The sequence below is a fragment of the Passer montanus genome, unplaced genomic scaffold (assembly GCF_014805655.1).
Source record: "Passer montanus isolate IOZ18808 unplaced genomic scaffold, ASM1480565v1 scaffold45, whole genome shotgun sequence".
Lineage (NCBI taxonomy): Eukaryota > Metazoa > Chordata > Aves > Passeriformes > Passeridae > Passer > Passer montanus.
Window position 1 is genome coordinate 2,374,881 of NW_024369373.1, and position 127,868 is coordinate 2,502,748.

At 41.1% G+C, this 127,868-nt stretch overlaps 5 protein-coding genes across 6 annotated transcripts; 2 read left to right on the top strand and 3 right to left on the bottom strand.

The window, feature by feature from the left end:
- Window positions 1–936: 936 nt before the first annotated feature.
- GAN (gigaxonin) lies at window positions 937–40,930 on the bottom strand. 2 transcript variants are annotated; one of them, XR_005628885.1, is made up of 12 exons: window positions 40,692–40,930; window positions 27,189–27,303; window positions 25,914–26,264; window positions 25,244–25,461; window positions 24,244–24,365; window positions 23,629–23,741; window positions 22,413–22,562; window positions 21,934–22,070; window positions 21,319–21,447; window positions 15,326–15,435; window positions 13,642–14,582; window positions 937–12,383 (listed from the first exon to the last, which is right to left on the bottom strand). XR_005628885.1 is itself a non-coding variant. In XM_039721185.1 (11 exons), exons 1-11 carry the CDS (start codon window positions 40,856–40,858, stop codon window positions 14,401–14,403), a joined length of 1,794 nt encoding a protein of 597 aa, XP_039577119.1. In that variant the 5' UTR covers window positions 40,859–40,930; the 3' UTR covers window positions 937–14,400. The 2 variants fall into 2 exon arrangements, 1 of the variants encoding a protein (XP_039577119.1); XM_039721185.1 differs by having other exon boundaries at window positions 937–14,582.
- Window positions 40,931–44,210: 3,280 nt separating this feature from the next.
- Window positions 44,211–58,901, bottom strand: BCO1 (beta-carotene oxygenase 1). Its single transcript, XM_039721466.1, has 11 exons — window positions 58,780–58,901; window positions 55,943–56,071; window positions 54,499–54,628; window positions 53,135–53,282; window positions 52,119–52,266; window positions 50,965–51,185; window positions 49,841–50,098; window positions 48,664–48,766; window positions 47,981–48,075; window positions 46,222–46,333; window positions 44,211–46,048 (listed from the first exon to the last, which is right to left on the bottom strand). The coding sequence occupies exons 1-11, from the start codon at window positions 58,841–58,843 to the stop codon at window positions 45,876–45,878; spliced, it is 1,581 nt and encodes a 526-aa protein (XP_039577400.1). The 5' UTR covers window positions 58,844–58,901; the 3' UTR covers window positions 44,211–45,875.
- An 8,037-nt stretch (window positions 58,902–66,938) lies between these two features.
- Window positions 66,939–103,234, top strand: PKD1L2 (polycystin 1 like 2). The gene is made up of 43 exons (XM_039721537.1): window positions 66,939–67,323; window positions 67,860–68,024; window positions 70,534–70,716; window positions 71,633–71,743; window positions 72,166–72,313; window positions 72,850–73,079; window positions 73,688–74,092; window positions 75,173–75,271; window positions 75,992–76,041; window positions 77,238–77,340; window positions 77,925–78,135; window positions 78,744–78,864; window positions 79,111–79,252; window positions 80,085–80,285; window positions 80,425–80,570; window positions 81,019–81,213; window positions 82,050–82,175; window positions 83,515–83,664; window positions 84,584–84,732; window positions 85,540–85,666; window positions 86,563–86,697; window positions 87,389–87,614; window positions 87,873–88,066; window positions 88,468–88,698; window positions 88,920–89,021; window positions 89,213–89,391; window positions 89,737–89,883; window positions 90,388–90,587; window positions 90,743–90,969; window positions 91,480–91,693; window positions 92,602–92,830; window positions 93,576–93,804; window positions 94,242–94,338; window positions 95,029–95,169; window positions 95,883–96,068; window positions 96,908–97,235; window positions 97,334–97,467; window positions 98,360–98,487; window positions 98,869–99,029; window positions 99,705–99,915; window positions 100,432–100,533; window positions 101,685–101,816; window positions 102,609–103,234. Exons 1-43 carry the CDS (start codon window positions 66,939–66,941, stop codon window positions 102,732–102,734), a joined length of 7,506 nt encoding a protein of 2,501 aa, XP_039577471.1. The 3' UTR covers window positions 102,735–103,234.
- Window positions 103,235–104,679: 1,445 nt separating this feature from the next.
- Window positions 104,680–109,325, top strand: GCSH (glycine cleavage system protein H). The gene is made up of 5 exons (XM_039721538.1): window positions 104,680–104,694; window positions 106,644–106,739; window positions 107,336–107,399; window positions 108,949–109,080; window positions 109,195–109,325. Exons 1-5 carry the CDS (start codon window positions 104,680–104,682, stop codon window positions 109,290–109,292), a joined length of 405 nt encoding a protein of 134 aa, XP_039577472.1. The 3' UTR covers window positions 109,293–109,325.
- A 5,883-nt stretch (window positions 109,326–115,208) lies between these two features.
- On the bottom strand, window positions 115,209–122,720 carry PPP1R3E (protein phosphatase 1 regulatory subunit 3E). The gene has a single exon (XM_039721518.1). It carries the CDS (start codon window positions 122,679–122,681, stop codon window positions 121,722–121,724), a length of 960 nt encoding a protein of 319 aa, XP_039577452.1. The 5' UTR covers window positions 122,682–122,720; the 3' UTR covers window positions 115,209–121,721.
- Between the last annotated feature and the right edge of the window lie 5,148 nt (window positions 122,721–127,868).

A 127,868-nucleotide genomic window follows, 5' to 3' on the forward strand; every position in this document is an offset into this window, starting at 1 on the left:
AACAAATATTAATTTTTCTGTCCTAGTTCCCACCATCTCTTTTAGAACATGTATTTACAGCACCTGGTTTCTGCATTCTGCTTTGAAGCCGTGCTACTGCCTTTCCCCTTCACTCCCCTTGCCCCAGCTGCCCCAAACCTCAGCTTTTCCTTGACTCCTACCTCACATTTGGCCTTGCCTCAGTCCTTTTGTTTAGGAAAAGGTAGAAAGAGCTCTGGGTATTTTCCTGAAGATGAAGCCCAGGGGAGGCAGCCCCAGCAGAGGCAAGGGCCAGTGCCCCAGTGCAGGCAGCAGCACAGCACAGAGGTGGAATATTGCTCAACTGGAGCTGCAGCTGCTTGGCATCTTAAAAATGTGCAGGTCTCTGAACTTGCAGGGGTTGCGTCTGCACGCTGTGACACAGCCAAGGGTCGGAATATCAGCAGCCCTGGAAGGAGCTGTTTGTACCTGCCCTTGGGAGCAGTTATGCTTCACATATTTTTCTCCTCCTCTTTGAAAGGTCACATGGAAGAGCAGTATTTGTGAAGGGGACGAGTGAAGGTGACTGCTGGGGAGAAAGGCCACCTTGAAACAACCATGAGAGCTTTTCCAGGTGAGCAGAAGCTCCTTCCCACTCCCATTTTCCTGGGGTGGCCATTGACAACATCCACGGCCCAGCAACAAGAAGCATTTACTGCCTGGGCAGAGCCAGGGAGGGGCTGATCCCGCCTCCCCTCATTTCCTCATTGCCTTTCCTCCTCCATTTATTTCCTTTGGGTTTTCCCCTTTGATTAAACTTCTGGCATGTTGGAATGTTTAATAATAAAACAGATAACTCATGGGAGATGATATTTATAAAATCTACTTCTTTTTTTTTTTTCACATTTTGTAAGACCTTGAGAGAAAACTACGTTCTTCCTTTTAAAATTAACAAAAAAAAGCAGAAGGTGCAGTTAACAAGTTTTCAAACAATCAATGTTTTATTTGGTTAATTTATTAAACACCTTTAAGACAATTAATTTTGGTCTGTACCCTTCTATAAAATGATTCAAGTTCTGAACAAACCTCCAATACATAAAGCAAAGTTACTTTTACCATACGCAAATTTCAGATCAAAATACAACACTCTGTTTTCTTACATTTATAAAACCCGGTCAAATACAAACGACATTAAAAAAGATAAAACACTTTCACTGATCCTTGGTACAATATTACAGCACAATTTGCACAGTGGCAACTAAGTCCTCAAAGCACAAGTCAAATACTTTAAAAAGGGAGCCTCCCTTTAGTCACCCAATGTTCTACTGAACACGTAAACAAAGCGAGTGCTACTGAATCCAGGAAAATTCCCGTGTCCCTTTCCATACCATGTGTGAGCCACAAAGTAATTCTGCAAGGGAAGCTACTGGTGAGTAACCAAAGAGCTTTCCTACTTTGCTGTTACCAGTTTTTGTGCAACTACTCCATGAAAATAAACGAATGGAGGTGGACCAGACTCTGCACTGGGCAATTTATGGCAACTAAAGTGAACCAAGAAATGAGTGTTTTTGTAAAAACAGACCATACAACTATTAAAAAAAATCAAATCAAATTATCATGGGTACAACTGGAGTAACTGCCTTTTGCTTCACCTTCAAGACATCTAATGAAGACACAGAGTGTTTTCAATTTTTGAGTTTGTTCAATTGCAAAACCCAGTGTTTCAGCAATGGGTCAAAGTGCCATTAGAATTGCACATTTTAATTACAGAATGCATGGTTGCATCAAACGCTCACTTGGTGCTACACCTGAAAGCCTGCACTTACACTAACCTGTGAACATGTGGGATCTCCTACGAAACAGAAACAAGAACAAAAATTAAAACTACAAACATAAAATGAAAATACTCAAGTCTCAGTTGATAGACATTCCTGGGAAGGTCCTACTTAGCAAACCTTGCAGCAACACATCAAGAAGAGAAAGTAAAACCAGAAAAATTGATGGGTCTGATGTGTCCCCTCGGGCTATGCTTTGCACAGGCAGTCAGGGCAGTTGTACCACAGTGCAACTAAAGGGTTTTTGCCTGAAGTTCTGCAAGCCCTTCATTTCCCCCACCCCCAAACCACTGATTTTACTCACAGTTCAATTGTAACTTCAGTTATTCAGTCTCATCTAATGTGAAAATGTGTACATAATTAAATGGAAAAATACACGAATGGATCTAACTTTCCTCTCTCCTCCCTCCCCAAACTCACCTCAAACCCATGAGGACACCACACACTCCAAAACTTTTCCTACCTGTTAAAGTTCACATAATCCTGACAGAACAGAGAACTGCAAACTGCACAAATAATACATAGTTAAATAATGCTCAAGTGTAAACAATACAGGATGGACATGGTTTAATAAAACCCTACAGAGGTACAGCAAAAACTTAATTTTCTAATTTAGTGTTTTAAGTGCAAGTGAAATGCTGCTGTACCGCCCTTCTGCAAACACATCTCTCCAGAATTAAGCTGCACTACTAGGCACATTCCCTTAAAGCTACATACCCATGCTATAACTCATTATACTGACTTAATGCAAATATTTGTGGGGAAAAATAATTTACAGGGTTAATTAAAATCTTTTTAGTATTCAAAAGGAATGATAGTAAAGGGATCAACCATGGAAAATGTAGTAATACATGTTTTTTAAAAGATTTCCAATAATTCTAACACAAAACAGCAAGTATATTTTGAAAAATGCATAGAAACCCTGTCAATACAAAAATCCCCACTGAAATTACACAACTAAGCAATTTTAATCTAAATATTTTATGTGCTTTTCCTATAAAGGCCACTTTGACGTACAAATACAAAAAAATTTACATTTTCCCCCAAAATAAATTATTTGCTCCTCAATTAAAAATACTGAATATGGAAGCATAACAACCCTCTCTCATGCCAGCTGCTTACCTGCAGTGGCTATTTCTGAAGAAGAAAATCTCCTAATATTTTCAGTTACCAAAAGAAATAAGAAATGGCTTCAGCCTGTGGTCTGCTTAGCACTAGGAAAACCTGGGGGAAGGAATGGAACAGGCTGAGCCCCTTACACTGCGTGTGCTGGGGAGGGAATGGATGCACACAGAAAGAGCTTTCCTGCTTGTCTCCCAGGCTATGCACCAAAATCCCTGTCTGGAATCAGAGAAAGGAATCGAGGTCAATCTGAATTAAAGAGAGACAAAATAGTAAAGGGAGTTAGGAGGCAGAAACTGTACGAGGTCCAGGGTGGGTTCAGTGAATGAAGAATTCAGGATCACGTGGGAGAGGAGAGCTCCTCACAGGAGGCAGAACCAGGAAAAACTGTACCCGTTTTTAATGGGGGGAAGAAGAGGAACTCAAGGAACAAATTTCATTTGAAAAATGAAGCAGTGGGAGAACAGAGAACCTTTACCAGCAGTCCTGACCACAAGGGCATTTATCACTGAATTGCCACAGAAGCAAAAAAATCCAACTCACACAGAAGCAGCAGAAATGAAAACATACTTGGACTGATTGGAGACATCACAGGGATTCTTTACTGTAAGCACCAGATCCACAACTGACTGACACAGGGAAAGCAAGACAACAACCCAGGGGGCACAGCAAGCCCCAAACACCTGACATGCTCGAGGGCAGGGAGGTGCAAACTGGTGAAGTGGCCGGTGGGGTTACAGGACAAGCTCCAGCTGACAACACCATGGGACAACAGGAGGGACACACATGGAGATCACATCATTCCAAGCCAAAACACCCAATAACCTGACTCAGCTAAACTGCTGGGCCAGGCAAGGGGGCAGGAGCAAAAGCAGTGAACTGGAGTTGATCTGGCTACGAGATTCTTGGGCAGCCATTGAGTACAAGCTCTCCTAACCTTGGACCAAGGACTGGGTTTGGAAGGACACAGGAGCTGCACTTCTGTATCACAAGGAATTCAGCTCTCTGGTGTGCTGTATTGCATAGTTTGATTGAGGTTAAAGAGCATTTATGTCTTATTTTTCCCTGTTTTAAACAGAACATACTCCAATCAGAGCATTCCAAACCCTGCCCCCAAGTGATTAATCAATTCATTTCTAACGATTTTGGGGTGGACACATAAAAGCTAAAACTCCATTCCCACACAAAGCACAGAAGGACCCACAGAACATGTACATACATAAAAAGCCTGTAACAGTAACCACATCTGTTATACAGGAGTCAACATGACAGCTGGATGATGGGGATAACTCTTGCTGTCCAGCTGCATGCCACAGATGGTAAAGAACAGGTGAGTGTTTTTACCTCACCACACCAATGTGCCTTTTGTAGAAAAGGTAGCAATATATTCTGACAATATCCTGGTAATTATCAAGATCTTAGATTTGACAGAACATTGAACCTTTAGGAGAGGGGCAGGAATGTGACATCACATTCCAACACCCTCCTATTACTTGGTTCATGGAATACAGATATCACAATTGGATTATTCAATAGTTGTTTCATTCTCTTAAGATATAAGAGACTATTTGTACTGTACAAAGTCAGGCTAAGTACACTAGTTATCATTCTTATAATACAGTCATATTCTTTAACCCAATCCCATAAGATCCATGGGACTCAATAAATATGGTTTACTGAGGGAAAACTCTGAAGATACAGCATCTAATGTGATGAAATTTTAGTTTTTCCTTCTGAAGGTAAAATAAAACAATTCCAGCTTATCAGGGTCCCACTCTGGGTTACGAAGCAGTGGGCATACAAACTGGGATGCAGTTTCACATCTCTGATTTATCAAAAAAAGAAAAAAGTGCAGTAGAAAAACAGGTGGCCAGAACCTCCGCAGCTCTTTAGACAAGTAACTGTGGTTCCACACTGCAGACATAGTTCCAGAACCCACAGTTCCATAGCTCCAGAAGTTTCAGATTTAAATACAACAAATGCAAAATAGTGGATCTCCTTGAACAGCCCATAAATCTTTATACTGACCCTTATGTAAGGGACAGTGTGGAGTCATCCTTACCTGTGCAGCAGAGAGCAGCTGCAAGGCAAGGAATGATGCTGCTCCTCAGCCTTCCCTAGACTGAGGATCAGGAATTTGCTAGCCCAGTAGAGCTTCTCCACGGCCCCTCACTTATCAGCTGTTTTTCAGCTGTGCAGGTAACACAGATACTCCTGTGAGGCCACCAACCGGTGGCTCCTCTGCAGTGACAGCCTGGATGAGCTCGGATGGTCCAGAGGGCAGCACCCAATGTGTGAAGGAGAAGGACAAGGCAGTCTCTGGACTCTTTTCAAAAGCTAAAGGGCTCTTAGAGTAACACAGCTGAGAAATGCTACAGCACTGGGACTGCAGAGCCCACAAGAAGGCAATAAATAACCTGCTGTGTGGAGATGGGACAAATTCAAACATCAACCCTTGATCCTTCCTGCTGCTTCAGACAGGGCAGGAGTAGGACTTTATGTGCTTCAGAGAAAGAAAAACCTTCCTGTAACAGTTACCAAAGGCCTAAACCAACCTGATAATACGGATCAGACAAAAATAGACAGCATAAAAAGGACAACAAAGTTCCTATGCAGGACTAAAATTCAGCTCTCTCCTCCATGGCTTGTGTCTACAAGAGCCTGTCCCTGGAGTGCCAAAGCTAATGTCACTGCAACGGCAGCACTTGGAGCTCCCTCCTCCTTCCTCCTGAGCACCTGTGGCACCCAAACCCTGGAGGCTGAGCAGGAGGGGTCAGAGACAAACCCCACACTGGGCCATACATCCCAGTGATCTGCCAGCCACATGGGTCAGCGTGTCCCAGACACACAGCCACGTCCTGGGACCAAGCCTGGGAAGATGAATATTTATGGAATTGCCAGCATGATGTTGATGGAAGGCTCTGGAATTAGCAGCTAATTGGTACAGTCTGCAGAGTTATGAATAGCTCCTTGTTTCACCCCTACTATTTGTGCATGGCCACTAAAATGTTTGCTACATTGAATTCAAAGTTAGTATGAGCTGCTCCTCAAAATTTTAGAGGAAGATGTTTTCTATGAAGCATTTCTTGGTTTTGCCTTTACAAAGAAAGGAAGAAGGTAGCATTTTCCATTATCTTTTGTATTCTTAAGGCCTTTGACAGTTTGGAAGCCATCTTTATGAAAAGGGATGCTTTTCAAAATAGAGATTGAATACTCAAAGAAAAACTCCACAGAACAAACACAAGCTGATTACCAGCTTATATTGGTACTTTAGAAGTCAAGCACAGTGTAAGGAATTCAAAACTATGTCAAAATAGCACCTTTAGAAGCAGAAGAAAAGACACTTCTTAAAAAACTTTTTCAATCTAAGCAAAACCCCACATACCTGAAGATCACAAAGAAATGGTCAATGACATAAGTTCAGGTATGGAATGTAGGTATTGATTTGAACAGCTTTGCCTCTGCAGGTGATTAAATGGGGAACTCCACAGAAAAATATCTAATTAGACATTACAGAAAAATCAGTGATTCTCTCTATTGAGATAATGTATCAAGTTCACAGGCAAAACAGTGAGAGCAGAGTACAGGCAGAGAGAAAACTATCTGATCTGTCCTTAAAAGAGCAGAGACTTCTATTTTTTAAACAGATCTCTTCCTATTTAAATATCATCAAGACAGCCTTTCAATTGCTACTCTCATTTCCAAGTAAAATAGTTACTATCAAGTAATAGAGATTTTTATTTATTTTTTACAGCAGCTGCAGGTCAACCTTGGTCTTTTTGTACAGAAACATTAATTTAAAATGAAATTAAACTGTCCTTGGGCAATAGTACCATTCTGTCCTGCTTCTTGTCTGCTTTTAGATTTTTTTTAATTGAAGGACAAAATGTGATTTAAAACAAAACAAAATAAAAAATATTTAACAAAGTGCAAAGAAACTAAAAATGAGGTAGCTGGGAATAGGAGCTTTTCCCCCCAGGACAAGGCTTCCAGCCACAGTGACACACACGAGGGACTGGGCTACACCTGCTCTACCTGCAGCTTTGCTTACAGGTGTTCAGGTGATCTCTGACCTGCTGGCATCAGTTTTACCAGCTCCATGAAAAGTCATTTCATTGCGTACTAAGCACTGTCCCCACACACACTGATGTGCAGAGATGTGCAAAAGCCAGAGGGAGAAGTTGGTGTGGCCACCTTCTGACCCACAGGAGCTGTGCTCCCAGGCCCATGGGCACAGGCTCTGTGTTCAGAGGGAGAGTGAAAGCAAAATCCTGTAATAACAGCAAAAGAGAAAACGCCTGAGGCCAGAGGAAACATTGTGCATGGAACACCCAGGACCTGCCCCTGATGGGCTTTGGGGGTCCAAACAGTGAGGGCAGCCAGTGGTGGCAATTCCATGAGTTCTGTCCCAAACCCAGCCTCCTGCCCCATCTGACACTCACAGCAAGGCTTGTGCAGTGTAAGAGAATCTTGTACTGAACCTTCTCCCCTTCAGCCCTGTAAAGGAGCTTCCAGGAGCCCCCCAGAACACAGCTTGCTGTTTACATCATGTAACCAAGGCAGGACCATGCATTGCAAAACGCAGTACTCAGACCCTTAAATACAAACATGTTTCAATTGCAAGAGGCAAACCACTCAGGTTTTGGAAGTCAAGATTAAAAAAAAAAAAAAGGTTAAAATTGACTTAGCAGGTGTTTCCCCAAGCAAACAAAAGGTAGAACAGACTTCATGTTCTCTAAGCAACCCAAAGGAGTCAGGAGTCCTTTGGACTAGTTTAAGACCAGCTCTGAAAGGGTTTGAAAGTATTTCTTAAGAGGGCAATCCCTGGCTTCCCCTCAGAAAGAAACTATAGCAAGAGCTTTACAGAATGTCAGCTGTGTTTAACTTGATCACCTCAGCAGATACCCCTGTGCACTGCTTCATTCACTCTAATAAATAAGCAGGCTTTGCTTTTTAAGGCATAAAACCAGAAAAAGGAGTGACAGGGATGATAACGCTTTCCTGATATCATGTGTAAATTCATAAAGCAGATTAATTAAACCCAAAGCTTTTGCATGTGAGGTTGTTCAGAACAGATCCTCTAGCCCAGCCAAGGATCAGGTTTTTGTAGCACGCTACCTATTGCAGATGGAAATTTAAACTTTCCAAAATGGCTTTTGTTTTCATCAGGTACAAATTTGTTCCACAGGGGTTTTTGTTTTTTTTTCTGTTCTGAAATTGGCAGCCCAATAACAGAATGCACAGCAATGACACTTGTGAAACAAGTGCACAGCCGGTGGCAGGAGGTCGGTCAGGCTCTGACAGGTTTAGAACTACAGATGAAAGAAACTTGCCCTCGACAAAAACTGAGGTTGTCTCAGCATTAACTCAAAAGAAATGGAGGAAAGTCAAACTTTAAAGAAATTAAGTAAGTGCCTAAGGTGGTAATTAAAAAGATGCCAGTATTAAAAAAAAAAATAAATTCATGTTTTATCAATAAAATAACACTAATTACACACAGGGGATTCTTCTTTCTATTATTGTAATCAGACCTGTCAGCTTTTACCAGGGCTCAGAACAGCCTCATTTCATTATGCAAATTCAAGGGCACAGGTAGGCAGTGGCATTGAGCAGCTTCATGGACTGAAGTGCTCTGGCAGGTGTTCTCTGCAAAACTGCTGGCCATCAAGATTTAGCCTTTTTCCATTGAAAAGCTCCAATCTTCCAGCTCACTTTTCAAGACATTTCAATAGATTATTTCAAATCACCTCCAAATATTACTCTATACAAGTCCTTTATATATTGCAAATAGTTTTATAACTAAAAAGCAGCTGCCAAGAATAAGTAATTTTAAAAAATATTATTCATATTTTGTATCACTGATAATTTTTCAATATACTCGTCTATTGGTAGTGGCTCACAGTTTAGTTCTTTTGTTACCCTTGATCCTTTTGACCAGGTGTTAATCTAGCTGAATGGCTTTAGTCTATGTTTTTTAGGTAATTTATTCATCAAAATTTGGAGAGAATTGATTGCGGGAGCACAGCAGCAGTGTCACACTGGGCATGGCTGGTCAGAGGTGTCACCTTAAATCCTGGCTACAATCCTTCCTACAGCAAGGAATTTCCCAGGGGAAAAAGAAAAAAGAAAAAGAAAAAACCCACACCAAAACCCACAGGGATGAAGGAGAGTAGGTGCCAAACTTATTAATACACTTCAGAGCACACAGAGGTGACCCCCACAGAAAATGAGCAGTTTCCCCCAAACCCCACTGCCTTCAGCTTTTACTGGCTCACCTTCCCAAGCCCTGTGCTCTTCTCTCACAGACCATGTGCCCTGGAAACACAGCTCCAAGAAAAAACAAGGAAGAGCATCAGAAAATGGCAAATGTCAAAAGGCTGCAGCAGTGACGACTGAAACACAGGCCTGTACTCAGCCCTGAACGGGAAAAGGAAATACTCCTTTGGGAAGATGGAAATAGCAGCTTCTACAAACACGGATGCAATTAACACCCCTCCCACCCACCTGAAGTAGCCATTTAAGTGCTCCAAAGAGCTAAAGAGCACACAACCCCCAAATCCTCAGTGCTAAATTAGAGGCAGAAAGGATCCATTTAACACTAAATTAAATATAATTCCTTGGAAAGCATTGCTGTGAGTGGCACCAAACCACACCTTAGTTACAATGCTCAGTCTGCCTGCGTCCCTGGGCACAGCCACATTTCCCGAGGCACAGTTTCCTTCTGCAGGTCGATAAATGCAAACAAATTGCACTTAATCTAAACAGTTATAATTTTAAATACTAAAGCCTGTTGTCAGCTGCCTTTTATTATGTACTTGCATGGCACCAGTGCTCTAGTAAAGAGCAAAGTGTCCATATGCATCACATGGAGTGATACTCAAGGCAGCTGTGAAGAGTAACACAAACCTGCAGAACAGTATTAAAAAAAAAATCAGATTTACATTGCTTTCAATAGCATTCATTTGAAAAAAAGAACCACTGCTCTTTTTTGGAACACAGTGAATTTTAAGCACATCTGTATTTTAGTAGAACAGTTGAATTATTGTTATACACAGAAGAACCCAAAAGTTTGGCACTTGTAACGACTTGGATTTGTTATTGCATCCTCCACTCTGCATGGCACATGCATGGTAGCAGAGCCCCTGCACAGCATTTATGGAACAAACAGAGAAACTGCAGTTAAAACAGGGGAAAACCTCCCCAGACCCCTCAGTCCTGTACTTGTGCATTTACTGAGTCATGCAGGCACCAGAAATATTGCAAAGCAACCAAGCTGCCTGGTGTGCTCTGGAGGGGGAGTTCATAAGCCAGGCGGTTCAGTAGCTCTGATAAAAACCTTATTTTCATCAAGATCTCTGCTCCTGAAGGCAGGCTGTGTGCCAGGCACGTGCTGTGCAAACACCAGGGACACAGCCTGCCCACAGCTATCAGTTTGCTGATTTTCAGCTTCTGGTTTCAGATTCACCTCTGTCCTTTTGTGTAATTTTGTATTAATTTGCCTTCAATTTAAACCCTCAAAGCTACAGAAATTCACTAGATCAGAAGCAGCTGGGCTGACACAGCACTTTCACAATAACTAAAATGTAAGGATTAGCTGACAAAATATTTAAGGACAACTAGACCTTGCTATGGTACAACAAAACAGAAGACTCTTCAGGATGCCTCTTCTTCAAGTTATAAAACCAGCAAGGGAGAGGATCTGAAATCCAACCCTGACTCTTTAGGAATATGAGCATCTGTCAAGGCCAGGTAAGGAACAGAGCCAGGCCAGGCATGTGCCTCCCTCAGAAACTCAAGGGATTTATTTTATGAGAGCAACAGCACTTTACACCTCTGCTTCTGTAATCTCTCTCTGCTGTGCAGAGCAGCAACATGGCTACAAGGGTAAAACAAGCACAGAGGCCACTGCTGTGTGCTTACAGTAGCATATATTTTTTCCCCACTTTTCCCCTAAAATTGACAATTCCAAAGTTTTTCCAAAATTATCTGTGGCACATGAAAAAAAGGAAGAAACTTTTCTTGGGGGCATTGTGGGGAGAGATGGAGTGAGGGGAGAAAAAAACCACCACTCGTCCCATCTTCCACAATTCCTACCCTGTATTTGGTGATTTTCTGATTTCAGTAGCTGGGGTTGGTCCAATTCCTCACCAGGGAAAGGAAAACAGATGCAGAGGCCCAGCCCAAGTGCCTCAAGCTCAATTTGGCTCAGCCAGTCCTCATCCTGCATGGACAGCTGGCCAGGACACACATTCAAACAGTCACCTGTGGAGGACCTGGCTGAATGTCAGTGCCAACTCATGAGCTGGGAGGAATTAAGGCCACTGTGCTAAGCAAGGACAACTTAAACAAGTTCCTAAACTGCCAAACCACCTAAAACCCCCAGACTGCAACTCAGAAAAACTCCTGAGTTGTTTCCCATGGGGCTCAGCCATGATGTGCAGGGGTACACAGTGCCAGGAGAGCAGGGACAGCTGAGTGGTGGCATTTACCAGTGAAGCCAGTTCAATCTCCAGCTGTTTGCACATCCAACACTCAGCAAACTGGTGACCTCCCTGCTCTCAGCACCTCTGGTACCATCACAGCCTCCCTCCCTTTCTGAAGTCAACCACCCCTTGGAAAAGAGAAAGAGAAGTCAGAGGTGAGCTCTGCCTCTTCACTCCTACACCACCAGTGGTACAATCCCTGCAGAAAGGGGAGCCTCGGCTTCTGAGCCTCGCTCCAAATTCAGAGGGAAATGGAACCTGGTTATTGCACAATCCAAGGGATGCACTCACAGATCAGAGCTGGACAGACAGACAGACACACAGGAAGACACATCCCTTCCCTTCTGCACACAACAGAGGCTAGAACAGCTCCTGGATCAGTCCCACAGACAGTGCAGATGGGGAATGGTCCCATCCCTAGGCAAGGCCAAGGAAGCCAGTTTTGAGATCTCAGGAGTGCCTAAATCTTGAGCACGTGCCCAAAACCCCTGGAGAGCATCCCTGGACACTTGGTCTCCAGCCACATGGAAAATAACACAAATACAATGTGCTCAGAAATTCAGTTTGTGACTGGTTCAGGTACAGAGGCTTAAATTTCTTGGTCAAATCTCACTGAGTGCATTCGCAACACACTCCAATCACCAGCAGATTTGTTTTATTTATGTTTTCTTTTAAAAAAAAACACATTAAGAACACCTAGTGTTAATCCTACTCTAAGTGTAAACATTTGGTTCAGTAACTTGAACTGCAAAACACTGCTAGAGTATTTACTTGGATTTATCATGTGCATTTATCACTTACGTTTTCTGGATGCTGAATGCCCTCAAGTGTACTGGGAAGCTACAGGGACTCGGGAGATAGCAGCTGGCAATATTCTGAATAACATTTTCGGAAGTTTTCCAAGCCACTTAGAAAACTGAGCTCAAAGTGAAACAGATACTTAGGAACATTCATCACTTTTGAATATGGGATCTTGGCACTTTGTCTGAGGAAAAAAAAATTGATCCATGTAAGATTTTTCAAAAAAGGGAAGTTTAACAGATAAACTAACAGCACTTGATTTATTTCACAAGCCAGCCAAGGATGGAAATAGTGGTTCACATTTCTGTAGTAAAGCATTATATATAAATTTAAAATCTAAAGACATATATATACACACACCAAGTTTACTGCAATGCATAAATATATAAACTTTTTAATATGCCAACTAATATAGGTCAGAAAATCGATGTATATAGTTCAAGTTTTGCAGCACTTCAGCATTATAAAAATAAAAATAAAAAAAGGTCAGTGGATTGGCTGCTGCCCTTTTCCCCACCCTCCCACACTCCTCTGCTGAGGAACCAGTCATTCCAACCCCACATCAGTGCTACGGAAGGACTGAGCAGAATTAAGTTTCAGAATGGCTCTTCCAGGACTATTTAGTGAAATACCAATATTTTGAACTAGTTTGGGATCATATTTCAATGTATGTAAGACGAGTTCAATAAAGATGATGAAGGTTTACACTAACACAAGTGAGGGCAGAGTTTGGCTTGTCTGAGGTCCACAGAGTTGCAGAGTGGAAAGTCTTGTATGTAGTTATAATACTGGTTGTACAAAGTCTCTTTTTCTGAAGGGCAGGAGGTATTATTTCTATTTTCCGTCTCTCCCATTTTATTCCTTTTAAATAAATACAGGTTATGTCCCACCCATCACAACAACAAAGAAATCAAAAATTGAGGTAAAACTGTTCTACCAGCTGATCTTGACTACAAACAAAAGTCAATTAAATATCACTACTGATGTGAACAAGGCTTAGTAAGAAATAAAACGCAAGATACTAAGTTCTTCACTATAACCACACCATAAAACCCAGCTTTCAAAATCAGACAGCAGTAAACAAGACTGTACTGTAGCACAGAAATCATTAGTAAACCAACTTTTGATCCCAATTTAAAGTCACTGTACACATTTTCCTTAACTCTTAGTCCAAACCCCATGTTTTTTGCAAAATAAATATATCCTTGTCATATTTCACCTTTGTTCTAAGAGACATAAAATACACCTTTCTACAATCCTCATTCTTAAAAACCATTCTTAGCTTGCAAGCAATCTGAAGTAAAAAGGAACACAATCTACTTAGTTTGTCCTTTTGCTCTTACCAAAAGCAGCAATCATCACTAACTGTTCCAAACATGTCTTCCCTTTTCACTTCAAGGAAAACAGCCACCAAAGCCCACCCAGAAGCACACACCACCCACCTGCAGACCAGTTCATCAGGCTACTTGAATGACAGCATAGGAAAAAACTGTTTACTTCTTTGTGGTGTACTGTATCCATTTTCCGGGGTGTATCCATTTCAGATTAGTCCATTTTATATATATTAAAAATATTTGTCAGAATGAAACCATTGCAAATGAATGAAAAACCGTATGTACACACCTCCACCATTTTTTTAGGCACAGACCTTATCTTTTGAGAAAGGACTAGAAATAAAAGGTGCAATGACCAACGCCTCCTGTGGCCTCATGCTCCAACAGCAGCACACCAGGGAGGTTGGTTATCGTGTAGCTTCTGTGTATTACAGCTATCCAGTTCCAGATAGCACATGGATTCGTATCAGTTCCCCGCAGGGGAAACGCACCTGAAAGCTTTTTTTTTTTTTTTTGCTTTTCAATAAGCTTTGCCAAAGGAAACCGATTCCCACCAGTTTCACACACAAAATCCTCCTTCAGTAACAAAGTTTAAACCCCAAATGGTTATGACTGAAGGTGTTTCCTTGATCTCCCCTTTTATTTTCCCCCTTCTCTTCTCTTTAATGTGTACTTAAGTTATTTGTTCCCGAAACAAGTACTGAGACTCAAGCTTTGTAAGCATTTAAAACAAAAACAGTTACCATACCAAAGCACAGCATACAGTGTAATTTTCAGCTGTAATTTCTCAGCTTTTCCTTTAAATAGAGCTAGATTATGGTGGACTGCACAGAACTCTTCCAGTCTGGTCCCCTGGCAGCACACGGGTCACGGAGAAGGAACGCGGATGCGGAACAATCCCTGCTGCAGCTGCAGCCGGAAGAGTTTGCAGTTGGCGATCCGCAGCGCAGCGCAGCCCGTCCGGCGCAGGTCCGAGGGGAACAGCGGCTTGGTGCGCTGCCAGGTGCCCGTGCTCCTCTTAAATTCCCTAACATAGTCATAGTTTGTACCTGAATTAACGAAAAAAAGAGATGAAATGCTTAAAACTCACTGCAGCTTAACCACGTTTAACCTCTAGTATGGCAAATATGTGAACGACAGCAGGCACAGGAACACAAATCGGTGTCTGGATGGGTGGTTGAAACTGTTGTCAAAAAGGAACTACTGTGACATTTCTGATCTACTTAAACCCACCAAATTTGGAATTTTGTTTGCTTATGTTTTGGAGAAAGCCCTGCTACACACTCATATACGTACACATGGCCACAAAAGTCTTCCAAATCTCTTTTACAGAGCGTGGCCAGATGCTGGCAACTGCGAACTGAATATGTTTGATAGCACACATCTATTTGGTTGGGATTGAGAGCTAAGAGTCACTATCACATCCATATGAACCACTAGACAATGTCCCTAGAATGCAGAATTGCCTGATTCCCACTGCATTTCCCACTGCAAAGACAGGAGCTACTAAGAGGTCTTCTTACACTTAGATAAAAGCAGTAACACACTCTTAGTCTTGATCTCTTGTGGTCTTCAAACTAATCAACCAAATTAAGCCAATGCTCATGGCACTGAACTTGTTACTGAAGGTCCAAAACCAACCTGTGTGTTTCTGTATGTCCAGTATAATCCCCCTGATTCACAGTGACAGAACAGTGTCCCAGCCTCTTAAAATGTTCAGTCTAACCAGTACCAAGTATTCAAAATACTGGAAGGAAATGAGCATAACGAGGTTTTTAGTCCTGGCTCTGACCTGTATCGAGATCTCCAATCACGTATATGCTGGCTCCGATGGGCACAGCTCCATACACAAAAGAAGAGCTAGTTGGGATACATAGGTTCTGGTCATTTAGATAAATCCACCTGTAAAAATAACAAGTGAAAAACAGGATTTGATTTTTAGTGAGCACATTTTAAAAAAAAAAAAAATCCTGAGTCTTTTTGCAGCTGTAATCTTTGACTCAAAAGCAGAGTGTACATATTAATTTGTTATGTAAAGGCAACATTATAGTTTGGGATAGTCCTGATTTCTCCCAGCCAGAAAAAGCAGCTAGTACTGCTGTATCCTGCAGTTGCTCAATTTCAGAATTGCTCCACTCATCTGTGTAATCTACCTATAATAAATTCTTCTTGCAGCCACACAGTGTGACCTTTTGGGAGAGAACAGGCATGTTAGAGAGCCAACAACAGCTATGCCAGTCAATCTTCCCTACAGTGAAAATTTTAGGCAGCTTTGTCTTAAAAACAGTCTTTAAATTGTCTTTAAAATAAACACATATAAGTTTTAATGATCCACAGTAAGGGAAAAAACAAATTGCTATAGCAGAACCTTACTATTAATCAGTATCTCCCCCATATAATTCTTCAACTTCTTTAATAGTACTTTATCAGGGACAACAAATCCTTGCCTGCTATGAAGAATGCAGCACTTGGCAATGCTTAACTTCAAACAAGGGACAGAAGACTGGAAATCAAAGTGGTAATGGAATTTGGAAAAGAAATGTCCTTTATCTGGAATTGCCACAGACCTTTCCAATCTCATATCAGGCTCTTTTCAATCCCTTTCCAGCTCCTACAGTAATCTTACAATTCCCCTGTGTTCACTGTAAGCTCAGGCTCATTTCAACACTACATCCTGATCTCTCCACCAAGGGAAAAGCAGTTTTCCTTGTTGAAGCCTTTGGAAAACAGGGGGGGATGTACTCCTCATCCACATGGGATGCTGGTTTATAAAGAGGTCCCAAGAGTTATCAGCGTCCTCTCTGTGGTTCTGAAATAAATTCCTACAAAATGGTGCTGCACCTTTGCAGATGCTGTCACAGTTACCATATACAGACCCTGACATGTACAAATCAAGGCCATTTTAGGGGACTGCTCCTACACCTTTTATTAAATAATTTACAGAGAACATGAAGGTCTGAGAAACCTTTAAAAATCATCCCATATTTTTCATGGCCATACCAGTTCAATTCGAAGCAAAAAGTTAGAAAATGCCCTCCCAGATACTGCTGATCTTTGAAAATTCTGCATCATCTGAACTCCTGATTCAGAAGTAAACCACTCTTCTGGCACTGAAGGAGATGCTGCTCCATATCAATTATCTTGGAGACAGAAATCAATTTTTAAAGGGCAAATGAAAGGATTGGCTGTCCATTATTTTGTCTGTGCTGTACACTGAAGGATTAACATTCTGCACCAAGCAAGGAAATGGTTTGTAGCTGTCACAGAAGAGGACAGATGAACTAAGGAGAGAAAAGGAGAAGTTCTCTACACTGGTTCAGAAACTCTCACAGATCAAAACAACTTGCACCATATTTCATTAACTTCCTTCCCTTACTGTAGGAGGAGGGCACAGTATTTTCATTGCTTTTTAGCAGCAAGTGACCTATCCTGAAAACTGAGTAAGTAGCAGAAAAATGCAGAAAAATGCATTATTAATTTTTTTTTAAGTTCTAACTATAGGACCAGGTTAAGGAAGGGAAAAAACTCAAATCAGGAGTTTATTGCACTCGATACTCTGGGTTTTGGAGTTTAAATGAAAAAACCTAAACCCACAAGGTGAGACCCAATAATTTTCCTACTGTGCATCACCAAAGGACAGTATTAAAGTTTCTGTAGCTGCTTGTGAAAATTCATCCTCAGGCTTTCTCAACGTGTGTGCTTTAAAAAACAGGCAGCACTTTTCAGGAACACTCACAGCAGCTTTAGCAGTTAAAACTAGGAAGGAACAAAGACAGGAAGGGCAAGGGGTCACGTTTCATCAGAATTTGACTAAGCTCCAGCTTCATGTGGGTTGTGCCTGCTGTTTGAACAGTATGGAAAAAACACCATGACCAAAAATTCACAATCTTCAGGAATCTGAAAACAGTCCTTGGAACAGAACTCTTGCGTACTTCCCTGGGATGGCTCCACTCAAACTGAGTCCAAGAGGAGCAGGGGGAAGGCAAGTCCTGCTGCAACCAGGGGCAGAAGTGATGGCTCTGAAACTGGAACAGGCTTCCACCCAATTTAAAAATAGAAGGGAAGGAATCCTAATTTATTTCAGTCTTAAAGTGAGACAAACAAAATGATCCATCCACGCTGCTGTAGTTACTGAGTGGGATGGGGGTAACTGCTTTATTTCCAAGTGGGAAGTAAATAAAGATGTGATACAGAGCCAACATATTCCAGACACGTCACCTCAAGATCACCCTAGCTGAGAAAGGAAGCTAGGAATGAATGAAAATCCATGTTTCTCTCATCTGACAGTGCTATCAATCAATGTTCTCATTACATTTGCATAAGCACTTGCTTTTAATGAAATTCCTGCACTCTGGAAGAATGTTGCTAATTACATATACTATGTTACAAGTCTATTTAGTTCACTAGTTACATGCTGCTGAAAGCCCTTCCTTATTTCCATGATGTTCCAGTAGCAAAAAGAACATTGTAAAGGATATTTTACCAAAGTACTGCTTCTGAAAATTCTCTCTCACTTTTATCCCCCTTAGTACCTGCAAATTTTCATAATTCTTTCTTGAATCATGAGAAGGAAGAAATCCTACCCCACTTACAGACCACCAGGGAAAGTCAGCAGTGGCCATACAGCAGCAGATCTTGCAAAGAATCCTGAAGTCAGTTTGGGCTGTATTAAATATTTCCAGCCATCCACATAAAAAAGAAAAAACCTGACTGTGTACAGACATCATCCAATTCTCCACTCACCTACATGGTGCAAAAAGTGTATTATAAATTATGAACTCTGATAGAAAGTCTGACCCATCAAGGTCTTGAGGATGTATTTGAGACTTCCTGCTTTTTATGGAGTAGACCAACTGTGGATCACTGAGTGAAGGATACCTTCACATTTCCATCTTCCATTTTCACATGCATTAAATCTGTTTTTAGCTTGATCGATATTTAAAAAAACAGGATACAATGCACACAAAGTTCAATCTATAGCCTTTGAAAAAAATCTACATCCTGCAAAAACCCTGCAGTCTGACATACAGCTTTCTCTCTTTGGGTTCACTTAAATCCACTCATGCACATGACTCTAAAGACAGCCTGACAAAACATTTGTTAATTGAAAAATCTCAGTTACAGCAGCATTTTAAGTATGAGAATTATTTCCTACATTACCCTGTTCACATTTCATGTGGATGCTACTATTTTGTTTCACTTCATTTATTCTATTACTTGTTTATACAGCACAGCTTAACAGGAGTCTTAATGTTTATTTTTTTGCTAGTGTGAAGATCTCAGCATATCCCCAGTCTTTGAAAAGTCTGCGTCATGGTTAAGAATAACAATTTTTAAAGACTCTTCTCTGTGAGCTATTTTGGAGTAAGTTACTGTCAAAGTAAACAATATTAAACAAGCCCAGTCCTTTAATCCAACTCAAGCCAGAATTATGGCAGCTTACATGAATTAATATGTTTATATACCGATGTGAGTACATCCTTAGACATTCACTCTGGAGTAAAACCTGTAACTCAGGCACTCAGGCTCTGGGTGCCTGGCATGATGCTCGAGCCTGTGCTCTGGCAATGAGGCCTGAGGCACACATGGAAATTTGTGCAGATGACACAGGTGTGCACTGCTGCACGTACCCCAGGACCAGCACCATCCCACAGCTGAGCTCACAGTCCAGAGATTCTCTGCATCCACAGAGAAAGTGAACATAATGCAGTTCTCCACTTACATAAAAACAGCTGGAAAAGCCCACAGCTCTTTACAAAGTATGCAACATTGACAAGTAACTTTTTAAAAAGTCACTGTGCATTTTGGTTTGAGGCTCCTAGAATTGATCTTCTACACAGATCTCTGAGGGTAATGAAACCTGGGATAACTGACAGACCCTGGAGCTGAGTGCTGGAAGATAACACAGAGACACTGCACCCTCTTCTGGCTACAGCACCCCTGGGCTGAGCTGGGGCCTTCCAAATCCTGGGAGCACCATCCCTAGGCAGCAGCCTTCCCTGGTCCCCAATCTCCACAGAAACACCCCAAACCTGTGTCCTGCCTGGAGGTTCATGCTGAGTTACATTTCCAAGCTCAGACTGGGCAGTGGCAGAGCAGAAAGGCAAAGTTTGGTATCTCATGTGCCCTCCCCACCTGCCTCCTCCATCAGCTCCATCAGTCAGCTCTGCTGCCTCCCCTGCCCTCACACCACACAGCCAGCACTGGAGCAGCTGCAGTTTTATCTCTGCTCCACTGGGATCCTGCAAGGCCTGGGGGATGCCACCAAGCAAAGACACAAAGCCATGCCAGGTGTGGGTGCTGCAGTCAGCAGGTGGCACCACGGCCTCACCTGCAGCTCCCAGGCTGGGCCCTCCCAGCTCCCCAAACTGCACTTCATGGAAGCTCAACCTGCACCTACCAGTGAAACAGGTTTGCAGCCACTGCTGAGGAATCATGAGCTACAACCTTCTGAAGAACAGAATCAGGCTGGAAATATTTCAAGTAAATCAGATGAAAATAGCAAGTAGGAGAGAGGGGAGCACTTCTTTCCACAGTTCTTTCCCTTTCAAAGACCTCTTGCAAAACATTAATAAATTTCTATCATTTCCCCAGCCTCCAGAAGGCTAGCAAACACTAAGGGAGCATCAGCAGCAACAGCCCCTCTGATCTGTCTGCTTCTTTTAACCAATTTAAAGAATGTTTTTCTTCAGCTTTATTTGATTATAGCTAGCTTAGACATCACTTTGAACAACAGAGAAGACCTCTTCATACAGAAATTAAAGTCTCTTTACAACCATATCTTGCAAGAAAATTATATAATGAATTTACATCTACTGTTCTATTTTTGTGTCCTTTTATACAGGTCACTGTCATAAATCAGTCTTGATCTTCTAATAAAGACATGCTAATCTCCTTCACTTGTCAACAAGCCTTGAAACATCTGACCACAAAGTCTTTCTAAAATTTAATTTATGAAAGAAGAATAATTCAATTTACAGTTATATGCAAGAAAAAAGTCACTGGAGGAATCAAGCTTGTAAGTTATGACTGGAGAACAAGGTGACTAAACAAAAAATTCAATGTAAGGTAACATTTTAAATGGTTACCACATATAGTAAGTTGGATTCTACTATCAGAACCAAGAGATAAGAAATGAAGTAATTGGAAGCAAATTCAAAACAAACAGAAGGAGATGAGCCATGCAGCGTGCTGAGGTGCCTGTGGGATGTATAACATCCATAGTGTGTTTCCTATGGCAAAAGCCTATGTTGTTGCCATCAGCTATAAATGCTTGGAACAGAAATGCATCAAATTTCTTATCTCTAGTTTAGGAATTCCCTAAGCTGCAAATCTTTGAAGACAGGATTGGATCATGAATATCCCTGTACATACATACATTCCTCCATATAACCATGGCATAATTTAGGTTGGAAAAGACCTGTAATGAGCACTCAACAGGGAGCTGTGGGCACAAGTAGGGGTGGGGCAGCAGTGCCCTGCACTTGGGGAAATTGCAGAGTGCAGGGGAAGAGCCACAAACTCCCTGTGTGACCAAGGTGCTTCTCCTGTCCAGGGGCACCCAAGACCCACTTGGTGGCTCCAGGGATTTAGGCTTGGCATGTTAAAGGGAAAATTAGGGTGGATGGGCCTTCACTAACAGCCAGACTGGGTGACAAAAAGTGAAAAGAGCAACAGACACATGGCACAGACCTCCTGTAATTCAGTGCAGGAGCAAGGGGTGAGGGAGCAGGCAGATGACTGGATGGCAAGTTATTGTCTGTGTTTAGAGCTGCAGCCAGTTACCTTTTAAACTCATCATGATAAAATTCTGATTTGCATGTCACCATCTCACTGGCTTGGCTGTCATCACGACTCCTGACCCCACCAAATACATAAAGCTCAGAGGCAACTCCACAGGCCACTGCCCCAAATCTGAAAATCCAAACAAGGAAAAAACATTAATGCCATGTATCAAAACCCTTTTGCATACCCCTCTGAACTTTCTTCATCTTTTACTCTTTTATTTATTTATACACACAGATGCCTTAAATATCCAACAAGATGAGTCATGGATATGAATTGTAAGCACCTAATTCAGATCACAAAAAAAAAAACAACACAGTAAAAATATTTCTCTCTAAAAATATTCTGAAGTTACAATTGAACTATAATTTCTAGTTTTCATTTTGCATCAGAGAACTAGTGCTTGCAACATCAGGGCTATGTTTCTACAACATTTGTATTTATTGCTTGGATGCTTGTCTTTACTCAGACACATGTTAACTACAGGCCACCACGACTCAGAAAGACCTGGTGAGATTCATAGGCCATCTTCTCAGATTCATCACAAAAAGGACACTTTCCTCCCATCAGAGGGTTGGAAAAGCAATCTAGTCCCCCACTTCCATTTTCCCTCACCTCCTCTCTTTGAGAGGACAGATTGCTGTCCACTGCTGAGTCCTGGGGTCGTAACACTCCACAGATTCAAAGAGTTTTCCATAGGAGCCTCCACCCATTGCATAGATTTTCTTCTTCATAGCTGCATAGCAGCCAATCTTGGAGAAAAAAAAAAAAGAAAAATATATATGAAATGACACACAAATGCACAGTATTGAGAGCTCAAGGCTGTCTATACACACACAGAGGAATTTGGGTTGCCTATACCCCATGTCAAAAAATGCAAGGCATAAAAATGCTCAGCCACAGTTTTATTTGGTGTATAAAAAGAGAAGAAGCTGCTCACTCTCATTTCATTTTGAGACTATTTGCTACAGCTTCTACTTGAAGCAAAAGCTTAAAATACGTATTTTGATACATATAGATATATATACACACACATATATTGGCATTGACTATTTAACAAAAAGCAACACAATAATATAAGATGTAGTTTTTACCTTTCTAACCATGGTCAAGTCTGGCTGCTTGGTCCAGGTCCGGCTATAAATATCATAGCTCTCCATAGAGATCAGCTCCCTTTCACCATCCTCACCTCCCAGAATATACAGAATCCCATCAATCTCTACCACACCAAAATTATGTCGTGCCTAAGGAACATCAATAAAGTCAACATTGAAAAACATAACTGCCATTGTGAATAAATGAACACAATCTTATTTTTCAGAGTATCTGTCTGCAAAGAGCTATTGGTATTATGCCTGGCTTTTGTTTTGTCTTTTTTTTTTTTCTAATGGTGAAGTCCTAAACTCCATAAGCATAAGATTATTAATTTAATCAACTAAACAAAACAAAGGGTATCAAAAGGGGAAAAAAAAGCAGAATAGCAGAAGCCAAAGAGACCACAGAGAAATCTAAGAAGAGAGCTTGGCCATATTTCAGTTCCCATAGTGGTGGTCTCCACAATGAAGCTGTTGCTTTCAGGTCTCTCTAGCAGCAAAGCCTGGACCCATTCTCTGTGCAAAGGCAGCTCTTCTATTTTCTATGTATGAGCCCAGCTACCCCTCAGTCTCACAGCAAACATATCACAAGCATAGCATTTAATGCATCATAACTAAAATTGTAGTCAAATCTACATGCCTTTGTAGATTTTGCAAAGAGGAAAATCCTGTGGCAAACAAGTTCTTAATAAACACCCTGTGCTGATTTACAAAGATAAAAACACAGGTGTATTAAGGATGTATGTTTACAAATAACAAACTGTTACTTTTTGATGGAATGTAATTATGAAAAAGGAAGCATTAACTCAAACCAAACCTAAATATGTCTGTGCAAGCCAAGTTCTGTATGTTGGCCAGTCCTCTGTCCATCTTTTCTGCACAGTCCGATCCCTTTGTCCATCTGAGAGGTCTCTTGTTTTAGAAGGCCAGTATACGCAGAACATTAAGTATACTACAGGACTGATTCATTATGAAATTCCTGAAATTTTGTAGTTCATCTTACAGTTAGCTCTTCACCAATTGTTTAGTTTTTCCAGATCCAGCAGTCAGCATCAGACCACAAGAACAACAGGATATAAACAGAAGTCAGTCTGTAGCATGATTTTGAATGTGTAAGATGCAAGCGACTGGAGATTCAGAATAAAATTTTGCAGAAGAAAAGGAACATTTTGCCAAAGTAAAAACTTAAATCCCAACAGTTAGATAGAGATCTTGCCTCATGCATTGGTGGTAAGGAACTCCATGAATTGGTGTCTGGATCATATTTCTCTCCAGAGCTTAGCGTTCCCTTGTTTTCATCCTGACCACCAAGCACAAATAAAAATCCTTCTGTAAAACAAAATGTAATATGATCTTAAGAACAGGACTCTCAAGAAGAGGACTCACACCTGCACACTGAGCAAAACAACATGACTGGTGAGCTGTATTCTGGAATTCACCACAAGATCCAGACCAGTCACAGGTCAGACTCTGGACTGGAAAAGGTAAAGCACATACTTACATCTGACTCAAGTCTGCCCCTGCAGATACCCTTCAACATATTCAGTGATGCAGCAACTTAGAATTTACTTAGAACATTAAATACTCCTGGAGAGACAGATGTAGCAGATTCCCACAAAATGTTGCAGGAATAGTGATTTTAAGACACTCAGATGACAGGGATTTTCACAGAATCAAGTACAGTTTTGGGCAGACAAAGGGGAAGCATGAAATAGCCCCAGTGCAATCAGTCTTGAAGAAAATATATTATTATTATAAGCTGTATCTCAGATTTTGAGGCACTGGTAAGTTTTCATAACATTGACTTTACAAAGATGAAGTTCCCCTTTACCTGCTGACAATACTCCATGATTGATCCTTGGAATACTCATGGGAGCAAGTTCAATCCAGAGCTGTCTATTGGGATCGTAAAGAGGACACATACAGCGCATCACTGAGGTTGGTTTCCGTGATCTGAACACAGGGTGGGGAGGGAACAGACAGAAACAGAAAGACAAAGACAGAGTTTTACAAGTTCACTGTTAACACCTCGTGTCCCAAGCTGGCTTGCTCTTGTTTTCGTGTCTATTCATCAGGTGGCATTTCCCTGGTAAGGAGAAGACCCCCAAACCAAACATGTAAATTGAGTTTGTACAGACTTGGGGACACAAAAAGCTGATTCACTTCATTCCTACTGTATCTGCCTATAACCTTTTTCATGCACTTTGAACGAGCTAAGAAGAACTGATAGAGAATATTAGTAATGTCTGAGTAAAGTGAATCACAAACTGACAAGCAAAATGTTATCTGAGTGGTTTACTACGCTTCTATAAAAAGCTAACATCTAAATGCTTAATTTATTTAAATAGGACTGAACCCTCCCTTCTGCTGCAGGGGGTACTCAAAAAAAGAAAGAGATTATTGTGTGGAACAGGAATTTTCACCTTATCTCAGATGCACCAATAATGACCTTTTTTTTGGAACCACATCTGTTATAAACAAAACAGTTTAAATTAAGCACATGTTCATTACTCCTTAGTATGGTTAGAGATGCTTTTCAGATCTTCAGAAATTATTCTGTGTTTAAGTCTATTCAGTTTAAAAAAAATTGAGCCAACACTTACTGAACAAACAACCCTACTCAAAGTTTACTACATGTTGAATATCAGAAACAAAAGAACTATTTATTGCTGAATCACCCCCAAAGGTATTTTTGGTGTGTCTGATCAACCTAAAACAAACTCAAATGATGGAGTAACAAGCAGTAGGTGCGCACATTCTCTGCACTCCGTGTTTTCAGAGTGCCACGAGTGCTGGCACCGGGACCAGCTGTCATTCCACTGCACACTTACACTCTCTCTTCCCCCCCAACAGTGACGATGCACTCGGAGTAGCCGCGGGGCTTGAAGGAGGCCAGCATGGCCTCTCCCTGCTGCGGGGGTGTCAGGGGGATGTTGTTGCACTCCTTGACGATCTCGCGCACCAGCGGCTCGCTCATCATCTGCTCGCGCAGGTACGCCGCGTCCAGCCCCGACACCCACACTGCCGACATCACATCCTTCATGTGGACCTGGGGAGGCAGCGGGGACACAAAATCACCCCCAGCACGGAGCCACCCGGACATGCAATGCTTCTGTGCTGAGCAAATACTTGAGAGTTTTTGATACTGGCAAGGAATAAACTATACAAGAGAGTGTTAGTAAGAAAATGCATCAAGTTCTCAAAGTTTCTCTATAAACATGCTACTTGCTTTCCCATCATCTAAACAAGATTATATCATCAAATGTCAAAATGGTGCTTTTTTTTCTTAATGCCTATTAAATAATGAAGGCAGCAGATAATATACCATCCACACAGCTTTCACCCTTTTACTGCAATGCTGTGGTCTGCATTTCAGGCAAAATTCAATAAATTCTATAAGATTAGTCCTGAAAGAAACAGATCTATTTCAAGTTCCCACTGATTAGAATGAACACTCCAATTTGTGACATATTCAAAATACAAACATTTGGATGTCCTGACCTTTCTGGATTCTGAATCATGAGAAATCCACCTAATCACCGCTTCAAAGACGTATCTTTCATTTCCAACATTGAGCTTTTCCATGGACAGCACTTCTTTCAGTTTTTGAGGAGTCAGTTCCAAGAATTCCTCTGTGCTGCTGACATCTCGAAAGTGAGTTTCCAGATACTCTGAGGCAAGGTAGTGAACATGATGCAAACAATAGTGCAGTGCAAAGTCCCGAATACCAATACAGTTCTCAGCAGCTATGCAACCTTCTAAAAACTCACAGCAGAGAGTTTTTAAGTCTGTAAGCAGCAGGAGATCAGCTGCCTGTACCACATCTTGGATAGTTTCTTCATTTAGCCTGATCTGCAAGAATTAATTTAGAAGTTATAGCTACTATCACTCATTTGTTCCATGACATGCCCACATTCATTACACTCATTCTCAGTGGCTGAAAAATGGAATATTAATGCCAGTGTAAGAATCAGGAGAAACTGATATGACTGCTAACCATTAATTAATTAACGCAGGGTTGGAAAGGCATTTGCTTGACAGAAGGTGTGGAGCAGAAATTTTGATAAGTTCCTGAAGTAACCAACCATAAAATTGCTCATCTCATCTGGGAACCTAAAATGAGTTTTGCTGTAATAAATAATTTTTTTTTTTTAAAACACACATGCAGGAATGAATTTCAAGCCAAATCTTCCTTTTCTTTTTCTGCTGAAAGCTAAACTTGTTCACCAATCTTATTCTGGTTCCAAATAAACTGGACACACCAACTTTAATTCCTGCTAAGGCTCCTGGCAGGCAGATCTGACAAGAGGCCAGAGAGGTGGGCACAAGGGAGGGAAGGTGCCTGGTGTACTGTAATTCTCAGTCTCTGTGGCTACCAAAGCAGTCCTCTGTCACAGCTGACAAGAGGCCAGAGAGGTGGGCACAAGGGAGGGAAGGTGCCTGGTGTACTGTAATTCTCAGTCTCTGTGGCTACCAAAGCAGTCCTCTGTCACAGCTGACAAACACTGCCTGGTTTAAAGCAGGTTACTGAAGGTAGCCACCAATTATAATACAAGGATTTGACCTTGACTCTAAATTTCAAAGTCCTCTCCTACTACACAAGAAGAGGAGACAACTTCTGCAGAGCCTACTGCCTCTACTTCACATGCACAGTCCCACTCTGCAGAAGCTTTATCACAAAGTTTTAAACATCTTTCAGGATAGCAGTGTTAAAACTCAAGTTATTTTGCCAAATAGTCCAAGTGAGGTTTAGTGGGTTTTAATATCATACCATACCTGCCCACTGAAGATGTAGTCTAGTATCTCTTTCATGATATCAACAGATATCCCTTCGAGCTCAATCTTGTACGTTGAGCCATCATCCTTTGGAGGATTGTAATTCAATTTTGTTCTAAGAGAAGAGAAAAGGAAAAGAGCAAAGTTCAAAATCTGGGCATTGGTTGCTGTCAGTTTCTGAAGAATCTGAGATCTCAGAATATGGATCTCCTGAGCCGCAACAGAGATGCTAAAACCTTTCAATGTGATGGAAAAACTGTCCCTTGAATTAGCACGTAGGTATGGCCTCTGATACTGCTCATCACATTTCCACACTGAACAAATCTGTCAGCCTTGCAAACTACCCAGGCCATCAAAGAGCCCAAGTATGTTTTATCCCAGCTCATTCATCACAAGCATTCAAAAACTTCACTCAGACCTTCCAACAGAACAGCAGCTCTGCTGACAGATGAAACACAAGAATTTGCTTTGATAAAGCTGGAAAAAAATCCAAAGCAAAACAAAACCAAAACTTTTTTTTACCAAGGAAGAAATAATTAGAGTTAGCAGCTGTGATCAGAATATTTACTGGCAGCACAAACATTTGGATTGCATTTACCATTTTGTGTAGTTTATGATGTTATCAGCCTAATGCTGTGCCTGGCTGTAACCAAGCCATGCACTCACAGTTGCAGGGAACAGCCCATGTGCTGCTCAGCAGAGCTTTAAATATTCATCTACATCAGTGGACACTTCACGTACAAGCCAGTTCTTTAAACATACCAGGAGCTCTGTGATGTGCCTGTGAATAGCATGGTGGAGGCTAGGGGAAAAGGTGAGGAAGTAATAATAGCACAGCAGACACTTTGCTTTCCACCAGCTGTCAGTGCAAACACTTCTTCCAGCAGAGACAACTTTAAGTGCTCAAAAGGGAGCAGCATCCACCAATTTGGTGCAAACAGCCACAAGAGCTAATAAAAGATCCGTTTTTAACATATTTTTCCATATTTTGGTCAATGAAGAATACATTATATAAAGACAAGAAAGTTTGTTTCCCTACTTCTGTGTATATATAGTGACCTACATCTACCACAGCACACTAAAATAAAAGCTTTTCAAACTTTCTAACATTCATTTGAATATATCCTTAGATAGAATCCGTTGTTTAATGTGAAAAGCTGTGGCTTTGCTAAGCTGAAAGTGTCCAGCCTCCTGCTATCCACACTCATGCTCAGCAAATACATAAATAGGTCTTAGCTAAGGGCAGATTCTGCCTCACTTACTCATATCGGAATAAATTAAGTTTCTCACAAATTAAGCTGTAACTCACATCAAACAAAACCTTAGTCTGTAAGGAGCTATTTTTAAGTGTGAATAAGGGCAGTAATGTTAGCCCTCTAGTTCATCATACTCGGGTCCTGTCTTCACATTCCTTTTCTGCTCTGCAGAACACCCTGAGACAGCAGTGCCCATGCACCAGGGCTGGAGCTGCTTCACCCTGGCTGTACAGCACCTGGCACAAGTTACAATACAAATAACAACAACAACAACAACGTGGTGTGGGTTAGGAAATTGTTTATTTCCTAACACCTGGAAGGAGATTAGGAAAGTTATGTGACTCCAATTAAAGCACATGCTGCAAGAGCAGGCACTGATTTACAGCCTGTCAGCTGAAAACTCCTGCCCCAAATGCACATTTCCAGCAGAACATACAATGTGTACCTCAACCCGAGCCATCCCTGCCCATGTGCAGTGTGCATTTTCCATGTCTACAAGCTCCAAACGAGCTACAGAGCATATACACATAGGACAACCTGCCTTTGCACTTCTAACAGAGCAAAGGCTTCTTTACACTCATTTTCAAATCTATCCAAACTACCTCCACTTACACTTGAGTTCTGTGATTCTTGCTTTGCAACAAAAGGCACTTCTGCATTCCTAGGATGAAACTGTATTTTCTTTTAATTTAACATAAAATGTATCAAGGTTCACAGTGTCTGGCTTCCTTCAGCAGAAAAAAACGGCTGGGTGATCCCTGACCTCACATGGGTCAGGTACCTCTAAGTAGCTGTTATGACCAAACACACAGCAGTACCTACACAGAACCTGGGGTGTCCAACACATAGAGGGGCTTAAAACAGGTCCAAGGCATATAATAAGCATGTTGATGCCAGCACTAATGGGGAGATTAGGGAAAGGAGTCATGCTATTTATCACTAACTTTCATCTTAGCATCACCTGTACACACCCAAGCCAAATCACCTTATTGCATGGACTTTACACTGACGCCTCCTGGTAACAAGAAAGTGTTGTTCAGAGTTTTTGGGTCTTATCAGGGTAGATGCTCTAAATGCTGTGTACTTTCTCAGGCATCAACAGCTTGTGAGCTGAAAAGAAATGACCTAGGCCCTAATGCAAGGCAAAAACACAAAGCCAAAGCAGAGAAATAACCTTGAGAACAAATCAAATTACTTCAAAGTTACAGACACTTGTATCCAGGCAAACATTCACCTTATGCAAATGCTTCCTAGTTCAGATTAAGTTTTATTTGTATCATCTGTCATGGGAAGCTATAGTGATGCTCTGTCACATGATTTTAATTTGTTGGTTAATAAAATATAAGGTTATTTATTTCAGTGCAACTACTTCTGAACTATGCCAAGAGAGCAATTCCCAAAGGCAGCTGGAGGTATTCCTTGTCACTTACATTAAAACTGCAGGATAGCTACTGGCTGTTGGAAGAGGGAAGGAAAAATATGATGCAAGGACATATTATAATCAGGTTTGGGGCTGGAAAAGTTTAAGGAAAAAAAAAATCATGAGTCCAAATGGAAAGAAAGCTGAAGGAGGAGAGAAAAGTAGGAGGTGTGCAAGCAGAGGGCAAGGAGCCACATCTCCTCTTGCATCACCCAGCACCAGCTGTGACCTGCACCCACACCTCACCCGCAAACTGAGGCCTGGGCATCCCTGTCATAACACCAGAGACAGAACGAGAAATTTCCCAAACATATTTGTTCCCAGTTCAGAAAGACAATGGACAGCTCTCTCAAATTTCACTTTAGAAAGTAAGTTACCAGCTATGCTTAAGCAGAGGCTTTCATCTGTCAGCATCCCAGAAGGAGGATGCCTTCTCTCTGCCACGCTCCTCCTCAGGGTGATTTCTGCAGCCTGTGATTTGTGTGGCTGAGAGCTGGAAGTGGCAACCAGCAGCCCAAGGTGCAGAGAGGGGCCAGCTGCAGCACAGCTGCTTCTAACACAGGCATGTGACAGCTTCCTACTGCGGACAACATTTCTAATTACTTTAAAAGCACTCCAAGCTGCCAAACCACAGCTGAAAAGGCTGCTTCAGTCTTCCTTAATTCAGATGGAAGACCAGAACATCGAGATCTAGAAGGAAATAACCCTCCCAGCCAAGCAAAACCCCCATGAGTTGGGAGCAGAGCACAGGCAAGACAGAGCTGGAGGAAATGAAACAAGGCAACTTCTTCATCCTGTTTTCTCAAGTAATTTAATTTTGAGCAACTTGACTCCATACACATTTTAAAATAATAATTTCCATTTTTTAATTAGGATCATGATTGTAAGTTGCAATTGCTTCCAGTAATATTAAACTGCTCTCAACATCCATCCCAGCATCTTGTGCCTCATCAGGAAAACTGCTGGCACACACAACACCTTGAGCCAGTGGCATAAGAACAAATGGGTTGATGTTGTGTTTTGATGTTGTCTGTGTGACAAATTTAGAATCTGCTGTTCCACATCACTTAAGGAATACAATCCTAATGAGTCATCTGAAACGCTCTACATGAAGCAGAATGAGGATAAAAATTCCAGTACCTCTTCTGTATAGGGAAGCAGTACAAGCAAGGTGAATCCTTAAAATGAAAACACAAGCCCAAGAACTGATATTGATACTGCTAGGAACAACAATTTACCACTAATGACATAAAACAGATTCAAATAATGAAAGAAAACCAAAACCAACCACAAGCAAAAAGCAAAACAACAGGTAAATTAAGACTGTCCACATTTCTTGTTAAAATTAGGATGGAACTTCCAACTTACTGTTATTTTAAAAGAGCAAAACAAATCAAAGCACACCCAATACTTCTGACCTTACAGCCAATACCTGTGAAATCACTGTTGTGGGACAGTTAAGATTTATAAGAAGCAGATTGAAAAAAAAAAAATCCATGTGACTGAAAACTTGGTTTTCTTACATTTTACAGTTGAAACTTTATAGGAGGGGAATAATCTCTTTTAAATACTCAACTAGACAAAACAACAAACAAAATGAAAATTCAAATTAAGAACTTGGCCATTACCAACACCACTTGCTTTCCTGAGTCAGACATAATTTTGTGGGAATATTTTCATCTTTGAAATCTCTGCCTTATCTGTAAACTACTAAGAAAAGACAACTGATGTGTTTTTGCAATGGTCACATAAGTTATACAGAGAACAAGAGCACAACTCTTGGAAAGCTTTAATCCTTGGAGTGCTGGTATATTGCAACCTAAACAAATAAAGAAAACACCTGTCTGCAAAGACTGTGCCTACCAGATTGCTCCAGACCACATTCACCACAAGCAGCTTGTTGATATTTACAGTGAACAGCCATCAAAAAAATCTGGGAAACAAGAGACAGAGGCTTTGGGTTTGATTCTTTGCAACACAAAACTTTTACCTGCTCTCACATCATGACCTACTTACACTGCAGGGTGTCAGGAACCAGACAGGAGGGAGACACTTGTCTTTTGGAAAGGAGCTGTCTTCTCAAATTAATGATTTTGGTCCAGATTAGCCATTAAGGGCTGGTCTACACATGCTTTGCCAGTATTGCCACACTAGCAAAGTTTAATATTTGAGTAGCAAAGCTGTCCTTTGAAACCAAAGGACAATAAAATTGGGGTATGATGATTTATTCTTTACCTGCACCAGTGTTTTGGCCTTCTCCAGAGAGCATCAGCATTTTAAAATGAAGTTGGACCTCCAACAAATTGTTCTAGCAAAGACATGCACCAAACCTAAAACATGCTCACAAGGATGACTCAGTCCCAAAAATGACAAGTGAGTACTTGGAGATTTTGCATCATTAACGAGAAAACAAAAAATCTGCTTTTGATGCAACTATAAGGTCAATTTAGTCTCCTGGTCTGGGCTTCCTTAAGTAGGTTTTAGTCTTTCAAGTACAAGCTTTCCATGGTAAATCTAATTAAGTTCTAGTTAGGACTGACCATTTCAGTGGTGAAGTTTTTGTCTGCCTTTATCCCTGCAACGTTTTCTCCCATAAAGGCTGGTCTTTCTACGTGCACAAAAACTCCTTAATAATCACATTATTAAACAGGTCAGACATAAAAACATGATGCAGCAATTCACTCCACCCACTGCCACCCTCCAAAAAGACATTTTACAACCAAATCAGAAGGTTTCCTTTGAGGTCGCACCCTGGCCTTTAGCACCACACATAAAAGTCAGTCTTCACCACACCCTGCAAAGGGTGCCAGCTCTCAGAAGATTCTGGCTGTGCCTCTCCTATGTCTCTCTCCTTAAGATTATCTCTAACTACAACTTCAGATCTCAAGGCAAAGGAGTCCATTTAACAGCTCAGCACAAAAACTTGCAGAATTTGCTTTGTTTGCTTTAAGAGAAAAGAAAACTATGACATATAACTTAATTTTTTCAACTATTAAAAAGTTGAAGTCAGGCAAAAATTTGGCTTCATCCCTTCCATAAGAAAAGGAATGAGGCAATTCCTTCAACAGCGGCACAGGGGACAATGTAAAGGGCTCATGGGCTTTGCTCAATTAAGAGCTTGTTTACCATGAAAATCTGAAATTACCCTGATTACACTGAGCTCATCCAGAGCTAGATTGTAATCTAAATTGGAAATCTACCCTCAACCAGAGTGTCTTGCCTAAACATGTGAGTTAGCCCTAAGTAGACAGAACACACACTCAACAAACTGTGCCCAAGGACGGACCCTGGCAGCTCTCAGCAGCACCAAGGACCTGATGTTTCATCTCACTCTGGTTTTCTTCAGCCAGCACAGAAAACAACCAAGCAACTGCACCAGCTGAGCTTGCAAACAGTCAAACACAAGCAATGCAGATGAGCTGCTGTGGTTCTGCACCCTGTGCATGGCACAAAGCACAGCTCAGGCTCATCTGTGATGTGGTGGAGCACACCTGGTTCAGCAGCTGCTGTTCACCTGTGACAGAAACACCTGCTGGTTTCAGAAAGGTGGTTTGGGTTTGGTTTTCTTCTGCTCCACTTGACACTCAAGTCCATTCACTGAACTGATGATTCCCAGCAGTGTCACACTTTTTAGGTAGCAGTCTGGAATCAGGACTTCCTCAGAAAAAAAAGGGAAGACATTTTTGAAATAGAGTTTTAAGCCAAGAAATGAAGAGTGTCTTACTTGCAATATGTCTTCTTTCAGATGAACTCCACTTTTAAACTTGTTTAAAATGTTTTTTTAGAAGAAACATGTACCATGCTATACAGTACCCAGGCTGCTAATTTTGCTGTTATATATATTTAAGAAACGCAATGATGTGCAGCATGTGTCTAATAACCCAAATAGTCCTGTATTATTATTATTTAATTAATTTAACTTTATACCATTTTATTGCTGTAAATATTATTATTTAACAAACACCAACAGATCTGCTGGGAAAACTTGGATTAACCAGGTTTTTACACCTCACTTATCCTTACAGCACATGGGAGCAATAAGCAATAGAGTTGGAGAAAGATTTTTGTAATTGATGGCAAGTATGAAGTCAAATGGTCAAAATTATAAGTGCATGAGTAGTGTTGTGGAACAGCTGGAAGATGTTTGGAATCCAAGTGAGGGAAGCATCGGAATTCTGGATATGCCCAGAGCTGGAAAACACAGATCTGCAAGACTTTCACAGAAAGCAATGCCACAGCCAAGAGGAAAAAGGAAGCAGGAGCATGGATTTCATCAGCACAGGAGTCTCCAACACAGAGCACTCCTCATGTCCATAAACAAGAGCTGCACCAGGCAGCCCACACTGTCCAGGGGATGTAAACCAACATGCCTGAGGACATAAACCAGCCACCAACCACACTGTATTAAGGACATACTTCCTTGATAGGGACAAGGACTTTCAGGGTTGTGCATAAGCAGTGATTTTTTTGGGTTTTTTGGACATGTTAAACCATGTCAAACATAAAATGTGAGAGGCAAAGACAGGAGTGGAGACTCCCCTGTGCATGGGTAGCACTACATTGGTACTCAGTACCAGCACAGAGAGAAACTTCTGCACAATATTCAGAATAAGAGTCTGAACAGAGTGAGGAAACAATCCTTTCAAACCATTCATTACTGTTCATATTTGCCAGTCCACACCAGGAAAAAGATCCTTTAGTAACTGCAGACGAGACCAACACAAACAAAACAGGTTCAAAGAATTAAAAAAGAGCACCACCAAAAAAATCAAAACAGAAGTGAAGCATTTCTGACTCATCAGCTCCAGACACATCAGCTCTGTTCCAGCCACAAAATACATTGTAAATCAAGGAAAAAAACCAAGAATAAAAAAGGCTCTTTTAATAAGAAAAGTTTTGCTAAACAAGGCAATTAATACAAGTGTAAAGGCAAGCTACAGAGTATAAATTACCCAGACATCCCAAGCAGCCCCATCCTGCCACACCTTCCATCCCAGCTCGCCTCTTACGTCAGCTGCGCGTCTCCAGGTACAAAGAAAGGACAAGAAATTTCATCTCTGGTTCTCCTGGGTAAACAAGATGCTCCGATTCCCAGTTCTCCCTCTGCCTGACGTGTAGCAGCAGCCCAACTGTATTTTTTTTACTATTTTGGGCTGGGTAAGAGCCTTATGGCTTCTTCCCTTCAGGCGATCTCTAGGGGCTTGTTGGAGCAGGAATATAATTAACAACTCCCCATTCAAGCCTGGTATAGCGACTTCTAAATCCCTTTTTGAACCATAAACTTTTAAACATACCTTTATCACTGTTGCCCCTCAACTACTTATCCAAACATAACATGCATGTAGGCACTTCTGAGTTGTGCCAGGCACAGAGTTTCTGGCCAAGGCAACTATTTTGATTTATTGCCTCTTCAAGTCACAGACTTTACAACTCAGCTACCACTAAAACATAATAGGTAGCATTTCAGTTTAATTTTTTAAAGTGTAGTACATAATCAAAACCAAAACAAAACTATGTCAAATTAAAAAAAAAAAAAAAAAAAAGAGTCTGGAAGCAAATTCTGGCCTGATCTGTTCCTGACTTCCTACTGCCAGGGCAGCCTCCAAAACTCCCAGGAGACTGCCAGAAACAAACTTCTCAAAAGAAACCTGGAAGGCAACAATGGCTTTAGAGCCCTCCTTGACAGTGCAGTTACCACAACACCACCCTGCACACCCAGTGAAGAGGGAACAAGCCCTGGCACAACTACAGCATGATTTGGCTAAAGCAGAATTTGGGAGCACGGCGCTCTGACAACCAAACAGCTCCCAGCTCCAGCTGCCACTTGTGCTCCGGACTTCAACATTCATCCCAAATTAAAGTTTTAAAACACTATAAAAGATCTCTATAAAAGTAAAAAACAAACAGGTACCAGGAAATAAGCAGCAGAAGCTCCTGGCATGTGTTGGTTCCTACTTGACCTTGCTCTATATTCATTGTCCAACAGGTATAACAAGAAGTGCCCAGTGGCACCTCCAGGGTGCGGGAGGGACATCCTGGCCCACCTCCCACACCAGCACTCACAGATGCTCCCAGACACACTCACACAGGGATGGAGTCTCAGCAGGCTCCCCTCGTGACAACTGCAAATGCTCCAAGTGCCAGCACACAGAGGAAAGGGCAGGAGGTCAGTGATGGGGGGCACGTCCCCCCACATCTCCATGGAAATCTATTTCAGCATTGCCCACGGCTGTGCAGGGTCTTGCAAGGTCTGCAGTGTTTTAGGGATGTCAGAAGGTTGAGCAGGACAAGTGCAAGGATGCAAAGGCTGTCAGGTTATTTCTGACCAAAACCCATTTACAAGCTGAACAGCTATTTATAAGTACATAAAAATAATATGAACTTAACCTTACATTTACATTCTTGTTTAATTATATTATGCTCCTCTGAAAAAAGATTTAAATATGATTACTGGTCCATTACTGAGTTTGGAAAGCCTTGGGGAGCAGTATAGAACACATACAGCCATCTGTAATCTGCTCACGCAGATGTGTGAAAATCAAAGACAAAACTTGCTGAGGTAACAAAAATGTCTTAATTCAATTTGTAATGCAGCAGCACAATCCCTGCGTAACAACATTAAATTTGTCTAAGAATATGGGCTTAAATATCCTCTTTGTTGAGGCAGTTCCCACGTGCTCCCTGTGATCCAGGCAAGCAGACAGGAGGTGAGCAAAATATAAAGAGTTGCAAGTTTCAGCTGGCCAGGAAAGACTCATGCCAGACAGTGACAGATCTGCTCAGATGGGAACATCTGCTGCTACTGCTGAGGATACCAGGAATGCTTGGACCAAATCTATCCTATAAAAGGTTGGTGGATCTATGCCACAGCTCAGGACAAACTTACTAGTGCAAGCATGGTTTGCTCAGGGAAAAGCCCTCACATGCCACTGTAATTTACACTGAGCTCTCAAACGAAATAAATTAAACCAGGGCAATGGATCTACACTAAGGCAATCGCCAGGACAAAGACTGCTACCAAAAAAAGGGCAGGTTTCTGGCTGATTTGTTACAGAAGAGAAAACCAAGAGCTAACCTGGCTTGAATATAACTGCTCGGGGATGCACAGCAGCATCACCTTGAGCCAAACCACACTTTGTCCTGTGGCAGTTTCTTCCTGAGGAACCCTCCTTTTCTCAGGCTCGGGAACATACCACAAGATGTTAGAGATATGCAGGGAGACTTCTGTGCTTTGTAAATGGCAGGATTTGCTCCAGGGGCACACACAGGGATTAGATAAACCTGTACACATAAAGGAATTCTGTAGGAATTCACACAACCGCTCCAGACCTCATGGGCCTGAGAGAGCTACAAACCACTTGGCATTAAGCAGTTGAGGCAAAACCTCAAGAATGAAATTACCACAAAAATAAAAATTCTTACTGGTCCCAAGACTGAAAATTTGAAAATTAAACAAGCCTTTTTTATTTTTCTGTACTTGCAGAAGCCACTCTGTGAATCAGACAATCAGGTGGGACCATGACACCAATAACACTTCCAATGTGTTTCTGTGACCCTTCATGCCTTTTTTTTCTCTCCCCACTGAAGCTGCTATCTTTGAGATGCATGGATAATCCAGTTGCCAAATAACTAGTGGGAAAACACACCACTATAATTTACAAGTGTCCTACTCATAACCAGTCAGCCAAAGAGCTTCCATGCAAAACTAAAAAACAGGTAACGCTCCTCTCTCCGTGGCTGCACAAATCCTTCAGCACACACAGACTGCTCACACCCAACCACCCCCTCACAAAGTCCATGCCTACTTATTTTCCTACTCACACCCTAAACTAGGCATTCATGCAAACCCTACAGCTTCTGAACTCGCCCACCAACTTGCCCACAGCCACAGCACATAATGGGACAGGCAGACACTGCAAACAGCACAGCAACTCATACTTCCACTGCTTCACTTCAAGTTTCACGTAAATGATTGTTTTTATTCCAAGTTTTACTTCAGAAAGTACTTAATGGATTTTTCTGAGCTTTATATTGGAACTTTACAAATGAGAGCAATCTGAATCAATTGGCATTTGGAGAGTGAAACAGCTTGTGGTACCAGAGCTTTGGAATCAGCTACCCTTAAAATACAGGGGCAGGAAATGCTTGTGTCCCCTGCAATAACTGTTTATATAGAGGCCTAAACTGATTTTCTTTGAAAAACCAACACTCAAAATAAATGGGAGCTGCACAGACTAGGTACAAGGTGGAGATTGATTTCAACTCCAAAAAAAGCCACTGTGTTTCCTTGGCTGGGAACACAATGCTCCACCACTGGCAACCTACCTGACCAACCCTACCCAATGTGAAGAGCAGCTGGACTAAGAGAGAGATCCTGGAGTGATAAAAAGAAGAGAGACAGGCAGCAAGTAAAAATTAGGCTCTGCAAAGGTAGGTAATACAAATGTGTTTCCTAATGTGCCATGCAAGAACTAGGTACACGTATTTTTGGTTCTTTACATCTTGAAAGCCTGAGGAGAAGACATGAGTAAGCTTAAAAAAAAAAAAACCCTCACACTTAATCATATTTATATATTAATGCATGTAACCTACTTTCACACATAGTTAATGAGTTCCTTCTCATTAGTTCAAATCTCATGATTTGAACCTGAACAATTCTGAGTTTAAAAAAACCACAACTCTAATGACTACAAGTTTTGTTGCTAATGTAGTTGTGTCTGGAGCTCTTATTCCTCACACACAATTAACCCATGTTTCCCCAGTACATTTTTCAGAGATTAACAAAATGCAAAACTTAAAGATGAAATTCTGTGAAAAGGCTCTTCTCTATAGGATAACCTACAGTATCTTTTAGTTAAGCATTTTTTTCACTGTAAAAATTTTGACATTTTCTGTAAACTCATCCTGCTGTGGCAGTAGAACAGCAGTTTTTCCAAGGACATGACCTCTTCCCACCGACAGCAACTCTTCTGAAACCTAATGTCAGGCATATGGTCATCTAAAATGTGATGCCAAATGACCTAAAAAGCATTCAGGCATTTTAAAGAGTATGAATCAATGGCTCATTTCTATTTCACATCTTTGATTTCTTTCACCAGTCTTCCAAACATGCTTCTCAAGACAAGCAGTGACGAAAAATTATTAGTAATACACAGGCTCCACCACGTCCTTTTTGTAAATTCTTGATGATCTTCCTTCTGTGTGCATTTTATTTCATGCTATATCTCAGCTCTGCTAGCTCAGTCAGTGCAGAGAACTGTTTACTTAAGCCTGTGCATGATCACTGCTATTTAAAAGTTATTCACCAGCCTCATATTCTATTTATTTTTAGTTTATTTTTGTACTTGAGGATGTTGAAGTTGTACTACAATGGTCACCCAAAATAATGTATTGCCTAAAAGCAGATTATATGACACTGCAGAAGATTGCATGTTTTCAGACTGTAGCATAAAGAATTCCCATTCTCACCTAGCAAAAAAATGCAAATTTTATGACAACTTCACAGGAAGCAGCAGCTGGAAAAACTGTCCAAACAGTAGAAAAAGTCTGCTACAGATTTATGTTTATAATCCTGTGTTTAAATGATACTGAAGGTCTGCTCCTACTTTACACATGAAAACAAAACAAATGCCTTTATTACCTGCAAATGAGTGGACCTAAAAACCCTTTGAAATTAACCACTTATATGTTTTGTTTACCCACTCTGACATGCAGACATGTACCATAACACCTCTATATTCTTTTCACCTGCTGTCACTGGACTTGTCAGCACTGAGCATGATGGGGTTCAGACTGGTGTCAGCAGGACTTTGCACGACCTGGCTTTCCCTGCACACACAGCCCAGGAGCAGCGTTTGCCAGGCTGAAACCATGACTGTGCTAATGCAGCTCGTCCTCGCCGGCACTCGCTGTCAGTGGCACAGTTCTGACTGCACATGCTGGTGACAGCCCTGCCAAGAGCTGCCAGCGATCCTGGCACGGCCAGGCTCTGTCCCTCTGGCAATTTCCGAGTGATGTTCTTAGATGCTGTGGGGGCACAAGCGATGAGGTGACAAATCCGTATTTTTATTTTTTTAATTTAGAAGCCGGCATACTTCAGAACCCATGACCACCACCTGGAGCCCTGTCTAGCTAAAAGACATTAAGGAAGAAAAAAAAAATGATGCTGAAGTGCTGACTCGGTGCGGCCGAGGGACACACAGAGCCCAGCCCTCACAACGCCCTGGGATGCTGCCCCTGGGCCGGACCTCCCTCACCATCCTCACACTTCACTCTTTAGGGGTTACTTGTTCACACCAGGCGCCTGCAGCAATGAAGTTGTTGGGGTATTTTTTTTCCCTGGTGGGTGACACAGACTCTGAGAGCTGGAAAAGCAGCGGTGTGATGCCGAGAACACCACGGAGGGGCCCGCGGAACCGGCCGGAGGCAGGGAAGGAGGGAGGGAAGGAGGGAGGGAGGGAAGGAGGTGCCCCAGCAGCTGCTCCCACAGAACCACAGAATAGCTGTGTTGGAAGGGAGCTCTGGAGATCACCCAGTCCAGCTCCTCTGCCAGGGCACAGGACAGGAGCTCCTACCTGGAGCAGGTGACACAGGAACGCGGCCAGCGGGGCTTTGAATGTCTCCGGAGAGGGAGCCTCCACACCCTCCCTGAGCGCTCGGGCCAGCTCCGGGCCGAGGCGCAGCCGGGGTCCGCAGACCCCCCCGCCGGCCATCCCGACTCCTTGGCCCTCACAGGCGGCGGATCCCGCTCCTTACATAACCCCGGCCCCGCTCCCCGCAGCGCGGCCCCTCCGAGCGGCCGCCCGGGGGCTGCGGGCCCGGCCGTACCTGATGTAGGGGCTGGCGGCCGCCAGGATGTTCTTCTGCACCGGGATCTCCTCGCCCTCCAGCACCAGGTGCGCGTCGCAGAACCGCGTCTCCTCCCGGAACGAGCTGAGCGCCCGCAGCAGCCGCGCCGGGTGCTGCGGGTCCGACACGGCGCTCGGGCCCGACATGGTGCTGCTGCCGCCGCCGAGCCGGGCCGGGCCGGGCCGGCTCAGTCCCTGCCCTCACACCATGGCTGAGCGCCCGCCCGCCGCTGACATCATCTCCCGGCATCATCTCCCCGCGCCGCCCCGCGGGGGCGGCCCGGCCCGGCGGCCCTCGGGCACCGCGGGCCCGCCGAGATCTCGGCTTTGTCTCCTCACGGCTTTGGAATGTCGCTAAAGGGGGTCCAGAGAAGGGAACGGAGCTGGGGGGGCTCAGCCTGGAGAAAAGGAGGCTCAGGGGGGACCTTGTGGCTCTCCCTGGCAGGAGCAGGGAGCCGCGGCGGGATCAGACTCCTGTCCAGGCATCGAGCGACAGGACAGGAGGAAACAGCCCTAAGCTGCGGCAGGGGAGGTTTGGGTTGGACATTCGGAGAATTTTATTCCCAGAAAGAGTGGTCAGACATCGGAACGGGCTGCCCAGGGAGGTGGTGAAATCACCATCCGTGGAGATGTCTAAGGAAAAGACTGGAAGTGGCACTCCACGGTCTGGGTGACACGGTGGTGTTTGGTCATAGGTTGGACTCGATGATCCCAGAGGTCTTTTCCAATCTAATTGATTCTGTGATGCCGTAAAACTGGCCTTTTATTTATTTACTTGTTCCCTAATATGAGCTGGGGTGAACGTTACGGGTGTAGACACAAGGAAAAGTAAGAGAATGAGAATTAAATACAGCAAGACTCATTGTGGCAGTGTCCCTTTCCACGGCTGCCCACTGGAAATGTGGCCTTTTCCAGCAAAAAAGATCTTTAGGACAGTTCTCATGGCAAATTTTAGGCCGTTTATTATTGTGCTTAATGGCACATTAAGAGATTACTTGATTCCATCTGCTTTCTTAACAGCATCCAACATTAAAGTAGTGAAACTATTTGCACTGAGTGAAAGTGTTTCACAAACTGTGATCTGCTCTAAAACAGACACCCAGCTGGTGCTGCTGGGAGGGACCAGCACAGCAGCTCACTGTGCTCCCTGTGCTGACAGGCACTGGCATCTCCCAGCCCCTGGAACACCCAAATGGATGTCATGCTGCCCATACCTTCACTGGGAATATAACATTTTCAGAGGGTCTCATCTAGTAAAGCTGTGGTGGGTCACATGCTTTTATTACTTGCATTTCAGTGAAATGTGAAAAAATGCTATCATTTATTTGGTTTGATGGTGTCTCCAAATCATTTTACCTCTTGGAAAATGAAGCAGGTTATCTGGAAAAGATCCTGTAGGAAATGAATGCCTTGACAAGGCTGCCTTGTTCTTTCCAAGCTGGACACAGTGCTGGTTTGTTGTGCAGATGGAAACTGCAGCTGGGACATCCTCACACATCACCCAGCAGCCCAAACCCTGCACCTTCACCCAGGGTGAAGGGTGGGCTCAGCCCTGCTGGAGCCTTTGCAGCTGAGCCCTTGCTGAAGTTCCCTGCCTGGAGAAGAGTCACAGGCAGGAGCACACTGCTGCAGCTTTGTTGTGCAGCTCTGAGCAAGAGTTTTAGGAGCAGAGGATGTAGGACAGAAGGCCAAACCCACAGCAACATGCATGAAACACCAGTGGCTCTGCAACACTTGTTGTACATACCCATTTACAAATATTAGAAGGCCACTTTTTTCTTGCTTGGGTGTAATTATTCAGGATGTCAGGTGTAGGTTGAGGAACCAGAGGACACATTCTCAGCTCTCTTTGAGGGTAATGAAGGCAGCACACTGCTCCTTGGCTGCAGGGGAAAAGATGTATTTTGCTTGTCATTAAAACTCAGGTAATTGCAGACACAAGGGAGCAGTGGTTTAAATTATTGCGAAAGCTGTCATTGAGTGGCCTGGTTATTTGAAAAGAAAGACACTGGTGTGTTCCCCTGCCACCTGCACAGATTGGTACAGAGGAAAACATTGTTGCATTTCTGGTTTTTAAGGCGTCCTCGTAAACACTGTTTCTGCTTCCTCCTGTGCCTATGTGGGGCAATGGGAAAAGGTGTAAGAGATAATATCCAGTTCCAGAGAACAAATTCATTGCTATACCTTGTTATTTGTTCCATTTAATGAAAGTGTTTAAAAAAAAAACCCCACCAAACCAAAACAACAACAAACCAAACCACTCTATCAAGGTCCATTTGTAGCATCTCTGAGGTAATTAATTATATGTATGCATACCCGTGGCCTGATTTACTCAACTATGTATTTTTCTTTTAATGGAGATACTTATCTTTACTATTTTTTATTTGCTGTCACTCCATCTAGATTTGTGTTAAGCCGTTATTATAATAATTCCATTAATTTTGTTGGGCTAATTCATGACTTAAATTGGTGCAAAAGAAGAATCAAACCTTTCTGGCCCTTGAGATTTCATTCACAGCAAAGGGTGTCAGAAGCAAACCAAATGACACTCATTACCACGTGCCATGTTACCACATCAAAAAAACCCCACGAGCCTTGCAGCCACTTGGCAAAGCATATCTGCATTTCCCCTTGCTTCTGTCAGCCTGGAAATGATAGTGTGTTACCATATTCAGGGTAAATGTTTCATCAGATTGGTATTGCAACCACTAAAAACACCTTTGAACAAATTTGTGATTAGCTGTATGGTTTTATTCCTATCCTATTGTCTCTGCTGCAGGAGGATACTGGGATTAGCAAATGCAGATTTACTTCACTGTTTTTCTCCTCAGGTTAACTACAAACTTAATGCAAATCAAATCCTGTGTAGTACTGACCAAGGGAAGAGGGCACATCTCATTTAAAAAATCATACCCAAGACAAATTCTTATCATTTATTTATTTCTACATGAATGTAAATAACACATTTGCTTTCTTTGACTACAGGTTGTTTTTATGATGAGTGTATCCCCTATCCTGTCATTTCTACCAGTAAAAATTATCTCCTCAGAAGTCAAGCAACTCCTGTATCCAAACCCATGATTATCCAAAAACAACCCTGTGAGTACTACAGAAGAAATTCTAGAGACAAACTCTTAGAAGAAAATCTGTAATAATGGTTAGACTTTTGATTCACTGCCACCTTTTAATTCTAGAAATGTATTTGTGGACCTTTGCTAAATCCAAAATTATTCATATGAAAAGAAACAACCCCAGAGCTGAAGTTTTTGGACAATATTGCAAGTCAGTCTTCTCTTCCAGTACTGGGTCCATATTATTTACAAAAAGGGAATTAAATTTCTTCTTTAGAAGATAAAGTTCTATTAAATAATAATGGTAATATGACTTGAAAACACTAAAAGTGACTATTTCTGCACACACCTTACTGAAGTGTTTATTTCCATTTTATGGAACATGTAAACATTTGAATGCCCAAACCTGCATATTTTAACTAGATCTGACCACAGTGTTGGGTTTGGTTTTTTTTTTTTTTACATTAAAAATAGCCTGTATATCTGTATCCTAACAAAGTGCAAAGACCTGCAGAGGAACAGAGGTCTGGTTGTTACAGAGCAGACAGGAGCTGTGGATGATGTTGCTTCAGTTCCTGCTCTGCCACAAACACGTTAAGTAATCACAAACAGGCCACCAAGCACAGATTCTCCTGTGCTGGGGAGGTAATAAATGACAACAATTTCATTCTGTTTCCTTCCTATGAAACACTGTGAGCAGCACAGGCACCGAGGGGATGTGTGTGTCAAAGTGAGAGGTACCTGAGCTGTGTGGTGATACAGACAGACCAGATGAACACCTGAAATGGATGGATGTGCACCTGGTTTTCTTCATCAGTAAAGATGCCTCCAACAGCAAAGATATCTACAATGAGAAAATAAAATTCAAAGCAAAAATGCTCTCACTTAGAGAAAAGCCAATAACTCAAATTAGGAATACAGTGGTAGTGAAGGGGGGATGGTGAGAAATGCCATTTCTGTAACACAACCTGTGTCACACTGTGCTTGGCACTTGAACATAATGTTGAAATGTGCATTTTAAGTGACTGTGAGTCAGAGTTGTGCACCTTTATTAGGAAGCATCTGGTACAGGCAAGGATAAACACATGTGAGAACTTGGGTGCTCCTAAGCAGACATAAAGCAAATGCTTAGTTATGGCAATAACAGCTTCTAGTTTCAGCTACTGTGGGCTTCAGATGAGGCCTAAATTAGATCTTTCACTCTTTCCCTAAACTGTTTGTTGCGCATGTGTGTGAGTTCTGCTAGGCATTCACTGCCCTCATTCACATACACACTGCTATCAACAGAGAGTAGTGGCAATAGCAAATACTACAATTCTTATCTTTTACACAATGTAATCATCTAATTACACAAAATGCCATGGCAGATATTCTGCCCAAGGAAAACTGATTTAAATACAAACTGCTGAAGATTGAATGTCACTAAAGAATGCTACATATAACCATGTACTCTATTTCCATAAAGTTACTTGGTTTTGTCAACATAAAAGCTAAAAATACACCATGAAATTATTAGAAAAGCTGGGGGGAGGGGTTAGGTTCTAGGTAAGAAAAATGTAGCACCTCAGCATAATACTTTGGTTATGGTAGAGTTTAAGAAATCAAGCACCAAGAGAATACATTGCCATAAATTATTGGTATCATGGTAAATAGTTTAAGATGAGGTTTTCTGGCAGGAGACAACTTTCATTGTCAGCTGAGTCTTGCAACAGCCCATGGAAGTTACATGACCTGCAGACATGTGTGACTCATGCCATGTGTCACCCTATGAATACAGTCCTTCATTTGCTCAGAAAGCTTTGCTCTACTCAAATAAAACATTTCTTGTTATCTTTCTCTCCTATTCCTTGTCCCACAAGCTGTATTCAACATTAGCACTTCATACTGAAATTCTCCTTTTGGAATAGTGATGTACCATTTGTGCACACAATAATTTGTAATAAAGTAATTTCTGTCTCTTTTAAGAGATTATATGTAGATATTGAGGATGTTATAATTATCATTTCTTATCATAAGAGAAGGCTGTTCCTGAAGGATATTATCCCACATTCAGTAGAAGGTTATGTCAGTCTGTGCAATACAACAAATAGATTTTACTCAGTCTCAGTTTTCATGTCTTGCTGTGGTATAAATATTCCATGCAGGTCCATATGCATTTCCACATTTACTATGGCTCGACCCAGCTCTGTGAATGTTTTAGCATCCAAGACAAGTAGGAAGGGTGGATCCTTTGGATCAGTCTTCACAACACAAGTCAGAACAACACCTGTGACATATAAATGAAGAATCAGAAACATAGAAAAGTTTCACAAAGCAGAAAAGATGACCCCATCTCAAAGTGGAAGCATCAACCCAACTTTCTTGACTAAGAATATTGAATCTTGTAAGATTTAATACAAAACTCATGTAACCCCAGCTTTCAGAAGGTTGTCATTTTACCATCATCCTCTTCTTTTGCATCAGGGCTGGGAACAAAAACGGGCTCAGATGGCCAGCAGTCATCCTGTCCCCACTGGAGCATTTCCTTTGTCTGGGTATTAAATTTTGCAATCTACATAGTTGTGACAAGAAAAGAAAAATATCAGTGACCCTGACAGTGGCTTTTTCCAAAGGTACAACGTGAACAGACTGCTGGCAGGGGGGACCAATGTTAAGAGTTTAGGCAGGTATCATCACAAGGAAAAGCATCTGGAAAATGTTAAATTTTGGAGTCACATTTTATGGCTGCATAATCACACAATGTTCTTTTAACTTCATTTCACTAGATTACAATTGTACCTTTCATTTATGGGTGTTTAATAGTTCACAAATGCTAACAAGCCACAAGAGAGCCTTCACTATAAGTAATGCCCCTCACTTCAGAGAGTCCAAGACACAGAATATTTAAGTGACTTGTTCCAAATCACTGAGATTCTGTAGTAAAGCAGAAAACAGGATTTAAACTTGCCATTTTCTAATCCTGTGAGTTATTTTCCTTTTATTACTACTTCCATATTCCTCAAAGCCTTCTGTTGTGCAGTAGGGTAGATGGGCCAGAAGAAAGGCTGTTCCTAGTGAGGGGTAAAGATCAAACCAGTGAGGCAGACACTGGTGTTTACTGAAGGAACAGAATGTGGGTTTTCATCCCACTGAGTGGCCAAAGCAATGGCCAGAGCGGATGCCTGGCATTTTCAGTTCAATTCCATCAAGGCCTTTTCTCTGCCCATAGAGATGCAGTTCTATTCTTTTTCATTTTGATCTTTAGCCAAAAAATACGTTTACACAAAAGTGAAACTATTCAAATTACTGGAGGAAGAATTAGAAAGCATTCTCTCTTCTAGCTGACAGCACTTTCACTGACAGACTTTACCTAAGGATTAGGTTGTTGTGCTTGCATTCATTAAACTGCAACTGAGGTGAAAAAAGATCTTCCTACCAGCATCTTTTGTTATATTTGAGTCAAGCAGAGATTATCTACGCTGTAAATAATGAACTTGCAGATTTGTCTGAGTTATTGTCAGATGTGCTGCAATAAATTTTCTTGCGTCATGCAGAAATCCAGTTTTATTTTGTAATTAGTTGTGGTAATTATATGCAAGAACCAACAGTGACTTCAATTTGTGCTGCCTTGTACTCACAGAACAGGAATTGTAAAGAGTGAGTTTGTCCATATAATACTCATACATTTAAATCTTTAATTTATCCTCATTTTATTTAATCTTTAAATCTTAATTAAATACTTTCCCTGTTAATCTGTTTGTACTCCAGGCTCTCTCCTGGCATCATGCACACGTAAACAAAGCATTTGCTACCTCTAATAGAGAACTAGCCAGCAAAATATAAAAATTAAATATTGTTTTAATATTTAAATTTTATTAGGTAGTATTGCAATATCTTATTTTTCTGCTAGGCTTTCTAAAGGGAAAAATATTAAATATATACATGTAAATAATACTTCTTTTTCCTACTCTCTCCTTTGTAGCTCCTGGCACATCACAGAAGGTTCAGCCCAATTTAGCAGAAGAGTGAGGATCTCAGTAGCTGTTCAAGAGACTTTCATGGAACATAAAGCTGGAGTAAGAAGCCTGAGTTTATGAATACTTTATGAGGGAAATGGTACAACATGAACTTATTCTTGAGAATTTAGGCATTTCATGTTTCTTTGCATATGAATGGCCCACCAATGGGAAAACACTGACTTTATAAATGTTAATTATACCTTTGTAGGAACTGGACTCCACTGGACTTGTGTTGCAAAGACATACTTGTATTTTTTGCCATTGTAGTCATAGTTGATGCGAGGCAGTTCTATCCCTGCATAAAATAAAGTTTAATACTTAGGAACAAGACAAGAGAAAACCTCAAATGTACCTCTGTATAGACACACCAATCTTCACGAGGTTTTGCCCTGTAAAAAACCTTGGAACTACTTAATAGTGGTGTTGTATAGACTTTCAATATCTGAATTTCTAAGAATCTGAAGATGGATGCTAACATAAGTAAGCCAGGGCTGTTAGTTCAAAAGGCAACAATTTTTTATTCTTAGAGTCATTAGACTGGAATTTATGAGGGATTTTCTGGTTTGGGTTTTTTTTTTCTTTCTTTATAACTGGGATAGAATTGGAGGCTACCTTTCCAAGAAAAGACTTTCACATTAGGTAATTTTGTATTTACATATTCCTGTTATTATCCCCTGATAAAAGGTTAAAAATCCTCTTTCAAAGACAATCTTTATAAAATGCAGCTAAACTTGAAGTACTACTTATAACAGACTTATTTAACTAAAATTACTCTTTTAATAAGTAGATTTGCAAGGCATATTAATAGTTGCAAGATTAGACTTGGAATCCTGTATTAATACAAAACTGATGTAGTATCAGATATTTAAAGGATCTATCTCACCTTCACATAGTATTTCTGGTTGGCAATAGATGCTTCCATCTTTCTCCTTTACAGCAGTTGCAGTAGAGGGAAGTGTGACCAAATTAGAATCCACTACAGCATCCTGAAAGAGAAAAATGCTGGAAATGTCATGGATCTCTAAAAATATGCTTCTAAGTTAGATTTTTCATCAGGTTTGATATTAATATTAACAATTTATGGCATTTTAGGTTCTGAGGTTTTCATTAGAAATCTTGTTGCACTCAGAGTATTTTATTATATCATAGAATAATTATTTTGAATCACAAGTCCTTAGAAATGTTTAGATACACATGGCTATGGTCCAGAAGTACCATAAATTTGAGAATTTAATGAAGAAGATGGGTTTGAAGGAGCAAGGTGTCGAATTTTCACTAGAAGTCACCAAGGTTCAGTTTTTGCACCTGCTAAAAATCAAGTGCAAAATAGGTGTGATATACTCTATAATGTCCTACTGCTGAATTCTTAAGATTGCAGAACATCTGGTGTGATCCAATACATCCTTTGTCATTGCTGCAGAGCTGTTTCTGAGAAAAGAACAGAGCAGCAATGTTCCAGGATGCAGAAAGAAAAAGTAATATCCATTCCAAAGGTATCAGGCAGAAACTTGCCCAAGTTGCTGGGCAGTATAAAATCTTCCTGGCAAACAATGATGTAAAATGATGCTTTAAATTAAACTAAAAGATAAAATCTTTTCCTCTATATATCATACTTAAATGAAATCTTCTAGTTTTAATTGAACCACTGCAGCAGTTGGGAGCATGCATGTATTGTATGTGGGTTTCCAGTGAAGTGTAAGAAACAGATTGTGCAAAACCTCATGCATGCCCTTGCAGTTAACAGCCAAGTGGCTCTATCTGCTTCTGTTTGATGGCATTTAACAAATAATTTCATTGGGAAGAAAATGACATGTTCCTCATAGCCCTGTTCTCCAGAGAGGATGGTGTCAGCACCAGGATCCAATCCACAGAACCACATCCAGCTGTCCACTGCCATTTCCCACAGGACACACAAAAACCAAACCTCCTGCAAGCTTTGGGTATCATAGAATCAGAAATTTACACATAAGGGCTGGCAAATAATAATACATCCATTATTCACACTAATGTATTTTAAATTACCAAACAGAAAACAGGTTAAAAAGTGATTTTCTTTCTACCTTGTCATGCTGCAGAGGAACCACAAATCTTTTGCAGGTTGGTATGGAGGTAAGTTTGGCATTCTCTTCAAAGTCTTTACTCAGGTTTTTTAAATAAAACATGTCATACAAGCTATTGTCTGTATAGGCAATAATATCAAAAATAATGTGGCCATCCTCTTCATAAGCATTGATGTGGTGGAAAAACACCATAGCATCAGTGTAAAACTTGGTGGACACTTCTTTTTTAGTCCTCCTGTCTATAAAGTGAAACCAAGTCTGAAAGAGAGAAAACATTATTTAAAGCCATTTAGAATCAGCAAATAGTTATTTAGAAAACTGTTTTCTAATGGTAGCCATCAACATTCTAATCACTGTGAATTTGTACTGAAGGATATTAAGAACTCAGGGTTTGCTGCTAGCAGACAAGGGGTTCCAACCTGAAGAAAAAAAGCAGTATAATGAGTGTGGAATAGCTTTAAGCTCATTTTACTGTTGTAAATTACTATTTGGCTAGGCTGAGGATTGAAGTTTTCCAGAAAAACCTGGAAAATCCCCTGCTCTCTTTTTAAGTGAAGTAAATCTGCCTTGGTTGAGAGTTTCTGTGGTGCTGGTGCCCTGTACCTCAGTAAGTCCCATGTGTTGATGCCCAGAGCACATGGAAATAAGATCCTCAGAAAACAGTTTTCCCCTCAGTTTCCACAGGGAAAGACTCTTCTCTTGTTCAGTGCAGGCTTTTCCACCAGTGGGGCTCTCCAGCACATGCAATGCACACGAACCAGACCTCACCCACCACAGAATTTTGTTTGGACCAGGAGCAACTGGATCTGTCTCAGGTGCTAGTGTAGATTGGAATGTCTCTGCTAGCACAAAGTATTTCTAGCAATGCCAAACTATCCTCTCTCTCAAGAGCTTCAGCCTCAGATATTGTTTGAGAAACTTCTGGATATGGGAGACAGTATTCCAGAACATACAGCTTCTAAAAAACCTGTGCAACATGAAAGTCAATGTTTGAAAAAAAAAAAAAAAAAGAAAAAGAAAAAAAGAGAGTGACTACTGAAATGAATGAACCAGATGAAAAACAGAACAGTGTGGAAGAGGTCACTGGCCTGCCTGATTCCATTGCTCAGCAGTGAGAAAAGTACCTTATCATCCTTATTAAAGGCAAGGCAGGAAGCCCAGCTCACGCCTCGGATGTAAGCAGTTGCCATTTTGAGAATATCCAGTCTGAAGGGCTGCTCTATGAAGATAATGTAGTTCTCAGTGATTCCAAAGCTGTGGTAGTAGCTGGGGTGGAGCAGAGAGCGAGAAGGGACAGAGCAAACCACTTCCAGGTGCTTGAAACAAGATTTCTTCTTTTCTTGTTCTGAAGATGAATGAGAAAAATTAAAATTATATTCCTAATAAATTCCATGCCAAACTTGTGCTTGGATTTCTCCCAGGCAGGGAAGAACTGGCTCCTCTCAGTTTTATCTGCATTTTCCTGTTAAGAAAGTGTTTGTTTACTCCTGTATAATTAACACAGAACTTTGCATGCAGGAAGCAATGCAGTGAAGTCACTGCTGGATCCATTCAGGCACAGCCCCCTTGTCTTGGGATTTGATTCCTCTGATTACTGTCCTCAGAAAGTAAGGAGGAGAAATATGTTTAATTAAACCAGCAGCTTTAAGAAGGGGTTCAAATGCCTCTGTGTTTTTTAACTTCTAAGGAGATATTCCCAAAATTTGAGTCCCAGCTAGAAATTGCAAACCAGTCTTTTAGCTGTGGAAGGCCTCTCAATTGTTCAAGAAGGGACAGGCAACACAATAGCAGCTGATTTTCAATAACACACACCAAAAAAAGATCTTGAAGGAAAAAGGGCATGGGATTTGCTCTGTGAACAATGGAGAGCATTTCAGCAAGGGCCAGTATTGGCCAGGTTAGAGAGGAATTAACTCTCTGTGAGGTTTTATTTGGTATCATGCTTCCACTATAATCATAGTATCAGCATTTGAAGAGAATTTTCATTTACAAAGAAATTAAAATTTACAACTTCAAATTATATGTACTGCCCTAGAAAGAAAATTGTTTTAGAATCTTCATCTAAAAGTCAGGTTCTTCCTACTGAAACACCCTATTTACACAGTACTCAAGCACTTGCCCAGACAGGCTAAGCAGTTAATATGAAGTTCACAATAAATTGAAATTAAGAAAATGAACACCATTGGTTACTAGAACAGCTGTATCACCACCCTTGCCCTTTGAAGAAAAGAAATTGCTAACAAGCTTATAGAAAATACCAATAACACATATATTTTACCTGGTACAGAGGAAGGAATCTTAAATAGAAGGTATTTTGTCCTCCCTTTATCAACTATTGAAGTGCCCATGTTGAGAACATTTCCAGCACTGTCATAGTGTGGGTGAGAAGTTGCCAAATTTACAGCTACATATTTGTTGTAGTCAACCTGGAAAATGATACAATAAGAGATTTGAGAGATGTGGAAGAGAATGAAAATTGATCTCAGCTAACAGCACAAAACCACCAAATTTTTAGCCCTGGCAGCCTTATATTGGCACCTCATTTACAAATGCCTTTGAAATTTAAATAATTAAACAAAAACACTTGTGTAGGTATTCAAATGATCTCCTTATTCAAGGCTAAATCAAGTTACAGAATCTGAATTAGAGCCACTCTCTCTTGAAGCCACATAACATCAGGGAGGATTAGCTAAGCAAGTTATTCTACAAATGCCCATTTCACCCTGAAAGCACTTTATTTAACAGAGCTGTCTGGCAATCTGCTGGAGCTGAAAGATTTCTATTTTATCTCAAGTTTGGAAATTAGACTCAAACTGTAGTGTGAGCTAGAAAAAAAAATCATTGCATATATTTCAATATCTCAAGTTCTCATTTTAATAATTAGATAAAATCTTACATAAGGTCCTTGAAAAGTAGTCATATAACTGACCTACTGATTTTTTAATTGCGTAAATAATTTTATAACTACAGATACATAATAATGGCAATGACCCAAAGTAATCATGTAACTGTACTATTAATCCTGCAACCTTCCTAGATTATATACAAGTGAAATTGCTCAAAGCCCAGCTTTTCCCAAACTAAATGAGATTTAAATTTTAACTCAGGAGTTCTTAAAAGATATATTTTATCTTTTGCTATCTTCACTATTTCAGTTTACCACGATTTCAAAAGTAAGGCAATAGTAGAAGAAAAGTATTTTATGTCCTGAACTTGTTAAAGGATCCTTATGAGTCAGCTTGAAATTTATTAATCAGCAGACAATGAACCAGAATGACAGATGGTGGTTTGTACCTTCTCCAACGTCTCCAGAGTCTGTGGATTAATTTTCCTGATGAAGTTAGTCTCACCAGTAGCATAAAAATCATCCCCAGCTTTCATAATGTTGATGAGACAGTTGTCTGTGAACTCAGGAATGGTGTGAGACAAATAGGAGAATGCCCTGTCCAGAGGGAAATTTCATTAGAGCCGTGGAAGCCGGAGCTGCCTTTCCCCCCCATGGAGCACAAGTGACCCTGCAGTGCCACAGACCTGGGGCTGCCTCTCCCTGCTGTGCCCAGCTCCCTGCAAAGGGTGGGAAAGCAGAAGAGATGGACTTCTCCAATGCCCTTGGCCTGGGTGAGCATTAAGGACATGCAAGTAACTTTTTGACACACAGATGGGCATCCAGGCCCATTCCTGCTGTCAACTCTAGGACATGCACTGGTTTATCAGGATGGGCTAATTACACACTCTCCTGTTCTGTCTTGGGAAAATTTGGCCTACCAGTTCCTACCTAAAAGCTGGTAAGTTTTTCAGCTTCATTAAATAGATTCATATCTCCCAGTGGTGTATTTTTGTTACCAGTGTTATTCCATATCACAATTATGATTTCAAAGAAGATTGGACATCACATAGGCTTGACAGTTTCCTTTATCAGTGTATGATTTCATCACAGTCACTAGAAGCCAAGACAAAGTTGCTATAACCCTCTTGAACTTAAAATGCCAGAGTTACTCTATTGCTATTGGAAGAGGGAAGAAAATCTCATCTCAGGGGAGCAACTTACAACATATCAGCTCTTTTGCAATAACTGTCTGTGTATGTGTCCTTACCAACATCGGGTTCGAGGTCACCAGAGGAAGCTCAGTGGCAAGGAGAGAAGGGTGACATATTTGCACTTATTAGTGAATCCCTACAGCCAATTTTACAAGACTAAGGACAACATGATGGCCTACCCCTCACCTTTCTGTTAAACCATCTTTAATCAAAATGTTATTCTATTTTTTGTAGCTATTGATGCTCCTCTTTTTTTTTTTGTCGAATAGACTTTGTATTAATACCTTCCCCATCTCTAAATATTTTTCTTTCTTGTTGCTTCTCCCCTTACAGAGTATCAAAATGTTTCACTAACTGGAGAAAGAAAATGTTTGTTTTTTATATAATCTACTTGTGTTACTGAATGAAGCAGCAAATATTGGTGATAAAATACATTTAAGATATTTGCCTTAGACTAACTCATAGGCAGTTCATATCTCTTGGCCTTTTCAATATTTAGCAATTGTAAACTTACAAATCAACTGTTGTATTTGTACATATGTGTCAAAGGTAAACAGAAAGACATCTGTGCTGAAGAAAGAAGCAGATAGAAGAATCTTGTTGGGAAAAACATTGCTTACTTGGCAAATATGTTTTTGCATGGATCTGGATAAGCCATAGTCCCAAACTCAGACACCATGATTCTGTTTGCTTCTATGTTACAGTTGTACGTGTCACTTCGGAGATATTTACTTCTGTAGTAAACTTCACCTGAGGAGGAACAAACAGCTCTCAATCACATTTTATGCTTAGTCCTTCAAAAAATTAGCACAGGTAGGGCCAGATTTTTTCAAGCAGCTGTCCTTTAGCCAACAAGAGTTTGGAATGAAACCAACAACGTCCCCAGCTCTCTGTTTTAAAGGCTTTATGGCTGCTGAGATTGGTAACAATTTGTCAAGATTTCCTGACTCCCACTACTAATACTGGGGAACTTTTGAGGGGAAAGAAGGGATTTGGATAAACTGTTCCAGAAGATAAAGGAATGTGTGCAAAAATGATTAATTATACAACCAATTTACAGGTGGTGAAAAATCTCCTGTATTGGCAAAATTTAGTTAGGGGAGTAACAGATTGCTTGAAGGAATCAACAGTTTAATGAATCACCACTATACTTGAACTAACTGAGCTCTGTTTGCTTTAGGTAAGTAAGATATATTGGCAATTTAAAAAACACTGATTATTTCTTTATAGGTTATTTTGTTAAGGATGTAGAGTTGGACAGACTAGAGATCTTGCAATGGCATTAAATGCTTCCAATCACAGAAATGGAAACTAAAAAATAAACATTAGTATTAGAGAATAACAGGAATAAATCCCATTTTTAATAGATACATATTTTTTGCCACAAGAATCCAGGTGTAAACCATCCTGTCTCACACTGTGTTACAGCTGAATGGGTGAAAAATGTTGTAACTGAAAAAAAATTGTTTAGGGCCTGTCTTTCCTCTGTAAGGATGACAAGCAGGAGGAGGGACTGTAGGGTGTCAAATATACTAAGTGAGGTTTGACATGTGAAGTGACACAGTGGCCCAGTTTCTCTCTTGGCAGCTGTTATAGCTGCAACCAAATCCCAAAAGGGGAGTGCTGGTCCTCCCTGAAACTGGGCTGCTCATGCACAGCAGAACAGCCTCTGGGCACCACAGTCCTTGTGGCTGATCCCCTGGAAACCACAGAGGTTTTCTTGGCCTGGGTGGATGCAAAGGCTACCCTGCAGTGACCTGCCCAGAGCTGGGTGTGTGCTGTGCTGGGTGACAACAGCTCTGAACTTCAGCACTGCAGAAGGAAGGACAACTAACTTCTCCCTGCAAACAGCCCTGCAGAGACATTCCAGCTGCTGCTGTGAAGGGTGAGGTGTCCCCCTGTGAAGGGAGTGTGCAGAGAGACCTCCCCTGCAGCAGTTCCCCCTCTCACACCACTGCAGACAAAACCCACAACACCTCAACCCAACTCCGAACACAATTAGCAACGTGAGGCACCAAAATGTGGGTGATTGAGTGCCTTTCAATCCAGTGTGCAACAACTTACCATTTTTAAATGTAAAGCTGTGCAGCAGAGCCAGGCCATCAAACCAGTGGTTGTACTTGCTCTCCCCTATGGTGTGCATCCCTGGGCCATTGCGGAGCAGCATCCCTTGCAACCAAGTGGGCAGCTGCCCTATAAACAAAAAGGAGTTACCAGTGTCCATTCATTTAGGCAAGTAGAATGTTCCAGGATAGTTTTCCTAAAGGCAGAAGCTTCATTTAGTCAGACAGACTGTAGGTGTGTTGAGATTTGCAGTACCATATTTTATATTGGAGTTTGGGTTAACTAAAATTTCCTCTACTCAAAAATGTGGCACATTCTGCATGACTGTTGCTATCAGAGATTACTATAACAAAATGAGACTGCTGGAATGTAATTTGTTAATTAGCAGGAAGTAAATAAAATTGGACCTTTCCTTCCTGCATTCATATTTTACAGCGATACATTTAAACCCTTCTACTTGTGCCAGAAAAAGCTAGAGCTTATCAGAAATAAACATATTTTATAGGTTATATGATTTGCATTGGCTTTCAGCACATCAGCTTAGACTTCAGGCTAAATTAATTCCACTAAAATGTCATTAATTACAATTACAAATACAGCACAATATAGTGTCATTTGGGAAGTGCTTTTGTGACACTAGTCATGATGTAGTGTTTTGTACACAAATAAAGTATAGGAATATTGTACTGAAAGTGTATAAGTGCTGTTGAGACTTGAATCATAAATGTTCCTCATCAAATGCCTGCAAGAAATGCATCACCTACCACTTAACTCACAGAATAATAACAATTAAAGAACATCAATAGGTTTAAAGAGATGAACAAAGGCATATCAGATATTAAATAAAAAGCTTCACTTGCTTCTTTGTGCCTATGACTCCTGAGGGAACATTTAGGATCACATACTGCTTCTCCACACAATTTCTGCACTGGGTATTGCCTTTGCATAAAAAGCTCTTCAGAACTTATATTTCTCCTTATCATTTAGTTTGTGACCCCCTATTGATTATTTTGACAAACTTTCTTGCTAAAACCCCTTTACAACAGCTAGAAATGCCCTTCTACGGATCTTAAAAATTAACTCATTCCACCCCCTGCCATGGGCGGGTCCACTAGACCAGGTTGCTCAAAATCCCATCCAACCTGGCTCTGAGCAATTCCAGAGATGGGGCACCATCTTTAGGGCATAACTCCATGGGGTTGCACTTCTGGACTGCATGAGGTGCATAAAAAATTGACACAATGGAGGAACTTTCATCATCATCATTATTGTTGTTATTTTCTAAAAGAGCCTGGAAAACGAAACCTTACCTCCTTTTCTAACACAAGAAACTCCAAGGCAATAACTATAGCATATTTCTATATATGAAAATTTTGCTGGGAAAGGTAAGAAGGGGAAAAAGATATTTTTAAAGCACTGTGGACTTAATTCAGCTTCTGAAATTTCTGGTGCAATTCCACATAATTTCTGACATAATTTCAGTATGAAAAACAAGAAGCAAAGGGTCAGCTAGTGAGGTTTTCAGATAATTCATCTTAGTGGGAATTAAGAATTTCTGTAAATCACATGGGGTACCAAATCAACATCCAAAAGTGCTTATACAGCTTTAAAAATATGGACCTTATGGGTGAGGACACATCAGTGACACAGTGAAATCCCCAGATATTTGGACTTTTATTAACCATGGTAACAACAGAATCTCAGAAAATCACACAGCTGTAGGAGAGCATTGGTTAAATTGCAGCTGATGTTAGAAGTATGATAGGTATTTACAGTGTACATATTGAGAAGCAAGGAGCCAAAATACTGGCAGAATTCAGGACTAGCAAAATATTTGAAGGGGTCCTGGTTCTCTTTTATTTTCTTTATCAAAGAAGGAATGTCTTGTATGCATAAGGTTACCTTCTGAAATATGCAGTCTTTGTTCAAATAAACTATTGCATAATACAGATCAGGTCTGATAAGTTGTTTGCCTGCAAATTACTTCAAATGTTTTGATAATAAGTTGTTATCTTGAAAAAAAATAATTGAAAGGTATAAACCCATAAAAGCATAAAAGCGTGAAATAATTCAAAGGGATTAAAACCAAACACTTTGTCTGAGCTGACACAAAATCTTTTCCAGTTCAGCCATGAAACTGAACAGCAACAAAGCCCTGCAAGTTTTAAGTTTTGTACTTGGGAATGGCAGATTCCTACCATTTCTTGGACTACATATCACAAATAATACAGCCAAGATTTACTAAGTAGGGGTTCCCAGCAACAAACCTTTCCTGTAGCTGATAGGAAAAACGTCTTGTGTCAAGTAAAAGAAATCGGGAAAAATAACGGGTTGGTCGGGTGTCATCCCTAGCCTAGAGAGCCACTTTAAACTGTGTCGCCGAAGGATACTCCGCAGTTTTTCCCGGGTTATCTTCGAAACCCTCTTTTTTACGCTGTCCTGGTGCTTTGCTGCTTAGGAGTGGCGGTGGTGAAGATTTTCGAGCCCGTGCCCAGGAGCCCCGGGAGAGCGGAGGGCAGGGAAGGGTTACAGAGGAGAAACGAAAGTGGGAGCAGAGCCATGGGGGACGGGGAGGCCGAGATGCAATCCCCACCACCAACTTCAGTGAGCCCTGTTCAAACAGACTTTCGAAAGTACACAGAAATGCTCATGGAGTGAGAAAAGACCCCCAGCAGGGTCACAAATATTATCTGAGATCAGTCCTTTAAACAAAACTCCCTTTCGCCTCTCTCCCAGTTTCCCTTTCCAGCGCCGCCTCGGGCGAAGAAGAGTCGCAGTTTTTACGGATCGGAAACCACCAAAACAGCGGCTGGTTTTACAACAGATCTTTCACTTACCCTGCACCTCAGCTTTTATGGGCTCTGGGTGCTCTTCCTTATTCCTGCCATAGAGCGTGTCCATCTCCGCGGATCGCGCTCCGCCCGGCCGCTCCGCAGGCGCCCGTGTCCCCCCCAGTCTGGGCTCAGAGCGGCTCTTTCCTGTTACATATAAAGATAAGGTCAAAGTGCAGCTCGAGCTGCTGGCCCGTGGCTTATAGATTGACTATTTATAATAGCTGATCTTTAATCCTTAGAACATACACTCTAATTCTTGCACATTCGTATTAAAATTAACTCTTTCGCTGGCTCGAAGGGGAAGTAAGAAGGGTGTTGATTCTGCTGTTTGCTCCCTAGGAGGGTGGCAGAGGGAGGCAGGCATACCCAGGGGACAGATGGAGTGGCTGAAACATCACCCGCAGCTTTCCAGGTAAATGTCAGACCCTGCTAGGGATGCTTGTGCCACTGTCAGGCAGGGAGAGGAAGAGAAAAGAAATCTGTGTTCACTGTTCTGGATTTGCCACTTTGACAGTGACAAACTCTTCAGAGCACAGGATCATCCTTTTCTTTTCATTCTGTAATTTTAAACTGGGCTGTTCTGTAAATTAACAAATTATCACCACTGAAAATTCATGTGATGTATTTCTTTATGTACAAGCTGTTCCAGAGTCAACTGAGTAGCACATATTTGAACTAAATATCTTTGCACTCTACCATATTCTCCCATATGTGACCCAAATCCACCCATGAAAGTATGGCAGGATTCCATAAAACTAAGGCAGAGTTTTAACTTCATGCTTTTGTTTCTAGATAAGGTACTTAACTGAGTTCAATGTTGTTAATTTTGCAATCCTCTGGAAAGAGAATTATTTCAATATAAAGCATGTGATTGCAGAGTAAATCTTAGGCTCCACTGACCATGAAGGATAAAGAAAATCTTTGCACAATTATATATTATGCAATTTCATATGGGGTTACCCTAAAATCCGATTTTTTCAGCTGAATCACCATTGTTCCCAAAATGTTTAACATCACTTCTTAAGATTGACTGATCTCTTAGAACTATAACAGGTATTTTATTCAAAACACAATTTGTGCTACAGACTCATCTGACACATTTACTGTACATTGTTCCTCTTCTCTAAACCTCCTGTCTGTTTGATGGCTGATCTTCACTTGGGAGATCATCAGGACAGCGTGCCTCGGTCTCTTTTTGGAAAGCACTGACAGGAGCAGATGATAACAAAATAAAAAGCCATATTAGAAGAGAAAATATATGGTCTTTGTTTGAATTAGTAATACTAATAAACAGCAGGATTGAGCCAGAAGGCTGTAGGAGATGAAGGGATCAAAATCCACACATGTATGGAGATAGAAACACGTAGACATGCATATCCACTGTACATAAGCATGTGGGTACTTGTATACATGTGAGAGTGTGTGTGTGCATTCAGATGTTGATTCACTTTATACACAAAGCCAAGTAAGGGATTTTTCAGCAATGTTAGGGATGAAAAGGATCTGGCAAAAAAACAAAGCTGCCCAACTCTATTCTCACTAAGCCATGGGGACTTCTTATCTCTCCACAATATTCTGTTTTGCTTTAATATGTTTGTTTCAGTGTATCCTCATCCATTTATGTCTAAACTCTTAATGCTGCAGTTTTAATTATCTGACCTGTGAGATGTCTAATCTGTAGTGATATTAGGATTTCCATGGAGCAAGCAAGTAATAAAAAGATTAATTCAAACCTCTTTTGCCTCCTCACCTACACCACCAAGTGTTCATGTAGGTTAAGGTTCACCCATTATGAGATAATTAGAAATCTTCTTATAAGTTGTCTGAATGAAAGAACAAGGAGCTGCATATATCCAACAGCTTCTGAAATCAACCTAAATATGTTTGCTAGCTAATTTTAGGTGTCTGTGACTGAAAGTTTTGTCTCATATGTTGTATGACTTAAATAAAGAAGATTTATGAAGTTAGTTCTTCCTGCTTGTCAGTAAAAAATACTTCATTTACCAGCAAAATATTTTTTTTGTTGTTTTCATCACACTACTGACAAATAAGCAGTTTAATACATTATGTGGAGATTCATTTTCTTGCCAAGTGTGTGATTTCCTTCCCTTTTACATTGAAATGGCAAAATATCAAAGCATTGATTTACAATTATAATGTAATTATCAGCAGTAGAGAATATGGATTAGGTGACATTTCTAATTTTATTATTTCACAATGTTTCTTCTTGTTGCAAAACCCTTCAAATATAAATCTTCCCCCAACCAAATCTCACATTTCTTTCCAGTTTCCTCTCTCTATTCACCCTCCATGACAACATTTTTGAAGTCACCAGCTCCCCATCACGTGCAGATTTGCTTCACTGTATTTCTCTCTGCTCTAAACAGCTGTGGGGTGAAGGCCACAAGCTGTTTCCTCTTGGGCCCTCTCTCACTTTCACTTCCCTCCAGTCTCTGCATGTCCTGAGCTTCTTTCCCAGACTAAAAGGGCCATGAATACATTTTTGGAGGCTGGAGGTTGCATTTTGTGTGTGGATAATCTAAACAAAGCTTTCCAAGGCAGCAGAGCTTGTTAACTGCATTTCTAGTGCAACAGTAATGTCACTGACGTGTGCCTACCTTTGTACTTTTGGTACACTTAGCAAGAAGCAAGTTATTGCCTTAGACATCACAGAGAGACCAATAAAATTCCTTATCTCCATTGTACTTAATTTATTTTAATCTCAGTCTTTTGCTTATAGAAATTGAGTTCTAATTAAAGCCCATTAGCAAAGGTCAAATTGACTTGATATATATGACTTTAAGCTGTGCTAAGAACTTTCAGCTATCAGCAGTTATCTATTACTAACAAATAAAACTCCAACAGCAAAACTGATATGAACTTAGGAGTTGTTTTTGCTGAAATCACACTGATTGCTATCTCACTTTCTAGAAACACAAGTTCTTATCTTTGTTAAATACTCTTTTATTGGCATGATCTCATTTCACAAAACTGCTACCGGACTATTTAGAAACACATCCCTTGCACTGTCCAGATATAATTGCAAACACAACTTACTAATGTAGTTTGTTCAAATTTAAATAACAATAGTTTCCCTATATTGTTCTGACTAGGTATTATTGGGTGGAAACTGCTTTATCATATTGTTTTGTTCATTATTTGGACAAAAATAACTGGGTTTGTGAGATTTTAATTTCCTTTATAAGATTTTAATTTTGGGGAAGGGGAGCTTTTTGTGGGATTTCATAATTTCTTTGATAAACAGAAGTCATAGTTTTAATACCTACCACGAGAAATATTGAATTGTTCATTAAAATAAATACATAAAGTAACTTAATATTAAAACTCTTCAAGTGCTGAAGCATGGAACTGCTGGCCTACCCATCCTGAGTATCCATCAGACTGAGCCTGCCCAAGTATTGAAACACTAGACATTAAAACAAATAAACAACCACAGTGCCCACATAAACTTCCTTGCTGTAAGACTTCTATAATCTTATTTGCACCTTTCAACATTCCCTATTTAAATGTTTTGATATGTAAATTATACAGTTCAGTCATGTGTTTTCAAGTGGGCAGCATGACATTGTGAAGGTTGGCACTCACTTCCATGACTGAAGGTGTAGAAATGGGGTCACAAATGGGTACAATGACAGAAATTAATGTTGCTGCTCTATCCTACCTAGTAGCCTACTGTACATCTCTGGGGGAACATAAAGAAAAACTCAAAAGGACTGCTTTCTGGTTTTAGTAAATGGCAACAGAGTGTAGAGGGCTTAGCACAAAAACAGTGCTCCTGAACAGAGGGGCTGCTGGGCCTCCAGTCCTCTCATTATGGGGATTGTGAAGCTGATCTCTCTTGTAAGCTGTTGGATATCTACTCATAAGAGACATTATCAATGAAAACAACTTATAATAGAGTTTTTTCCCTCTCTGTTTCCATGCCCTGTAATCTCTGAAATAGCTCACAATAAGCAGAAGAAAAATGTGTAACCAAATTAAGTAAAACAAACAAGAGGTGGAAACTGAAACACCTTAGAAGTTGGGCCAGTTTTACACTTGTGGAAATCTGGAGAGACTGCAGAGACAGTGGCTGTAAATGATGGCTGTAAATTCAGATCCAAGCAATTTATTTTACCTCTGTGTGTGGTGGGCAAAGTCCAGTCCATTTGTACCTACCAGTTAATATTTTACCCAAAGAGGGCACCTTTAACACTTTGAACAGTTCTCTAATTAAGATATTAAGGCAATGGCAGATCTAAATTGTGCCACTTAGTCAAATATGATCACAAGGACACATGAGGTGTCATCAGGTTCTTGAGATAGTTCTGCTCCTTTCTGTGTGAACTTGGGGCTCAGTTTGTCCATCAATAACCCCAGCTCAATAAATGTTCTTATGGGGCCCACTCATCCCCTTCTTCCTATCAAAGTTCTGCTCTGAAGGCAATAACACAGGGGAAAGGGCTGGGAAAGAGGGAGGGACTGAGGCGTCAGCTGTGGCAGTGAGGAAAGGCCAGCCATGAGCCCAAAGGCATTGCCAGACACTTCCAAGGGGACAGTTCCATTGAGAAGACCCTCAGGGACCTATCCAGGTGATGACTTACCCAAGTAACTATACACATCTTATAAACAGAAATGATGTTCAAACCAACAGCTCCTGAAGTAATCCTGCTTATCTTTATCCTGACCCCATCATGCCAGGCATGAACGTCTAATTTAATTCTTGCACCTTGTACAGATAAGAATTGTTTTCCCTGATTTTATAAACAAGATAACATCAAAATTGCAACTTGGCAGGGATCACTGGTAAGTTCAGTGTGTTGCCTCATGGAAAATTAGACAGTAGAAGCAACAACAAGACCAAACCCTTTTTCAGTCAGCAATAGCTGGGTCTCACCATCAGGATAAGCAGCACAGGAGAGCAGCAAGGAAGGAAGTGGGGTTGTGATCCACCTTAAACTAACTGGCAGATGGGCATTTTTAAAGCAAGCTGAAGAGATGGAAGGTGTAGGTGTAGAGTCTGCTCAGGACTCAATACTTCCTACCTATCAGGGTAGTAACTATGTTCTTCACACTGCACAAGTTTACATGACACAGTAAAATGAACTACTCATAATCTTGTCTCAAGTTCATGATATCTGAAAATAATCTTTTTTCTGCCTCAAAGTCAAAGCAATAGAAATAAGTTTTCCATTTTTATGTTTATTCAATTAATAAATTAAACACAGAGATGTTTATATTCCTGATAAAAATCAGTATATTACATTCAGTAATATTCAGGAATGTAAAGATGGTAATATCCTCCTATAGAGAGTAAATTCACTTGCTCTTCCTCAAGGCGAATGAACAACAGCCAAAATGAACAGGGATGTGATTTATTCCTTCTCTTTGGCAGCTTTTCACTTCCTTAATTCTTCAAATCTAGCACTTTCTGGTCTCTATTATGGATTGTCAAGCTATTCTGCAGTGCTGCAGTTTGAATCACAGGACATTCTCAGGCTGTCATGATGCAGCTGTGATCTGTGATCTGCACTGGGGTACAGACCAGGACCACCCCAAAGTCAGTGACTTCTGGCATAAGAAAGCTATTTTTTAAAAAAAGTCTTTCTGTTGAGGAAGAATGCAAAAGACATGTTTCCCACAGGAAGGTAAGTTCAAGAAGTACTGTTTACCTGACATCAAGTGAGTTCTCACTTATAAGTGAAAAGGGTTTTCAGAAGTTTCTCTCTTCCTGGACACCCTAGCTACTAATTCTGATGCTTTAAAAGCAGCATTTTCTTTTCATGTAAATGCTTTTCTCATTCTTGTGGTAAACAATAAACTGACAGAATGCTATGCTTTCCTGGCACTAAAGTATAAAAAGTCAACAAACTGCCAAAGAGGGAAATTGTCTTTCTTCCACTCTCCATCTGCTGCAGGCAGCTGAAGGGTAACTTATAGCAACCGTAGATTAGGAAAAAAATGCACATTGCTATAGAAATTGCCAACAGTAGACTCACTTGGAGAGCTTGGCTTTATTTGTAGACATTTCCAAACATTATTTGTTCTTTTTCAGGGCTTATTTCAAAATCTATCAAAGCCAGAGACAAGACTTCCATTAATTTCAATGCCTTTGGAGCAGATTCACAGGGGAGAGCCTGTGGCACCCTCAGCCCTGGCATTTTTAGTATGTTCATGTAGTCAGATTTCCAGCAGCAGAGAAAGAACTGGACAATGCTACAGAACACATTCATCACAGAAGTGAGCTCCTACTGGAAATGTCTGTATCACCAAGCCAGTACATTTAAGTACAGTCTCCTTCATCACGCCTGTGCTTTCAGAAGCAGGCTGTGTTTTTCTTATCTAGAAGGATAAAGTGGGAGGGCTGGATGCCAGCTGCTGTGAAGCCTGGCAAGTCAGCAAGGCCCAGGAAGAAGCAGGGAGCCTGAAGAAAGAGCATCATGCAAACACACAGGGGCCAACTAACTTAAGAGCAGCTGCCCTCAGCTCTGACTGCTGCAACAGCTTGAATATAAAACACTTGGATTGGGCATTCCCAAACTGAAGCCTGTGAAGATTTGTATAGGGCCTGAAAGGGATTCCTAATTTGCAGACAACCCCAAGAGAAGCAGCTGATAAAGTAGTTACAGTCTAATCTGGGAAGAGGATGGGTGTCTGGGCCAATTAGCTAATTAGAATATGGATTGGCCTTCTCAGAGCTGGGAAATCCAGTCTGAATATTCACTTCTTAGCTGCTCCATAAGCTCTCCCTATTAATAATCAGAAATTCATGTGGGATCTGCTCCAAGGGCTCCATAGCTGAACTCTTGATTTACAGCCATGGTGAGAAGGAAGACATCCAGAAAAGTGTATTTTCTTCTCCTTTCCTCTCATCCCCCACAATTTGCCTACCCATTAAACCCTTTCCAATTAACTTTATCTTGAAAACCCAGATAACAGTTCTGCTTTTTCCAGCTGAACAAGACAGCCATAAACAGGAGGTCCAGAAAGGCCTTGGGATTGAAGTTCACTCTCAGATGGGATGGGCACTGCCTTCAGCCCAGCAGTGCAGTGCAGGAGGCATTTCTGCACTGCAGGAATCCATCAAACACTGCTGATTCCTCTGTGCTCTGGTAACTGGCTTGCTGACCCATGTCTAAATATAAGTGCCTCTTCTTTCACTTTTGGGTTATGGTGGTATAAATTAATAATAATGGCATCAAACTCAATGGAGTTAATGCCAAGGACAGGAGAAGCACAATAGCTAAAATCCTGATTTGTACTGTGCTTCTGCTAAGCTGGTGGCTTTGTAAACCTGAGTATCTTTCATAAGGAAGTTGAGATGCATTTAGAGATTTCAGCCCCTAAACGTTGCTGGGCTTGCTTCCCAAAGTCCATCATCAGCCTTTGGAATGTGCTAATAGGGCTCTCAAGTAGTTCTGATGATTAAAGCAATATTTTCATCTTTCCTAAATCATTGATTTAAGTTATGGCCTTCTCTTCTGCCTCCCAGAAGGTAAAAATACTGCAGCTCCAAAGAGCTGAGCAGCTTATCTTTTAAGGGGTGATGGGTGCATTTCACTTGGGGTGTGGAATTCTAAGCAGACACAACAGTTCAAAATGAAGCTTTCTTGGAACAGCTGAGATGAATCTGCACATGCATAAACAGGAGGGCAGGATGGATCTGATACAGTAATTATAGATATTGCATTAGCATCTCAAAGAAGCACCTCAATAATTATTAAAAATAAAGCAATTCAGACCAGTTAAATGTATCTAGAGAAGCAGTGTGTTTTCCCATCTCATAACTCCTTGTATTTCTCATTTTTTTATTCTCACTATTTTATCTCTTTGCTGTTGTAAAGACCTCCCAACTTCAATGTTCACACAATGAAGCCTTTGATGTAGGAGCTTTATCTCACTCTTCCACATGTCCAACAGCAGCATATATCAACTTTATCTTCTCTGCTCACAAGGAAAGCAATGATTTAATGTCTTCTCCTCAAACTGATCTCACATAGGATGTGACAGTTGTACAATAGAGCTCACAAGGGTCAGTGCAGGGACTTAGCATCAGCACAACACCCCTCAGGAACAATCACAATTATATATTGTTCTGTGCTCTATTGCTGCTGCTGTGGCAAGCAGCAAAGAGGAAGGAGAATGCTGATGACATGACAAGGATGACGTCTCAAGCTTTTGAAGAAGGCAGCAAAAAGAGTGGTGTTCTGGTAAGCAAGACCAGTGGGATGCACAGCACTGAGCTGAGAATGTGGCTCTGGGTCACAGTTCTGATTTCTCTTGCTGTGTGTTTGGCTGTGGAGGAAGCAACTGATGAAGGAATACCTTGTTCAAAGTACCAGCAAGCTTTCAACCATTCATGCTATGAGTTTGTTAGACTCCAGCAAACCTTCACAGGGGCCCAGAGCTGGTGTGAGAGAGGAGGAGGGCATCTTGTCTTTATTCAAAATGAGGAAACTCAAGAGTTCTTGCAAAAACATATTGCTGAGGATCAGGAATGGTGGATAGGACTGAGCTCAAACTCCTTGCTGAATGAAACTACTGATGGTAAGTGGTTTTAAAATCACATTTTAAAAATTGTATCAGCTCATGATGCTTTCTCAACATGGTAGAAAATGCAGTAAGTCCCTTTGTAGATATCTGCTGAAAAGCCTCTTTTGTTGCTGCATCTTCAGATTTCTATTAAGATGTTTAATTGCCTGCTTCACTTCCTTGTTGCATGTTACCACCCTTTCCATTGGATTTTGTGGTTGTGTGAACACATGGTGAATGAGAACAGCTTGCTGACCCAGTGAAACAAATGTGCTGGGTTAGGTCTCCAGTGGGAGCCAATTCATCCCACTAGGAAGTGCTGCAAGGTCTGATGCAAGGGAAATGGTGAAACCTTGAGGCTGGGAGCACAAGTGGCAGTGTCTCTTTTCATGATTGCATCAGGTTCAATATAAAATGCAATTGAAGATCCTTACCCAGACTAAACCATCTCTGCTTCGTAGGAAAAGGGCTACAGCCCTGCTCTGCAGGCTCTGACTCTAATTGTATTACTTGGAAAATAAATAGTCATGACACAATTTCTCTGTTCACAGGGTCAATAACTTGGCTGGACACTTCAAATATAATCTACAGTAACTGGTACAAGGATCAGCCATCTCGCTTCTCATCCATGTGTGGGTACATCCTGAAGAATGCCAAGTATCAGTGGGGTGTGACTGAAAATTGCAGTCAGGAATTTGACTTCATTTGCGAGTTTGGTAAGCTACACAACAGCTGGAACAGTGAAGTGTGCTGTGATCACAATGGGGCATAAATTGCCTTGTTATTTTCAAGGTAGCTGGGAAATAACTTCATGAATCTTACTAAATATGACCAGGCAAAGAGAGCACCCAGCAGGTGCTCTTTTTCCAGTGTGCTGATAAAGATCTGATCCAAAAAAGGAAGAACCCACAAATCACCAGGAGATGTAAGTGCTCAGCAACCAGACATTACGGGCCAGGGTTCCAGCAGAGGGTTGATAAAATAGAAACAGATCTGAGACTGAATATAATGTGTAGCTGTCCACATCTTCAGTGGACATAAGCTGGCTATGTTAAAGCATGGCTGCAAGACTAAACTCCCACAACACCATAATACCTGGGCTAGGTAGGACCTGTATGGCTGTACCATAAAAACACTCATTAATGTGTGCCAGATAATTTCCATATGCAACTGAAGAAAAAATACAGGCAGGCTTCCAGAGGCACCACTCCTTGCAGCCTGGATAGAGCAAAAGTGAGAGCAAGTTTTTCTTGTTTCTTCTGAGACCCCTCCACCATGTGAAGTTCAAGGTTTTCCCAGGTTAAGGAAGCAGACAGGAACCTGTACTTCCTGTGCTCAGACAGAAAATCCACAGACATTGTGTCACTCAAATTGTGACTTGGAACAAGCAGTTCTGGAAAGGAATGCTGGCAATATCATCCCTTTCAACACATGGATATGAGGGGAATTTGTGTTCTTCCCACTTTGCACAAGAATACTTTAAACTGCAGCTAGAACTGGGGTCACAAGCACTGCAAGGACAGTCTGGCTGTGGGCTCACTAATATAAAAAGGTTTCCAAGGTTTCCACAAGCCCTAGAACTGCTACTGCCCTGTCCAGCAGTCTACTACTACTGACATAAATAATAAGTTGTTCTGCAATAAGCAAAGCTAATGAAGTTTTGTTTGCTATCCAGATTTTCTGTTCCACATCCCCTCCCTTCTCTCCTCAGCACTCCCAGTTCACTCCCATACCCCAGCAGGTCCCACTTCTGCAAGTACTTTTCACTGCCTCAGCTCCCTCCCCTGCAGCTGCTCCAGAGCTCCAGCTGTATGTGCTGGCCACTTTAATTCCATGTCCATGGCATTGATATAGCTCTTTCTCCTCTCCCTAGATATTGCATTTCATGACATTTTAGGGTGTTGGAGGTTTATATCTATATGTCAAATTTCACTGAAGATGACTAACATTAAAAATGACTGGGGGAGAGGAAACTGGCAGACAGCACAATCCCTTAAGCTTATTTTTCTTGCAAAAACAGACTAAAATTATTTTTCCATTACAACCACAGTAGACAACTGTCTGTTTGTAAGGAAACTATCATCTGTTACCATAGGATCTGACTGAGAGCCCATTAAATTCAAAGAGCAACAATATCCTACACTACATTCATCATTCCACTACCCAGGAAACCAAGACCAGATCAAGGCAATTCTACCATTTGGTGTTCTGTAGGTTAGCAGTTTATTATAGTAAATATATATGTACCTAGAAATACAGACCAAGTTTTGTCCATCTTTCCATGTAAAAGTTGCTGAGACAGCAAATACTGTGAAAACCTGCACATAGAGAACAAAAAAAAAGGCATGAGATAATGGTCCATACTAGAATTTACCAGCAAGTTATTTTTCAAGCTTATTTAGAGAGCTCTAATCTGCAAACTGATCATGTTGCTATAGTTACAGCCAGGCTTAGCTTTAGCCTTTAAATAACAATAGCACACAATTATTGCAGTGTGCACACACTGGCACTGCTAATCAAGGGACTTGAGGGGAATGATCCAAACAACACCGGGAGGACAATGTAGTTAAACCTGGAACAGCTGAAACAAAAACATCCTTTCGCAACACTCCCATATGAGAGCAGTTATTCACATCCTCCTCTTCAGGGTATTAAGGATCCTGATTACTACACGATACTAAGAATTCTGAAAGATAATTAACTGTCCCAGATTAATCAAAGAATGAGGTGTATGTATTTAGAGCTATGACCTTACCCATCTGAGCAGTCCTGCTGAATGAAGTCAGTCAAATATCACACAGGAACAAAGGAGTCTCTGTAGCAGAAATGGGATCAGCTCCCATACTTAATATGCAAACTATTATCCAAAGCAATTACCTCAATATTATGCAATCCATACTTCTCTGTCGGAAGTAAGGAGCAACTTTAAACCCTCCAGTATTTCAGGTCAAACAAATGCTAAGAGTTTTTCACAAAATACTATCTATTTTTATAATTAAAATATTGTTGCTTATTGAAAATGTCCTCAATATTTTAAGGCAGTAAAAACATAAATCTGTTAACTTTGACTATTTTGTAATTTTGTTAAATTTTCTTAATTGTTTCGCTTAAAAGAGAGAAAAGGGAAGAAATACAAACAAAAAAAAAAAGGAACATGGACTAGAATTGTATCAGGATTTTTCAGAAATTCAAAAAGGTAATATTTGGGTATTTTTCTCCTATTAGAATTTGGCCAGAGCATCGCTTGTGATAATTCCAATGCCACTGTACAGTGTGGATCAGGAGAAGTGATTCAAATTGAAGAGAGCTTCTATGGGCGGAAGACCCCTCACTACTGTGTGTCAGAGACTCTGCAGTTTGAAAGGGATGAAGGCTGCAGCTGGCTCAGCGTCAAGGATGAAGTAGCAGGTGGTGTCTCACAGCATTGCTTGTCAGAAACACAGAGCATGTACCAAAGTTCCTTGTGCCTCAAATAATTTACATTTTTTCCCAGCAGAGTTTGCAAATGGGAAAGTGGATTGTTCCTAAAATGAAGGGAATCACAGAGAACTTCTGACAGGGAGGAGGCTGCTACAGGAGGCTGGAAGGAAAGGAGGGGCTTTGCCAGAAGCAAAGATTTAGAGAAGGAGAGGAGGAGCAAAAGGAAGGGCCCTGTGAAGAGCAAAGATTCAGAGAAGGAGAGGAGGAGCTAAAGGAGAGGTTTTTGCTAAGGGCAGATTCACAGGAGGGGAGGAGCAAATGAAGAGCAAGGGGTGCGCCTGACAAGGGTGTGGCTGGTTCCTCTTAGTGTAGGAAGAAAATATGTGAGCACAGTGATTCGTTGACAGATTCAGTGGGATACTCAAGGTTTGACAGAGACGGAAGGCAACGCATCCAAACAAACCTAACTCTAAAGCAGGAGGGGTGAAAAGGCTGACACCCATGAGGGCATGAGGGACCTGCTGCTGCCTTCCACGGGTCAGGCACCCACCCTGCTGGAGCCAAGGGCTTGGATACTAAACAGTGACTATGGCCTGTTCCCAGGGAGATTCGTAGGGCTTCCAGCCAAAATGAAACAAAACACAGAAGCTTCCTTTTTTTTTTTTTTTTTTTTTTTTTTAACTACCTTTTTAAATTCCGCTTTGTTCCAATAAAGTGAAGTGGTGCTAAGAAATGCCACACAACATGCAACACACTCAAGTCAAAGTGATGTGGAAATTTGTCTAGAAATCAGAGACATGATACTGCTCCTCCTGCCCTTTTTGTTTCTCAATCATCTTTCATCTGAGCTGTTGTGGCAGTAAAGGCAAAAGCCACTTGGTGATCTGAAATGCTCCCTTTCCAGGCCAGTGTCACGGGCTGCAGGCCTGCCAGGTGACAGCAGATGGCACTTTCTTTGGAGATCCTTGTCCAGCTTTGGGAAGCTATTTGTCTATTCAATACCACTGCAAGGAAGGTAAGAGGGAGGGGGATGTCTGCACTAGAAACCTGTCATGTTCTGTGCTGTAACACTGAGACCATTCGTATTTATCTTAAAAATCACTGTACCATCCTCAGGGAAGAAACTGGAATAGTGGTGATCACTGAAAATAGCCACAAAAATGTAGATTCCCTGTCCTAACTGAGGGTTCTGGGCAGAACACAAAGCCCAGAAACTCAGACACATAAAACATATTTAGATGAAATTATGTTCCAACAAGAATTTTGATTACTAGTCATGGAAAAGAATCAGCTCCCTGTCACACCACTAATGCACACAAATTAGCAGCAGTACCAGCTGTGGTTTGGAGCATGCTGGCTCTCAATGCCTGAAAATAAATTGAATTTTGTAAGGAAAGTAGACAAACACTGGGACTGAATTGTGATTCTGCTTTGCAGGTCTGCAGCTGATTATGAAAGACACATGTTTTGTCTTTGAAAATATCACAGTCACTTTGATCTGGCTTCTCTCACCATATTCTGGGAACCTTTCCTGCACCATTAGCACTGGAGATGGTCACACCATTGATCCTTACTACCCTCTAACGTAAGATACAGCCTTCATTTCTCTTCAGACAAACAGCACATTTCATTGCCTACACTTTATTGAATGTGCCAAGTCTCACAAATGAGATGTTAAAAACTAGATAGCTCAATAATAGAACATACGTACGAGAGATTTGGATTCTGCAAAAACCTGTTCTGAAATCAATACAAAATTTTATATTAAGCTGCCAACCACAATCTTCCTTCTATTATAACAAGTGTTTCCTATTTCTAAGACTATTTATTCCATATCTTAAGACTCAAAATTACTGAAGACATGTCAGTAATTGCCAAACTACAAGCAAATATTATTTCCTTAGGTTTAAAAAGTGGGGTTTTTCTAATAACAAACCTGTAGTTTTTCTTTTATTTTAATTGAATAATAATCCTGTCTTTAATAGATCAAACATTTTTCTGCTGGATTTAAAGATCAGATGTGGTCTTAGTAGTAGGAATGACATTTGAATGAATGAAATTTGGGGATGTGTTATCATGTAAGGTGAAGGTCTTCCACAACAAGTTCTGTTTCTGTTCTAGACTGGTCAGCAACCTCACATACAGGTACTCCTCTCCTGGGGAGTTTACTGTTTTTGTGGAGTGCACCACCAGCGAGTGGCACGTGATGGCACAGAGGCAGGTGACAGTTCAGGATCAGGAGGACCAGCTCAGCATTACTGGGTGCTACAGCCAGTATGGAACAGGGAACAGCTCCCACTGCCAGACGCTCTATGGGGAGGAGCTGTGGATCCAAGTTCAGCTCAGTGGAGGTGAGGATCATTTCTCTGCATGATTTAAAGGGATGGATAAATATCATTGCCATCCTTAGGATAGAAGCAGGATTGTCATTATGCAAAATTATAATTCTTAGTCAATGCTTTCCGTGTTGTATTCCTGCAATTTTATTCTCTCAGTTCCCTCGGAGGAGACATAAACCCTTTTTTCCTACTAAAAAAGCTGACAGCACAAGCATAACTTTAGTCATAAAAATCTACATGATGCCAGTCAGAATATTTCTGTGTTTGAAGTTAGGAATTTATGGAAATGCTCCTCTGATTAGAGTAAGAGGATTCCACTCTAAGCTGGACACATTTGCTAGTGTACTTTTCTTTCTCACTTCAAGTTCCTGGAAGCCACATATGTGCTGAACAAAATTAAAAATCAGTAGTGTATGTTTGAATTGTCTTCTTAAAACATTCCCAGCAGAAAACACACGATAGATTTGCATTAAGTCACCTTAAGTGACTTTATTAAAAATGACTGCATTGCTGCAGTGTTCTTGTGACTCCTGTATAAACACTGGAATGCTGCACAAAGCAGCTGGAACTTGTTGGCCTATTGCACAAGCTGTGAGAAATTTTCATCTGTGTTTTTGCAGGCAATGGAGTAACCTACAGTGTGTTAGCAGATAACATGACACTGAGTGAATCCAGTGCAAAGGAAGGTCTTGTCCCCCATAACATGACACTCAGCAGGGCCTCTCAAGAGCTGATAGGCCCAGGGATGCATCAGCTGGAAATCCGAGCATCCAGGAGCACGATGGCACCGGAGATCTCTGGGACTATTGCTGTGCATTTAATTGAGCCAGTATCTGGAATTCAGGCTGCAGTAGCTTCCCGCACTCTGCAGCTGGGGGAGGACTTGGAGGTGAATGTCTCTGTGTCCCGTGGTGCCCCAGAGAAGCTGATGTTTGAGGTGATTGGATCCAACCAAACACAGTGCCACCGAGCAGACAGCCCTCGTGGGGAGCCGCGGACATACGGCGTTCCCGTGCCCTGGGAAGGTACAGCACACCGACACCTCCTGTCTTCCAGGACATCACAGCTCACATAGAGTCACAGCATCCTGGCCTAGGGGACAGTAATGCACAGCTGAATTTGGCAGCTTTTCTGACTGTTCAAACTTAGTCTGCAGAGCAGGATGAACAGCACAGTCCTGTATAAGTGAGCTGAAAAATTGGAGCTGACAAATGGCTCTGCTCCACAGACTCAGAGCAAGGCTTCAGCTGATTCTTGCAGTGGAAGAGACACAGTAAAGAGACATAGGGTTTATTTTTTCATGGCACCATCTGATTGAAGTACAAATGAGGAGATTTTCTTGAATAGCAAAGTGTTTTCCTCCTGTTTGTTCATTGTGTTTCAAGTTTAGACTGCTCTGCATTTTACACTGAAGTAATTCATAATCTGAGGAGTTCTTAGTAGAGATGATAAAGAAAAGGGGAGTTTTTCTGCATGTCCGTTTCCAACACATAACTTTTGTTGGAGTTAATTATGAATAAACATTTTAGTAATATTATTCTTTCATTATTACATAGTCAAAGGCTTTAAAATGTGGAATTAGGCAGATTGCGCTTTAGATTAACAGTGGCAGAAGATAAAAAAGTTTTCACCTCTAATGAGCTATTCCAACCCCATGCCAAAGTGGGAACAGTAGAAGCTAATTATGATTTCATTTCATGTTTTTAAATTATTCAATACTAAAGTTTTATTTGTTCTCTCTGTACCCATTTGAACATCCCTTCCCCATAGGCAGAAATTTTCAAACAAGATAACTGCTGTCTCAAGATGCCTAAATTCATTTGCCTCCAGTGTTTGTACACCTCTAGTTTCCTGTGTGATATCATAGTCAGCTGACAAATAATTGCATGACAAGGGCTAGGAAAAGGGCAGTTGAGTTATCAAAAGTTGATATAAAGGGGAAAAACATTCCAGGAAAAGCCTTTCAGCAGTGGACACCCATCAGAAACCCCCCTGAAAACTCTTAACAGAAAAGAAGGGGGTTTTCTTTACAAATTGGATATTATACCTCAAACCTGTTGGACTGGGCCCATGGCTACTCTTAACTGGCCCTTTGTCTTCTCTAGGTACTTTTGTAGTGAAAGTGGTGGCCATGAATGACTTCTCAAACATGAGTCTGGATCTTGGATTCATCACTGTGTTGGCAAACAGCTCCCATAAAAAAGGTAATTACATTAATCTGACAGTGCTGGTTTTCACCATGTAAGTGTCTTTTTGCAATCAGAGCATTTCATGGAGTGTTTATGGTTTGCATGTAGTAATTGCTTTCCTTCCAGCAACAGTGCTGAAAACTTTTGTGGAGGCTTCTTCCCAATGAAGGCAGATTCCCTGACTTTGATGTAGTCATAAATTAGCATCACTCTGTATATGTAACACATTGCACATTTGCTGTTTGTGCTAGAAATAATGAGTGAAGTTTATGGCTTGGGACATAGCTTTGAAACCAGAAAATATTTCCATCACAGCCGTCTCATAAATTGCTGTCACTAATGGCTTCTAGATGGCTCATCCTTGCATTTACAAGAGCAGATTATACCAGCAATAAAATAACCTTAGCACTAATTGTACTGAAAGTTTTCCAGTGCTTTCCATCAATTTTCCTCTGCACATCAGTGAAACTCCATCACCTTCTGTGAATATATTTTGATTTATACCATTATGTTTGAAGAATCAGGATAATCTCCTTTGTAGTCTGTGATGAGCTTGTTGTTACCATTTTACCTATTTGACTGTGCTGTTTGTCACAGCTCTGGAGTCTGATTCTTACAGCCCCATCTTTCACATTGTCAGAAGTGAAATCCTGTGGATTTAAGTCATATTCACTGAGGATGTCTGAAAGCTTTACAGGTAACCCTAAAATATTTTGTCTTTTTTGCATTAAACAGATTTTGATAAGGAAGAAGGCAGCTACAAAACAAATACCCGAAAGAAAAATGTAAGTGTTATTTAAGGATCTTTCTTTGAAATTGCTTAGAGATTTTTCTTACCAGTGAAAGTGCTGTATGAGACAGGGAAAAGAAATATTTGTAGCATAGTAAATTATGAACTAGATGTTCTGTTCCCCATATGGCTTAACACAAAATCTATACCACAAGTCTTGGAGACAAATCTGTTTACAGGCATTCCATCTACAATTCATAAAAAAGATTAAAGAAAATGAACTTATCACAACAATTCAGTTTTGGAAGTTAAAATGTGTTTAGATTACTTTTTAATTCATCTACTTGACTAATGTAAACCTCTCTCTGGAAAGTGATCCTTCAAGTAGAGTTTAATATATTTTATATGGTTCCCAAGTGTTTTCTGCTTCTGTATTGGAGTGTTTAAATTATTTTGCAATGAAAAATCTTCCAGTTTTTGGCAAACTAAGAAGTTAATGATACACCAATTGCTAGCAGCTGTCCAAATTTAAATAATAAAAATGCCAGATAGAATGTTTTATCATATTAAAAGTCTAGTTTTTAACTATAATACTAGCAGACAGACATCTGCTATGGGAGATATACTGTTTCTCAAGAAGCCATCATGCTTTACAGATTGCCTGTAAAAATATATTGCATCAGAGGAATATAAATCTAATCCAAACCCAAGTTGATCGCAGTTTGGTACACAGACAAACTCAGCTACCCCTTCTCCTCTTTGTTTATAGCTGCAAAGTATCCAATTAAGATAAAAAAGGAATGCACCAGAAGACAAGTGGTTGCTCAAGGGCTGGAAGTCTTGGTCCAGATGTGAAGGTTTAATAGGAATTAATTTCCTAAGTGCCTAGTTTTGAAAATGGGAGCTGCACTCCTAAACCAATTCTGCATTTGGGAGAATTTTGCCACACAATTTTTCTGTCCCATCTTCTTCTATTCCCATAGCTTCTACTTCCACACTACCTCTGCTAAGAGAAAGATCATTAAAACTACAGATCTGCATCCAGTGATTTGGGGTCTAAACTTACAGATCTTTTTCGTTAAAAAGAAGCAACATATGTATGTGTTTCTACATGCTTGTGTTCTAACTGATACATTTACTTCTTATTTAGGATCACAAAATATATATTAAACCGAGTCGCATTAAAAAGAAGCAACATATGCATGTTTTTCTACATGCTTGTGTTCTAACTGATATTTACTTCTTATTTAGGATCACAAAATATATATTAAACCAAGTCGCCATGTGGATCCTTTCACAACTGTTACACTTGGCTGGCCAGACAGCAACAATTCCAGTTTTCTCTGGACCTGTGGTTTGTGCATTTCCCAACCTTTTTCACCAACTTGTACTTGATGAGTGACAAACTCACTGTTGTGTCAGATCCAGTGTTGAAAATCTAATTTAAGGATTTTCTGGCTTTAAAGTTTGCCACTCAGTGTACATGAAGAATGTCCTTCTATTCTACTCTAGTTTTTGGACCAAAATAAATATGTATATAATATGGCATAGTACTCCATTATGTCTTCTCCCAAAGGTTTCAGTTTTTCAAGATCTACCTGTCCTAAGCTTCACTCTCATAGCCAAGGACTAATCCCAAGTGATTTACACAGGCATTTGCAAAGTACATGTGTCTCAATAAAACAGCAATAATTAACATTAAAAATGATGCAAACACATTTCTGGCTGAAAACAGGATTGGGATTCAGGCCATCTGTGTTCTAGCCCCATAATTATCCCTGACCTGATACATGACTTTGGAAAAGCTTGTACTCTAATCCAGATTACCAACTCTTTAAATTGTGTTAAAAAAAACTTGTCTATAAAGCTCTTTGAAACTTATGGCAGGAAAGTCCTTTATAAGATGCTGTCCTAACTATAAAGGAAATGTTTCTGCAGGAGCTTGCTGGCCTGCCTGGAATGAATGTGTGAAGCAACAGATAATCCTAATCAACCAAAGTGAGGTGCAAATCCCACCTTCCTGCCTTCCTCCTCCGAAATCAGCAGTGACTGTCAGGATTACTGTCCAAAACCATGGCAGTGAAGAGAGGCAGGATGAGCAATGTCTCTATGTGACTGCAAAAAAACAAGAACTGCAACTGGAAATCAGGTCTGGTTTTAAACCCTGGTATTCACAGGTTAATATTATTATTGCACAAGCAGAGTGCAAGGCCACTGTTTCCAGTAATAATGATAATAAAGTAGTATTGTACTTTTAGAATCATATAGTCCTAGAATCACAGAATGGTTTGGGTTGGAAGGGACTTTAAAGATCATATTGTTCCACCCCTCTGTCATGGGAAGAACACCTTCCACTAGATCAAGTTACTCAGAGCTCCATCCAGCCTGGCCTTGAACACTTCCAGGGATGGGGCATCCACAGCTTCTCTGGGCAACCTGTGCCAGGGCCTCAACACCCTCACAGTAAAGAAAACTTATTGTTAAAAATCAGTTTACATCTTACCATTATAAAAATTACTGACCAAAGAAGTCTTGCTGCATTTTTCAGTCCATGTTTCTGAACACAATCCTTTTACAAACTGAAACACATTCTTCTGAAAACTACTTAGGGTTTTTGACCCCACTGCATCCTTCTAGTGTTGGAGATTTCAATGTGTCACCCTCATTGAAACTACAGGAATAAATGCCAAAAGATATGTATGAAATTTGTCCTAGACATCTCATACTATGTGTAACTCCCATCTTACTTCCTTACAGGTGTGAGGCAAACTGCAAGCCAGTGAATGTTAGTGATGAAGTTGTTTTGAGTGTCTCTGCACAGGAGGACTCCCAGGCCATATATTATAACTGGTATTTGGATAACACATTCCAAAACAAGGTGAGAGCACCAGATTTGTCAGAAATACTGCACAAAAATAAATATCCACAAAGCCATATGGCCTCAGAGGGATATTTTGTCAAGTGGATGCTTAGAAAATACTAGTGAGGACTGAGACAATGGGGTGCCTGGATTGGGAGGGGTTACAATGAAGGACACCAAACTGTCACCCTGCTCCTGATAAATCACAACAGAAAGAACAGTAAAAAGCCTCTACTGCCATGTGTTTTCTGTCTGATTTTCCAGTCTACAACCCTCCCTCTAGCCTGTGGCCTGACTGGTTTCCAGCAAAACTCTTTGAATTTGCTTCAAAGCAACTCATCTGTGTTAAGAATGACCAGCTCCTTCTTGCAGACACAGGGAGAAGCTTTTCAGATTAAAGTAACAGGTAGGGGCTAACAGGGGTTTTAGGGTTTACAGACTCCTTTGACATAATCTCTGCTGGCATGACATCATATTGATGTCACACCTGCATAGCCTCACTGACAAATATGAAGGTAAATTTGTCCACAAGTTGAAAGGGTTATTTTATATGCAAGTTCTTTAAAATGATGAGGATTTAAGTTTGTTCTGGAGTGTTGCACAGCAGGAGAAATTCAGTTATCTTTCTCCAAGCTGTTTATAACTTTAAGGCTCACCTGAAACAAAGTTCTTCTAAATGCTTGTTCAAATAATACCGCTTTGCTTGATAATGCAGACATTAAAATACTGGAAATAGTTATTTTCCTTATTATTGATTCAGTAGCAGGATTTCATTCCTCGATAGCCCAGCCTGCCGTACGTGTGCCCGGTTGCTCGGTGGGGACGATGCAGACCTGACCCAGGCGCTGCTGGGGCACGGTCCAGCCCGGCACGGTCCCGCCTGGCACGGCCCTGCCCGGCACGGTCCTGCCTTGCACGGCCCTGCCCGGCACGGTCCTGCCTTGCACGGCCCTGCCCGGCACGGTCCTGCCTTGCACGGCCCTGCCCGGCACGGCCCTGCCCGGCACGGTCCTGCCCGGCACGGTCCTGCTGGGGCACCGTCCTGCCTGGCACGGTCCTGCCTTGCACGGTCCTGCCCGGCACGGTCCTGCCCGGCACGGTCCTGTCCGGGCCGGCCCTGCCCGGCACGGTCCTGTCCGGCACGGTCCTGCCCGGCACGGTCCTGCCTGGCACGGCCCTGCCTGGCACGGTCCTGCCCGGCACGGTCCTGCCTGACGCTCTGCTCCCTCCGCTCCCAGCCGCCACTCAGCGAGGCTACGGGGAGCGATGGTTCCTGCTGAGCGCCGTGCCCCCGCCCGAAGCCCCGGGCTGTGCCGTGAGTCCCGGGCACGGCTCGGTGCTCACCGCCTTCAGAGTGTCCTGCAGCGCTCCCGGCTCGGCAGGGTCGGGCCAGGCCAGCCCTGGCAGGCAGCTCACATATTGCTTCTATGTGACACCAGGTAAGTCCCCAGGCAGGGCACAACTCGCCCTGCTCTGCAGGGACACTGCTCACGAGTGAACGTGCCTTGAGTCCCCTGTGCTCAGAGAGCAGGAGGTGTCTGTGGTGTCTGCTCCCTGACCCCTTCTGTCCTGTTCCAGATTCTCTCCTGGATTGTAGCCCGGATCCTGAACTCTTCCCAGTTTATCTTCCACTTGGAGAAGAGGAAAATAATTTTACTGTACATGTGAAAATTATTGTTAGCAACAACGTTGGTGATACAGTTCAAACAAATGCTTCAGTGAAGGTACACAGTAGAATTAATTACTTTGAAGAACTCTCAAGTGGATAACTAACCCATAATTGACTTTTGGAGTTTCTTCCTGTTTTAGATGTACTGCTTCCTTCTAAATGTGCCATAATCACCATTTTTCCACCTAACAAGATTATTCTCTGTGTGCTCAAGGTCAAAAGATCTTCCACTGCCCTTTTTTCTAGAACAAAATCTAAAAGAATTGTTTGGATGTTGATTGAGCAGTGTACGCCTATTTACTGAGTCTGGAATTATTCTGCGTAGGCCCCAAAAGCCTTTTGCTTCTTCCCCAGCACCACAGTAAGGAGATCATTTAAAATGGGGAACATGAAGTTTTATGTCCCACTCTATCTAGGCTGTCATTAAGATGATCATGGAAGCTGTTCAAAGAAAATTGTAACAGCCTTGGCAATGTTGAGAGCATATCTGATTCCTTCACCAGGTTGGACCTGCAGATGTGATGGATGGGAACCTGACCCTGCAGGCTGTGGTGTCTGAGAAGGCAAACACCATCCTAAAAGATGGGAACAGCAGCATGAGTCTCTTCCAGCTGTACAAGTCAGTGACATCTGTCCTTAATCAGCAGATCCAAGAGGAAAGTTTTAACTTGTCTTTACAGACAAACACACGAAAAGAGGTCAGCAAAAACAAAACACTTGCTTTCTTGCAGTAAAATGTCACATAATGGACTCTTCATATTCTTTGACAGCCCTTAAGTAATAAAAAGCTCACGTATCCCCACTTGAAATCAATGAAGGTTTCAAGTTTCTAGCATCTGTCTCAGTGTTTGGCACAGGTCTCAGCTAGTTTTCACTATTTGTCTACATAAATTATTTGTTTTATCATTCATCAGTAAAACAGTTAATTCTCAATTGTTATTTCATTAATTTAAACTAGTTAATCTAAACCTGATTTTCCCAAGCAATTTAAATATCAATAAAATGGCATCTCCAGAGGGATAAATGTCCTATCTAATTTCCCCCAAAAGCACTAGATGGCAGGTAATTTTCTTTAGTCCATTTTAGCCACCAGTTGATATTTCAGTCATAAGCTGATATTTGTACAGTGCTTTGAGTGCCTCAGATGAAGAGATCTAGAGAATGTATCCTTCAATTAAGATTCATTATTTGAATAACATCAATCACACATGGCTCTGCTTTCTCTGGAAGTGGCATTTACACAGCAATTCACATACATTAGTACAAATTCTCACAAGTAACTCTCCTTGCTCTTAATGGATGTTAAGTGTATGAATTCTCTGTGCTGGGAGGTAACATAAAACTCGTGATTATATAATTACTAGGGCAAGTGGCATCTTGTCAGTAGAGCTAATATAAGCTCAAATGATCTTTGTTGTGGAGTCTTACTCTACTGCATAACTTACAGCAAGCCTGGCTGTCAATACACAGCACTACTTTCACAGTCCTAATTAGCATCTTATTCCTTTGCCTAATTATCCCTTTTCATCTCAAGCTCCGAGGGCTGATGCTGACAACTCTCTCTGTTGTTAACATAACATCAATGCAGACTGCTCTGAAGATGTCAGAGGTATTGAAAGAAATCACTTACAGGAGTGAAGAGCTGTCTGTCTCAGCACAGGTAAGAAGCAATTCATCTTATATCTCCTCACACTAATAGTAGAGACTCTAATTATCCCACTGACCTTGGAAGAGTTTCAGTGCCTTATAATTATCTCTTCTTACCCATTTTTTCAAATGTACCAGCATGTGTATTTTGACCAGCAGTATTTTGACTCTGTTTAGAATAAGTTCAAGTCTCAGATATTGTCCCAGCAATCTCTACAATCCAGGATATGACCATTACATTTATCATAAATTTTTGAGACAGAATCCTTAACTTTTAGTCAGAAACATGTCATGTTTTCTCTTGTATAGCCCTTTTAGAACCCTGAAGAACTGCCCCAAGAGGCTTTTCTTGAGGGTTTTTCTCAAGAGGGTTTTTCTAGAATTGCCCACATTCATTCATCCCTGATCCTCGCACTGCACAAAATGCACATAGGCAATGAACATGTCAGCACCCAGAGGAGCTGGGCACAAATGTGCAGATTGGTCTCACAACAGTATCTCTTGAGTCCTGTCTGGGAACAAGGCATTATTGGTAGATGATGCTATTTATGGTTATGGGGTGAGCATATGGCGGGACAGAACAAACTGTCACTGGGGGAAGTTTCCCAAATATGCAGGCAATACAAATATCCTGATTTCTGATGTATTACGGAGTTGGAGCCAGACAATGGCTTGGGAGCATTTCAGCAGGATGTGGTTAATTTTGGCAAGACAAGAACACAGCTCAAATCCAGCCCTCACCCTACAGAAAGGCTGCTCAACATTCACAGGCTGTGGGGATGGATGTGTCCAAGCCTGCAGTGAATTTTCTTGGCTCCTTCACTATCCTGGGCTAAATTCTGGCCAATGCTTTCCCAGTCCCAAAGCTGCATCCAGGCACAAAATAAAAATTGTAAAACTCATTCTCCTTTGGCACTTAGCACTTTGGCACTAAGATAGAAACTTATAACCTAATTTACTACTTTACTAAAGTAAAAAACTATCCTTGCCTAGGGTTTGACAGACAAGTTTATAACCTAATTTACTACTTTACTGTATACCTAAAAACTATCCTTGCCTAGGGTTTGACAGACAAGCTTCTTTCAGATTTATTCATCTTTTTATGGATTACATCTCTAGAAGCAGGCTGCATTTTTCATGCCTGTGTTCTATTTTGGTGTACCATCTAGTATATCATCTTTATTAGCATTTGAAGTATTACCCCAGCACAAATAATTCTAGTAAAAATGGCATTACCCACTAATAGTCCCAAAAGATTACTGCTGTTGCAATATTCAGTAAATGACACAAGTGTCACTTCTGTCATTTGTAGTGCCAGCACATATAAACTGCTCCCTGTGTTTCTCCTGCAGGTGGAAGCCAGCAACACTCTGAGACATGTCAGTGCCTCCCTGCTCACTGTAAACACAGAGCACAGCAGAGATGGTCAGGAGTTAAAGGAAGCAGCCAACTATCTGTTTAATGCAGTGAGTAGTGTTCTTAAAGCTTCTGTAGAAATCAGAGCTGGGAACACTTCAGTGCCAGAGGTAATTTAGATTTAGCCCTGTTTGTACTGTACTGTGTGTGAATATTTGTTTGCTTTGAGAGGTTTTTAAAATCTCTGTTGTCTCTTGTATTTTTAAATTGCCACTGGGAAAGGTTCATTGTGATACCTTGAATACACTTGAAGATCAGAGGAAACTTCTCCCCAGTTAGACATGTTAGATTGAATATATATTAATGAAGAGGATAGAGGTCTCTTAAGATTTGTTACATTGAAAGCTGAACAGGACAGAGAACACAGCATCAGCTCTCACCTCTAATCGATGACAAGCACATTGCGATTTTTCTCAGATTTGCTTCTATCCCCTCCTTTTGCCCCATAATCCAAGGAAGCCAGAGGTATTAAATATTCATGATTGCCACCACTACTTCCCAGCTTGAAGCAGCTCTGGTTGCTGCTGACACTTTTGCAGAAAGCTCTAATTATCTGTTCAGAAAGACACAACATATCTATTTTCCTATCTATATGTGAGAGAAAAGATTATCAACTGGACAAGTTTTCTGACAATAACCCACTAATAATACACAGTTGATATGTAATTAGGTCTTGCTTTTCCAAGTAACAAAACACTAACATGTGCAGCTAAGAGCATTAATACACAATATTACATTAATACACACAGTACATTAATATATTGATTGATGTAATGCTTGTAATTTTAATGTATAGAAGTTATAAATACTACAATACAGAAGTAAAATCTGTAAGGCATTTATTTGCCACAATGAGAATTACAGAAACTGAATTGCAATAGAATAGCGTTCTCTGAAATTAGGAAACTCATCACCAAGTTTGTCAGTTTAGTAAGACACCAAAATTAAATGGAAGCAATGACAAATAATGTGCAGTTTGATAATCCTGAGTACCTTTGTTGTAAGTTTCCTCCTCCAATTCTTTTCCAGAGTTCAGTGTCACACCAGCTCCTGAGTGCAGTTGAAAATCTCCAGAGTGCCCTTCTGTTTGGGAAGGCACCAGGTGATGAGCCAACAGTCCTCACCTCTCCCTCTGCCACAATGTACATGCACAGGTAAAAGCTGCAGCGTCCCCACTGAAGCTTCTGAGAGCTACAAATGTTAATTCCACTGTGCTTAAACACAATGTTTGGAACTAACTAAATACTGTAGCATAATGACAATTTCAGTAGTGCAACAAGTCTGATGTTAGTGACTGATAGTAAGAACAGTCTGGACTCTGGGAGCATTACCTTAGAAATTCCCATGCTGTGTGTTCTTTAACCAGCAGAGAATTTGCCACAATTTCCTGAATGAGGCAGTAGTCACTTACTTTTGAAATTATGTAGTAAACTCATGTCATACCAGCTAAGGGTTTCTTTTCTTTTCCAAGTTGCCAATAATGACATGTTATATGGAACTGTAAGCAGCTTGGCAGAAGCAAATATAATCCTGAGAAGCCTGACAAGCATTTTCCATCCCCTATAATCATCCCTAAATTATTCCCTTAGAGGCTGGTTTTCATCCACATCAAACTGTGCATTCAAATCAAGAGCATGTTCACACAGAAACCAAGTCTTTCAAATAGATACACCTTGGTAAAACTTCCTCTCCAGATGTGCCAATTCCACCCCTTTTTTGATGATTCTATGGTAGCATTACATGGAGTACTGCATCAGGGGCAGATTCATGTACAAAGCATTTACTGGCAGACTTAGAAATAGTTTTGCAAATAAGTTATATTCTTGAAGAGAGAAAGCTTTCTCTGTAGATATGAAGTCCGTGGTATTGATGTTTTGGTTTTTTTCTGGTGTTTTTTTTTCCTTTTGTTATTGTTTTTCTCTTTTATTCTGCTTTACTCTTGCCCAACCCTAACTGGACAGATTACAAACAGAAAACATGGATAGCACATCCATTAACATCTCCAATTCCAGCTCTGCCAGCTTTACTCTCCCACCTGCTTCCTCTCTCAATATTTCAGGAGCTGATGGTGAAACAGTGGATATAAGGGCAAGTAAACAGCTTTTATCTAACTCTATTTGATGTCCAGCTTACATTCCTGATCTAATGCTTTTAGAATCATTTATCCTTTCACAAGGAACACACGAGCATGTGTCATTCCTCCTGTCATGCCAAGAAAATTATTTGAAATTATTGGTCAAAGAAGCCTTCATTTATCCTAATTGCATGAGGTTGGTAGAGCAAGTTAAGGATAACTGAATTCTTAAATTCCCCATCCCATCAGCCCCTTCCATACACTTTGATTCACACATTCATGGCAGGAGCAGGCAATGGAATGAATCAAGACCTACACATCTGTTTGCTGTTTGTTTACATCTTATGGTCTGAGGAGGATGCAACAGCTCAGAGTCAATAGCACATTCAAACTAAACTATAGCAGCCTTCTTTCATCCCAGCAAGAAACACCTGAGTGTGGGGCACTCAGATCCTGCAGGAGACAAATGTGCTGATGCTAGCACGAACCCCATCTGAATTAGGACATGGTGTTTTTTCTCTCAGAACAATAGATGGCATATAATTGTCATATTTTCATAATAAATTTTCTGAAGATCTCTCTGGTGTGTTTGACCCTCTCAGGAAGCCCCTAAAGTATCTGCAAACATTTTTTTTTCATTTCACCTTTTCCAACTCTGCCAAAAAGGTGTCACACTGTATGGAAACAATAAAGATTGTTGTACACATTTCAAAATGAAAATCACTTTCAAGGTTTATAGACCCACCTTAGAGATAAGGTAGAGTATTATTTAAATCTTGATGCATGCATCTTGGAAGTCACCTTCTATTTGGGTCTGAGCTCATTCTTTCACTATTCAGCAATTCAGGGTGTGAATAAAATGAAGTATTGACAATAGCTCAGTTGTCTGATTGTTAATGTCTCCTAACAGATGGTGAGCTTTGCCATGAATCCCTTTTTCTCCAGTGACAGCAGTTTTGACATCAGTGGAACAGTGGGAGGTCTAAGTCTAACTGGTCTGGATGGTTTGATCATACCAGTCAGCAACCTCAAAGAGAACATTGAGGTAAATTCATTTCCTAACTATTTCCTAACTCTCACCCTTTTTCCCATTTTTTCCCTCTCTCCATTAACAAACTGTCATTTGTGTTATCATTTGTGAGGTGAACACAAATTCTGGTAATGTTCATTACATTAGATAATGGGCTGATGCTGTCTGTAGTTGTCATGGAGGGATTTGTTTGTGTGGTGAAAAAACTAACAAATATTTCTATCTGCTCTTGAAAAGGAGGCATTTTATTCTTCCTTTAAATTAATGTAAGAATGCTAATGGTTGTGGGAATAGATTCCAGATTACAGTCATCCCAAAGCAGAATGTGAAGTCTGATTTCACCAACCAACTACTGTATTTATTGAACACCTCTTTGGCTTCCTAGCCCATGTATAAACTGACATCTAAATCATTCATACATGCACTTTATGCAGCCAGTGTCTCAATCATAATCACAGTTCTCAGTTCAGAAATGCACTAACCCTAACCCTAACCCTAACCCTAGGCTTTGTGATGAGTCTGCACAGATTTCAAATTAATTTTTCAGAGGTTAGTTGACATTAAAAAGAAAATTACTCTGAAAGTGGTATTTTTGCTGGCCATGATTTTCTGATGTCATGAAAAAAGATAATCTAGCATGTGGCTGCATGCTAAGAAGAAAAATGCTTTTCTGTATTTAAACCTATGTCTTTTTGCTTAAAAACAGATCATGTTACCAAGGCTTTCAGCAACTCAGGAAGATAAGATTCTGTTGAATCTGGGCAATTATAGCACTTTTCAAGTAAATGTTACCTCAGAAAACACATCTATAGTGATCCACCTGGAATCTGAACATGACGTTCCACTAATACTTTACTTGGGGTATGGTTATCACCCAAATGAAACCAACTATGATATGAAAAATCAACTATTCTATAAGAAAACTTCTGGAGGTAAGAGAAATGGTTAGTGACTCATGAACTAGCAGAATGAGCCTTGATCATGAGTTCAAGTGTCTAGCTGGAAAGAAACCTCATGCTTCAAAGTTCCAATCTCTGGAATAAAGTGTTCAATAACAGGAGGAAAGATTGATTTGATCAATGAGTTGCTACGAATGATTTCACACCTGTTTCTTTGGTTCATTTATTACATGCATGCTTCTGAATTAGCCTTTCTATATATACATTGAAATGAAAATATTTGTGTTCAAGGTGACATGAACAGCTGGGTTCTCAGCCCAGAAGAACTCATTTTTGGAGAGGGAACCTACTATTTCATGGTTTTACAAGATATGGGAATGGATTCAACAGTCTACGAGGGGCTAACCATAAATGCCACTTGCTTTGCATCCCGCTGTGTATTTTGGGACGAGCACCAGGGAGGCTGGAACAGCTATGGATGTCATGTAAGTAGAGCAAAACAAAACAATGTGTCTGTTACACACTTCAAAGCCAGCCCTCATAACCACCATCTGTAGTAACTGACACCATGAAATAAGATCATTCTGAGATGTTTTAAGAAACTCAAGAAGTTTAGTCATATTGAACTAACCTCTAGACAACATTCCCATTTCTTGGGATGAACTTCTATATAAGAAGAAATTGAACCATTCTGATAAGGCCATAATATATTGCAATGCCCGTTACTGGTTGAGTGTTAGAATTAATATTCTTTATTGGAACTTGAACAATTTGGTGTGCAGCAGCTCACTAACTTACCAATATCAGCACTGTCTTTTCATTTGCTTGGTAAGTCATCTAATGCTTTGAAGAAAGTGTTTTATCAGAAATCTTTTCTGGGTTTCAGGTAGGACCAAAAACAAATCCTAGCAGCACACAGTGCCTCTGCAACCATCTGACCTTCTTTGGGAGCTCCTTCTTTGTCATACCCAATGCCATAGATGTCAGCAAAACAGCACAGCTCTTTGGTACATTCGTGGACAATCCTGTGGTGGTGACAACTGTAGGATGCATTTTTCTGATATATGTGCTTGTAGTTATTTGGGCTCGAAGGAAAGACATCCAGGATAATGCCAAAGTAAGTCTCCAGCTAATAAAGTCAATGTATTCAGGTCAATTCCCACCATGTCTAACCTGTTTTAATAGGAAGTCTTTAACCAATCTTACTCCTTTCCCTGTAACTCTCTGTTTACTGGTAAGTAAACATTGTTCACAAGATCACAAATTCCTACTTGCAGCTTTCAGGAATCTGTACTTACAGGACAGCTAACACACTGCCCATGTTGTGTGGCTCTGCAGGTGAAAATCACAGTCCTGGAAGACAACGACCCCTTTGCTCAGTATCGTTACCTTGTGACAGTTTTCACAGGACACCGCCGTGGCGCAGCCACAACCTCCAAGGTATCAGTGCACTGTGTAGGAGGAGTTTATTTGTTTAGTGAACTGGATGAATAATAGAGCACCTGAGGCTATTGAACAGGACAGCTCCAATGCACTGTCTCAGCCAGAAATCCCTTAGGTTTGATGAAAGGAAAAATAATCACACTTAGGATGGAGATGTGCAAATCTTCATTTTGCCTTTTTATTTCCAGGTGACTCTCACCCTCTATGGACTGGATGGAGAGAGTGAGCCCCACCATCTAAATGATCCTGATACACCAGTCTTTGAACGTGGAGGAGTGGATGTTTTTCTCCTCTGTACTTTCTTCCCTCTTGGGGAACTGCAGAGTATTAGATTGTGGCATGATAATTCAGGGGACAGTCCATCCTGGTAAGTGGTCTGGAGATGCTGGGAAGTAAAAATCCACAAAAAACTTTTTATAATGACAATGACTTTTCCTTTCTAGCACTTGAAAATTATCCTTTCTGCAGTTCTGGAAAGAAAAGTGTTAGATTCTAGTTTTTGCAGCTGAATAGGCCAAATCACTGCCTAAAGTGGAAGACCAGGAGTGTTTCCCATATCCCTTGTCCAGTACAGGGTGGGATATGTCCTGTGCCTTACAGTTTAGTCACCCCAAGTAGCTGAAAGCCAGAGTTTGTCCTCCACAGTCTTGTTGAGCTCTGGATTTCACACACTCAGTGGTGTGTGACTGTGCCCTGTGTGTTTTTCCAACAGGTATGTGAATCGAGTAATAGTCCATGACCTGGCATGGGATCAGAAATGGTACTTCCTCTGTAACTCTTGGCTAGCCATTGATATTGGAGAATGTGTCCTAGATAAAGTGTTCCCAGTAGCAACAGAACAGGACATGAAGCAGTTCAGGTACCTCCTATTTAATGGATTTTTTTTCTCTTGATAGCAGTCAGTCTGAAAAAAACAAGCATTAAAAAACCAGACCAAAGCCCAAGTAAAAAATGAAAACAAGGAAGGTCTTTCCACTGTCCTTAAAGGGTTCTGAATAAGGGAGAGAGGGAGGATGGTTACATAAATCATTACCCTAATAGTAGTACCATACTGAAAATGTTAGTGCTGAAGAAGGATAGCCTGACAAACCTACAGAAACCCAAAAATCTTCTCTTAAGTGTCATTTTCTTAACAATTTAAATAGGAACTATTTGCTTTCCCCCTATGCTGTGTCCAAAAGAAAAGGACATAAGTAGCTATGACCATTCCATACAAATCAAGCCATAATATTTGATCATTTCTCCTGGTTATTACTTCTGCTGATAGTGCCTAGAAGCATAAAGGGTTGAGACCCTGGACTAGGGCTTTGTTCTTCCCTCTCCTTTCTACATATCCATTAGATTTCCCTCTTCTCCTTCCCAGCAATCTGTTTTTCATGAAGACCTCCAAGGGTTTCCAGGATGGGCACATCTGGTACTCGGTTTTCAGCCGCTCCCCTCGAAGCTCCTTCACGCGAGCCCAGCGCGTGTCCTGTTGCTTCTCACTGCTGCTCTGCACCATGCTGACCAGCATCATGTTCTGGGGTGTGCCAAAGGATCCTGCTGAGCAGAAAATGGATTTGGGTAACAATCCTCGCCGTTGCTTGGGCAGACAAATAGAGAGACAGCAGAATCTGGAAGCAAGAGTTGATTAAATGTGTTTTTTCACAAGAAAGAGACTTGATGGTTTATTTTGCCTGGGGTTATTTTTTCTTCTCTGTTCTGTTTGACCTTGACAGGTAAGATCGAGTTCACATGGCAGGAGGTGGTGATTGGCTTTGAGAGCTCCCTCCTCATGTTCCCCATCAACCTGCTCATTGTGCAGATCTTCAGGAACATACGACCCCGGCCAGCCCAACAGGGCACAGAGAAGAAGCTGGGGAAGAATGGCCGAGTGTCCCCAAGCCTGCCTTCCACCCCAGAGGCCACCCAGGCTGCCTCTCTCACTCCAGAGGCTGTGACAAAGGCAAGTCCCAGTGCGTCCTGCACTGCCCTCTGCTGCCACACACCACCGGCTTCCCCAGCTCCACAAATTTCCCTGTTCCAATGCCCTTCAGCCTGTCTGAAGAGAAAAGCCAATTACCACTGGTGCAAAGTGCCCACCTAAATGCAATCCTTCATTAAGGTCTGCCTTTGTACATCCCAGCCCTTGCACAGTTATTGTGTGTGACCAAATCACTGTGTTCAGGAGTTAGAGCACACACTAAGCAACACAGTGAAGATAAAAGGTATCATGGACCACATCTTTCTCAGCTTAGGTCCTCAGGCAGGCACGCTGCCCTTTTGAACCACAAAAGCTGCCTTGCTGAACTCACTGAAATCTGCCTGTCACATCCAGCACTGTAGGATGTGCTATTCTTATCTATTCTGGAGATTTTAGCAGTTGGTGCAGCTCCCAGCCAGTGGTACTGTCAGATCACATCAGCTTAAGCCACTGCAGCCAGAGTCACTGCTGTGTTGCTGCTGTCTTTCCTAGGACATAAGAAGAATTGCCAACTCACTCTTTAAAGCCCTGAAGACTCCATCTCTCACCTCAACACCAGACCTTGAAAAATCAACTAATATCAACACACTCCTGCAATTGGTTGAGCATGTCATCTGTCAACAGAACAGAGCTGGGCAAGAGCTTTATGATGAGAGCAAGAAGGATGGCCCTATAATTGTCACATTGGGTGCTATGGATGTCCAAGGTAAATAGTACACTGTGAAATAACTGCTGAAACCCTTGCAATGAAAATGATGATAGCACTGGATGTGATGATCCAAGTCCTTCCTACATTCTGACTCAAAGGCAACTACAGAATCACAGAATAGCTGAGGTTCGAAGGAATCCCTGGATCCCACCACAATGCTCAGAGCAGGGTCTGCAGGAGCAGAATTGCCCAAGAGCAAATCAGCCAGATGCTGAATGTCCCCAAGGATGAAGATTCCACAAATTCTCTGAGCAACCTACTCCAGTGTCCAATATCTACGTTTTTTCTTATGTTCAGAAATTTCCCATGTTTTAAGATGTGCCCATTGCCTCTTGTTCTTTCACTGCACTACTGAGCACCCAACTAAGTAAAGACAACTGTGAAATCTCTGCTTCTTGCACTGTAGAATCAAATGTTTGCTCTGGCTTGGAAGCTGGATCAGCATCAGAAATATCTTCGACCTGTAGGGTTTTTTTTTCTTCTTGCCTTGTGCTGTTGTTCCTTTCAGTCTGCCTCTCAATTAAAAAGGAATATATGAGTAAACAATCTCACTGATTTCATTGACTTACATTTAGCTTTTCCAGGGAGACTTCCAAGGTACTAATTGCACAGGTAAACCATGAACAAATTAACAGTTGATCTGATCTGACCTGTCTATTAAGATTTTAGGAGTTCTGTTTAACTCAGTTGCCTTCTGGAAAAAGTTCCAGGCCATTCCAGCAGAAGAGCATTAAAGCATTAAGCTCTAGTAGTAAAGCTGCTATTACATGTCTTTTCATATGTTAGTCTTCACTTCATCACATTCATGATCTTTAGCTCCAGAGAAACCACCCTTTGTACTGAGCAGTGTTTTAATCTATTTATTTTCCCAATAAATAAATAAATAAATGATTCTTTGCCTGCAGAGAAAACAAGAAGTCCAACTCCAGAGAAGAGAATTTGTGACCAGCTGAAATACAGTGATTACCATCGCTGCTTGTACCTGCAACTCCAGCATGTGGAGATGGAGCTGGAATTACTGGGGCCCCATAAATTTCAGATGCCTCAGAGTTACACACAAGCTGTTTGTCAGGTTCAGCATATGAAGAACCTCCTGGAGAACCAAATCTGCTCATCAGCATCCATCAGTGAGGGGTAACCTAGTTCTCATTCTAAGTATAAGTGAATTCAGGTCATGAATTCAAAATTGGACAGGATGACAGAGCCCAAATAATTACTGCTTAGCATGTGCTAGATAACTATTATTACATCTGTAAAAAGAACTCTTACTATTATACCACTGCAGGAGCTACAAAGAAATTTCCATGCACTGTGAACTGCAAACAAAGGCAATAATGACAGATCATTGCTGTTTGTCATTTTTGCCTCCAAAATGGAAAGTTACAATAAATGCCATGTGATAGTAAAGGGCTGGGATAATCACCCAGCTCCAAAGTCACAGAAGTCTCTTAAAATGTATGGATAAAGAAAAATTAATAAGCAGACAAAAATAGTTCTGTGAAATATGATAATTAAGTTGGAAGTATTGAAAACAATTGCACTAATTACGTCACTTGGCCATTATGGTGATGGCAAGAGAGGTGTTCAGCAGCTTTAATGCACTCATAGCTTTGTCAGTAATTCTACTGGAGATCAATTATGCATGAACTGAGGAGTAAAGAAACCCATCACATTTATTTTGATTTTAGCTGATCTCTACACACTTCTTCATTATTGTTTCTCACTGTACTTTTTGTATCCATATATAACTTCATTAATTAAAAGAATATTTTGATTTTATATCATAAGATGTTGCCTATTCCCAGTGAACCTGATGACTGCGATTTTGGTTCCTGTTCCATCACAGACTGATTTTTTTCTCTTCTGATTCACTCTCAAGGTGGTCCCATACTCCAAACTTGTCCAGTGATGACAAGAAAGGTTCTCCCAGAGGGCTGCCCTGGTGGTTTGTGTTCATTGCTTGGTTCCTTGTGGCAGCCACCAGCGGTGTGTCCGGGTTCTTCACCATGCTCTACGGACTCCATTACGGCAAGGAGAACTCCATCAAGTGGCTCATCTCCATGGTCATCTCCTTCTTGGAAAGTCTTTTCATCACACAGCCCTTAAAGGTGAGAGCCTCAGAAATACAACCACCAGTCAAGATCAACTCACCTGCTGCCATTGCAGGAAGACAATGTAAAATGTTCTAAAGAGCTGCAGGATTTAAGATATAAAATGAGAAGTCTTTGCCCTTAAAACAAGAACAGGCAGGAGATTTAGAGTTCTGATGGGTTTTGCTGACATTAACTCCACTAATTTCATCTCCCTTGCTTTGTCAGTGTTTAATGAGGTTTCTGACTAGTGAGGATGTGTCACAGTTTAGCTGGACAAACCCCAGCACTGTGCACTGTGCACTCTTCTCTTGTTTATGGGCTGCATGGGTTCAACAAACCCAAAGCACAGTTGTTTTCCTGCAGTACTTGGATCCAAAGGGATCCAGGTCAAAGCCTGAGCTTCTTTATATGAAATATGGGAATATGGTGAGTCTATAACTGATTCCTTTTAGGTGCTGGGATTTGCTGCTTTTTTTGCTCTCGTTCTGAAGAAGGTGGAACATGAGGATGAAGAAAACACAGCTATTGATGGACATTTATCTGCACCAGGTAACTTCCTAAAAGTTAAAAATTATTAAAGAAAGTGCAGAATTCTCCAAGCTTTTGGAGTGCTTTATGAATGAATATGTGACTAAGCTCAACTGGCTTGCAATAAAACCTGTAACTATTCCACAACTTAGTTAAAATAAATAAGTGAACAGTAAAAAATTCACCTTTCATGTAGACTGGTAGGTCTTTATCTGACAAACATAACTAAAACCTCTCACAAAGAAATTTCCCACATCCTTTAAGCCCTATATGGATGTTCTCAGGTTACATTTCCACAGCCACAATTATCTGTATTATTCGCCTAAACTGAGCAGTGGCTTCTGCAGTCATAATCATATCTAAATGAAGCCTTCACTAGCAGACAGGAATCCTAGGGCACAGCAGAGTTATCTGATCTACAGCTTCCTCCCTGCTCAGCCTCAGGCTATGAATACACCACCTCTGAGATGCTCAGCCTAGAGAGAGACACCCGGACCACACCTGCTCCTAAACCCAACACTCAGTTTTTGTGAGCTCCTTCCCTCCCCACTGTTTGCCTTACAATTGCTATAGTAATTGTTTAAATCACATCCTCTGTATTCCTGAGGGAAAGCATTAGATAAAAATGTTTCCTTAGATGCTCCAAACAAACAAAAAGCAGGACATGGATATCAATTGGCTAATTCCAGAGTTCCCTGCTCTCCCTCACAGGTGATTCACACCCTCTCTTCGGGGTCAGAAGGGACAGTGGAAGCAACATTTACCGGCCACCTCCTGCTGCTGATGTGGAGAAAATGAAAATCAGCTACATGAAGGAGCAGAAAGCATTTGCCCTCATCAGAGAAATCCTGGGTATTACCCATATGTAGATGATCTTGTTTTATTCAGTAATACTCATCAGTAATTTTACATCAGTGAAAATATTGAAATATTGTTCTCTTGGGTGACAAAGTTTTGGCATATCTTCAGCTTTCTGCCAGACGTTATGAAGTAGAGACAGGCTGTTCCCTGGCAGCTGGAGCTGCAGGGAGGTGGGAATGTTAGCTGGAGCTAAAAGTGTGGTTAAAGCTTCATTTTATGGTAAAGAAACACATCACAAACATAAGAGATTAAAGAAAAGCAGAAAGGATAAAAGGAGGAAGTGCACATGAAGCTGAAAACAAAAGCAGATGGAGGCCATCTTTCTAAAAGCAGATAGTATCTACAGATAATGATTTATGCCCCTGTTTTATTTCCTCTAAAATCAATGGGGAAAAAAAAAAAAACAACCTCAACTTCACTTGGAACAAAGTTAGACTAGTCATTTTATTTGGAGCTACCATGACTACACTTATGCAGCATTCCCATTTATTTTCTTGACTGCTGTCGTATTGCAAATGTGAAACACTTAAACTGCAGCACACTGAAGAGCTTGGGTGCATTCCTTAGCACTGGTCACTCAGAGTCTACAAAGCACCTCCTTGGCCTAATGGCTGCTGGCAGCAGTAATCACTCATGCAATCTGTGCTGAACAGCATTGTTAAGCCAGAGCTCACATGTGCTGTCTCTTTCTGATTTTTTTCCAGCCTATCTGGGGTTTTTATGGATGCTGTTACTGGTTGCCTATGGGCAGAGAGATCCCAATTCCTACTATTTAAACAAACACATTGAGGACAGCTTTACAGATGGATTCCACAATGTCTACAGTTACCAGGATTTCTTCACGTGGGCGAACACTACTTTACTCAAAAAAATTTATGGATCTTATAAAGGTGCAGAGTCACATTGTTTCCCCTCAGCTTGTCAGATTCTGAAACATTATTTTTAGTACTTATCTTTAACTTTCATATTTGAGTGGAGAAAGGGACTGTGAGTGTATGAGGCTAGCAAGCAATCTTATAATATGAATACCAGTGGATAACAAAACCCCACAGTTTGACCCCAAATTAAATATCCCTTAATATTTTCCTTATTTAATATAACCCAAAGGTTCTGCATTGCAATGCTAAATTTTTCATATTATATATTACTTACTCCAGATATTCAGATATATCCTCAGTTTTACACAACTTTCTTTCCCAAATTAAAAAAAAAAAAAAGAATGGCAGACAGGTGGCACCATAAAGCTTTTCCTCAGGAGAGTTGTTTGCATCATGACTTGGGTCGATGTGAAGGCAAATTATGCAGTACTAGCGTGTTTCTATCCAGCCATATCCAGTAAAATATGACACATTTTCCAGCTCACATTTAAGGGTAAATATTGAAATATATTAGCAGAGTTGTTCTTTGGACATGACAGGCCACATGAACATTGTATAAAGCTACTCACCTATTGGACTTGAGGTGAGTCACTTTTCTCTCCCAGGCCTCACTTTCCCTGTGTATAAAATACTGATGGGGGTGACACAGAGCTCTGTTATTGCGAATGTTATTTAAGAACTCGGTTCAAATCAATATGAGGGTTTCATTTTCATGACTATTTTGCTTACAGTGTTTCCGAGAAAAGAATATATGGCCAAATATTAATGCATCAGTGAATCATAAATGAAATGAAGAAATATTATTAATTTTGTAATACTGCCAGTGCTGCTCTTTTCCATCTCCTGTTTAGGATTCATTACAGATGGCAATTCCAAGTTGGTGGGTAGTGCTCGAATTCGCCAAGTAAGAGTGAAAGGAGACACCTGCCCTATTTCTCCCAGACTCCAGCATGTAGCTGAGGAATGCCACGCTCCATACTCCCTACAGACAGAAGATACATCAGTTTATGGGGAGCACTGGAATAGCTCAGCCCTTGATAACTCCTCTGACTTGAGCTCAGCATGGCAGTATCAGAGTCAGTCCAAGCTGAGAGGACACCCCAGCTGGGGTAAACTTGCCATCTACAGCGGAGGGGGATATGTGATTCACCTGGGAACTGACCCTAAAAATGCCTCCAGGTACCACTTGTGTTCATGTAAATTATCAGTGCATCCTCCATGTGATACTGTCTCATTGCTGTGTGAATTAGATCACTGGCTACACATTCTTTTGGCAGAATTCTCCAGTACCTTTTCAACAATGTCTGGCTTGACACCTTCACAAGAGCAGTGTTTGTTGAATTTACAGTCTACAATGCCAACGTGAACCTGTTCTGCATTATAAGCCTGATGTTTGAAAGCAATGCTTTAGGTGAGAGCCTTTCCTGAGTTACACATTGCTGAAGACAGCAAGAAATGTATTTACAGAAGGTAGATTTACACACTATCAGTGTTTTCCTGGTTCTTTCTTCAGGAAAGACAAGTGTATTAATAAATCTAATCATGAGAAAATCGACACAAATTTTCTAAACCTTTTAGGAAAAATGCAGCATCACAGTAATATAGACCATAATGGAATATCTTATGTTTGCTTATGCTGTGGTCACCTGCTGATGAAGAAAACATGACACTGAAACTTGATCTCGAGAATTTACACAACAGGAACAAGAAAAATTCTGTTTCCTAATCACTTCAGCTAATCAATACAATATAAGGCAAAAAATGCAAATAACAGTCTGTCTTTTTTGTTCCTGATGACTTCGAATGCATAGTTATGTAATCATGTAACACATAATCTGGATACAACAAAGAGAAGAGTGAAAGCAGATTCTGGTTTAGAGGCTGTAAGAAAACATTTAGTCTGAGCAGCAGCCTCCTTAGGGTGTGTCCAAGTACTGGAAAATGCCCGAACTGAGCTCACTTTGGGTTTAGAATGAGATTCAGCTTTTTAAAAAAATTCCAAGTCCTCCTGCTGTATTTCTGTATTTGCAGTCCAATCCAAATTCAGTCGTGCTGGGATTACTATTGTTACTTGTACACAAGTCAGCACTACTACTCTAAAAGCCTTGATTCTCTGAAATTCCTGTTTGAGGAAAATTTCAAACCCTTATAGGGTTACTCACATAGTCAAATTTAACTCTTAGTTTGATGGTTGAATTTCACCTCACACTGACGTGAAAGCAAGTACAGAAGTCTCACTGGTGAGCTGAGTTGTTTGAATGAAGGCAGAAGGAGCCCTGAGGTGACCCCTGTTTGTTTTTCAGGGGCCTTTTTCACAAGTGCAGAGCTGCAAAGTGTCCGGCTGTACCCCTACACTGACAGCCTCCACATCTTTGTGGTTGCAGCAGAAGTCATTTATTTCCTCTTCATTGTGTACTACATGATAGTACAGGTGAGGCCCACTGGAAAGTCTGCCTGGGAGCATTACCTTGTGCCTGCTGTTGATTTCACTTACAAAAGCTTTAGGACTGTACTTGATGTCAGTAGCACTGATGCTGCTACAGCAATGGAAGATTGAATCAGGTACAGTGTCAGTATTAAATAATAGGAAGGCAACACTTTATTTGGCTTGGATGCTGGTTTTGAGAAAGATAATAGTTGAATAGTTAGAATAGTTTGAATAGATAATAGAAAGATAATAAAGATACTAGTGCAAGGTGTAGTTTTATTAATGCAGAGCAGTCTGCTTTATTATGGAGGGCATTGCCCTAATCTTCTGAGGTGCATTGTGTGATATGGAGTCATGAGACTGAAACAGTAAAACTCCTCCCAGGGAAAGCTGCTGAAGAGTCTGAGATGGAGATACTTCCACAGCAAGTGGAATCTCCTGGAGATGGCCATTATATTGATTAGCTGGAGTGCTCTGTCAGTGTTTGTCAAACGGACGGTCCTTGGGACCAGGGACATCAGCTACTACCAGGAACACAAGGAGGAGTAAGTACTAATGCTATTTAGTGCATCCTTTGTTGTTGCTACTTATGCAGAAATAAATCTATTTTTCCTCTTCCCAGATAGCACCTTGTCTGTGCTAGATATTGCTATCCTAGATGGCTGTATATTCATGAAACCTGTAAATGTGTCAGAGCTTAGATTTGTGTCAGCACTAGGATTCTCTTCTGATACTGCTCTAATGAAATCCAGCAGACTTGAGCACTAAGTTCCCTTCCTGTCTGCATCACCCTCTTGTGATCCAACAAGCCTTTCTGCTACAGGACATCCAACCAGAAAGCACACAATCTGCCTTGTTCTTTGTTCTTTGTAAAAAGCCATTGATTAGAGGACAATAATGGAATATTTAGTACAGAATGGAAAATTATAACATCTTTTAAAAAATGGTCACAGAGCAAAGAGATTATAGAATCACAGGATAATGAGCAGAATTTGGGTTACAGCCTCGACCTCCTCTCCTTAAAAATCTTAGGCATGCACAACTGAGTTTTTTGTGCACACAGTAGGAAGTGCAGGTGGGAACACTCAAGCAGGAACTCATCAGGTCTCTACTGAAATCCCAGAACAGGGTGACTGGCTTTTCCAGCACACCCATTTAAGCACTTCAAAGGATTCTGTGTGCATAGTATATCATGTATCTTTTTTTTTTTTCCTTAACAGCTCCATAAGCTTCAGTGAAACAGCAAGAGCTGATGCAGTTCTTGGCTACCTGATTGCATTCCTGGTGCTTCTCTCCACAGTGAAACTGTGGCATCTGCTGAGGCTCAACCCTAAACTGAACATGATCACTTCAACCCTAAGGAGGGCATGGGGTGATATCTCTGGATTCATCACTATTATTGCAATCATGTTCCTTGCCTATTCCATTGCTGTGAGTACCATAGTGCTTTCTCTTGTCTGCAGTCTGCTCCCAGGTATTGTTGGGTTAAATCAACTATTTTTGAATGCCAAAAGCAACATGGCTTTGCCATGTGAAATGGAATAAAGCTGCCTATCTATATCTTAGTTCAGTGACTTGGAGCCTAAGTCTTCCATAAGTGTGAAAAAGTTAAAACATCCACTCTGTTCTTTTGCAAACTGAAATTTAGTGAAAAATCAAACACTGAGCTGAAAAATAAGGACTCTTTATGTGTAATAGATGTGACAAAGAACAAAGTACTGGAAAAAGGATTTTCTGGATAAAGCTTAAATTGTGGAGCATTCAGGAAGTGCCATTTTCTGTTTGGTTAGTTTGTAAGTGGGAAATAATTATAATTTTTACATATATAGTGGCAGGCTGAGCAGTTATAAGACATTCTCATATCCATGATAAAAGGTCTTCAAGTTAAACACATTTTGCAGCAAGGGCTCTGATCATGACACAAGACATGGCTTCTGTCCTCTGCAGGCAAACCTGATATTTGGCTGGAAGCTCTACTCTTACAAAACCCTCCTTGATTCGGCAGAGACCATGGTCAGCCTTCAGCTGGGAATCTTCAACTATGAGGAGGTACCACATCTAATTTTGAGAAATTTACAGTTGTACAATTGGCCTCTCAGGTATCAAATATGCTTTGACCCAGCAAATAGGACTTTCAATTGGTGTTAAACATTAATCTAATTTTGCAGGCTCCACAGCTCCCTAAAGCAGTCACCCTTTCTGAGTGAGACAAGGACATCAAGTGAAACCTCTTTCGTGTTCTTTTTTGACCAAGAGGAAGTTCATAATGAACCTTTCATTAAGAATCCTGCTCAAATTTCAACTAGAGCTGTTACTAATTGATTACAAAATGTTTTGAGCAATTTCCTTAGAAAGCTATAGATAGAAACGTGAAGAAACCCTGTGTTTGTTCTGAACACACCCTCTGTCTTCCAAAGAAAGGCAAGGCCTTCCACAAGGGAACTTTATGTTAATTTTTTTGTTTGTTATTCTTTATATACCACTTTTTTTAGTAAGATCTTTCAAATATTGCAATATCCTTTGAACAATTATTTGTAGATTAATTCTTGGACATCTCTGACTGTGAAGTCCTCCTTGGTAGATGTTTTTAGACCATGGATCCAATAGGATATGGGTGGCTTTGAAGATCAGTATTTTGGCACATTTTCACCTCTACATCCCACTCATATTAATAATTAAAATATACTCCTATGCTGTAGCTTATATAAAAATTAGTGTTTTGATTTTTCACAACCCTTGGTTTACAAGTGTCTCTGACAGTCTGACTGTGCTTCTTTGTAAAGCATACAGTAAAATTAATGAAATGCATACAGGGATTTCACCTATTTTGAAAGCTGAGGCATTAGAAGTTTCAGCTGTTCTGTGGATAAACAGATCTCCAGGCTTGTCAACTTTCATGTGAAACTGTCATACCATTACAATTAAATGCAAATACTTAAAACCCCCCAAAGACTGCCCATATTCATACACATATATCTAAAATATTCTGTTGTCTTTGTACTATATAATATCAACAAAGGACAATACTAGAGTAGAACATTTATATATGTGTATAGTACATATGTAATAATTGATTAGACACAGGATTTTCAAGGTGACAGACTTCTTATTGGGTCTTAACTGCTTGGATGTACGTATGTAGATAGGTATGTATGCTTTTTTGTTTGTTTATTTGATGTCTTACCTTATGCATTATACAGGTCTTGGACTACAATCCAATTTTAGGCTCCTTCTTAATTGGATCCTGCATCATTTTTATGACATTTGTGGTACTGAATCTGTTCATTTCGGTGATTCTGGTTGCTTTTAGTGAGGAGCAAAAGCATTACCAGGTTTGTTCATCTAAGCTCTCACACTTTAACATTTTTTGTTCGGTGCTTACTCAGGTATTCAACCATGGATGAAAGCCATGAAAATTCAGTCCAACTCTTAAGAAGGCAACATTTGCTCAGAAAGTACACTTCAGGTTTTTCATATTTCCACTGTCCATTCCTGTTCAGATGAGTCCCTGCTCAGATCTGATTTGTAGCCTTCTGTTCACATACTCCATCCATCAAAAAACTCTTAGGCTTGTGCTGGGCTATATTGAAATCAGTGCCAAAACTGCTACTGAAGTGTGTGAGGCTTTACAGCTCCTTTTAAAACTCTCACTGTGAGTGCCTGACCCATTCAAGCTATTGATAGTGTGGTGTGAAATCCATCTTAACACTCCAGTACTGCCCAGAATTCCTCTATGTTTTAAATAAAGTCAAGGGAGATTAAAACAAAGGATAAGGTTGATAGAATACAATATAAATCTAATTTTTCTCATTTACTTCATCTTGAAATAGTATCATTGTGTAGACCACGAGCTGTGTGGGAGCTGGAAGTGCACTCCAGGCTCCTGTAGAGAGATTTCCATGGGATTTGACAGCCAAAATTTCTGTAGTGTCCATACTCATTCGGGGCTTCTGTCTGGATAAAAGTATTGGCACAATGTTTCGTTTGGCAGTCACTCATGCTCTGCTGAAATTTGGCTTATTTCACCTCAAGCAGAGATTTTGTCTTGCAACTTACCCTGGCTTCAGCAGACTGAATCCACTTCGGGTGTGCACCTCTGAGTAAATTATTTGTTATTATTTCAGGCTTCAGAAGAAGAGGAGATTGTTGATCTAATGCTAATGAAACTCTTCAGTTTCTTTGGGATAAAATGCAAGAAGGAAGACAAGCCGGTCACTGGCGAACAACTGGAGCAACCTGTCAGTGACTGAAGGAAGACCACCCGCAAAGTCACATCGCTTGTGGGCAAATTATTTACGTGTTTGCTATCAGCTGCAGTGGTTAGTTAGGTTAGGCTATAGACTTAGGTTAATACAGCTACTGATGAAAATGGGTTTACCCAAGGGAATGGCTGGGGCTGTGTCAAGGGAGGTTTGTGTTGGATACTAGGAGAAGGTTCTTTCACCCAGAGGGTGTTCGGGCACTGGGTTCTCGGGGAATGGGCACTGCCCCAAGCCCAAGAGAGCTCATGAAGCATTTGGACAACGCTCTCAGGCCCATGTGGGATTGTTGGGGTGTCTCTGCAGGGCCAGGACTTGGATTCGATCCTTGAGGGTCCCTTCCAGCTCAGCCTGTTCCGCGATTCGGGGAGAACGACGCGCTGTTCACGCCTGAAGTACTGCTGGCACTATTCTGGAGTAATAGCTAAGAAATAGCGGTAACCCCAAGGCGAAACGTCCCACGTGCACTTGCTGTAGACTTGGCCCCTGTATTTATTTAATAAACACCGAGCGGCTGTTGCACTGTCTGGCTACATCCTCCCCGTCTGCCCCGCGGCGGCGCACGGAACATGGCGGCCGCCCTCCCTCAGGGGGCCGCGCCGCTGCCGGCGGGGCGCGGAGCCGAGCCCGGGCCGCTCCCCCGGGCCCNGGGGAGGGAGGTGCGCGGCGGGCGGGCGGGACAGCGGCCCGGTGCTGCGGGGCGCCGGTGGTGCCTGTGGAGGGTGGGCAGGGTGGGCTGGGGGGCTCGTCCCGGCCCTGCCCGCGGGGGAGCCCCCGCCAGCCGCCACTGGGTGCGCGGAGCGGCCGGAGCGCGGGTCCCGCTGGCGGCCCCGGGAGGCTGCCGTCCTCTGTCTCTCTATCCCTGCCTCCTCCGCTGCCTCCCGCCGCGCCGTGTCCCGGCGGCCCCTCGGAGCGCGATGCTGCAGCCGCCCGGAGCCCCCGGTGTCGGCGGGGCCCGCGGAGCCTCGCAAGATGCCTGAACCCCCTCACCTGCCCGGGACGCTGCTGGCACTGCCGACCCCGCTCCCACGGGAGCAGCTGCACCTCCGTTACTTGGCCAGAAAGTTTTAACCTCATCTCCACACTGCAGTTTGAGCAAAGCGGCTCAGTCCCCTCTGGTCCCAGAAGGAGGGTTCGTAGAGTGGGCCGAGCGGGGAGCGCACCAGCCTGCCCAGAATAGCGGGTCGCTTTTCCCGGGATTGCCGCTCACGAACAGCTTGGTGTTGGCTCCAAGGAGCACCAGCAGCACAAGGAGGAGCAGGGGTGGGTGGGTGGCCGAGGCAGAGCCGCAGCCGGGCACACAGACAGACCCAGGCAGGCTTGCAGGGCCCTGAGCGCTCTGGGCTGCACGAGTTTGGCTCTGGCTCCTGTGCAGCTGCAGGGGATGGACTCGTGCAGCAGTGCTTGCTGTGGTTTTGCATTTGGTGTAGTTAATTCTGAAAGCATCTTCTGCTGACAAAGCTCTCTTTGAATGGAAGTTATGCACAAAAGTCTGAAAAACAGAATCTGTGGTACTCTAGCAAATAGAAATGTTAAAAAAGTAGGCAAGAATAGGAGAATAGGCTGTAAAAGTAATGACTACCACTAAGAAGAGATCATCTGTTTCTCTCCAGACTATCTTAAACCTACCTGTTGAATTGCCTTCTGCTGCAAGTGAAAGAAATATTATTTATTGTTCATTACTTGCAAACTGAGTCAAGATCTAAGCTGTTTTTCACTATTCTGGCCAATGTATCCATTGTTTTTCTGTACACATCACTTGAAGGAATAACAGTGCTTTTGTCTGAGGCAGAGAGGAACAGTTTTGTGTGCGTCTTTGTGGAGCTGTGAGCTCACTCTTCAGGTATATCTGAAATACTTCATAGAGGCAGGTTACACTAAATGAAGGGCTGAGTTCAGAGTGTGCTAGTTAAGCTGAAACCAAAGTCCTGTTGAAATGAATGAAGCTAGAGTAAATTCAGCTGCTCTTCTGTAAAAGAATGCAGAGAGAGATGTCGTATGCATTGACATCTCATATTCCTTTAGGTTGATTTATTTAATGGGCCGACCACATAAGCTCAAAGTTCAAATTTTGAGATTACTTATTAACTGTTTTTAATTTGACCTTTACTTTATTTGCAGTGTTTTTTGTTGCATGCTCAGAATTTTAATTTTTCACTTTTTTTCTTTTGGTTTGTTGTTGTGGTTTTGTTTTTTTTTTTTCCTTTTGTCCTGCAAGAAAGTTATGTGCTCTTCTAACTGCTCAGGACATTTCACTGCTGTATTCCAAAGTAGTGTGAAAATATTCTGTTTTTTTTTAATAGCTTTGCTTTATAAACAGATTCCATACACTATTATTATCCTGAATAAAATGTGCTGCTTGGCTTCTTGTGCCTTGTGTAACATCACAAATGTTCAGCTTGAGTTTGAGATTTGTCAATTGTCATTCTCCATTCTTACAGTTCATTGCTCATTTCCAATAGAATTCCCATGGTTTAGCATCTTGACATGAAATGATTTGAGACATTTAAGACTCTGTTCATTAGAGTGTGTCATGAGATTTTTTTGTAGTTATAGAAAACAGTGCTAGGTGAAATTCTGTGCATTTTTCACTGATAATTCATAGGAAAATACTTCATGTTTACAGTTTACTCATGTTTGTTTGTGTATTATACTTGCAAACACACATATTTTTATCTGAGCTCTATAAAATTCCAGGCCCTATCAAAGACAAACAGTTTTATCTCAGACTTGCTACTCTTGAACTTTTCAGACACAAGAAGATCGCTGCAACTGAAGAAGCTTAAAGTATTGGCTGTCTGGCAAGATTTTAGCAGGTCTACAGTGGGAGCTTCTGTTTTCCTTCACGTACAATTTTAGAAAATATACAAGGATTTGCAGAAGAGTGGTTTCTCTGGTGTTTGCCTTAGAGTTCAGCCTACAGGATGAGCTTGAGAGGAGAGTTGAACTCAAAAGGAAGCTGCAGCTGTACTATTGTGGCACTTATCCCTCAGGGGGCTGTTTCAGAAGTTACCTTTTCCAGATTTTGCAACATCCCTTGCCTGACTGGATGGATGCTGCAAGTTGAAAATAAAAGATTTTTTTTTTAAGTAGGAAGGTATCTACAGGATATTATTAGAAATGAAAAAATGGACATGGCAGGCTGAAAATTCTCAGAGTAAGAAAAGTTCCAGGAACAATGTTAGCAAGAAAAATGTTGCTTGCTTCAGTTACTTCTTTTGAAGTTTCTCCATGACTTTATAAAAACAATTGCCTCTAATAAAGCTGTCTTGAATCTTCCAGATCTGAAATGTAAGAATTGTAACCTTGCTGTGAAAAGACTTAACAAGGTTTTACAGAATAACTAATGTGTTCTTCTCACAGTAACAATATTAACAGAGAGCAATTCTATTAAGTACCAGTTGTCTGTATGAGTTGCCCTATTAATTTGTCCTGTATTAATTTGCCTTAATAATGCATAGAACTGTGCCAGCTTTGCACTTTAATGAGATGCTGTAAAGTGTTTCTAGAGACACCAACACTGGCCTTCCCAGCCACAAGAAGTAGTTATCAGAAACAAACACTAAATATGTTTGAAAAGCCACTGTGCTGTCACAGACATGTATAATACACATCTAAGCTTTAGATTTGTATTTATGTTTGAAGTAGAGCTGCTCCTTCTGCTCCTGCACTTTATCAGTCTCCAGATGGTTGCACAGGGACTGATAATACTCTGAGCAGGACACCCAGCGAGCCTCTGCCCTGTCACTGAGCATGGTCTGAGCTTCTCTGGAAATTGCATGTGCTGGTTAAAATATTTTCCAAGAAAAATGAACAAACTCAGTGAAAAGCCCCACAGTTTAAGCCTGCAAATGTGTTACTGTGTTTAAGTGAGCAACGTGTCACTTTCTGAAACGTCAGGTTTGTTTCCTTGTAGCCCGCAAGTTCACAGACAAGCACGAGTGGGTATCTGTGGAAAATGGCATTGGAACAGTAGGAATCAGCAATTTTGCACAGGTATTGATCCCTCTGCCCTTGCCCACCTCTGCAATGTTTATTTATGCCTATCTCCTCTGTCCTTGCTCTTTGGACATTTCTGGGGGTGTTTTTATTGTTTTAATTGTATATATGACACAATGAGCATTATTTGTGATATTTGTGCCACCTCAGCATTCTGATAAGGTCGTAATGGCTTCAGATTGAACCTGTGGAGAGCTGACCTTGGTGAGAGACTTTGATGTCCAGGTCTAAGCCTGAGCAGTTCGTGGCTCTGTGAAGAGGACATCATGTACATTTTTAGGTCACATTTCCTCTGAACACAAAGATGGTGAAATCCCTCTGGCTAAAGAACAGTTGTGAACAGATGTACAGCATGGCATATAGTTTTTACTCTAGGACAGGAATTCCTTAGATTTTTTGTTCTCATGCAAGTACTTGATTTGGAGTAGTCACAGAAAAATTCTGGGCTGTATGTGAAACTTAAAAAGGAATGGGACAAGCTACCAATAAATGGAATTTCTCAGGACAAGCAGCATTCTGTAGTCACTGTATCAGTTCTCCCCTGAATGTAGATTTGTTAATGTATGCTCTGATGCTTTTGTTTTTCTTTTAAGGAAGCATTAGGAGACGTTGTTTACTGTAGTCTTCCAGAAGTTGGGACAAAACTGAGTAAACATGGTAAGTTTCAGTTCTAGTTGCTCATGAAGTTATTATTCTACTCATCCCCCTCTTCCTTCGCAAAGATAAATTTTCTGAAATAATATTTATGGTTCTTAAGACCATTATAAAGCTTTTGGATGCAAAATAAATTCAGGTATTTCTACAAGAGACAGCTTTAATTTTAAATTCTCACTATCAGACTGTGCTTAGCAGCAGAAAATACACGCTTTTTAAACTGTGAAGATATTGATTCAAAAATAAAGCATTAAAATATTTTTGTGATAATTTTATCTATACTTTGTTTTTAAGATATTTATACTTTGATCTGAACTTGCAAGTGTTGATTTGTAATTCTCCAGTTATGCACTTTGTGAGCTGCATGATGTGAAACTTATAATTTATATCAAGCTCTAATTTTTCTATGAATATACAGACTCATTTTACAGTAATTTTGAGGTATCAAATATGATCACAGAGTTTTTTCCTTATTGTAGTGTACAAGTTGTTACATTCTTTATCATTCAATTATGCAGCTTTTCCTGTTAAAGAAAGTGAATATTAACAGGTAGAAAGAAAAACCTTTTCCTGCATTATGGTGGAGAGCTGTCTCAGTAGTGTATGAAAAAAAAAGTCACTATTTTTAGACAATTTTAAAAAAAGAAATGAGGGTTTATGAGGGAAAGTAGAAGGCCTTTCTTCTGCCATCCTTCTCGTGGAATAGGTCCCCATCAAACTGTTTTGGCCAAATCTATTACTTTGAATGCTGACTGTTAGACAAAAGGTCTCTCTGTGTAGGATTTTAATTAACCAACTTGTAGTTTTGCTTTATTTGAAGGAATTTCATTTCCATTTAAGTTCTTCTCTTTTCTACCCATTCTGGCCTCAGTCTAATTCCAAGCTTTCCCGGAACAAGTTGTTCTCAGATCCCTTGTCCTGGTGCCTATCTACTCTTGTGACAGCTCCCTGTTCCTTCAGCCCCTGTCTTGTTTGCTTGTGGCTGAGAGCTGCTCTGGATTAACATTGCTCCAGGCACCATTTCCATAACTCCCTACAAAACAGGAAAAAGGGAAGAGCTGCTGGGTGCTTCCAGCGTGGTGCTTCTGAATACTAATGTGTGTTTTCCAGTGAGTGCAAATGTAACACTTGATAGTGTTTCTGAAGGAAAAGTGGGATTGCTGAAATTGTGGCTTTGTTGGTTTTGTAACAAAATTACAGATAAAAAGGTTTAAATTGTAAATAAAAAGCATATTTAAGTCTCTTGCAGCAAGAGCTGGGTGTTGTTCCTTCTAAGTCAATATCATATGTGCTGTGGGCTTCAGGCAAAGGATTAATCAAATGTAAGGAGTTCCTGTCCCTTCTGTAGTAGCCAGCTACTGAATTCAAGAGCCTAAACATCAAATTTATTAATGCTGATCCTTGTCATAAAGTGGGTGACTTCAATCTGTTTCCTTGCACAAGATCAAGCCGTTTCATCACTGGTTGTGTCATCACCAGAATGTCTGACTGAACAAACAGAAGTGCTTTGTGTTTTCCCCTTAGGAACATTCAGTCATATTCTCTGTTTCAGATGAGTTTGGGGCTTTGGAAAGTGTGAAAGCTGCTAGTGAACTCTACTCCCCTCTCTCAGGAGAAGTGACTGAGATTAATGCTGCCCTTGCAGATAATCCAGGCCTTGTCAATAAATCCTGTTATCAAGATGGTAAGATGTCATCTTTATCTTTGAATAATGAATACTCTGTGGATTCTTGCTACTACAAATGGCTCTGCAATTCTTGTAGGATATTAGCAATTCTTTCTAATTTCCTAACTACAGGTTGGCTTATCAAGATGACTGTGGCAAAGCCTGCTGAACTTGATGAACTGATGACCGAAGATGCCTATGAGAAATACATAAAATCCATTGAGGACTGAGCTGGAATAATGAAATAAATTCATATAAAATATCTCAGTGTAGTTTGTCATCAATTAAGGAAATACTGACTCTCCAGTTTGGACAACTTGAAAAACACCACTTAAGATGACATATACAAGACTATAAATAATTACAGTGATAAATGTGTTTCACATCTGTCTACCTGTGAGGGTTTTTTTATTCTGTCTGATTTATGTAACTGCTGATGTTATCTATAATATTTTGGGAAACAAAATTCACTTGCTGAAATATATAGTTCTGTAGATTCAATTGACATCAAATTTAATTTTAACGTGTTAATTTTGCCACAGGCACATGACTGTTCTCATGACCTGGCCTGTAGTTTTCCCTGAAATACTTTCCTATTGCTCACAAAGCACTGAAAAGCAGTTTCTTCCTAACCTACTCATTTTCTTCTTTCTTAGAGTTACAAAGATGATACCAAAAAAGGAGGAGCCATATCAACTACCTCTCTGTGTGATTTTTATTTCTTTACAGAACTTATTAATCCTTTGCTTTCCTTCTTTTTTTTTTCTTTTTACTGTGTAATCAAATAGTCCTGCCTGTGAGGCAGGAGGGATAGGGGCTCTGCCTTCCCCTTTCTGTGCTTTCTTAGTGTGCAAAGCTCCTGCAGTGATTGTTTGTCAAGGTTCTACAGTGGGTAATTTAGGCTGTATTTTGTCTAGTAAACACTACCTAAGTCACAAGTAATTAAGGAATGAATATTACATCTTTTGCCTGGCAATTGTGATTTCAGCAGAGCAGGTGCTTGGGGAAATTGTGTGATGAGCAATAATTTGACATATCCTGTATCTCTGTGTGTCTGTGTTTAAGATCAAGTAGCCAACTGCTCTAATGACATCACAGAACTGAACCCAAAACTTACCCTTTGCAAAGCAGTGAACGAAAGCAGCTGATTCCATTAGACTTAACATTTAAGGAATCCACAAATGTGAACTCAAAGTTGATGTGACATCCGATGGGAAGGTGTTGTACACACCTGCACTTCAGGAAAACACAATAGTACAGCAGAGTTTTGGTTGAAAACTTTTCCCCAAAATTTTAAAATGGTTGTTAGCAGCTAAGTACAAAATGGGAACAAACCCCAAAGATTTGGGTTGATCTAAGAGGAAGCAGGGGAATGCTTAATTCATGTAAGATGACTAAAGCAAAATTCATATTGCATTGAAAGTTCCTTCTTTTTAAAGGGATGTGAATCACTGACCTTCTAAAGTGCACGAATACACTGCTGGTAATATAGAAACCTTTCTAATGTATAAAAAAGTGTTTCTTTTATGATCTGAAGGGATGTCAAAGTAATTGCTTGGGTGGATTTTGGGTTTAAATCCTAGGAGCAAACCTTTGCTGCACAAGTCACAGATCAAAGCCCTGCCAAGAGAGAATCCACTGTGTATTCAAGATGGTTTCATCTTCTCCACAGGAGTTAAACTGCAAAATGAGTAAGAGGAAAGAGGGAGTTTGACTGTTCCAAAGGAGTTCTAATTTGGCAGTGGCTGATAAACAGAAGGCTCTTGTAAACCTAATGTAAATGTTTTAAAAACTCTCACTACTTATCCATTATTCACAGTTCCATGCAGTATTTATTGTGACAGCATTCAGGGCTCAGAGAGCTGGGGGCTGGTCCTGGCCTCTTACAAATTCCCTGCCTCTGTTTGCCTTTAACCCTTGTGCACTTCAGAAGGGAAAGGGAAAGTTTGTTTCAAATACAGTAAGTGGAGGTAGGAATCCAGGAAAATGTTTCTATTTGATACTGTTTCTTTCACCATCTTTTTTCCCACTTGGCTAAAGAGTAACAGGCCCTTCATTCTTTTCCATGTAACCCTTGTTGATCTCCCCGAAGAGGTTAGTCCAGACCGCTGTAACTCATTTTTATACAATTTTCCCTTAAAATGTTTGTATTCTTTTATTTTGATCAATAAAATAGTAATTTCTGTAATGACCTGGGGAACAACAAAATCTGAGACACCTGGTCTCTTCTCAAACTCTGCCCATTTAAACTGTATTAGCAATTTACATACATCAGTGTGGATAAATAACAACTGTGTGGGAAAAGTACCTGAAACAAAATTCAACCTCTCTTTCATGGTGTACAGGTGGAAAAGTGATGTTCTGTTGCTTACAGAGGAAGATCAAGAACATCTCTATCCGTAATTCTTTAAAAATTTTATACAACTTTAAAGTGACTTATTCCTCTTAAAAAGGGAACAATAGTACTTAAATTTTTTTTTTTTCATGTGGTTTATGCCAAGAGCTGTGGTGTTCTGCAGTTTAGGACAAATTATGTCTATTGGACCAAATATTTTTATACCTTTTTACAATTCACTCAACTACCTGAATTATGATGCAATTCATAATTGCATCATAACAATGTGTTCTCCCTTGTTTGGTGTTTGCTACCCAAGCAGAGCTCCAAGCACCTCACGACCTCACTAAGTTCAGCAGCAGCAGGAAGCTCAGGCAGACTGCAAGAGCATGAATGCAGCACTTGCTGACATGAATCCACAATGAATGTGTTTATCAACACAAAAGATGGAGTGGATGTGCATTGCCTTTGGTCTATAACACAATTTTAAATGCCTTTGTGTACATTGTTGGGAAAAACATCAAACTTGTTCACCAATGTGTGCTCCTACAGAAAATTAATAAAGGAGGTGATTTCTTACAAAAATAAGCACTTCATCTGTGACCTCTTAAGTCTTGATCTTGAGCTTAAGAACTTTACAATTACAGGGTAATTTATATACAGTATAGATTCAATATAGAGAGATTTGGTTTACAGCGAGTTATAATCCCACAACCAATAATTACATCTCTGTATCTCCTGGGGGTTAATTATATCATCACCTTTCTTTGTGCCAACACTTCCTCAGTGTTCCACAAGTACCAACCCCTTTATCTCCCCAGTTATCTATTTGACTAATAGAAGCTAAACTTGGAACTCAGTCCATATTTTATTTTCCAAGATTTTTATTGACGTCAGTCCCCAAAAGCTTGAAGACCTTACATTTTGTCTGTTTTTCAGCCAATGGGGTGCTGCATCTCTCTGTGGCCCTTGGGCTTGTAATGTATATAAATAGAAAGAATGTATTTTTTTACTTCTTACTAGAGAGAGAGGAAAAAAAATCAATGTTTTAAACTAAGACCCAAAATATGTCAAAAAACCGCCAAGGGCAGTGTAAAAGAAGGGCATATCATAAAAGAAGGGCAATGTCATCTTCACTGTCATTAAATTAGCAGTGAGACAATCTGTTAAGCAGCTCTGATTAGAAGTGCAGCAAATCTCAGTATCCAATGCTTGCCTGAACTCGTGTCTGCAGACAAGTGGCGGACTGTGGCTAAAGATCCTCTTTCCTTCACTCTGGGAATCTAAAATCTCCCCATAGAAATGGTTCCCATCACTGAGTTTTAATCTGCCAAAGTGACACAGGAAGGACACGACATCCATCTTCAGCCGAGTGAATAAATGAACTGCAGCAATCCATCAACCTCTGGGCACACGAGGCTTTTCTGCTGTGCTGTGGGGAGCTCACACAGCAAAGAGGAAAGGGAACTGCACCACCTGCACTGAATATTCCGGAGAAATGAAAGAAAACCTGGGAATATCACTGAATTATTTAATAAACACAGGTCACTTGTGGAAAAAAATGCTTCAGGTCGCAAACGGTGCTCTGACTGAAATGACTGCAATTAAAAATAGGAATTATCGCCCAAATTCACCACACGGTGGCACTTGGAGCCTTGGAGCCGGGGCAGGGAGCGCCCGGGGCTGCGGGCTCGGCACAGCTCCGGAGCCACGCACTCGCCCAGGGCTACTGCAAGGCAGCAAAACAGATGAAGACACCATTGAAAATGCTTTAAACACACAAACGCATTTCTCACAGCGCTGCATGAAACAGAGAAATTAAACCTCGTTTCATTGTACCCATCGTCATGTGACTGAGCTGATGGAAAACAGCATCCTTGGGGATTCTATTTCCAGGGACCAGGACCTCATGCCTGTAAGGCAACATTAAAACACTCTCGAGCAACTCCAACCATTGCAAATTGCCATCAAGATATGCTGCAGATGGCACAGACAAATTTTGAGAGCAGCTTAGGAGTGTCCTTGATGTAATTTTCTCCACCCTCCCCACGCTGTTTGAGGCAGTCTAAGAACAGCCCTTGGCAGGAGAATTGACTCTGTGGTATCTGGACTGCTTGGAGTTTGCCCACAATATTGATGTCTCTCTCTTCCTGACAAAGCACAATTCAGTCACTTCAGACCTGATCTATTTTAATGCGGTACAAGTATCCTACATCCTTTGCTATTAGGCTGTTTTATTTGTCATTTGTTTATAGTGTTTAATTATTTATGCTGTTGAATGTATTTTGTGTAGAGAAGCATTTAAATGCAGGTACAGCACTTGTACCTTTCTCTGCCCATGAAAGTCAATCCACAGGACAGGAGGATGAGTCTGCACTTCTCAGGACACAAGAACTTCTGCTTTCTGCCAGCACCTGCCTCCCTTCTTTACTCTGTGGGTCTGGATCAAGAGAAAATGACAGAATTAAGTGCTCTTGGCAACTTCTGGCTGTCCTGAGAAGTCCTCACTTGTGCCACAACTGGCAAGGCAAAGCCAGTGATAAAAGTGGTGTAATATCACCCTTGTACAGCTCCTTTTTCCTGCAGGAGCTGTTCATCCTCATCCACAATGATTATTATTATTATCATTAGTAGTAGTACAACTGTCTGAATATTTCACTTATTTTAACTCCTGTTATTAATAAGACTATCTACAACCCATAATTCTGATTAATCATCAGATGAATTACCATAGTCACATACTGTCCCATGGAATGGTGAACCAAAAGAAAAATTAATCCAAGAACAATGTAAAACTTCACTGAACTTCTTTATAATCTTCACTCAGAACTGTAATCTCATTACTTCAGGACCATTCAAATATAAAAGCAGTTTTAAATTCAAAACATATTCCTTACCAAAAGAAATCTAAATTACACTCTGTGATTCTAACTAATATTTATGTAATGGTATGCTAAGAAAATAGTTCTCGATTCTGTAATTTATGTGGGCTAAGAGTTCATTTTTACTTCAACAGAAAGATTAGATGGATGTTAAATCATGAAAAATTCCCTCTGGAAAAAGAAAAAGAAATCTTGGGCTAATATTAATTACTGCACCCTTCAAAGAAACACATGCACACAAAAAGAAATTATTAATGAGACAGCTAGGCAGATGTTTCTGAAAGAGGATAGAAAAATAAGTTGTACCAATTACATGAGAACAAACACAGAACATTTTTTCTCCTTGTGGCTATATGGCTTTTATCTGTATTATAAAAAAGGCTTAAAAAGTGTTAAAGAAAAGCTGAAAACTGTTCTTGGCATTGCAAGAGAAGATCCTGAATACACTAAAAGATTGAATAGCAGCACATTGTAACAATTCAAGAAATAAATATTTTAAAGTAGGCAATGAACAGAGAAAGAATATTTGGAAGAATGCTTGGGATCATTTAGCTGATACAGGGACAGCCTCAGCTCTGCAGTTCAGGCAGCCCTTCCTCAACCACAGAGTGCTAAATTGGGGCTGAAATGGTGCTATTGAAAGAAGACAATAAAACCAGCCATTTTTATAAAACAGCCATCCATTTACATCCCATCCCCTCAGCAGAACTCCTCCTGCAGCTTCCACAGAGAACACCCCATGGAGACCCCCTCAGGACAGGCTGGCTGGGAAATGTCCCAAATATCAGATATTTGCCTCAGATTTGCAGGTACATCCCAACATGCACTGTAGAGGTTTTGGAACATCATTGCTTCAGATTCTCAACAAAAAAGTCATCGTGGTTTGTGGGTTAAATTAAAAAAAAAAAGAGTTTATAGTCACCACATGCTCATGATTTGTCTCATTAATCTTTAATGGCAGCTAGAAGCTACAGGTTTATAAATATCTCTTTTTCATAATTGTGACAAGCAGTGACTAGATGCAGTTTTGGTGGAAAATTTTCTGAAATACTGTAAGGCTAGGTAAATTACAAGGCATTATTAGAAAACGTTGATTTTGACTTTTGGTGATATTACATTAACTTTTACAAACATTAGAAACAAACATTATTTGGTGAAATATAAACATTGAGAAGACACTACAACTAAAAGTAATTTACTAGTCAAGTACAGAGTTAAGTAACAATTTTTTTTCAGAATGAAGTCACAGTAAATCAAAGAAACAGTAATAAAAACCTGCATGTTGAAGAAGACACTCTTCAACAGACAGAACCTCAGTTTGTGTAACGCTACAAGGGGGGAGTTGGGTTTGTTCAAACCTCTCCAAGGACAGCAATTCTGCCACAGCAATTTTCCTGCAGTGCAACCTGGATTTGTGTCTAGATGTTGGCAGGTTTTGCACCCAGGGTGCCCCTCCATGAAGGAGGCACAGGAGAGTCACAGATAGTTTTTATACCACAGTTCAGAAACTTGACTCACGAGTAATCCCAGCCAATTTTAGTTTGACTACTTTTGATCAGCTTTACGAACACACTTATTAGCTCTTTGTGTTTAAAAGTGTAGCACAATTTGGCTTTTTAATATACAGAAATACAAAAATTTTGAAAACTCACAACAGTAACACAACTTTTGTCCTAGAAGGTGATAAGTGTAACGTGTGAGGCTTGATTATGCAATGTTATGAAATATTGTCTTGTTATTGTTATTCACAGGAGTTTCTTATGATTTAGTGAAGTCAGGTTGGACAAAAAAGAGCCTAAAGTTGTAACACCATTTAAGACACTCAGTTTCCTTAATGACACTTTAAACAGAGTATTCTATACATAACACACTGATACATGAACTACACCAATCAAGTTAATCCCTATAAAAACAGGTGCACCATAGAATTGCATAGAAAGAAATCCCTGGCATTAATAGCTTGCACTGGAGACTAGGACTTTCTCCCTGCCTTTCTAGATCAAAGCACATATGTTTTTTAAAAAGCACATCTCACACTTGACATTATTCTTAGCTATATTCTTTGGAATCACTAGTGCATATGTAATTTCAAGCAATTTTTATACTTCATGCTATTGTTTAATATCTATAAAATGAGAATTGCAAGGAAAAAATTTCCCTGCCTTTCCCTCCAAAAATCTAATGTAAAATAATCTTCCTACACAGCATAAAAATAAAATCAAATCTTTCCTCAACAACAGAGGCCTCAAGCAAAAGCCAGAGTGATTAATGAAGAGAATATTCACACGAGATGGGCAAACTCAGGCTCAAAAATCCTTTCTGTGAGGGTATTTTAGAACTATATTTGTAAGCTGGATAAAGAAAACCTCCAAGCAATAGCCAATGGTTTTACAGCTCAGTATCCACTTTGCTCATGGAAGACCTACATTCAAGCCCATACACAGATGTAAGGAAATACTCTTTCACTTCTTTATTTTAGGGCAATTGTCTCCTGTCAGCTGAACCTGAGAAAACCTTCACTGAACAGGTGTGTTTCCCTGAATATGTTTAATCTTGAAATACACCACTCTCTTCCATTTCAAACAAAATACTGATCAGCTCTTCGTAAGGCCAGTGGGCTTTGTTTTACAGCAATATTGACTATATTTACTTCTTGCCTTGAACTATTTGTGTTGGGAAATCCTTAATTTCAGTGCTCAAAAATATTTCCATTCCTTTAAGTAATCCTTCCATTTACTCCAAGCATGTGCACATGGAGTAGGTACAGGAAACAGAATTGCTGGGGGTTTGCCAAAAAGCCATGCAGAATAGCTGGAAGGCAAAAGTAATTTACTTCAGGTATTCCTTGCACTGAGCACTTTTGTTTCATTTTATAAATCCTGTGTACAGATTAAACCCATCAAAAAATGTTAACAATATGCATTATGCAGCATCAGATAAGTAACAGTAGAAGTTGAAAAGGCCAGGTCTCCATGAACAGATTTCATAGAAAACCAGAACTTCTGGCTTCAGATAGAATATTTAGACTATCTGTGCAAGAGGTGAACATATATGACAAACATATTCTGTTATATTAACTGTAGTCACAATTGGATTCTTTTTTACTCAACTACATAAATGCAGAGGTGTACAGGAAGACATATTTCTGACTGACAAACCTTTCACTGTCATATGAGAAAATATTATCAAATCCTTCTGACTGCTATAGATGCACAATTTCTGGCACAGCTAAAAAATGTGTCAGGAATTAAGATTATTGTATTTTTGTAAAAATTTCATCTTAATGACAAGTTCATTATTGGACTTGTGGTGGGAGAGCTAAGGAACACATGAGCTTTATTTCTAGGAAATGCTGAAAGGCACATAAAAATTTGAATATATGATATGTTCAAAAAATCAGATTCTGAGCATTTCTGCAGGTTACTTGACATTAAAATTAGCAGCTGCTTGCCTGTTGGCATTATGGAAAAACATTTCACATATCTGTAAAGGGATGATGCTCATGCATGAACAGGCATTTTTTCATTCAAGTGATATATTTGCCCCTCACATCTGCTGGAACAACTGAGTGTGCACTTACTCTGTTGTTTACTGAGATACTGAGGCACACACATTCACATCAAAAAGTTACTTGCAAATGGTGAAAGGAGAAAGAAATTAATTTACCTGAAATTATGTACATTTAGTAAAAATAAGTACAACACCTTGAGTTACTGATTTTTTGCTAATAAATAATATGTTTAGCTAGCTGAAATTCCATTTATAGTCACTTAATAGATGTCATTTGTTTTAGAATTTCTAATAATTAGGGTAAATCTCCAAAATATTGCCACAGAAGGCATAGAATCACATGCAAAAACCCAACCAGTTCCAGTGTGAAGCAGCAAACATCCATGTCCATCAGACATGGAGTACAACTCAACTCGCTGGATAAATGAGCATTATAGTGCCCATAAAACAACATGGCACATTTCATAAAGCTACAACTTTGCACCATAAATGACAGACTCATTTTTACACCTGCAGGGACAGAAGCAATGAATAATTCACTTACAAGTGAAGTACACAAGCAGAGGATTATTGCCTTGTCTAAACCATCCTGGTATCACTTGCAAAGGGAGGAGGCATGAGCCCCATTCATGCATATAACATCAATTTTTCTAGAAACAGATTGGTTTGAAATTTTTCAGATATTTAACTTTGCTTATGAAAGCTTTTTCGTGGACAATATTCTTTAGAAATAAAATTTTAAAAATATGTTTTGCTCAAGCTCCCAAAAAAAAACAAACTGGTGTTCTGGCAACTTGAAAATGACCCCCTTCAACAAGGTTTTCTCCTCAAAGTCATTGTTTATGTATTATTTAAATATCATTTGACGTTTCTATTTCATCTCCACTTATCACAGTGCTTCTAGCAAGTATTAGATGGAATAGATGGGCCCAGACTGAAATCTAATGGATTGAAAACTACATGAATGGAAAAATACTCCCAGCCACTGAACTGAACACTTATTTGGAAATGTGAATAAACCTTTCTTGGAAATAAATTCATGTGACAGAAGTGCAAATGTGTAAGCGAAGTAGTGCAGTTTTGGCATATGCTACTGATAATTTCTGTGAAAACACCTCAATCTCCTTCCACAGCCTTCATCAATGGCATTACAAAGGAGCTGTCTCTAAACCTCCTACAAGACCACGTCTTTTACTGGACTTGCATGTGGCTCATCAATACTCTCTGATCAAGCCCATAAAGTTACAAAGTTTAGGTTAAGATCAGGATTAGCTGCTTGAAAGCTCAAGAGAGTTTTGCAAAACACTCTCCTGGTATGCTTCAAAAGATTGAATATTCAGGTTTGTGTTTGGCAATGTTTGCCATAAATAAAAGAACAGTAATATCTGAACAGTATTATAAAGACCAATTCTGCCTGCAAAATTCCAACCAAGAACAACAGTAAGTTCACCTAAGTCATGATCAAAAATAAAGTGAAATACAAAAATCTCCTTGTGCACTTGATGCAGGTACATCCACTTAGGTAATCCAGATTGAAAGTGTTTAAGCCACAGGTGCTGGAAGGAGATTTTAAAACTTTTTTAGAGACTTTTAGAGAATTGTTAGAGACCTACATATGCTGCAGAAATCAAACAACAATGAAAACTGCCAATCACTGGGAAATTATTTTGGAGATCTACAATTGCTCAGTGTTAAAAATGCTTTTAGCGCTGTCCATGTTTTTTAAAGCCATTGAAACAATAAGCAGAAAATCCTGTTAAAACTTCATAAGCAAAGTTGCAGCATCAGTTGATCTAAAATGCATAGAAACCACTTTTTTCTCCAAGCAATTTCATTAGTCCACATAGCTGCTGTTGGTTCTCTCTGTCAGTTAAAAAGGCCAAGCTTTGGAAAGCTACAACACATAAATAAATGATGGTTTGCTATATTTCTACCAGATTTCAAAGTGCTTTCAAATGGAGACAAGTTCTTTTCCTTCTCTCCAGTATTAAGGCTCTTATAAGAAGTAAAGTTCAACTAAAAGACACTTGGGCTTGCTTTACCAAATACACCTCTTAATATGTTTTAATCATGAACATTTTAAGACCCTATTTGTGCAATTCTAGCTTTATAAATGTGTTCCAGTAACTTACAGGATTACTGTATTACAAGATGGGGACCTTAATCTCCTAAAATGTGAAATACTCAGTAGATGCTGACAGTGTATTTCTGTTAAATTTAGTTTCATTACAAGCTCAGGGATTAGGACACTGAATGGGAAATTAAAACCAAGCTACCAATACTACAGAAAGCAGCCTTGCTATTACTTCCATTAAATCAGAACCAGTAATCTACAGAAATGAAATTAAATGTCCTTTTCCCATTGAGTCTCCAGACCTCTTTTTCCCCCAGAATTTATAAGTTTAATTATTCTGACTGAATCAGACCCTCAGGAGACAAAACTGCTCTCAATTCTCACCAGAGTCAAAAGGTTCTGTGAGAACTCATTACTCCAGACATTACTCAAGCTGCCTGGGACACTTAACCCTTTCAAGAAACACAAAAATGCAGTTTAAAAAATTTCATTTCCTCCTGAAACCCACGGAAAATTAAAAACCTAAAGGCTTGATGTTACAGCCCTTCACAACCTGAAAATCACACTGACATGGCTTTGCCAGTGTCATTAATTGTATTTGCAGAGGCCCCACTCCAGCAAACACATTCATGTCTCAATCCTGGAAAATTAGCACCCAGACTTGGCACCAGCACAACCTGTATTCAGCTGAACTCCTGAAAACGCATGTTTAAAAAGGAAAATGCTTTGTTTAGTGCTAATATAATTTAAAACATACCTTTGAAGGCAGAAGTCAGTATGCTGTGTAATTCTGATTGATATACTTTTATATGGCAAGGTAGAACTTTCTTTGATTTCTCTGATTAAACCTCACCAGTTCTGTAAAATCCATCACTTACTGAAATTATTCTGAAGAATTTGGAGCAGGAAATTCAGAAAGCAGGCTGCTGCAGTGATACTGTTTAATTAAACTGTCAAAAGGAATAAAAATGAAGGTGTTGCTCATGGTGCAGACTGGAATTACGGATTCAACTCTTGTCGTCTCTCGTTCTTTTGGTGCAATTCCACGACTTTCCTGCTGACCTGAACACAAGCAGCTCTGTGGGACCAATCCTACTGAAACAAACACCAGATCCTGACAAACTTTTCCATCAACATACCACATGAATTCTAAACCAAACCACTTTCTTTTAAAAATCTCTCAGCGAGTTGCATTTCAAATAGGACGTGATGCTATTTTTTGCTTTGTAACTATGATTAAATACCCGAAACAAGGTTCAAAAGTTAAAAAAAAAAAATCTTTGCTTTAAATCGAATACTTGCACTGCATACAAACACAGCTACGCCTTGGGGCATCCATACTTTTGTCTTTTTGGGTTCAAAACTAATCTGCCCGTTAGCTGCACTGTCAGGCCCTTGACCCCGCGGGACAATTAACACGCGAGGCGCTGAGCGCGGATCCGAGCTTTGCCTGAGCAGGATTAGGCAGCAGGACGGAGGGATGCCCGTGTAACCTGCCGAGGTGACAGCAGCTCAGCCTGACCTCCGGGGCCGGGAGGATGTGCACTCACCTGCGGATCCCGGTCCTGACCGGCAAACCCCGCACGCTCCCGGCCCCTTGTCACCGGAGCCCGGCCGGCAGCCGCTGCTTTGGTGGAACACTGAGGGACACTGAGGGGAACCCGCGCCCGGCCTCCCTCCCGCACCCCGCGAGCGCCTGGGAGGCGAGCCAGGGTTCCCCCCGGCCCCGCTAGTGACACAGAAAACACAAATTACCCCTCTGTAAACAGAACTCGGGAGAACTCCTGCGGGGAGGCGGCGGGGCAGGCGCCGAGGGCAGCGCGCCGATCCCCCGGGAGGGGTCCCGTTTACACCCGTGTCAGATGAAGTGGATCCAGGCAGAGCTGTCGGGGTCCTGCGGGGTCCCTGCGGCGGGCGGGACGCGCTGCCGGCCCCGCAGCCGGTAGTTCTTGCCCTCGTTGTTGTCCCAGTACTCGGCTCCGGCGACGCGGTAGCGGACGGCGAACTCCAGCGCGGTCTCGGCGGCGGCGGCGGCGTTGCCCAGGGGCAGCAGGAAGGCGAAGCGGTCGGTGATGCCGTCGGCCGGCGCGGGCGGCTGGTACGTGGCGGCAGCCTCGGCGCAGCTGGCCCAGCCATTGAGCGTGTAGCGCACCGACACGACCTTCTCGTAGGCCAGGTTGAGGACGCGCACGGCCCCGCGCAGCGCCGCCGGCTCTGCCCGCACCCACTCCAGCCTCACCTTGTGCTGCCGCACCCGCTCCGCGAAGCCGGGGCTGGCGCCGGGCTGCGGCGGGAACAGCGGCTCCAGCAGCGGCGGCGGCGGCCCGAACAGCACCGGCTCCAGGTCGCCCAGCGCCGGCGGCTTCCTGGTCTTGAGGAGGTCGGCGGGGCGCGGCGTCGGCGGCGCGGGCAGCGGCACCCGCGGCAGGTCGGCCTCGCAGAAGAGGTGCACGGAGGTGAGCTCCAGCCCCAGTGAGTCGGCGAAGCGCACGGTCTTGCGGCGCGACGGGCTCTGCTGCAGCGCGGGGCGCAGGCTGCGGTCGCCGGGCGTGGGCAGCGACTTGGCGCGGCGGCGCTGCGTGGGGCTGGGGGGCACGGCGGGCAGCGTGGGCTCCCGGCCGCGGCTCGGCGGCGGCTTCTCTTCCGCCGCTTCCCGCACCACGGGCGTGGGCGCGGCGTCGCCGTCGGGGCTGCAGCCCGCCCTGCACTGCTCGGCCAGGCTGCCATAGAGGCAGGCGCTGCAGCTGAAGTTGCGCGGCAGGTAGAGCCGGGGCGGCGGCCCGGGCACCGAGCTGTGCAGCGAGCCCGCCTTATCCATGGGGTGCCGGCGGGAGCGGCGGCGGTGCCGGCGGCTCCTCCTCTCGGACCGCGGCGTGCGGATGGCGAGGCGCTTTTAGCGCCCGGCCCGCGGGCTCTGTCTCTCGCCCTCGGCGCTGTCCAGGTCGCGGCCGGCCCCGGGGGATGCCGGCGGGTGCATGAGTGCGGGGGCGGCGGCGGGACCGCGGCGCTCTGGCTGCTGCCGCTGGTGACGCGCCGCGGTCAGGCAGCGACACACGCCCCGAGCCATCCTCCCTTCCCCATGGCTCCCACCCGCCCCAGCGCCCGCCTCGGAGTCGCCCTCGCCACGGTCCCTAACTATACACCCCGCGGCTCCCCCCGCTCCCGCCGTCCCTCTCCTCCTCCTCCTCCGCCTCCTCCTCTCCTCGCTCTGTTCTGGGTCTTTCCTCGAGGATCTCATCCAAAAAGAGGAGGCGGCAGGGATTCCCCAGTGGAAGCATTAAAATTCATAGCGGTGCTCTCGCTCGTCCGATCCCGTTACAGAAATAGCTGCGAGAGGAAGAGGCAAAGCCGGGCTCGGGAAGATTACACGGGCCGATAAGAAACAGCTGGCTTGCAAGTTGGATCTCACAGTGTACATTTAAAGGAAGAAATCCAGCTGATCTGCTGTAATGCGTTTACCGTACATCTGCCGAATACAATACACCTGCCGCAGTCCTGCCACGCGTCTCCGTCGGGGGTAACGGGAGCTCCGGCCGAAACACGGGGGATGATTGTGTGAAACACAAACCGCGCCGCCCCTGCTCAGAAGAGCATCTGGAAATTGCTGAGCAATATTCAAATAAATTACATTATAATGACAGGCTCTGATGTAGCCAGTTCAAGGAGCTAAACCACCACTTTAGTAAGCCGCTTCATTCCAGACTTTCCGTAATCTGGGACTCATTTTTAATTAGTAAATGGCATTAAAAACAATGATCCTACCATCCTGCCAGAGCCTGAGCCTGAACTGTGTTGACATGTGATTCTGATTTAGCTTCTGAGCAGGAGCTTTTTACACCTCTAGCATTTTATCTGCAGCACTTGGTGTTCCTTTGACAGTCTAGGCAGTGGAAATGCGGCTGATAAGATTAAGAATAGGACAAGTAAACCTGATAAGGACTAAGAGAAAAAAAAAAAAAAAGCCACCAGAACACAGGGAAAAGTTACTCACTGTCTCATATTAGAACAATCAGCTTTAATTCCTTTACTAATAAGCATGAAAATAATCCTAGATTATTGCTGCTGGCTTCCAAATCTTTTTAATGACAGATTCATAAGTAGAGAAAATGATGCCCATCAGTATTAAATTTGACAGCATTATGTTTAATTGTGCCACTGTCTCACATTTGCAGCCTGACTAGAGGTCTTGAAAAACCCAATAGTAACAACATAAATAAGTACATCTGAATTCATTAGCCCAGAATCTTTAAATTGTCTCACTTGTCCTTTAATGCATACCATGGGAAACATTTTTTTAGGTCTCTTTCCTGTGTCTCCCTCACAGAAATGAGTATTTCAGTAAAACAACATGAACTCATGTGTGGTTTTCGTGTACTCATGTTAATATGGGGACAAGAACAGACTCAAGTAATTGATCAAACAGGTTTTAAGGCTACACCCTTTCTAATTAATTTTTCTGTAATTTCTCTCTGTCATAATGAACATTTTCTAATGAACTAACACTTGGTTTTGCTGATGTTCATTTCACTTAAAATCAAACAGAGAACTTAATTTTTTACATCAATATGTAAAGTCTTTGCATTTTTAAACCACTGCAAAACTATCAGCACAAATAAGCTAAATTGGTTTAAACCAAATGACACATTCAGTCAGGTCTGGATGCTTTTGTGGTATGCCTGGGAGCACAATTTCAGAGTAATTTAGCTTCTGCTGTACTTTACACAATTGGGGTACCTTTGAAAAATTTCACTTCCCCTCTTCTGGTAATGTTAGTTGCCCAACTTCTTCTTATCATAAACTTGTGTAATACTATTGCTTTTTGGGTTTCTCAGGTCTCCTCTTTCCTTCCACAATCATGGTATTTCATGGAACCAAAAACCCCAACCCACTTCTTCTCCGGTGATTGCAGGTAAGGTAGTTCATGTAACAGTTGAAAATACAGATTCCTACAAACTAAACCCAGGAAACCACACTGAAAAGAAAGGAAAAAACCCCAAACCAACACAATAAGCCTTTGACTAGCCAGGTCAAAGCAACATGAGATGCAGGGGCACCTCAGCCTTGTCTCAAGCACTGTCACTGTGTAAACACCACCAGAATTCTCACAATAGTATTTCTCACTTTCTTCTCCCAATCCAAACATTCCCAGCAAGTCTCACTGAATCTGAGGATGCTGCTGCTTTCTTTTCACTCTTGCTCACTTGCCAAGTGTGCTGTGGGAACTCTCACCCACGCCTTTCACTTCTGAGGGTGTCCTTACTACTGGGCTGGTTTGCCCCCTCTGATGAATTTTAAGACAGATGCAGTAAATTCTAAGTTTTGAGCACTGAATTTTAACAAATATACATGCAAACATTCCCTCAAATAGCCTCCAGCCTCGTGCATCCTTCTGTGATGTGGAAACTGTGGTTGAGTTAGAGATGGGAAGAATCAGGCACTGTTTGTAAAAGGAAATTTAAAAAGAAATTTTGGGTTTGCCTACTATAAATATTTGTACACAGCAAATGCTGAAATCCTTAGAGGCAAGTAAGCAGCAGCACACACAGAAACTATGGTTTAATGTATGCAGTAGTAGGCAGCCATCCACCACCCCCTCGATCTTAATTTAGTTCACAACATTTTGAACATTGAAGTTCCAAAGCCTAATCTATCTCTGTTTTTGTAGTGCTATGGTAAGGACATTTTTCAAGACTCTTCTAAATAATACTGTCAAAACCAAGCTGATACAGAAATCATTAGTACTGCCCCAGCTACACCCTTTAAAGAAATACCTATTATGTCTTTGCTGGAAAGTAGTATTTTTATGACAAGATAATTTTGAAGGTGCCAGCACTAATGGAGACAGCATCCTGTCAATTCTGGAGCTATGCAGGTTTGCTCTATTACAGGGCAAGAAGAACAGAAGGTCTTACATTGCAATTAGTGTTGACAGCCGTAGGAAATGGTGCTCAGGCATGGTTTCCATTCTTCCAGATTCCTCTCCCTCTGCAGATTTAAATAGCATGGTCACAGGATAAAGGTTTGTCCTAATTAACATTGTCCTAATAACATTTTGTTGACCTGTCTCTGCATCTTCCAGCTGATGTCAAAATTTTTAAAGACAGCCTCCTGTTTGCCTATGTGAGCTGAGTGCCCCTGACATTTCTACCATGCCAAAGTGCATTTAAAATCCATCTGATGCTTGAGAATTTCCAGCTAAATGAACAGAGACGTTTGGTCCTGTTTTGTTAAAAGATTTGCACAGAAAGAGACAGAACTGTAGCAGAAAGTGAACGGAGCTTTCTTCTGCTGCTTTTATTGATTGTGTGAGCCCAGGTAATCTAGGAGAAAGCAAACACCAGCGCTGGGGAGCATTAGGCAGAACCAGGATGGAACCATTAATAGGGCAGAGTGTCTGAGTGCTGGGGCTTATCCAAAGTGGCCCCTGTCACATGTCCACTTTAACTTTCCAGAACAGGTTTATATTTAGCAGGCAGATAAAATGGATGTAAAGGCGAAGTGCATTACGGTTACAGCAGCTTTGGAGATGAAGTTGTGACTCAGTACATGAACTGTAAAGGTCAACTTCTACTCTCATTTGTGCAGCTCCTCTGAAGCTGATGAACTATGTAGGTGTTACATGAGAGTATCACCCCTGAATTTAATAATATGTGACTACATGAATGTGACAATGGTATTTTCACTGGCAGTCTGTAAGCCTTGCGTGATACAGTTGTTCTGCATGCTTCTACTTTAAAAATACCTTCCCACACTGATGATTAACTCAGACTTTATTTATTTCCCCAAGAAAATATCTTAGTCACATCTAAAGAAGTGCCAGATTAGAATTAGATAGTGTGCTTGAGATATATAAAAGCACAATGGTATTGATTTCTGTGTCAAATATTATCTTTACCAACCAGGTTATGCAGTCCTTATCTATAAAGGTGAAAATTCTTTGATTCATAGAGTTATATCAAGGATATCTGGTGTCAAATCAGTGAGTAAATTCCAACAGGCTGAAAGTTCTGCTAAACAAGACATGTGACACTTGGAAAGGGTGTTTTGTGCTTGGGTATTGGTTTCTAGGGTTTTGGTTTTATTTTGTTGTTGCTTTTTTTTTTTTTTTTAAAGTATTGGAATCCAAACAAAGACATACCATTAACAAGAAAATAAAATTTTAAGAGTTTACCTATGTTCATGACCTTTTGAATCTGCCTTAGAGTAGGATTATGCTCACACAAAATTTTATTAAGAATTCACTGTCTGTTGACTCTTGAGTGGCTTAAGAATTCAGAAGAGAGTCAAAAAAAAAAAAAAGGCCAGATAAGAAAGTGAAAAAAAATATCCTAAAATATACATCACATTTCTGGAGAAAATGACAAAGAGCATTTATTTTTCTTATATAAATAATTCTGCACTTTTTAGAAGTGAATTTTCTTAACAAGGATTAAGTAACAGCAAGCAGGTCTGGGACTCTTTCATTCCTAGAACTTTTAACACAACTCTTCACACAAGTATCTGAAAAAATGCACTTAGGCATGTCCCTAAATCCCATCTCCTGGTAAGAGTCCTTGTGACTCAGTCTTCATGCCATGCTGTAAAATAACCACAGGGCTTTCTATCAACTGCAAATGGTCTCAGTGGCACTAGTTCATGACTTTATAGACCCAAAAATAAGCTTGTTGCATACTTTTTTTTTCCTCACAGTTAGGTCTAATAGACCATTTTCTTCCCTTCTTTGTACCTTTCCCCCATGGTGAAATATTTTCTAATCTGTTTTCCATATTTAGATTTTAATTGCAACCTCTACAAAACAAGCATCCTTCACAAATAGCCCCAAGCTAAAGAAATTCATATATACTTGTTTCAGTAATCAATTTTTTAGGACTACATAAAAAACAGCTGCAGGGAAAACTATAAACCTTTTTTTCATGTTTTCCAGTGTTTGACGCCAGGTAAGAGTGTTGCTGTGTTTTTTGAATCTGCCAGATTAGACAGAGGTTTTACTACAACCTGATACAAG

Bases quoted from the DNA above. Each gene is read 5' to 3' on its own strand.
- GCSH (XM_039721538.1), top strand. The intron at 106,740-107,335 runs GTATTGATCCCT...TTTTCTTTTAAG, and splicing joins GAATCAGCAATTTTGCACAG to GAAGCATTAGGAGACGTTGT. The intron at 109,081-109,194 runs GTAAGATGTCAT...TCCTAACTACAG, and splicing joins TAAATCCTGTTATCAAGATG to GTTGGCTTATCAAGATGACT.
- BCO1 (XM_039721466.1), bottom strand. From the start codon at position 58,843: ATGGACACGCTCTATGGCAGGAATAAGGAAGAGCACCCAGAGCCCATA. The intron at 48,767-49,840 runs GTAGAAAGAAAA...TTTCTCTTTCAG, and splicing joins TTCCTCTGCAGCATGACAAG to GATGCTGTAGTGGATTCTAA. The intron at 46,049-46,221 runs GTAAAATGACAA...TATATGTCACAG, and splicing joins TGCAAAAGAAGAGGATGATG to GTGTTGTTCTGACTTGTGTT.
- PPP1R3E (XM_039721518.1), bottom strand. From the start codon at position 122,681: ATGGATAAGGCGGGCTCGCTGCACAGCTCGGTGCCCGGGCCGCCGCCC.
- GAN (XM_039721185.1), bottom strand. From the start codon at position 40,858: ATGTCGGGCCCGAGCGCCGTGTCGGACCCGCAGCACCCGGCGCGGCTG. The intron at 25,462-25,913 runs GTCAGGACATCC...CTGCCTCCCCAG, and splicing joins ATGATTCAGAATCCAGAAAG to GTCCACATGAAGGATGTGAT. The intron at 22,071-22,412 runs GTAAAAACTACA...TTTTTCTCCAAG, and splicing joins ACTTGACCATGGTTAGAAAG to ATTGGCTGCTATGCAGCTAT.
- PKD1L2 (XM_039721537.1), top strand. From the start codon at position 66,939: ATGACGTCTCAAGCTTTTGAAGAAGGCAGCAAAAAGAGTGGTGTTCTG. The intron at 74,093-75,172 runs GTACAGCACACC...TGTCTTCTCTAG, and splicing joins CGTTCCCGTGCCCTGGGAAG to GTACTTTTGTAGTGAAAGTG. The intron at 83,665-84,583 runs GCTGGGAACACT...CTTTGTTGTAAG, and splicing joins AAGCTTCTGTAGAAATCAGA to TTTCCTCCTCCAATTCTTTT.